Genomic DNA, 101,695 nt, shown 5'->3' with positions numbered 1-101,695 from the left:
GGGAGCCGGGGGCAGAGATTGCATGGGCGGGGGGCCAGAGTGTGCAGGCACCTGTTGGGCAAGCGGGAAGCTGAGCTCTGACTGAGGACTCAGAGGCACACACGCATGTACATACACACCCACACATATGCACACACTCACACACATTCATACATGCACATGCTCACACGTGCACACAGACACATGCATACTCTCACATACACAGACACACACACTCACACAGACACAACAGCCACAGCTGCAAATGTACCTACACTGAGCTCTCACACCCACTCACACACAGACACACAATAGACAGACACACACACATAAGCACACATGTAGATACGCCCTCGCACACATACTTACATGTATGCACATGCTGACACACTGATACATACACACACTCAGCCACACACATACTCACAGCTGGGGGGTTCCAGTCTGCGTCCATTGCCACACACTCACATGCATGCACACACTCACACTGACACACACACGCACACTCACAGACATAAAACACACACACATAAACACACATAGATACACCCTCACACAAGACACACAATCACACACCCCCCCACACATATAACACATTCACATAGACACTCACACACATACATTCACACACACATTCATGCTGACACATACATACTCGCACTCTCACACACACAGACACAGCAGCCCCAGCTGCAAGGCAAGGTGTGGCACCTGGACATGCACCTCCCCCTCCCCCCAGCCTGGCCCCCCTATTGCAGCCCGCCCTGCCACCGCGGTCCTTGGCCTGGGCTGCCCGAATCTCAGCCTCGTGTCCTGGAGCCCAGAGATAAGAGGCAGCTGCAGCAGCAGATAAAGGAGTCCCAGCCACAAATCCAGGGTGGCAGCAACGGGCACCAAGCCCAGGCCACACCTGCCCCTGCTGCCACCCCATCCAGGCTGCGTAAGCAACAGAGAGCCGGCGGCGGGGGGGGAACAGAGAGAGCGTGAGGACAGAGACCTAGAGGGGAGACAGAGACAGTGAGGGGGTGAGACAGAAAGAGAGTGAGGGGGAGACAGAGAGAGAGTGAGGGGGAGACAGAGACAGAGTGAGGGGGAGACAGACAAGGGCGAGACAGAGCAAGAGGGGAGACAGAGTGAGAGGGGAGACAGCGAGTGAGGGGGAGACAGAGAGTGAGGGGGGAGACACAGAGAAAGTGAGGGGGAGACAGAGACAGTGAGGGGGAGACAGAGAGTGAGGGGGAGACAGAGAGTGAGGGGGGAGACGGGGTGAGGGGGGAAACGGAGTGAGGGGGGAGACAGAGAGTGAGGGGGAGACAGAGAGTGAGGAGGAGACAGAGAGAAAGTGAGAGGGGAGACAGAGTGAGGGAGGAAACAGAGAGAGTGAGGGGGTGTCAGAGACAGAGTGAGGCGGAGACAGAGAGTGAGGGGGAGAGAGAGTGCGGGGGAGACAGAGAGAGAGTGAGGGGGGAGATAGAGAATGAGAGGGAGACAGAGTGAGGGGTACAGATACACAACAAGGGGCTGTGACAGAGATAGAGCTGGGGGAGAGACATGGAGAGGCACAAGGGAGAGACAGGGAGGGAGAAAGACAGAGAGGGAGGAAGAGAGCATGGAGGAGGGAAGGGGAGGGAGAGACAGAGAAATAAAGGGGGGGAGAGGGAGAGACAGACAGATGCACAGAGACAGATGAGAGACTGAGAGATACTGAGAGACAGAGAGACCAAGAGAGATAGAGGGAAGGAGAGAGAAGAGAGAGACAGCGACAGAGACCAAAAAAGTTGGAGAGAGAGAAGAAACACATAGAGGAAGAGATAAAGACTAAGAGGGGGAAAGAGACAGCAAGAGATAGGGAGACTGAGACAGAATTGGAGAGAGGGAGACAGAGAGGAGGAGAGAAAGACTGAGAGAGGGAGAGATCAAGGCAGACAGAGGCACAGAGGAGAAGAAAGATGCAGAGACAAACACAGAGAGACAGAGGTGCAGAGAACACAGACTTTGGAGACAGAAACAGAAAAAGTGCCTGTGAGAGACAGAGCCCCTCCTGTCCCACTCACATGGGTGCCTTGGTCTCCCACCTCCTGGGGGTGGGAGTGGTACCCCTGCCTCCCTCCTGCATCCAAGGGGACAGTCAAGGTCTAGTATTCTCCCTCGGTGTCCCCCCACCCTATGGAGTGGTGACAAGAGCTGACCAGGGGCTCATGGGAAGCCCTTTGCTACAGCCTCAGTGAAGATGGGGTCCCTAGGGCAGGCTCTGCCCTCTCTGTGCCTCAGCTTCCCCAGCCATGATATGATTCACTCACTGTTTCCTGAGCACCTACTACGTGTCAGGCCTGGTGTTGGGCTCTGGGGACACAGAGTGGCCAATGCGGGCCCAGCTCCTGTCCTCTCTGGGCTCCAGATCACTGGTGGCAGTCCCAGCACGGGCTGCTCAGGGCCATGAGGGCGGACTCTCAGGCAGGGGCAGAGCTCCAGGGAATCACTGGGCCCTCCCCAAGCAGGGGTAGTCTGGGAGGTGACCAGAGGAGGAGGACATGACCTGCAAGCTAAGCACTAAAGGGTGGGTGAAATGAGCAGGGTGACTGGGAGCAGAGAACAGTGTTCCTGGAAGAGGGAACAGCATGTGCAAAGGCTTGGAGGTAAGGCCAGGGTTCATGGGAGATCTGAAATGGCCTTGGTGTGGCTGGAGCTTAGGGAGTAAGGGGGTGATGAGGGGTGGAGCTTGGGAGGGCAGCAGGGGCTGGGTCATGCAGGCACTTGGGGGCTGGGGTGTGGCGCTGGGGCAACGGGGAGCCACGAAGGGGTGGGAGCAGGGGAAGGAGCTGTGGGGAGACTGGGATGAAATTCAGGCAAGAGAGATGGAGGACTGGAGAGAGGTAGGGGCCAATGGGGGAGGGAGGCATGGACTGAAGAGAGATTCTGGAGGGAGAACTGGGGGGACGTGAAGACAGACAAGCTGTGGGGGGTTAAGGGGGAGGGAGAGCAGCCCCTGGGCAGAGGACGGGGGAGGAGGGTCAGCACAGGGGGACAAGCTGAGTCCCATCTGGCCTCCCTGGGTGTGGGGGTCTGGGAGAGATGCCCAGGAGATGGCTGGAGCCATGAGGTGGGGACTTCTGGGGACACAGCAGGTGACAAGTCTCATGGGGGCAGCACAGGTCTCCCTGGGGGCTGGGGGTGTCTGGGGCTACTGAGGAGAGATGAGTGGGGGCAGGGGCCCCTCTGCAGCTCCCAGGTTTGAATGGAGCGGGGGTGAACATCTAGTCTTCTCAAGATGAGAGTGAGGAATGAATGAAGACACAAAAAGGACCTAGACCAGGGTCTCGTATGCAGTAAGTGCTCAATAATTGTCATTGTCATTTGGTGCCATCAAGTGACCCTATGCACAACAGAATGAAACACTGCCCTGTCCTGCACCATCCTCACAATTGTTGCTACGTCTGAGCCCACTGTCGCAGCCACTGTCAGTCCATCTGGTTGAGGGTCTCCCTCTTTTCTGACGACCCTCTGGCACAGGACCGGGCAGTGTTCTGTTCTGCTGTACGCAGGGTCACTATGAGTTGGAACCAACTCACGGCACCTAACGACAACTACTTTACCAAGTATGATGTTCCTCTCCAGGCATTGCTCCTGGTAATGTGACATCCTTGCTTCTAAGGAGCATTCTGGCTGTGCTTCCTCCGAGACGGATCTGTCTGTTCTCCTGGCAGTCCACGTTATCTTCAACATTCATCACCAAAACCACAATTCAGGTTCACCAATTTCTCGTCAGTCTTCTTTATTCATTGCCCAGCTTTTGCATGCATATGAGGCTTGGATCAGGCACACCTCAGTCATCAAAGCAACATCTTCGGTTTCTAAGATTTTAAAGAGGTCTTTTGCAGCAGGTTTGCCCAATGCAATACATCGTTTGATTTCCTGACTGCTGCTTCCATGGGCACTGATTGTGGATCCAAGTAAAATGAAATCCTCGACAACTTCAATTTTTTTTTTTTGTTTATCATGATGCTGCTTATTGGTCCAGTTGTGAGGACTTTTGTTTTCTTTATGTTGAGGTACAATCCATACTAAAGGCTGTTAATACCCTGCTCCTCAATGGCCAATCCATGGCCCTCCTCCTTCAGGAAGCCTTTCTGTATTGTCTTACACAAAGGGAGTGGGTCCATTGAAGGGCAGAGCCAGGGAGCCCTGAGAGATCTCTCCTTGGAGACTGAGACCCAGAGAGGGGAGGCCACAGTCCTGAGACCACACAGCAAGATAAGTCCTCCGTGGGCTTGTTTCCCCACCTGTCCACTGTGTCCTCAGACTGGTGAGTCTGGGGCACCTATGCGACATCCCGGGTAGACCACTGGTAGAACTCAGAGGACAACAGGACCAGCATCTTGAGAGGAAAGAGTGAGCTCCCCATCCCTGGAGGTGTGCAAGTGGGGCTGGACAAGAAGTCTCACTAGGACTTCCAGTTTTAGATTCCTCAATTCCAACATCTGATTTCCAGATTGTCCTACAGAGGGCAGCCAAGGCCAGAAATGGAAGACAGACTGCTCCCTTGCTCCCCTGTTTTCTCCCAGGTCTTGTAAAAGCTGGTTCCAAACCTGTTGTAAGGGGCCGTTGGTGGCACAATGGTTAAGCGCGCAGCTGCTCACCGAAAAATTGGCAGTTTTCTCCGAGGGAGAAAGACCTGGTGATCTGTTCCTGTAGATTCCAGCCAAGAAAACCCTATGGTGCAGTTCTGCTCTCTGCATATGGGGTCGCTATGAGGCAGAATCAAAGGCACCTAACAAGCCTATTATAGCCTCAGGCAAGTCCCTTCCCTCCCTGGACCTTGTCCCCAGGAGACACTTTGTCAAGATCAGCAACGAAAGGGTATGGTCGTCCTCATCCTGAGCTGTGTTCCTGAAGATAGTCCAGGGCAAATTATAATAGTAAAACAATAACCGCAACAGTAGCAGTTAACGGTTATTGATTGTTACTCATTGAATCCTCACCTTCTGAAAGAGAGCCTTTGATCGACCTCATTTTACTGATAAGACTAAGGCACAGAGAGCTTAAATGACATGTCTAACGTTCCCAGTCAGTAAGTGGAGGGACAGGAATCAGATCCCGGAAGGCTGAATCCCAAACCCTGAGCTTCCTGTGCTGCACAGGGCCTTCTCCGGGAACAGAGAGTTTTAGGGGTACAACAAGGCATGGTGGGGACTGTGGCAAACAGTGAAGAGACTCTGCCCTCCTCTACTCACAGCCCTCATGGGGCTCCCATCTCCCTCAGGATAAAAGCCCAAGTCCTCCCTGAGGCCCAGAGGGCCTTCACAACCTGCACTGCCCCCTCCCTGCCCTTCCTTCCCCTTTTCTCCCCCTCACTCACTCTGCTCCAGCCACACAGGCCTCCTCACTTTTCCTCCAACTCACCAGGCCGGGTCCTGCCTCAGAGCCTTTGGACCGGCTTTTGCCTCTACCCAGAACACTTTCCTCTCCATACCCCTATGTGTCTCTCCCTGACTTCTTTCAAGTATTTACTCAAATATCCCCTCCTCAGTGAAGTCTCTCCTGATCATTCTATTTAAAATTTATCTACCAAAAGGGATATCCCCAAGCCCCCTTCCCTACTTCATTACCATTTAACGTACAGTACAATGTGCTTATGTATTGTGTTTATTGTCTGTCGTCTTCTTGCCTATGTGAGCTCCTTGAATGCAGGGATTTTTGTCTGTGTTGCTCCTCGCTGTATCCCCAACATCTAGGACAGCCTTGAGGCACCAGGAGCTGAACAAACTATTTGTTGAATGAAAGCGAGCTTAAAAGCAGTCGATTTTCAATTTTCAAAAATCCCAGCAGGAGAACAACACACTTTTGCGTGCAGACTGCGGCCCCCGGGCCGCCAGTTTGCGATCCTTTTGAGGACAACTGACCGTTTCCGCTCCTTCCGAAAGGGTCCGAATTGGGACCCGAGGCCCCGCCCCCAGACAGACCCTGCCCCATCACATCGACGCGTGCACAATGACGTCTATGGTGCGACCCGTGCATGCGTATTAGTCCAGTACGACCAGGGAGACACGCGCGCGACCCGGAAGACTTTCCTGCCACTCTCCTAAGAGCGTGAGGGGGGCCGATGGCGGAGGGAGCGGCGGAAGAGGCCCCAGCAGACGGTGGTGGCGATTCAGCAGCCAGCGCACCAGACCGGGGAGTGGCCCCCATTAAACCTCAGTGAGTCGCCGGAGCCGGGGAAAGCCTTTCGGCCCTTCCCGGCACCCATAGCGTGGCGCGAGCGGTGCATGCCGGGAGATGGGGCAGTGGCGCAGGGCGGGAAGCTCGTGGACTCTTCGGTCCGGATCGCTCTTTCGCCTCGTAGAGTCAACGGCGGGATCTGGTCTACTGCACGTTGTAGGCTGTCACATGCGCGGAGGACGCCATGGAGCATGTCGGAGTGGGCGGGGTTTCAGGCGAAGGCAGTAGTGCATGCCGGGGCTTGCAGTGTTTGAAAGAAGAGCCGAAGGGTGTGATGGGAGATGTGGCGGCTCGGATGCGCCTTGCAAAGCATGCTGGGGCTTGTAGTTTTTTGTCGTCTAACGTGGCCGAGGGTAGTAACCGCTGCTATCTGTGGTTTAGCTCAGCAAATTCTGGGTAGTGGCGACCCAGAGATAAAACAGGTCCTCCCCGTGGCCTTGAGGTGTTCCCAGGCTGGAGCTGGATGGTCGTAAGTAGTGAAACGCCGTGTCAGCACAAGCATTTATGCAGGGGCAAGTGTTCTTACTCCCCCTTTCCGAGCGTTCATTGCACCTGAGCTCAGAGAAGGGACTCCCCGGACAAGCCCTCCTTTCCCTGCTGTCTTCGCTGGCAGGTACCTCACCACCAAGGAGCAGTTCCACGAATTCCTGGAAGCCAGAGGGGAGGAGAAGTTCGCCCAGGAAACCGAAGCCATAGAACCTGAGAGCCATGACCTGGCAGAGCCTGAGGCCAAGCGGGTCCGGCTGGCGGATGGGCAGGTGGAAGATGGGCAGACAGTGGCTGGACAGACAGAGGAAGCATCTGAGCTCCTGGAGCAGCCTCAGGCTCAGAAGAGGGCCCGAGGCCAGAACAAGAGCCGGCCCCACCTGAAGCCCACCCACTATGATGGCAACAGGCTTTGCCCTTCCCTGATCCAGGTGAGTGTGGCTTCCTGGGCGTCTACACTGGCGAAATCACGCTAGAAAGTTTGAGGCCTTCAGCCTGTGCTTGTCTGCTTTCCATTCGTTCCTGGTGATGTTATGACATAGGTATTACTCCCATTTTACAGATAAAGAAATTGAGGTACATCGAGGTTACTGACTTGCGCAGGGACACATAGCCAGGAGAGGGGTTGGGCTCAGACCCAGGCTGTCCCACTGCCCCAGACCCTCCTTGTCTTCTCTCACACACACACCGCCCCCCCCCCCCCCATTTTCCCACAGGGGTCAGCTTCCAAGTGTTTCTTTGGCGACCGCTGCCGCTTCCTGCACGATGTCGGCCGATACCTGGAGACCAAGCCGGCTGACCTGGGCCCCTGCTGCGTGCTGTTTGAGACCTTCGGCAGATGCCCCTATGGCGTCACCTGCCGCTTCGCTGGGGCCCACCTGGGGCCTGAGGGCCAGAACCTGGTGCGGGAGGAGCTGGCAGCCCAAGGGGCCCACACCCTACCCGTCCGCAACACCCTGGACAAGACCCTGCAGCAGCAGCTGCGTAAGCGCAAAGTCAGATTTGAGCGGGCCGAGCGGGCTCTGCTCCAACTAAGCCAGGGGCAGCCACTGGGCCCTGTGTCCACTGCTGCTGCCACCCCCGAGGCCGCAGCGGCTGAGGGTGCTCCAGGGCAGGGCCATGGTGACGCCCAGCAGGCCCTCCCAGGGCCAGATGCCACTGCCCTTCCCAGCAGCCCCGTGAAGACCTGCGGGCCCCTGACGGACGAGGACGTAATCAAGCTTAGGCCCTGCGAGAAGAAGCGTGTACGTTTCTCTGCTGAGACTCCCTTTCTGTTCTCTGAGCTGGGCCCAGCCCTCAAGAAGCCGCAGTACGGGGGCTGGAAAGAGCTGACCATACATCCCCAGTCCCAGAGGCTACAGCTGGGACAGAGGGGAGCAGTGGGGAAGAGGGAAGGGCATCGGGCCTGGGGCTCTGACGATTGAGTAGGCGCTGTCCAGTAGAGCAGAAGTGGGGGGAATCATTCCTTGTAGGGGGTTTGGCATGTGCAGAGGCCTCAGATCCCGGGTAGGAGGATAGGGCTTCATTGTGCATTTCTTTCTCTCTAGCTGGACATTGGTGGCAAATTGTATCTGGCACCCCTCACCACGGTAGGAGGCAGGTGGGGTGGGGTGGGGTGGGAGGCGGTGGCAGCGCCACCCCGAGAGTGCCAAGTGCCCAGTGTCTCTCTGTCCCCGTCTGGGAGTCTTTAGGGCTGAGCTGGGTGTCCGGGGTCCCTGCCTGCTGTTCTGTCACGTGGGCACCTCCTGCTGTCCCCAGTGCGGGAACCTGCCGTTCTCTCACTTGGGCACCTCCTGCTGTCCCCAGTGCGGGAATCTGCCGTTCTCTCACGTGGGCACCTCCTGCTGTCCTCTCATGTGGGCACCTCCTGCTGTCCCCAGTGCGGGAATCTGCCGTTCCGGCGTATCTGCAAGCGCTTCGGGGCGGACGTGACTTGCGGGGAGATGGCCGTCTGCACCAACCTGCTGCAGGGCCAGACGTCCGAGTGGGCCCTGCTCAAACGCCACCACAGCGAGGACCTCTTTGGGGTGCAGGTCAGTGCCCACCTTGAGGGAGGGAGGAAGGAAGGGAATGGGCAAGCAGAGGCCTTTAGGGTGATACTCAGGGTCAGGCTCACCCAGGCTGGACTCAGGACCACCCTCAAAGGGTGGGTGCCCTTGGCAGGGGTCCGGGTGCCTCGCAGACACCTGCTCCTTCCGTCCCCCTGAGGACCCTGGGGTTCTGGGGACAGGAGGAAGCTGGCTAGAGCCCTGCAGTGCACACCTCCCTCACCATGCCCTGCCCCCGCACAGCTGGAGGGTGCCTTCCCTGACACCATGACCCGGTGTGCAGAGCTGCTGAACCGCACCATCGAGGTGGACTTTGTGGACATCAACGTCGGCTGCCCCATCGACCTCGTGTACAAGAAGGTGGCGGCCCCTGGCCCTGGAGTCCGAGGCGGGCGGGCAATGCATAGGGCAGAGGCCTGGGACCTTGCCAACTGTGACAGATATGGTGCCTCGGTTTCCCCAGCTGAGCCAGCCAACAGAATAGAGGATATGGGCTGGTGTGGGACCCTGTGAAGCTCTGAGTGTCTGCCCAGGGGTCGTGTGTCCATGTGTCCTCTTAGCGAGGGTGTGGGACACCACCTGGCCTGGGTCTGCACTCACCCACTTCCTCTCCTCCCAGGGCGGAGGCTGTGCCCTCATGAGCCGCTCCACCAAGTTCCGGCAGATTGTCCTTGGCATGAACCAGGTGCGCCCAGTGTTAACCCACACCCCTGTGTCCTCCCCACTTGGCCCGGCCCCTCAGCCCTGCCCCCAGCCCTGCGCTGCCCCCAACAGGTGCTGGACGTGCCACTGACGGTGAAGACCCGCACAGGTGTCCAGGAGCGGGCCAACCTAGCCCACCGCCTGCTGCCAGAGCTGCGGGATTGGGGTGTGGCACTCGTCACGGTGAGTCCCTGGGTGCGGGCATCGGGGCCACTGGGCAGCAGGCCTCCCCACTAATGGCTTCTCCTTCTCATTCCTTCTTTGTCTCTGGCCCTTTCACTGTTTTTTCTCTCTCAATCTTTATCTCTCTCTCGATCTTTCTGTCTGTATGTCTGTCTCTTGGTGGCTTTCTTGGTTTCCCTGTTTTTGTTTTTTTTTTTATGTGTTTCGGTTTGTCTTTGTGCCTTTCTTTCTGTTTCTCTATGGTTCTCTCTCTTTGTCTCAATTGATTTGTCTTTCTGACTTTGTGTCTCTTGGTCCGTCTTTTTGGCTCTGACTTTGTCTTTATATGGTACTGTCTTTCTGCGTCTCTCTTGATCTGTTTTTCTGGTTTTGTCTCTCTGGGTCTGTCTTTCTGATTCTGTCTGTTTCTCTCTCTCTCTCTGTGTCTCTCAGTCTGTCTCTCTCGGTCTCCCTCTGTCACCCTCCCTTTGTGGCTGCTTCCCCCCCAGCTCCACGGCCGCTCGCGGGAGCAGCGCTACACCAAGATGGCCGACTGGCAGTACATTGAGCAGTGCGTCAGGGCCGCCAGCCCCATGCCCCTGTTTGGTGGGTGCCCAGACCTCCCTGCTCCACTGCCCACACTGTGAACTCACGCCACCCAAGGCTACACCTATGGTGGGGCCACCCCTGGGGACCCCCCCCCGCCACCCTGATGCAGACCACTGGGCTGGTAGGGAACCTTGGCACCCCTAGCCACGTGCACCCCTCAGAGACCCCCACCTCTGTCTCCTCAGGAAACGGGGATATCTTATCGTACGAGGATGCCAACCGCGCCATGCAGACTGGCGTTGCTGGGGTCATGATTGCCCGGTGAGTGAGTCCAGGGCGGGGGGATGCCAAGAGCCGGGCCCAGTGCACCTTGGGCACTCAGCCTGCTGCCACAGTCAGGAGCAGTGGGCGCCCCACAACCTGGCCTCCCCCTCCCTGCCCTTTTGGGTTGCTCATTTATTGGGGGCCTTGCTAGAGCTTGGGCTCCAGAGAGAGAGCAGAGTTAGGTTGGGGGTGCAGCTCAGGGGGCCCGAAGTGTCTGCAGCTGGTGGACACGGATTGGAATTCCTGGGCTTTGACGGTCATGTGACCACATCTCTGAGGTGTGAGGAGTGGAGGTTTTGGGGGTCAGGGCTTCTAGTTTAGGCTGGGGCCATCAGCCCAGGGAGCCGTGCTGCTGGGACCGAACTCACTCAGCATGGTGTGTGTGGGCTCAGTGACGCCTTGGCAGGTGGTGGCTGGGGTGTTGGGGTCTCGGACTCAGGCTAGGTGGTGTGTGGGGGTTCAGCAGCGCCTCGGCAGGTGGTGGCCTGGGTCTCAGAGTCTCGGATTCTTGGGTTCAGGCCAGGAGGTGTGTATGGGCTCAGTGGTGCCTTGGCAGGTGGTGGCTGGGGTCGTGGGCTCAGGCCTGGGGTGTGTGTGGGCTCAGCAGTGGCCCGTTGGCCCCAGTGGGTGGTGGCCGGGGTCTCGGGCTCAGGCCTGGGGTGTATGTGGGCTCAGTGATACCTCGGCAGGTGGCGGCCAGGGTCTTGGGTTCTCGGACTCAGGCTGTGTGATGGGTGTAGGCTCAGCAGCGCCTCGGCGGGTGGTAGCTGGGGTCTCGGGCTCAGGCCGGGCATTGTGTGTGGGCTCAGCAGTGGCCCCTCGGCCCCAGTGGGTGGCGGCTGCCCCTGACCACCCTGCCCACCTACAGCGGTGCCCTGCTGAAGCCATGGCTGTTCACTGAGATCAAAGAGCAGCGGCACTGGGACATCTCGTCGTCTGAGCGCCTGGACATCCTGCGGGACTTCACGCACTATGGCCTGGAACACTGGGGCTCGGACACGCAGGGCGTGGAGAAGACCCGCCGCTTCCTGCTTGAGTGGCTGTCCTTCCTGTGCAGGTGGTGGCTGGTGGGCGGGGTGGGGACGGCGCGGTCCAGCCTGGCCCTCTGCCCCTGCTCACCCCTCTACCGCTGCAGGTATGTACCCGTGGGCCTGCTGGAGCGGCTCCCACAGAAGATCAACGAGCGGCCGCCCTACTACCTGGGCCGCAACTACCTGGAGACACTCATGGCCAGCCAGAACTCGGCCGACTGGGTTCGCATCAGGTGGGCTCCACTGTGGGGGCTGGGAGCAGGGGGCAGCCGGATGGGGGTGCGCTGAGGGGTGCGGGAGGCAGTTGGGCTCAGCACGATGGGGGACCCAAGCCTGACCCCGCCCACCCTCCACAGTGAGATGCTGCTGGGACCCGTGCCACCCAACTTCGTCTTCCTGCCCAAGCACAAGGCCAACTCCTACAAATAGCTGTGGGCCAGGCAGCATGTGTCCGAGGGCCAGGGGTCCCGAGGACGTGGAGCAGACAATAAACTTTATTCTTTTAACACTGAGGCTCTTCTGTGACTCTGAGACTGCTCCACCCTGAGCCCCCAGTCTACCCTGACACACCCGGGCCTCTTCCTGTTCCGCTGTGCTGTGGGGGCTGGGACCAGGGAGCTCCCTCCTTCCTCCCACCCTCTCTGGTGCCCGTCATTCACCAGACTCTCCTGCCGCGTGCCCGAGCTGGGGGATTCTGGTCTCAGAGGGGCCGTGGCTCCTGAGGAAGACACACAGGGAGGGGACTGGGGCTGTGACCTGCATGGGTGTGGATCTGGGTGGGCTGCCTGGAGGAAGCAGCCTAGGAGCTGTTAGGTGGGCACTGTGGGTGCAGGCAGGGAGGTGAGGGAGCTGCCCTCCCTCAGTGACACCCATCTCTGACTGGCTTCAGTTCCCCATCTGCCTTTTGCCCACCCTCCGTACCCGGAACCCTGGTCACTGGGCAGGCAGCTGTTTGGAACCCGCTGCCCAGAGTAACCAGGCAAACAGAACCCCACGGGCCTCAGCCTGCTCTCTGGGCTGCCCGCCTGTGCTCCCGCCTGCCTCCCTCCTGGCTGGCTGGGCTGGGCCACCACCGCCCCATGCAGCACTCCAAACCCTTCTACACACCCTCTGCTCCCCAGGAAGGCTTTAGCCCCAGGGGCCTGGACGGCACTGAGGGACCAGGCAGCCAGCCCGTGGCCTGCTCAGAGACGATCCCTGCAGTGGGTAAGGGGCCCCCCAGAGCAGTGTGTGGCGGGCTGGGGTCCAGAGCCCTACCCACCCAGCTCAGGACCTGCCCTTCACCTCTGCAGGTTCCTCGAACCTGTATCACTCCTCAAACCCAGAGAAAGAGGTGTTTCCGGCTCCTCCAGCAGGTACCAGCTTCCCCTCACCCTCAGAGAGGACTCGGGGTATGGATTCAAGTGGGCAGAGCCCATGTCCCTGCATCCTAGATGGGGCAGGAAGGCAAGGCCTGTGTCCCCATCCCCCAGTGAATCCCCCAGGACACAAGGCTTGTGTCCTTTACACCCCACAGGTTCCCTAGGAAGAGGCTTGTGACCCCGTACCCCAATGAGTTCTCCAGGACACAAGGGGGGTTCTCTACCCTCCCACAGGCCCCCCTGGAAGAGGCCTGTGTCCCTGTCTTAGTGGGCCCCCCAAGGACAAGGACTGTCACCCCCATCCACAAGTGGGGCCCCTGAAGACAAGGCCCATTCCCCCGCCCCCCCCAACGGACCCCCCAAGTACAAGGCCTGTGTCCACCACTCACCAGTGGACCCCCCAGGACAAGGCCTGTGCCCCCATCCCCACGTGAGTCCCCCAGGATACAAGGTGTGTCCTTTACCCCCACCATGGGTGCCCTAGGCAGAGGCCTGTGTCCCCTCTCTCCCATGGGCCCTCTAGAACAAGTCCCGTGTCCCTTGCCCCCTAATGGGCCCCCCAGGACAAGGCCCATGTCCCACATCCCCCATGGGCCCTCTAGGACAAAGCCTGTGTCCCCCACCCCCATGGGCCATCTAGGACAAAGCCTGTGTCCCCCATCTCCCCATGGGCCCTCCAAGGCCCATGTCCCCCGCCTCCATGAGCCCTCTAGAACAAGGTCTGTGTCCCCCACCCATGGGCCTCCTAGACAAAGCCCGTGTTCCCCACCCCCATGGGCCCTCTAGGACAAGGCCCAGTGTCCCCCATCTCCCCATGGGCCCTCTAGGACAAGACCCAGTGTCCCCCATCTCCCCATGGGCCCTCTAGGACAAGACCCAGTGTCCCCCATCTCCCCATGGGCCCTCTAGGACAAGACCCAGTGTCCCCCATCTCCCTGTGGGCCCTCTAGGACAAGGCCCAGTGTCCCCCATCTCCCCATGGGCCCTCTAGGACAAGACCCAGTGTCCCCCATCTCCCCGTGGGCCCTCTAAGACAAGACCTGTGTCCCCCACCCCCATGGACCCCATAAGACAAGGCCTGTGTTCTGAGGGGAGCCCTTCTCAGGCTGCCCCCTGCCCCGGCCGCAGGTTTCCAAATGGCTCCATGCGGCTGCTTCTTTGATCCCCGCATCTACCGCATCGAGTGGGCCACCTCTGACTTCGGCCAGTCGTCCCTATACAAGGTGGCAGCAGGTGGTGGGGGCCCCGCCTCCCCAGGCACCTATCTCCTGGAGCCCCAGCACTACCTCAAGGCCCCGGTGCCCCCGCCGCCATACCCCCACTATCAGCCAGTGCCTGAGGCCCCCCAATACCTCCTGCCCTACTTCCCACCTGAGGGGCCCGGCCCCGAGGCCCTGGGCTTTGTGGGAAACGGGGGGCCCCAGGCCTTCATGGAGCTGCCCCCGCCACCGCCGCCCCCCAAAGACAAGCTGCCACCCCTGCTCATCACGCTGCCTGCTGAGCCACTGCTGCCGCCCGGCCCCTACAGCAATCTCAAAGGCCGCCTCAGCCAGTTTCACGGGCCTGAGGTGGCCACTGCCCGGGCCACCGAGCCCCCAGCCATCCCCGCCAAGGAGCCACTGGCCGGGCCGGGACCTCTGCCTGCACCAGCCGAGGCCCAGACCACGGACCCCACGCTGGCTGCGGGCGAGGCCCCGGCACTCGAGGTGGCCCGCGCCTTCGCGCTGCCCGACAAAGTGCTGCTGGAGGATGCCATGAAGCTCTTCGACTGCCTGCCAGGTGGCGCTGAGCCTGAGGGTGGCTCACACAGGGTCCCAGCAGTGGCCGGCCTGCCTGACAGTGGCGGCGGCGGGGACGACTCTTCCGGCGACATGCGCTCCCTGCACCTGCCGGATGAGCTGCTGTCCTTTGACTACAGCGTGCCCGAGATCTTGGACACCGTGTCTAACGTGGACTACTTCTTCAAGGCACTCGATGAGGACCAGGGGCCCCAGGCCGCTGCCCCCTCGGCCCCCGGCCCACGGCCCGACCTGCCCGGTGGTGGCAAGAAGGTGGCCAGGGCCACGTCTGCCAAGAAGGGGAAGCCAGGCGGCAAGAGCAGGCAGGCCTCAGGCCCAGCCGGCACTGTCCTTGCAGGGGCACCCCATTAAAGCCTATTTGACTTCTCGCCTTGGGGTCAGCTCTGTGGCCCAGCAGACATGGAGCAGGATCTGAACAGGAAGGGCTGGCCTCTTGTGCCACTGTCCAAATGGGCAGGTGAGGTTAGGCCCCGGTGAGGCCAGGCTGAGTGAGGACCCTGGAGTTGCACGCACATGCATGCATGCGCGCACGCGCACGCGCACGCGCACACACACACACTAGGTGCTGCTAAGTTGATTCTAAGTCATGGCAGCCCCATGTGTGTCAGAGTAGAACTGTGCTCCAGAGGTTTTCCATAGCTGATCTTTCCGAAGTCAATTGCCAGGCCTTTCTGCTGAGACGCCTCTGGGTGGACTTGAACCTCCAACTTTCTGCTAGCGGCTGAGCGTGTGAACCATTTGCACCACCCAGGGGCTCCCCTAGAATCATGGGGGGTTCTAAGCCTCTCGCCTCCCAGTCCTGGAGAGTTGGGGTTGCTGTAGGGTCCAGGCTGTGGGATGCTAGGAGCCACCACCCAGATTCCTACTCCCAACGAAGGACTCTCAGCCCGTCATTTGGTTGGGGAAGTCAGGGCTGTCCAGAGAGGGTGGGAACTTGCCTGGAGACACACAGCAAGCAGGGTGAGTCTCACAGTGGCCCCCAGTGCCCCCCCCACCAGCTGCTGCTTCTGGCACCGGGAAGCCATAGCAGGTGGAGGGAGAGTGGGGGATAACTTTGTCTCTGCCGTGGGCCAGGGCATGAAGGCACACGTGCCTGTTCACCAGACATTGGGGTTGGGGATGGTGGATGCTGACGCATGCATGCCTGGTGGGGGCCAAGGTGCAGGAGTTGGCCCCCACACGGGAAAGCAGCAGTGCTTGAAGAGGGCAGGGCACAGAGGGTGTGCAAGTGAGGAGGCGGGGGCGTGCATGTGATGGCATGCAGACTACACCTGAGCACAGGTGAGGGGCAGAGGCAGGGAGGGCGCACCTGTACCAGGCCCAGCCACACCATGGCTTCCATCCAAGTGGCAGGGACAGCCTCCGGCCAGCTGGGAAATGGGGCTGGGCCTGGCTTTGGAGTCCACCCACCCTCTCCCACTCTGGGCCCCTCCCCTCGGGTCCACGGAGCACCCTCCTCCTCCACTAAGGCGGGTGCCGGCCATACCCAAAGGTGACCCTGGAGAGGCCACCATTCCCGAGGGAGCAGGGGAGAAAGCGGGAAGCAAAGTGACACTGAAGTCCCCGACCCAGAACGGGGAACCAGGCATGGACCCTGCCAGTCCCACGGGACCCTCCTGCCTCGTCCTGGACCCGTCCTCCACCCCCGTAGCACCATACAGACTACACCTGAGCTCCTCAGAACCCCTTAACGGGCTCAGGAAGTGGAGACCATGCTTCAGGCCTTCCAGGCCCCATCTACAACCACTCCGAGTGCTATTCCCTGAGTCCCTTCCCCCCGCACCCTCGTTGGGGGTGTCTTTGTGACTAAGACCAAGTGACTCAAGCCGAGGGAAGACTCTGGTCGAGGAGGATGTGGTGGCTCCAGGCGACCGGGCGGTTTCTTTCGATTACTGCAGTGGGAGGGTTGAAGGGCAAACGTCCATCAGACAACCCGGCAATCACTTCAAAAAGCCAAATCCAAAACCCAGAAGCAGGACAGGGAGAAGGGAAACAATCACAAAAAAGTAACTGGACCTGGGGTTACGTAAGTGGACAGAAAGGTAAAAATAAGGGCACGTGAGATTAAAAAAAACAAAACCCCAAAGAACCAAACCCATTGCCCTTGAGCCAGTTCGGGTTCCTGGTGAACCCATGTGACCAGCAGAACTGCTCCACGGGGTTTCCCGGCTGGAATCTTTATGCAAGGAGACCACCAGGCCTTCCTTCTGCAGTGCCAGCGAGCAGATTTGAACCACCGGCCTTCAGGTTAACTTTGTGTTGTTCGGGGCCATCGAGCTGATTTGTGACTCTCAGCGCCCCCATGTGACTGTGTAAAACCGCCCAATAGGGTTTTCTAGCCTGTAGTCTAGGGAAGCAGATCACCCGGGCTTTCTCTTGTGGGGCTGCAGAGTGGGTTCCAACTGCCAACCTTTCTGTTAGCAGCCGAGTGCTTAATCCTCGTGCCACCAGGGCTCCTTTTTAAGTTAATAGTCAAGTGCAAACCGTTTGTGCTGCCTGGGGATGTGAGGTAAGAAGGGCGAAGTAATAGGGTAAGTCTGATTACTGTGGGGTGCACGCTGTTCCCCGAAACCCCAACAGGAGGGAAGTGTACCTTTGCACTGGGGAGCGTGGGCCCGCTGGCGGGGCCTCTGTGAGGGGACGACCCCACTGGCCCAGGCGAGCTGTCCCACAACGGTACCTGTCGGGGACCAATGCGCCCGTGTCCCGGCCCCACTTCCGCCCAGTGTCCTCAGAACCCCTAGCTGGCAAGCCAGGGTGGGACGGGTGGGACGGGGAGAACACCCTGTCCCTGGTGCCGTGCTGGCCCAGCCAGGAAGCTCCGGTTAAAACCGGTCACCGCGTTCTGTGAGACTGAATGGAGGCTGTGTGAGGCAGTTATAAATGACTGCAGATTTTTCTTTTTTTTTTTAACCTCAGAGGGATCGGAAAAGTTGCGGAGCTGCCCAAGTGTCCATTTAGAAATCCATTTAGGTTCTCCCATGGAATATATTTCAAAGGGACAGTAGGGTTCAATGTTAGAATTCCCACCTCCCATATGGGAGACCTGGGTTCGATTCCCAGTCCATGCACCACAGGCACAGCCACCACCCATCTGTGCGTGGAGACTTGCACGGTGCTGTGGTGCTCAACAGGTCTCAGTGGAGCTTCCAGACTAAGAAGGACTAGGAAGAAAGAACTGGCGATCAACTGAAAATCAGCCACTGAAAATCCTACGGATCACAACATTCCCACCTGACATCGATCGTGGGGTTGGTGCAGGACTGGGCGCGTTTCGTTTTGCTGCGCGTGCAGTCACCATGAGTCTGGGGGGCTGATGGCAGCTAACAACAACAGGTGATCAGAGAGAAATGGCCTTCTAATTACACCCCAAGTCACTCTTCTCCACAGCAAAGACACGAGGTGCAGGGAAGCTTTTACCTCTGTGAGCAAGTTACTCAGCTGAACAAGTACCTCTCAGGACCCTCCCCACCCCTGGCCTAATTAGTAAATGCTTTTCTGATACCTGGCTCTGGAATGAAGGCACCAAGCCTTTCCCGAGCTCCCATGAGCCCGGGGGACGGTTCCAGTGAGGAGCTAGCTGGGCAGGAGGCTGGACTGGGGTGTCTTGGGGAAGAGGTGGGGGGGGCGTGCCCTGAAAGGAACCGTCTCAGTTCCCACTGTTGTCCAGGGTGTGGAGTCCAGTTACTGTGGAGTGACACCATGTCAGGATAGAACCGTGCTTCATAAGGTTTCCAGTGTCTGATTTTTTTTAATTAATATTTTATCCTCTTTTTGGTGAAAATATACACAGCAAAACCTGCTCCAATTTCACCGTTTCTAGGCATACCAGTCAGTGACACTGGTTACATCCTTCACGTGTCAGCATTCTCGATATTTCTGTTTTGGTTGTTTCACTCTCATTGACTTAAACTTCCTGTTTAGTGGCTGACTTTTCAAACGCTGATCCCCTGGTCTTTCTTCCGAGGTGCCTCTGGTTGGAATTGAACCTGCAACCTTTTGGTTTGCAGCCGAGAGTGTTCATCATTTGGACCACTCAGGGCTTCCAGAGGCTCATCAGCCGCCGACACCTGCTATTTCTCTAACACTTTATTTTAAAATGACTATCAGGACTCTGACACATTACCTTTGTGAGAAGCTGAGCTATTTCCCGGGGGTCCTCAGCCCCGAGTCTCCCCTGTCCCCGACTGGCTATGCGCTCGGCGACTGTCCGGAAACCACGAGCCGCGCTCCCCGCAGCTCCTGAGCAGGGTGGCCCGGAGCCCCGCGGCCTGCGGCTCATCTCGGCGTGTGGCACTTGGGGATGGCGTGGACCAGCCACAGGGCAAGCAGCATGCTCAGGGTGAGCAGGACGATGGAGAGCTCGGTGGGGATGACGGTGGGCGGGAAGGCACCGTGCACGTAGATGCTGAAGGTGGTCTCCAGGTGGCAGTAGCTGCGGGGACAGGCGGGTGGGGACGGGCCTTTCCGCAGCGCCTCTCCAGTCCCTCCCTTCATCCCCGCAAAGTTGTTCCAGCCCACGTGAGGGGCTGGGGACAGCCCGTTCCCTTTACGTCCGGCTGTGCTCCCCAAAGTCTACTGCTCCTGGCTCTGCCCGTCTCTTTGTGGGGTTTGGCACCAGTTATTTTTTTTTCCAGGCCTTCTGTGGTCTCCTCCTCTGGGGACAAGACCCACCTCCCCAGGCTCAGTCCAAAGGTGGTAGGAAAAAAAAAACCAGTTGCCGACCACTCGAGGGTGGCGGAGTCAGGGGGTCAGACGGGGCGACACCAGAACCTGTGGCTCAGACTCGCGGCGGCCCCACGTGTGTCAGAGCAGAACCGTGTGCCGTAGGGTTTTCAGTGGCTGGTTTTTCAGAAATAGATCACCAGGGCTTTCTTCCTAGGCATCTCTGGGTGGACTTGAACCTCCGGCCTTTCAGTTAGCAGCCAGCTCGTTAACCATTTGTGCCCCTCAATAAACCGTTACAACGCAATGGAAGGGGGGCCATGACAAGGAACCACATGTGGCCTCGGACAGGAGCCCAGAGTACCAGTGACACGGGCAGTGGATGGGGGTGGAGCGGGACAGGGAACTCTGTGGGAAAGGCACTGGGGCGTAGAGACCTCACGGGGTGCTGCCGGGACCACAATACGGGGGAGGAGCATGGTGGGGGTGGGAGGGCTGAGTCTCACAGTCCCCTCTCCTCTGGACGCCCCGTCCCCAGGACCTTCCACCTGGGGTCATCCCAGAGCTAGTCCTAGTCCAAGCCTGAGGCCTCCAGGGCAGGCAGGGTGCCCACATGCTTTGCTAGGAGGGATTTTATACATCCCTGCTGGGAGGGGATAGACGATGGCAGACAAATGCTTAAGGCAAGGGAAGGGTGCCGTTTCACGGTGCCCTCGCTGCCCCCCGCACACCCTGGAAGATGTTAAGGGTCTGGGCCAGCACTCTGAGAGGTGGCTTCCAAACCCTTCCCATCACACAGCGTGCTGGAAAGGTGAACAGCCAGCTAGGGGGGCTGGGGAGGAAGGCCTGCTTTGCTGTGTGTGCCACTTGCCCTGGTGTAAATGGTGCCATCATGGCTGATCTCAAGATACCAGCGTGAAGTCAACTGGAACAAACTTTCTGGATATTTAATCACCGGTTTGAGCTGGCTGTGGCATGCCACTGTTGGCATATCAGCAGTCAGGGGTGGCAGGAGCGGCTGCCTGCAGCACGTGAGGGCAGGGACGTGGCTGCTCGCCCCCGCTGCCCCCCAGCACCCAGCACAGGCTCTGGCCCACAGCAAAGCTGAGTATTTACTCAGTGAGTGGACAGATGTCACCAGGACTTGAAATGCCACTCTTCCCTGGGACAGTCTGGACTGCTGGCGGGACTCCGCTTGAGCCACATCCCCCTGAGGGGAGGGGGGAAAGTGTGTCCTCCCACATGTGACCTGCCCCAGGACAGCCAGCCTTTCACCAGGTACCCCTGACCCAGGGAAGTCCCCGCCCCCTCACCTGTAGTAGGGGTCCACAATGGAAAGCAGGAAGACGTAGATTCCATTCCTTTGGTCAAAAATGACCTTGTTGTTCGTTGGGCCACCCAAGATCTGATACGGGACATCTGGCCACCTCAAAGGGGAGCCATTGTTGGGCTCGTGGCAGCTCACATAGTTCTGGAGAGGAGGACAGAGGCCCTCAGGCACACATGCCTGCTGGCCCCAGGCCCTCCCCTGGCCAAGGCTCACAGACACTCTTCACCCACCGCACAGCCCACACCACCCCACCTCTCGTCAAGCCCCCATGGGTGAGCAGGCCTGTGGTCTCTGAGGAGGAGACCGTGCACTGGATGCTTAGCCTCCTCTGAGTGCTCCTTCCTGAACTGGAGGCTGGCAACCTCATAACTCTGCCTCCCAGACTCCCTTGCGGCTATGAATCTAATGTGAACCACGCAGCATCAACTACACACACTCAGAAAATTGGAAGGTGGCAATGATGTGGGGGCCCCTTCCTGCGGGCTTCCACTGGTGCTGCCCCCAGGCATGATCGCAGGCAGGGAGGCAGGGAGGTGGGTGCCCTGGATCTTAATAGACCCAGGGGGCCTTCCGAGCCCCCAACCTTCCTGATCTTGGTGGAGGTGGCAGCTCCCTGTGGTCAGTTCTGGGGTCATTCCCTGAGATCAGCTTCGAGCCAGACCTTCCAGTCTGCCCAGTGAGTGATTTTGTAAGGTCGCCACTCCCAGTAATACCAAATACTGGCTTCTGAACCAGGCAGACCCACTTGATCCATTCATTCCCCACTATACGATAAGGAAACTGAGGCTCAAGACAGGTGAAGGAGACCAAAGTATATATATAAAAAAAAATGCAGTCAAGTCAATTCCGACTCATAGCAACCCTACAGGACAGAGTAGAACTGCTCCATGGGGTTTTCAAAAGCAGGCTGGCACATATTTCTCCTGTGGAGCGGCTGGTGGGCTCAAACCGCTGATCTTTTGGTTAGCAGCCGAGCGCTTAACCACTGTGCCACCAGGGCTCAATCAGACCAAAGTATAGAAACCAAAGATTTTATTAGTGGTTCCCAGAGGTGGGAGGGAGGCGGGAGGGGAGGTCTTTGCTCAGGGGGCATTGGGCTCATTCTAACGATGGTGGAATAATTCAGAAAAGGATAGCGACCAAGGATGCACAACCTAAAGAATGTAATGAACTATCACTGACTTTTACCTGCGGAAATTGCTGAACTGGTGCATTGGTTTCTTGTGTATATTTTCACCACAATAAAAAAAGAAAAAATGCATACTGCCAGTACCAACAACAAAAACGATCAAACTCACTTGAGGGAAGTGGGTGAAAGGAGGGACCTAGCTGCCCAGCAAACGGAAACACCCAGGCGAGCTTGCAGGTGGGCGCGGCCGTCAGGCGCAGGGAGTGAGCGCCGCCTGCTGGCGGCTTTGGCCCAGTTCCCGCACTTGACGGTATGCGGCTCTGACTGGAGAGAAAACGCACGCGGGACTGGACAGGATTTCTTCATTATACCGGCATCGTGCCCTTATTTGCCGATCGGTATGAACTGATCTGATTTACAGAAACACTCGCCAAGCAAAACAGGCTGTGAATTTAATTGGTCTTTTTGTAAAGGGTGGAGTCCCTCTCTGGGTGGTCCAAGTAGTTTCATCGCCGGGCTGCTAATCGAAAGGTTAGCAGTTCAAGTCCACCCAGAGGCACCTCAGAAGAAAGGCCTGGGGACCCACTTTTTGTTTTGTGGAGCACAGTTCTACTCTGACATACATAGGGTTGCCATGAGTTGGAAATGACAGCCACTGGGTTTTTTTTTTTTTTTTTTTTTAGTAATGGGCATTTGGACGTTTCAGAATTTTGCCAATATCAGCAATGCCAGGTGACCACCTTGGTACAGACGTCTTTGATCATTTGGCCAATTCCCTTGGAAGACAGTCCCAGAGGAGCTGGTCAGCTAACTCCAATACTAAGGCGCACTGCCCTGCAGAGTCCCATTCCCGCCCTACCCCTGTGACCTGGGCATGACCAGCCATTGCCATCTGGTTGGAAGTAAGCAAAGAGCAAATGTCACCTCTCTGTCCCAGGAGAAGGGCCTGTGATAGCCAGCATCCGCCATGATGGTGGTCCAGTTCTGTGGTTGCGATTTGCAGAGTGCAGTGCCGGCCGTCAGGGAGTACGTGTACGTGAACAGCCCGTTCACCTCCAGCAAGACATACTGGGCATTGACCACCTCCTGGAACTCTCCACTTCTCCACCTGAGATACACGTGTGTACAGAGTGAAGCTGTGGAGACCAGCCCAGGAGTACCTCAATCACAGCCCAGACTTGTTATTGAGCCACTGTCATGGCAGGGGGCACCAGCGAGCAAGGCAAAGGACCAGCCCTCCAAGGGCTGAACCTCCAGTGAAGGGAGAGGGACGACTGGCACCTGGACCAGGTGGGCGGACAGGTGGAGGGCAATGGAGTGGTAGGCACTGTGTATTTTATATGGGGTGGTCCCCAAAGGCCTCTGTGATAAAGGGCCATGTGGGCAGAGGCTGGAAGGAACCAACACAATGTTAGGTGACCAAATAATATTGCTAATAAATGAATGAATGAATAAAAACCGTCACACCAACCCCCTGCTGCACCAGAAACTGTGCATACACCAATCACCACTGCACGTCTAAGACTGTAGGTGAGAGCCTGCACCACACACTAGGTGACCGACTACCTGGACACTTGAGCTGAATCTATACAAGAATAGTGAAAGGACTCCTAGGCTCATGTACCTGGTAGCAGCTCTAGCCATTGGATAACAGGACATTAGTGCTTCAAAGGCTCCAGTAATCAAGTGAGCTCACTCTAGTAGCCTATTTGGGCATATCAAAACAAAACAAAGCAAGAAGCTAGGACACAGGGAGCAAACATAAAATAAATTAATACAATAACTTATAGATGGCTTGGAGACAAGGGTCAATATCAAATCACATAAGGAAGCACACCATGATTGCTGCAACAAACCCCCAAAACAAAGAATCAAGGAATCTTCCGGATAAAGACGTATTCCTGGAATTACCAGATGCAGAATACAAAAGATTAAGATACAGAACTCTTCAAGAGATCAGGAAGGAAATCAGGCAAAACACAGAGCAAGCCAAGGAGCACACAGATAAAGCAGTCAAGGAAATTAAGATTATTCAAGAACATAATGAAAAACTTAATAGGCTGCAAGAATCCACAGAGAGACAGCAATCAGAAACTCAAAAGATTAACAATAAAATTTCAGAATTAGACAACTCAGTAGAAAGTCAGCAGAGCAGAACTGAGGAAATGGAAGTCAGAATTAGCCAGATTGAAGATAAAACACTTAGCAACAATATATTTGAAGAAAAACCAGACAAAATAATTTTAAAAAGTGAAGAAACCCTATGAATCATGTGGGACTTTATCAAGAGAAATAATCTACCAGTGATTGGAGTATCAGAACAGGGAGGGATAACAGAAAATACAGAGAGAATTATTGAAGGTTTGTTGGCAGAAAACCTCCCTGATATCATGAAAGATGAGAAGATATCTATCCAAGATGCTCATTGAGCTCCACATAAGGTACATCTTAAAGTCACCAAGACATATTATAATCAAGCTTGCCAAAACCAAAGATAAAGAGAAAATTTTAAGAGTGGCTAGGGATAAATAAAAAGTCACCTACAAAGGACAGTCAATAAGAACAAGCTCTACTACTCTGCAGAAACCATGCAGGCAAGAAGGGAATGGGATGAGTTATATAAAGCACTGAAGGAAAAAAATTGCCAGCAGAGAATCACATATCCAGCAAAACTGTCTCTCAAATATGAAGGTGAAATTAGGATATTTCCAGATAAACAGAAGTTTAGGGAATCTGCAAAAAACCAAACCAAAACTACAAGAAATACTAAAAGGAATTCTCTGGTTAGAAAATCAATAATACCAGATCTCAACCCAACACTAGAACACAGAACAGAGCAACCAGATAGCAACCCAAACAGGGAAATCACAAAATAAACCAAGATTTAAAAAATGCTCAAAACAGGGAAACAGCAATGTCATAATGTAAAAGATGACAACAACAACATTAAATCAATAAAGAGGGACTAAGTAGTCATCAATCTTTCATATGGAGAGGAAGTCAAGGTGACAAAGGGAGATAAAAGTTTGATTTAAACTTAGAAAAATAGGGATAAATAATAGGGTAACCACAAAGGAGACTAAGAATCCTACACATCAAAATAAAATACAAGAAAAACATAAAGACTCAGCAAAAACAAAATCAACAACAATGAAAAAAAAGGAAAACACCATTTACAAAGAAAAACTACTCAGCACAAAAAATTAAAGGGAAAAAAGGAACTGTGAGCAACACACAAAAAGTGACAGCACTAACCTCATCCCTATCCATAGTCATGCTGAATATAAATGGACTAGATGCACCAATAAAGAGAGAGTTGCAGAATAGATTAAAAAAAAAAAAAAAAAAGACACGATCCGTCTATATAATGCCTACAAGAGACACACCTTGGACTTAATGACGCAAACAAACTAAAACTCAAAGGATGGAAAAAATATATCAAGCAAACAACAATCAAAAAATGGCAGGAGTGGCAATGCTAATTTCTGACGAAACAGACTTCAAAGTTAAATCCATCACAAAGGATAAGGAAGGACACTATATAATGATTAAAGGGACAATATACCAGGAGTATATTACCACATTATAATATTTATACACCTGATGACAGGGCTTCAAGATACATAAAACAAACACTAACAGCACTGAAAAGTGAGATAGACAGCTCCACAGTAATAGTAGGAGACTTCAACACACCACTTTTAGTGAAGAGGAGAACATCCAGCAAGAAGCTCAATAAAGACACCAATGATCTAAATGCCACAACCAACCAATTTGACCTTGTAGCCACGTACAGAACGCTCCACCCAAGAGCAGACAAGTATACTTTCTTCCAGTGCACAAGGAACATTCCCTAGAATAGAGCACATATTAGGCCCAAAGCAAGCCTTAACAGAATCCAAAACATCAAAATATTATAAAGCATCTTCTCTGACCATAAACTCATAAAAGTAGAAATCAACAACAGAAAAAAACAGGGAAAAGAAATCAAACACATGGAAACTGAACAACACTTTGCTCAAAAACGATTGGATTATAGAAGACGTAAAGGACAGAATGAAGAAATTCATAGAATCAAATGAGAAGGTAAACACTTCCTATCAGAACCTTTGGGACATAGCTAAAGCAGTGTTCAGAGGTGAATTTATAGCAATAAATGCACACATCCAAAAAGAAGAAAGGGGCCAAAATCAAAGAATTATCCCTACAACTTCAACAAATAGAAACAGAGCAACAAAAGAAACCCTCGGGCACCAGAAGTCGGCAAATAATAAAAATGAGAGCAGAATTAAGTGAAAAAGAGAACAGAAAAACAATTGAAAGAGTTAACAAGACCAAAACCTAGTTCTCTGAAAAGATTAACAAAATTGATAAACCATTGGCCAGACTCACAAAAGAAAAACAGGAGACGAAGCAAATAAGCCGAATAAGAAATGAGATGGGCGATATCACAACAGACCCAACTGAAATTAGAAGAACCATAACAGAATACTATGAAAAATTGTAATCTAACAAATTTGAAAACCTAGAGGAAATGGACGAATTTCTAGAAATACACCACCTACCTAAACTAACACAAACAGAGGTAGAATAACCAAATAAACCCATAACAAAAGAGATTGAAAACGTTATTTAAAAACTTCCCCCCCCCCCAAAAAAAAACCCTGGCCCTGACGGCTTCACTTGAGAATTCTACCAAACCTTCAGAGAAGAGTTAATGCCACTACTACTAAAGGTATTTCAGAGCATAGAAAAGGAAGGAATACTCCCAAACTCATTCTATGAAGCCAGTATAACCCTGACACCAAAACCAGGCAAAGACACCACAAAAAGAGAAAACTACAGACCAATATCCCTCATGAACTTAGATGCAAAAATCCTCAGCAAAATTCTAGCCAGTAGAATCCAACAACATATCAAAAAAAATAATTCACCATGACCAAGTGGGAGTCATACCAGGTATGCAGGGACGGTTCAACATTAGAAAAACAATCAATGTAATCCATCACATAAATAAAACAAAAGACAAGAACCCATGATTTTATCAATTGATGCAGGAAAGGCCTCTGACAAACTCCAACACCCATTCATGATAAAAACTCTCAGCAAAATAGGAATAGAAGGGAAATTCCTCAACATAATAAAGGGCATTTATATAAAGCCAACAGCCAACATCATCCTAAACGGAGACTGAAAGCATTCCCATTGAGAACAGGAAGCAGACAAGGATGCCCTTTATCACCACTCTTATTCAACATTGTGCTAGAGGTCCTAGCCAGAGCTATTAGGCCAGATAAAGAAATAAAGGGCATCCAAATTGGCAAAGAAGAAGTAAAAGTGTCTCTGTTTGAAGACGATATGATCTTTTACACAGAAAAACCTCAAGAATCCTCAAGAAAACTATTGAAATAGAAGAGTTCAGCAGAGTATCAGGATACAAGATAAACATACATAAATCAGTTGGATTCCTCTACACCAACAAAGAGAACGGTGAAGAGGAAATTACCAAATCAATACCATTTACAGTAGCCCCCAAGAAGATAAAATACTTAGGAATAAATCTAACCAGAGACGTAAAAGACCTACACAAAGAAAACTATAAGACACTACTGGAAGAAACCAAAAGACCTACGTAAGTGGAAAAACATACCTTGCTCATGGATAGGAAGACTCAACATTGTAAAAATGTCTATTCTACTCAAAATTATCTATAGATACAATGCAATCCTGATCCAAATACCAGTGACATTTTTTAATGAGATGGAGAAACAAATCACCAACTTCTTACGGAAGGGAAAGAGGCCCTGAATAAGTAAAGCGTTACTGAAAAAGAAGAACAAACTACCCGATTTCAGAACATATTATACCACTACAGTAGTCAAAACAGCCTGGCACTGGGACAACAACAGATACATAGACCAATGGAACAGAATAGAAAATCCAGACATAAATCCATCTATATATGAGAAGCTGGTATTTGACCAAGGCCCAAATGCAGTTAAATGGGGGAAAAGACAGTCTCTTTAACAAAATGGTGCTAGCATAATTGGATAACCATCTGCAAAAAAAATGAAACAAAACCCATATCTCACACCATGCACAAAAACTAACTCAAAATGGATCAAAAACCTAAATATAAAACCTAAAACAATAAGGATCATGGAAGAAAAAAATAGGAGCCCTAATACATGGCATAAACAGTATACAAAACATTACTAACAATGTACAAACACCAGAAGAGAAATTAGATAACTGGGAGCTCCTAAAAATCAAACACCTGTGCTCATCCAAAGACTTCACCAAAGAAGTAAAAAGATTACCTACAGACTGGGAAAAAGTTTTTAGCTACGACATTTCCAATCAGTGTCTGATCTCTAAAATCTACATGATACTGCAAAAACTCAACAACAAAAAGACAAATTACCCAATTAAAAAATGGGCAAAGGATATGAACAGACACTTCACTAAAGAAGACATTCAGGTGGCTAACAGATACATGAGGAAATGCTCACAATCATTAGCCATTAGAGAAATGCAAATCAAAACTACAATGAGATTCCATCTCACTCCAACAAGGCGGCATTAATCCAAAAAACACAAAATAATCCATGTTGGAGAGGTTGTGGAGAGACTGGAACACTTATACCCTGCTGGTGAGAATGTAAAATGGTACAACCACTTTGGAAATCAATTTGGCGCTTCCTTAAAAAGCCGGAAATAGAGCTACCATATGATCCAGCAATTCCAATCCTTGGAATATATCCTAGAGAAATAAGAGCCTTCACATGAACAGATATATGCACACCCATGTTCATTGCAGCACTGTTTACAATACCAAAAAGATGGAAGCAACCAAGGTCCCCATAACATGGAGGAATCTGGAAGGCATTACGCTGAATGAAATTAGTTGCAAAAGGACAAATATTGGATGAGACCACTGTTATAAGAACTCTAGATAAAGTTTAAACACAGAGAAAACATTTGCTGGTGGTTATGAGGGTGGGGAGGAAGGGAGAGAGATTTTCACTAGATAGTAGACAAGAATTATTTTAGGTGAAGGGAAGGGCAATATACAACACAGCGAAAGTCAGCACAACTGGACTAAACCAAAAGCAAAGAAGTTTCCTGAATACAACCAAATGCTGTGAAGGCCACAGTAGCAGGGACAGGGGTCTGGGTCCATGGTTTTGGGGGACATTTAGGTCAACTGGCGTAACAAAATGTATTAAGAAAACGTTCTGCATCCCACTTTGGTGAGAGGCATCTGGGGTCGTTTTTTAAATGCTAGCAAGCAGCCATCTAAGATGCATCAATTTGTCTCAGCCTACCTGGAGCAAAGGAGAATGAAGAACACCAAAGACACATGGCAAAGATGTGCCGAAGAGACAGAAAGGGCCACATAAACCAGAGACTCCATCAGCCCGAGACCAGAAGAACTAGATGGTGCCCGGCTACCACCAATCACTGCCCTGACAGGGAACACAACAGAGAATCCCTGATGGAGCAGGAGAGCAGTGGGATGCAGATCTCATATTCTCATAAAAAGACCAGGCTTAATGGTCTGACTGAGACTGGAGGGACCCTGACGGTAATGGTTCCCAGACCCTCTGTTAGTCCAAGATTGGAACCATTCCTGTGGCCAACTCTCCAGATAGGGATTGAACTAGACTACAAGATAGACAATGATACTGGTGAGGATTGAGCTTCTTGGCTCAAGTAGACACATGAAACTATGTGGGCAGCTCCTGTCTGGTGGCGAGATGAGAAGGCAGAGGGGGAAAGAAGCTGGTTGAATGGACACAGGAAATACAGGGTGGACAGGAGGAGTGTGCTGTTTCATTCGGGGGAGAGCAGCTAGGAGTATATAACAAGGTGTGTGTAACTTTTTGTATGAGGGACTGTTTGTAAACTTTCACCTAAAGCATAATAAAGAAGTCACATCTACCCTTTCCCATTTCTCTGAGGATGTCTGCAAATATTGGAAGGGTATACATTTAGGGCTGTCAATTGCTGTTGTTAAGTGCTATTGAGTCGATTCCAACTTATAGTGACCCTATGCACAACAGACACGTTGCCCCATCCCGCACCATCTTCACAATTGTTGCTATGTTCGAGCCCATTGTTGCAGCTGCTGTGTCAATCTATTTCTTTAAGGGTTTTCCTCTTTTGGGCTGACCCTCTAGTTTATCAGGCATGGTGTCCTTCTCCAGGGACTGGTCCCTCCTGATAACTTGTCACTTGTCCAAAGCATGTGAGATGAAGTCTTGCTATCCTCGCTTCTACCGGAGCATTCTGGCCATACTTCTTCCAAGACAGATTTGTTCATTCTTCTGACAGTCCATGGTATATTCAGTATTCTTTGCCAACACCATAATTCAAAGGAATCAATTCTTCTTTGGCCTTCCTTATTCACCGTCCAGCTTTCGAATACACATGAGGCGAATGAAAACACCACAGCTTGGGTCAGGCCCACCTTAGTCCTCAAGGTCACATCGCTGCTTTTTAACAATTTAAAGAGGTCTTTTGCAGCAGATTTGCCCAGTGCAATGCATCGGCTGATTTCCTGACTGCTGCTTCCATGGGTGTTGATTGCGGATCCAAGAAAAAGGAAATCGTTGACAACTTCAAGCTTTTCTGTTTATCATGACATTGCTTATTAGTCCAGTTGTAAGGATTTTTATGTTGAGGTGTAATCCATACTGAAGGTTGTGGTCTCTGATCTTCACTAGTAAGTGCTTCAAGTCCTCTTCACTTTCAGCAAGCAAGCTTGTGTCATCTGCATAACGCAGGTTGTTAATGAGTCTTCCTCCAATCCTGACGCCCCGTTCGTCTTCATACAGTCCAGCTTCTCAGATTATTTGCTCTGCATACAGAATGAACAAGTATGGTAAAAGGATACAACGCTGATGCACACCTTTTCTGATTTTAAAGCACAGAGTATCCACTTGTTCTGTTTGAACGTCTGCCTCTTGGTCCAGGTACAGGTTCCTCATGAGCACAATTAAGTGTTCTGGAATTCCCATTCTTCGCGATGTTATCCATAATTTATCACGATCCACAGAGTTGAATGTCTTTGTGTAATCAATAAAACACAGGTAAACATCTTTTTGGTATTCTCTGCTTTCATCCAAGATCCATCTGACATCAGCAATGATATCCCTCGTTCCACATTCTCTTCTGAATCTGGCCTGAATTCCTGGCAGTTCCTTGTTCATGTACTGCTGCAACCATTTTTGAACTGTGTGTGATATTAATGATATTGTTCCATAATTTCCGCATTCTGTTGGATGACCTTTCTTCAGAATGGGCACAAATATGGATATCTTCCAGGCACTTGGCCAGGTACCTATCTTTAAAATTCTTGGCATAGATGAATGAACGCTTCCAGTGTTGCATCCGTTTGTTGAAACATCTTAATTGGTATTTGTCTTAGGCTGGATTCTCTAGAGAAGCAAAACCAGTAAAGTATGTGCAGAAAGAGAAAGATCAAGGAAATGGCTTACGTGGTTGTAGAGGCTGGAAAGTTCCAAATCTGTGGGTCAGGTCGGAGGCTTTTCGCCACTCACATAGTTGCAGGGGCTGGCGAACCCAAGATCCAGACCGTGGAGGCTGACAAATCCCAAGAATGGCAGGTAAGCTGCTAGCTCAAGTCCCAAGGACCAGAGGTCTGATGAACAGGAGCCAGCTGCCTGATCCAGAGCAAGCAATAGCCAGAGAGCCTTGCCAGAAGCTCCACCTATAACGGAACTCAAATACCACAGCTCTACCAGACTGAGTCCAGCACAACTAGATGATGCCTGGCTACCACTGACAGCTCTGACAGGAATCACAATAGACGGTCCTGGACAGAGCTGGAGAAAAATGTAGAACAAAATTCTAACTCAAGAAAGAAGACCAGACTTGCTGGTCTGACAAAGAGTGGAGAAACCCCAAGAGTACGGCCCCTAGAAGCCCTTTTAATTCAGAACTGAAGTCACTCCTGAGGTTTACCCTTCAGCCAAAGATTAGACAGGCCCATAAGACAAAAAATAAAATGTAGCTCAACCATGTATATGAGACTAAATGGGCACACCAGCCCAGGTGCAAGGATGAGAAGGCAGGAGGGGCAAAGAAACAATGGAAAGGAACAATGGAAGTGGTGAACCCAAGGTTGAGAAGTAGAGAGTGTTAACGTATTGCAGGGTTCACAACCAATGCCAGAAAACAAAATGTGTATTAATTGTTTAACAAGAAAGTAATTTGCTCTGTAAACCTTCCCATAAAGCCCAATTAAAAAAAGAAAGTCCACCTATATTGGATATAGGCCACACCCCAAGGAAACTCCCTTTCAACTGAGTGGTTACTGACAGCAGATCCCATCATGGAGGTGATCACTGTATATCAGATCCCATCATGGAGGTGATTATATCATTATGGCTGCCAAACTATATCATAACTGTCAAACCACTGAGGATCACGGCCCAACCAAGTTGACACACAGCCTTTACCATCACAGTCCACACCTTGTCACCTTGGCACTTGTACATATCTCCTTAAACCATACGTAATCTCTGAATAAAGACAATTATAAAGTCATACTTCTGCCTAACATGATACAACTAACATGTGTACAATTGAAAATGCACTAGCCCTGTTTACATCTTATATTTCATAGGTGAAGAAAACAAGAATATGTGATGCACACATACAAGGAAGAAATGCTCGTAACAGTTACAGCCTTCATTTCTGCAACTGGTCATGTGGTTGTAACTGGTATTTAGAACTACATTCTTCTACCATCCGTTTGTAATCCCTTTGCTGTCAGCAAGCATCTCGGCTGGTCATGTTTTTTTGCCTGGTGGGGTAACCCAAGCCTTCATTCTTGAAGGGTCTCAGCCATTGTTAGTCATGTTGGAATTGGGTTGCTGTAGTTTTCATTGACTTTAATCACATGGCATGGTAGTACTAAGAGACGCCCCGAGGGATCTCCTGCATTCCAGACATGCTGTTCTTTACCTCCATTATGTCATATCAATCTGATTTCCTCTTGGTAATCAGGATCAATCACACCAGCCCATGTGGTAACTCCCTTCTTTGCCTGTTGATCCAGAGGCATAAGGAGGCCGAAGTGACCAGGTGACATTCTTAACTTCCAGTTCAAATGGAATCAGTGATGTGTCTCCAAGTGGGCACATTCTCTTTTTAGAATTAAGACCTCTAGACCTGCAGAGCACAAGGTTGCAGGGACAGAAAGCAAAATATTTGCCAGTGGGTCACTAGGAGTAATAGTGAGTGATGCAACTTCCATTTCCACCCCTTGATTCCTGGACCCATGAATCCTGGCAATGGGAGAAACAGCACCATATACTGGATGCTAAAAACCAAAAACCAAACCCAGTGCCGTTGAGTCGATTCCGACTCATAGCAGCCCTATAGGACAGAGTAGAACTGCCCTGTAGGGTTTACAAGGAACGCCTGGTGGATTCGAACTGCTGACCCTTTGGTTAGAAGCCATAGCACTTAACGACTACCCCACCAGGGTTTCCTATTGGATGCTAGTTTAGAGCATATCCAGCCTCCTGGAGATCATTGCTCCAACCCTGCAAGGTACTGCCACCTAGCTGGCACCGTAACTGTGTCTTTAGAAGGCCATTCCATCATTTTATCAAGCCAGCTTCTTCAGGATGATGGGTAACATGGTAAGACCAGTGAATTCCACAAGCATGGACCCATTGCCACATTTCATTTGCTGTGAAGTGAGTCTCTTGATCTGAGGCAATGTTGTGTGGGATACCATGACAGTGGATGAGGCATTCTATAAGTCCATGGATGGTAGTTTTGGCAGAGGTGTTGTGTTCTGGGAAGGCAAATCCATATACACAGTAAGTATCTATTCCAGTACAAACAAAAGGCTGCCCTTTCCATAATGGAAGTGGCCCAATATAATCAACCTGCCAACAGATTGCTGGCTGAACACCTTGAGGAATGGTGGCATATCGGGGACTCAGTGCTCGTTTCTGTTGCTGGCAGATTGGGCACTCAGCAGTGGCTGTAGCCAAGTCGGCCTTGGCAAGTGGAAGTCCATATTGTTGAGCCCATGCATAACCTCCATCCCTACCACCATGGCCACTCATTAAGCAATGATGGGAGTGGCTAGGGAAAGAGGATAACTGGTTTCCAAAAAATGAGTCATCCTACCCACTTGATTGTTAAAATCTTCCTCTGCTGTGGTCACCATTTGGTGAGCATTCACACAAAACACAAATATCTTCACTTCTTTGGCCCATTCAGAGAGGGCTATCCACATACCTCTTCCCCATACCTCCTTTTCTCCAATTTTCTAACCATGTTCCTTCCAAGTCCCTGAGCAGTCAGCCAAATCATTGGCCACAGCCCGTGAATCAGTCTACATTCACAAATCTGGCCATTTCTCCTTCCAGGCAAAGTGAACAACCAGATGCACTGCTCTACGTTCTGCCAACTGGAAGGACTTCCCTTCACTGCTGTCCTTCAGGGAGGTTCAAGAAAGGGGCTGTAGTGCTGCTGCTGTCCACTTTACAGTAGTGCCTGCACATCGTGCAGAACCATCTGTAAACCAGGCACGAGTTTTCTCTTCCTCAGTCATCTGATCATAAGGAACTCCCCATGAGGCCATAGGTGCAGACTGGGAGATGGAAGGTAATGTGACAGGAGGGGAGACCATGAGTATTTGGGCCACTTCCTCATGCAACTTACTCGTGCCTTTAGGTCCTGCTCAGGCCTGATCTTGTATATACCATCTCCATTTAATGATGGAGTGCTGCTGTGCATGTCCAACTTTATGGCTCTGTGTGTCAGACAACACCCGGTTCATGATGGGAAGCTCCAGTTGCATGGTGACTTGGTGGCCCATGGTTAAGCATCCAGTCCCTACTAAAGCCCAGTAACAAGCCAAAAGCTGTTTCTCAGGAGAGTAGTTATCTGCAGAAGAAGGCAGGGCTTTGCTCCAAAATCCTAAGGGCCTACATTGTAATTCACCAATAGGGGCCTGCCAAAGACTCCAAACGGCATCCCTATCTGCCAGTGGCACTTCAAGCTCCAATGGATCAGCAAGATCACGTGGCAGGGCGGCTCGCACAGCAGCCTGAACCTGTTGCAGAGCCTTCTCTTGGTCTGGGCCCCACTCAAAACTAGCAGCTTTTTGAGCCACTTGATAAATAGGTCGAAGTAGCACACCCAAATGAGGGATATGTTGCCTCCAAAATCCAAAGAGGTGCCACTGGGCATTGTGCCTCCTTTTTAGTTGTGGAAGGGGCCAGATGCAATAACTTCCCTTCACTTTAGAAGGAATATCTCAACATGCCCCACACCACTGAACTCCTAGAAATTTCACTGAGGTGGAAGGTGCCTGAATTTTTGTTGGATTAATTTCCCACCCTCTAGCATGCAAATGTTTTACCAGTAAGTCCAGAGTCGTTGGCAGTTCTTCCTTACTATGTCCAATCAGTCTAATGTCATCAATGTAATGGACCAGTGTGATGTCTTGTGGAAGGGAAAGGTGATCAAGATCCCTGCAGACTAAGTTATGACACAGGGCTGTAGAGCTGATGTAGTTCTGAGGTAGGCAACTGAAGGTGTATTGCTGGCCTTGCCAGCTGAAGGCAAACTGCTTCTGGTGGCCCTTCAAAACAGGTATGGAGAAAAAGCATTCGGCAAATCAGTAGCTGCATACCAGATACCAGGAGATGGATTAATTTGCTCAAGCAATGAAACTACATCTGGAACAGCAGCTGCAATTGGAGTCTCCATCTGGTTAAGTTTTCTCTAACACATTTTCATTCTCCAAGCTCCATCTTGTTTTTGCACAGGCCAAATAGATGAGTTGAATAGGGATGTGGTGGGAATCACCACCCCTGCATCCTTCAAGGCCTTGATGGTGGCAGTAATCTCTGCAATCCCTCCAGGAATGCAGTATTGATTTTGGTTTACTATTTTCCTAGGTAGGGGCAGTTCTAATGGCTTCCACTTGGCTTTTTCTACCATAATAGCCCTTACTCCACTTGTCAGGGATCCAATGTAGGGGTTCTGCCAGTTGCTGAGTATATCTATTCCAATTATGCATTCTGGAACTGGGGAAATCACTACAGGATGGACTTGGAGATCCACTGGACCTACTGTCAGATGGACATGAGCTAAGACTCCATTAAAAATCTGACCTCCATCCTGAGACCAGAAGAACTAGATGGTGCCCGGCCATAACCGATGACTGCCCTGACAGGGAGCACAACAGAGAATCCCTGAGGGAGCAGATGATCAGTGGGATGCAGACCCCAAATTCTCATAAAAAGACCAGGCTTAATGGTCTGACTGAGACTAGAGGAATCCCGGCGGGCATGGTCCCCAAACCTTCTGTTGGCCCAGGACAGGAACCATTCCTGAAGACACCTCATCAGACAGGACTGGACAATGGGTTGGAGAGAGATGGTGATGAAGAGTGAGCAACTTGTATCAGGTGGACACTTGAGACTGTGTTGGCATCTCTTGTCTGGAGGGAAGATAGGAGGGTAGAGAGGGTTAGAAACTGGCAATATTGTCACAAAAGGAGAGACTGAAAGGAGGGAGCAGGTTGACTCATTAGGGGGAGAGTAAGTGGGAGTATGGAGTAAGGTGTATATAAGCTTATATGTGACAGACTGACTTGATTTGTAAACTTTCACTTAAAGCACAATAAAAATTATTAAAAAAAAAATCTGACCTCCATATGTCCCCATCTGACTGGTGGGCCATAGTGACATTTTGGGTCTCCTAGAATTAGTGTCAGTTCAGAGCAAGTATCCAGTAATCCCTAAAAAGTCTGATTATTTCCTTTTCCCCAAGGGACAGTCACTCTCGTAAAAGGCCATAGATTCCTCTGGGGAAGGCTGGGAGAAAGGTTAACAGTATATATTTTTGGTAGCGTAGTGAGGTCCTTCCTTGAGGGGAGCTGGCTTCCCCTTCATTCAAGGGATTATGGGTCTTTCAACTTGCTCAAGTCTGGGAATTGACTGAGGGGCTGTAATTCTCTATTCTGGTGATTCGAGTTAGACTGCTGTTCACTTGACCTAGAATTCTTCTGCTTGTACAGATCAAGTAAATATTTAGTAAATTTCTTCTGTTTCACTCCTAGGGACACCATGACTAAGTAGCCAACACCATAAATTCATATGAGTGATTTAGGAGATAACAGTGGATTCAATATTCTTCACCAACACCACAATTCAAAGGCATCAATTCTTCTTTGGTCTTCCTCATTCATTGCCCAGCTCTCACACACATATGAGGTGATTGAAAACACCATGGCTTGGGTCAGGCGCACCTTAGTCCTCAAAGTAACATCTTTGCTTTTTAACACTTGAAAAAGGTCTTTTGCAGGTTTGCCTGATGCAAAGTGTGAGGTTTAATGAACCTGTTTACACGTGTCAGCCCATCCCATGCTGTCACTGTCAGCCAACAACCATTTAGGGCCAATAGGCCCGGCACTGAGCGCAGCCAGCGGCCTCATGAGGTTATTTCAATTAACACAATGAAACGAAAGAGTAACCCGGCTCCTCAGCCAGCACTGGCCACACTGGGCTCGGCAGCCACAGGGAACTCATGGCTCCCAGATCGGACGGCGGGTGGAAAATTTCTGTTATCACAGAAAGTTCTACGGGTCAGCATGGGTCTGCGACTAGAATGGGGTCAAGGCAGCTGTGGCCCAGACCCCGTGGAGACCAAGGTCAAGGCAGCACAGGGTTCTCAACTCATCACCCAGGTTGAAGTAGAAATTACACACAGGGCCTGATAGAAAGTGACAACAGAGCTCAGATTCTTAGAATGTCCAGACTTAGTGGACAGGTTGAGACTGTAGGACTCCCTGAGACTACCTCCCTGAGATACTCTTTAAACCTCGAATAGATATTTTCCCTTGAGGTCACCTTTTAGCTACACAACAGACTGGCTCATAAAGTAAAGAATATCACCCGTGAATATTGCGCTTCTATAAAAAATCACCTCCAAGAGACCAAACAGTCAGCAATGACTCTAAAGGAAAGATGAGAATGTAAGGGGGCAAGAGAAACTAGATTAATGGAAATGGGACAACCAGAATGGAATTAATGAGAATGTCCACACATTGTGATGAATGTCACCAACGTCTCTGAACAACTTGTGTAGAAATTGTTAAACAGGAATCTAATTTGCTGTGTACACTTTCACCGAAAACACAATAAAATATGATTAAAAAAAGAAAGAATAAATTACACTTGGGGCAGGGGGATGTTGTGATGATACAGCAGACCCAAGGACATGGGTCATGTCTGGAAGGAAAGGGGCTGACTGTGCTGAGAGGGAACAAGCAGGAACTACATTCCAGGAGGAGGGCCTGGCCTGGCGAAGGCCTGGGGGAGGCCATTGGGGCTGGGGTGCGGAGCAAGGGGTGGAAAGGGAGCTTTATCCTGAGGGCAATGGGGAGACCGAAGAGCCAGGAGGAGGCCCCTTGACGAGGGGACCCAGGATGTGGGACACAGGGCCCTGCCACGGCCACACCGTGCCCCCCCCCCACACTGTACCCTGCTAGGTCTTACAGTTCCACCACAGGCTTCCACGGGGTGTCATAGTAGACCAGGCGAGGGCAGCCCAGCTTATCGTATTTGTACAGCACCTTCAGGTCCTTGGTGGCCTTCTGGCCCAGGAAGTTGGGATCGTAGGCCTCCCTGCAGGAGAGTGGGAAGGAGAGAGGGAGTGGTGGTATATTTTGCGTCACCTTGTCCAACTCTGGTGCCTTCAGCCAAAGACTATTCTACATTCGTTTATAAAGTCGTTATGTGTGATTAAAGGAAATCTTTAAAAGAGAAAGACCCTCAATGAGATGGACGGACACAATGGCTGCAACAACGGGCTCAAGCATAATAATGATTATGAGGATGACGCAGGACTGGGCAGTGTTCTGTTCTGTTGTACACGGGGTCACTATGAGTCAGAGCAGACTCGACAGCACCTAACGACAACAAAGGAGCCCTGGTAGCTCAATGGTCACGCACTTGGCTCGAACCCACCAGCTGCTCTGCAGGAGAAAGACCTGGCGGTCTGCTTCCGTAAAGATGACAGCCTTGGGAACTCTTATGGGGCAGTTCTACTTTGTCACAGGGGGTCACCATGAGTCGGAATCCACTGGATGGCACCCAACAATAGCATGTGATTACATCAGCTGGCCTTGAGTAAAGCAGGCTGCCCCCCACGATGTGGGTGGGCCTCATTCAGTCAGCTGAAGGCCCAAAGGGCCAAAAGGGAGTTTCCCTAGGGTGTGTTCTGCCTCCACACATGGTGCCACAACTCCTTCACATTTCCCATCCCCTGACCTACGGATCTTGGACTCACCAGGCCTCACAACGGTAGGAGTCAATTCCTTAATCAATCAATCAATCTCTCACTCTCTCTCATATGTATCCTATATCCCAGCCCCGTCTATCAGTTTGCTGTACTGTGGTGGCTCTCGTGTTGCTGTGATGTTGGAAGCTATATCATCGGTATTTCAAATACTGGCAGGGTCACCTGTGGCGGACAGGTTTCAGCAGAGCTTCCGGGCTAAGACAGACTAGGAGAAAAGGCCTGGTGATTGATGTTCGAAAATCAGTCAATGAAAACTCTGTGGATCCCAACAAATATTATCCAATGGACTCGAACATGACAACGATCATGAAGATGGCACAGGACTGGGCGACGTTTCATTGTGTTACATATATAATCACTGGAGCTGGAGCCGACTCAATGGCAACTAACGCCAACTATACACACACACACACACACACACAGATATCACTGGTTCTGTTTCTCTAGGGAACCTTGACTAAGGCAGATAAGGTCAGCACCCATGAGGTGGCTGAGATGTCGGCTGTCCACAACGCTGTATCTTCTCTCTGTAACTGGGGAGTCACACTTGGGCCCCCCTGCTGTGGGCTCTGCCACCTCCACGCCCTTCATACTTTCTCTCTTGGCCAGGTGGCAGTTTTGAAGCAATTCTCGATTCTTCAAGGGCATTCCCTCCCCTTGGGTCGTGCCTATGTGGGGGTCAGGGGTGGCCCGGGCTCACTTCTCGATGATGTAGTTGTAATTGTCCTGCAAGATCACGGGGTCCAGGATGCCTTTGGAGCAGGCAGAGACGTCACTGTGGGCAACAAGAGATTGTGAGAAATGGTAAGCCCCACAGGGAACCAGAGTGTCTTAGTTCTCTCTCTAGCACTGCTATAATAGAAATACCACAAGGGGAAGGCTTTAACAAACAGAAATGTATTTTCTCACAGTCCACGAGAATTAGCAAGGCTAGAAGCCTGAATTCAGGGTGCTGGCTCTAGGGGAAGGCTTTCTCTCTCTGCTGGCACTGGGGGAAGGACCTTGTCTCTTTCAGCAGCTGCTCCTCGGTTCCTTGAAGATTTTCATCTATCTACCCCCATCTGTGCCTAATCTGCTCCTTTCATATCTCCAAAGTGGTTGGTTTAAGGCCCGTCCTACACTGATAGGACCACATTAATGTAACAAAGAAAATCCTATCCTCAGATGGGGTTGCGCCCGTAGGTATAAAACCAAAAAAACCAAACCAGTTGCATTATAGTTGATTTCGACTTATAGTGACCCTATGGGACAGGGTAGAACTGCCCCATAGGGTTTCCAAGGCTGTAATCTTTTCCAAGGCTCCTCTCCACATGTATCGGGGTTAGGATTTATAACACATATTTTGGGGGGACACAATTCAGTCCATCACACAGAGAACTGGAAACCAGAGCCCCTTGCAAGTCACAGGAGTAAAGATTGGGAAGATGGACAAACCTCAACCCCAGCTCTGGCATTGCGCCCCTCTGCCCATCCTCCCCACTGCCATAGGAGGGAAGCTAGTCCTGCCATCTGGGAGGGTGTTTTGGCAGGAGCCTTGGACCCAAACGTTGGCCCCTGGAAGTTTCTTTCACATACCTTCCGACACTGGTAGGGCACGCCCAAGGCCACAGGTCCCTGCAGTTCAGTGCCAGCCACAAATGTCCCTCAACAGGGGACTGGGACAAGGAGCCCTGGTGATGCAGTCGTTAAGTGCTCATCTACTAACCCAAAGGTGAGCAATCCGAACCCACCAGCCACCAGCTCCTCTTTGGGAGAAAGGTGTGGCAGTCTGCTTCCATAAAGATTACAGCCTTGGAAGCCCTATGGGGCAGTTCTACTTTGTCCTATAGGGTCGCTATGAGTTGGAATTGACTCAAGGTCAATGGGTTTTGGGTTTGGGGACTGGCAGAAGGCAAGGGCAGCTCACCGGCCACATGGAGGAACACAGTGCAGCTGTTAAAAGGGTGTGGTGGTGGTAGGCAGAGCCATTTAGGAAGAGGTCCGCAGTAGAGGGTTAAGGATGGGGAGGGAGTCAATCCAAATGCCTATATGATCCCGCTTCCATTGTGATGAAAGAAAGAGGAAAAGTGTGCACAGGCAAATCAAGCCTACAATGCTTGGAGGATGCCAGATGAAGACACGGAATGAAGATACCATTCCAGGGGGTGGAGGTGCTTTCCCGCCCTACCTTACACACCTGTGCACTGCTTGAGGTTTGCAACTATCAGGTATGACTTTGATGATGGAAAAGAAGACACCAGCTCAAACAGAGACCTGTACACTAATGTTGACTGCACAATGGCCAAAAGGTGGACAGTGTCCACCAACAGATGATGGGTCAACACGACGTGGTCCACTCGTACAACAGAATGTGGTAACAGTGGCAAATTATCTGAGGTAGTGCCATTAAGATCAGGCCCTTAGGTTGGAAGGCATTCAGGACGACTGGGAAAGAGCTGCCTCCTCAAAATAGAGTCGACCTTAGTGATATGAATGGAGTCAAGCTTTCAGGACCTTCGTTTGCTGAAGTGGCATGACCCAAAATGAGAAGAAGCAGCTGCAAACATCTATTAATAATCGGAAGGTGGAATTACGAAGTATGAATCTAGGAAAACTGGAAATCATCAAAAATGAAATAGAACACATAAACATCGATATCCTAAACACTAGCGAGCTTAAATGCACTGGTACTGGCCATTTTCAATCAGACAATCATATAGTTTACTACGCTGGGAATGACAACTTGAAGAGGAATGGCGTTGCATTCATCCTCAAAAAGAACATTTCAAGATCTATCCTGAAGTATAACGCTGTCAGTGATACGATAATATCCATACACCTACAAAGATGACCAGTTAATATGACTATTATTCAAATTTACACATCAACTACTAAGGCCAGAGATGAAGAAGTTGAAGATCTTTACCAACTTCTGCAGTCTGAAACTGACCAAACATGCAATCAAGATGCATTGATAATTACTGGCGATTGGAATGTGAAAGCTGGAAACAAAGAAGGATTGGTAGTTGGAAAATATGGCCTTAGTGGTAGAAAAGACTCTGGAAATTAAATAACAGAATTTTTCAAGACCAAAGATTTCTTCATTGCAAATACCTTCTTTCACCAACATAAATGGTGACTATACAGGTTTTTAATACAGGTGGACCTCACCAGATGGAATACACAGCAATCAAATCGACTACATCTCTGGAAAGAGATGATGGAAAAGCTTCATATGCATGTGAAAGCTGGACAATGAAAACGGAAGACTGAAGAAGAATAGATGCCTTTGAATTATGGTATTGGTGAAGGATATGGGCCGCCAGAAGAATGAACAAATCCATCTTGGAAGAAGTACAGCCAGAATGCTCCTTAGAAGTTAGCATGGTGAGACTCTGTCTCACGTGCTTTGGATATGGTATCAGGAGGGACCAGTCCCTAGAGAAGGACATCATGCTTGGTAAAGTAGAGGGTCATCGAAAAAGAGGAAGACCCTAAAGGAGGTGGATTTACACAATGGATGCAACAATGGGCTCAAGCCTAACAACGATTGTGAGGATGGCACAGGACCAGGCAGTGTTTCATTCCGTTGTACACAGGGTCGGAACTGACTCAATAGCACCTACCACCAACAACATAAAGAGAAATGAAGTTCTGATACATGCTACCATACAGATGAACTTGAAAACATGCTAAGTGAAATAGGTCAGATGCAGAAGGACAAATATTGTGTGATCCCACTCACACAAAATATTTAGAATAGGCAAAGGCATAGAGGCAGAAAGTAGGTTAGTGGTTACAGGGATTGAGGGAAGAAGGAGTTACTCGGGAGTACGGACTTACTACTTAATGGGGACAGAGTTTCCTTCCTTTCTTCCTCCCTCCCTCTCTCCTTCCCTCCCTTCCTTTGCCTGTTGGAGCCTTTTGCCCATTTTTTCCCCTACTAGGTCATCTTTTTTCCTTATTGATCTGTGTTGTTGTTCGTTGCCATCAAGTTAATTCCGACTCATGGCGACCCCACGTGACACAGTAGAGCTCCTCCACAGGGTTTTCAAGGCAGAGCCTTTGGAAGCAGATCTTCGCGCCTGCCTTCTGAGGCCCCTCTGGGCGAGTTCAGTTCGCCAACCTTTTGGCTAGTAGTCAAGCGCTGAACCGTTTATCCCACCCAGCCACCTGACATTGATTTGTGGAAATTATAAATTCTGGATACAAATCTCTTGCTGGTTAGATATGTGGGCAAATATCCTCCCGACTCTATGGCAAAAGATTTGCATCTTGTTTTAAAAACCTTTCTTGTACATTTTTCTATATATAATTTATTAATTCAACAAAGCTTTCCCATCCTGGGAAATGAACACTGGTAGGATCAGCATCTGGGTGTGTTCTTGCCCTGGATCCGACTAGCTCCTGAGAGCCGACTGTTAAATCTTGAGGAATTTTGAGAGCTGGTTGACTTATTGCGTTGGTAGCGTGAAATCAACCCAACCAAAGTCAGCTCAGTCCAGCCTAACCCAAACTAACCCAACCCAAAGAGGGCATCTTCTTCCCAGGGCCCATCCCATGGTCCTTGGGTCCTGGCCCCACAGCTGCCTCTCGCCACCCACTCGGGCCTTCTCTGAGGGGTGTCTTGTCACTCCCTGTTGTCAGGGCACCTGCTGCTTCTTGGCCGCCCACTGGGACTGTGATTTGGAGGACGCCTGCCCTAAGCCCACCTGCTTTCCCGCCCTGCCATCAGAATCGGGACAGAAGACTCCGAGCCGGTTGTTACACCAGCACGCCACTGCCTGAGGAAAAGGATGGCAACTTCTTTTTTTCTTGGATTCCAATGGCTCCATTCTCTAGGATGGCTATGAATGCTAGGGGCAAATTTTTCAAAATTTTAAGCAAGACATTAAAAACAAAACAAAAAAACCCTCAGCAATTTTCATCAAAATAAGAAATTAGAGGACTAAAAGGAAGAAATAGAATGAGAACACAATTAGGGAAGAGGAAACAAAATGGGAATATCACCAAAATAAGAAAGGAAGGGAAACCAACACGCCATAAACTCAAACTCACACTATTGTTACTAATTATTTACCTTTTCATTACGGAAATGTTGAACATATACAAATGCAGACAGAATAATCGAAGATACCCATCTATGCACCCATCACCCAGTCCCATCCCATCTGCACACCCCGCACTGCCCCCTCCTCCAGTATCAATGCGCTTACTTCTGAACGATGATCCTCTTTTCCAGGTCACACCCAACTGAAACGAGCGCTGTCTACAGAAGAAAGAGACAGTGCCATTGACCTACAGAGGGTCACTCCCCATGCGAGCACACAGTCACATCAAGAGGCTTTGCAAATGGTACTGCCTGGATTCCCTGACATAGTGACCTGAACGTCTTGCAGTTTTTGTTGGGTGCCATTGAGTTGATTTTTGACTCATAGTGACCTCATGTGATAGAGCAGAACTGCCCCATAGGGTTTCCTAGGCTGTAATCTTTAAAAAAAAAAAAAATTTTTTTTTTTTTTTTTTTTAAATCTTTACAGGAGCAGATCAACAGGGCTTTCTCCCATGGGGCTGTCCTTTTGGGGACACGCCATAACCACGACTGGCCCCACAGAGCTTAAGCCCTCAGAGCCTGCCTGAGCTTTCAGGCATGGCCAAATTCCCCACACAGTGGCTTCACGGGGAACAGACCAACTTACACAACGCACAGAAAGGGTATAGAAACCGTGAGTGAGTAAATGCATGCAGAAATGATTCAAATCAAGTTTTAAAAGGAAGCCACCCCCTGGCCCCTAGCCCTCCCCAGGCTGCTTCTCATGCCCTCTGCCCTCAGTGAGGCTTTGCTGGAGCCTTGGGGATGTGCTGTCTCCAAGGATATGCCCTTCCTGTCCCTAAGTAAGGGAGATAAGGCATTCTATGCAGGCGGCACTGTGTGGGCTCTAGGGGTGGGATGGTCCCCACAGCCTCAACCTGAGAGCTTCTCCTCCTTGGACATTCTGCTGCAGGGCAAGGGAGGTCTGTGCCCACTCTTGTCAGCCCCCTGTGGCCTGAGGGTAGACCCAGTGCACACCCCTCATTTGACACCTGCCCTTACACTCCCACAGGCCCTGACCCACCCCCAGGGGTAAGGAGATTTTGAGGCAGCTGTGGCTGCAGCCCAAACGGCCCCATCCCAGGGACAGTGCCCAGCACCCAACCTCCTCCAGTGACCTGTCAGCTGGGAACAAGCCTCAGAAAGGAAAACAATCCAATCCAACCCAACCCAGGTCAACCCAATACAATTCAACCCAACCTAAGTTAACCCAACCCAAGTTAACCCAGCCCAACCCACGTCAACCCAACCCAAAGAGGGCTTCCTCCTTCCCAGCCCATTGTCCTCCAGTCCTCGGCCCACAGCTGCCCCTCACCACCCACCTGGGCCCTCTCTGAGCGATAACTTGTCACCCTCCATTGTCAAGGCACCTGCTGCTTCTTGGCTCCCCACTGGGACTGCTGCCAGAGGGCATGTCTGCCACGAGCCCCTCTGCTGCCCCTCCCTGCCATCTGAATCAGGAACAGAGGGCTCTAAATAGAACTCACTGTCCCCGGCAGAAGGGCCCCGGTCTGCTGCCGAGTCCTTCCACCCCTTGCCCAGTGCCCCGAGTCCCCCAGTTGTTGCTGTTATTGTTAGCTGCCATCAAGTTGATTCGGACCCATGTGTTTCAGAATAGAACTATGCTCCAGTGGCCAGTTTTTTGGAAGCAGATCACAAGGCCTTTCTTCCCAGCTGCCTCTGGGTAGACTCAAACCTCCAATCTTTTGGTTAGCAGCCAAGCACATGAACCATTTGCATCCAGGGGTTTCTTCATATGAACAGTTCAGTGGTTTTTAGTATATTTAAACGTCCTGAGACCATCACCTCTGTCTAGTTCCAGAACATTCCATCACCCTAAAGGAAGCCTGTACCCATTAATAGTCACTCTCCATTCCCTCTCCTCCCCAGCCCCTGTTGTTGTTGTTAGGTGTCCTTGAGTCAGTTCTAACTCATATCAACCCCCTGTACAACAGAACAAAACATTGGTCTGTCCTGCACCATCGTCACAACTGTTATGCTTGAGCCCACTGTTGCATCCATTGTGTCAATTCATCTCATTGAGGGTCTTCCTCTTTTTTGATGACCCTCTACTTTTTTTTTTTTACTTTACCAAGCATGATGTCCTTCTCCAGGGACTGATTCCTCCTGAAAACACGTCCAAAATACATGAGACAAAGTCTCACCATCTTTGCTTCTAAGGAGCATTCTGACTGTACTGCTTCCAAGACAAATTTATTCCTTCTTTTGGCAGTCCATGGTATATTCAATATTCTTCGCCAACACCGTAATTCAAAGGCATCAATTATTCTTCAGTCTTCCTTATTGATTGTCCACCTTTCACATGCATATGAGGCGATTGAAAACACCATAGCTTGGATTGGGCGCATCTTAGTTTTCAAGGTGACATATTTGCTGTTTAACGTTTAGATATCTTTTGTAGCAGATTTGCCCAGCGCAACACATCATTTGGTTTCTTGACTGCTGCTTCCCTGGCTGTTGATTGTGGATCCAAGTAAAATGAAATTCTTGACAACTTCAATCTTTTCTCTGTTTATCATGATGTTGCTCATTGGCCCAGTTGTGAGGATTTTTGTTATCTTTGTGTTGAGGTGTAATCCATGTTGAAAGCTGTGGTCTTTGATCTTCATCAGTAAGTGCTTCAAGTCCTCTTCACTTGCAGCAAGCAAGGTTGTGCCCTCTGCATAATGCAGGTTGTTAATGAGTCTTCCTCCAACCCTGATGTCCTGCTCTTTCTCATACAGTCCAGTTTCTCAGATGATTTGCTAAGCATACAGATTGAATAAATATGGTGAAAGGATACAATCCTGATGCACACCTTTCCTGACTTTAAACCACCCAGTATCCCCTTGTTCTGTTCTAATGACTACCTCTTGATCTATGTACAGGTTCTCATGAGCACATGTATTCTGGAATTCCCATTCTTCACAATGTTATCCATAATTTGTTATGATCTACACAGTCGAATGCCTTTGCATCATCAATAAAAAACAGGTAAACATCTTTCTGGTATTCTCTGCTTTCAGCCATAATCCATCTGACACTGACAATGATATCCCTTGTTCCATGTCATCTTCTGAACCTGACTTGAATTTCTGGCAGTTCCCTGTAGATGTATGGCTGCAACTGCTTTTGAATTATTTTTAGCAAAAATTTTCTTGTGTGTGATATTAATGATATTGTTTGATAATTTCCACATTCTGTTGGATCACTTTTCTTAGGAAAAGGTATAAATACAGATCACTTCCAGTTGGTTGGCCAGTCAGCACTTCCAGTGCTGCACCCATTTGTTGAAACATCTCAGTCGGTATTCCATCAATTCCTGGAGTCTTGTTTTTCTCCAAAGTCTTCACTGTAGCTTGGACTTCTTCCTTCAGTACCATCGGTTCTTGATCATATGCTACCTCCTGATATGACTGAAAGTCAACCAATTCTTTTTGGTACAATGACTCTGTGTATTCCTTCCATCTTCTTTTGATGCTTCCTGAGCTGTTCAGTATTTTGCTCATAGAATCATTAACCTATTGGAACTCAAGGCTGGAAATTTTCCTCAGTTCTTTCAGCTTGAGAAATGCTGAGTGTGTTCTTCTTTTTGGTTTTCTAATTCCGGGTCTTCGCGCATGTCACCATAATACTTTGTCTTCTCCAGCCAGCCTTTGAAATCTTCTGTTCAGCTCTTTTACTTCATCATTTCTTCGATTTACTTTAGGTATTCTATCTTCAAGAGCAACTTTCAGAGTCTCTTCTAACGTCCATTTTGGTCTTTTTAATGACCTCTTGCTTTCTTCATGTATGATGCCCTTGATGTCATTCTACAACTTGCCTGGTCTTCAGTCATTAGTGTTCAATGAGTCAAATCTACTCTTTTTATTATTATTATTATTTTATTTATTGTGCTTTAAGTGAAAGTTTACAAATCAGGTCAATCTTTCATACAAAAACTTATATACACCTTGTTATGTTTTCCTAGCAGCTCTCCCCCTGAGAAAACCCACATTCCTCCTCTCTACCCTGTATTCCCCATGTCCATTCAACCAGCTCCTGTCCCCCTCTGCTTTCTTATCTTGCCTCCAGACAGGAGCTGCCCACATAGTCTTATGTGTCTACTTGAGCCAAGAAGCTCACTTCTCACCAGTGTCATTTTCTTTCTTACAGTCCAGACTAATCCCCGTCTGGAGAGTTGGCTTCAGGAACGGTTCCTTCCAGTCTCGGGCTAACAGGGTCCAGGGACCATGACCTCAGGGCTCCCTCTAGTCTCATTCAAACCATTAAGTCTGGTCTTTTTACGAGAATTTGGGATCTGCATGCCACTGTTCTCCTGTTCCATCAGGGATTCTCTGTTGTGTTCCCTGTCAGGGCAGCCATCGGTGTTAGCCGGGAACCATCTAGTCTTCTGGTCTCAGGCTGATGTAGTCTCTGGTTTATGTGACCCCTTCTGTCTCTTGGGATCATCTTTACCTTATGTCTTTGGTGTTTTTCATTCTCCTTTGCTCCAGGTGAGTTGAGACCAATTGATGCATCTTAGATGGCCACTTGCTGTGTTGTAGACCCCAGATGCCACTCACCAAAGTGGGATGCAGAATGTTTTCTTAATATGTTTTCTTTTGCCAGTTGACCTAGATGTCCTCTGAAACCATGGTCCCCAGACCCCCGTCCCTGCTGCTTTGGCCCTTGAAGCATTCGTTCATATTCAGGAAACTGCTTTTGGTTTAGTCCAGTTGTGCTGACCTCTTCTGTATTGTATGCTGTCTTTCCCTTCACCTAAAATAGTTCTTGTCTACTATCTAATTACTGAATATCCCCCTCCCTCCCTCCCCACCCACGTAACCATCAAAGAATATTTTCTTCTATGTTTAAACTTTTTCTTGAGTTCTTATAATAGTGGTCTTACACAACACTTGTCCTTTTGCAACTAATTTCACTCAGCATAATGCCTTCCAGATTCTTCCATGTTATGAGATGTTTCACAGATTCATCATTGTTCTTAATCATTGCGTAGCATTCCATTATGTGACTATACCATAATTTATTTATCCATTCATTTGTTGATGGGCACCTTGGTTGCGTCCATCTTTTTGCTACTGTAAACAGTGCTGCAATGAATATGGGTGTGGATATATCTGTTCGTGTGAAGGCTCTTATTTCTCTAGGATATATTCCAAGGAGTAGGATTGCTGGATTGTAAGGAAGCTAGCGCCAAATTGTCAAATCTATTCTTGGGATGGTCTCTAAATTCAGGTGGAATATACTCAAGGTTGTACTTAGGCTCTAGTGGACTTATTCCAATTTTCTTCAGCTTCAACTTGCTTGTACTTGCATATGAGCAATTGATGGTCTGTCCCACAGTTGGCCCCTGGCCTTGTTCTGACTGACGATATTGAGCTTTTCCATCATCTCTTCCCACAGACGGAGTCGATTTGATTCCTGTGTATTCCATCTGGCGAGGTCCACGTGTATAGTCGCTGTTTATGTTGGAGAAAAAAAAGGTATGTGCAATGAAGAAGTCATTGGTCTTGAAAAATTCTATCATGTGATCTCCGTCGTTTCTGTCGCCAAATCCATATTTTTCAACTACCAATCCTTCTTCTTTGCTTCCAACTTTCACATTCCAATTGCCCATAATTATCAATCCATCTTGATTGCATGTTTGATCAATTTCAGACTGCAGAAGTTGGTAAAAATCTTCAATTTCTTTACCTTTGCCCTTGGTGGTTGGTGCATAAATTAGAATAATAGTCGTATTAACTGGTCTTCCATGTAGGCATATGGGTATTATCCTATTACTGACAGCATTGTACTTCAGGATAGATCTTGAAATGTTCTTTTTGACGATGAATGCAACACCATTCCTCTTCAATTTGTCATTCCTGGTATAGTGGACTATATGTTTGTCAGATTCAAAATGGCTAATACCAGTCCATTTCAGTTCACTAATGCCTAAGAGATGGATGTTTATGTGTTCCATTTCATTTTTGATGAATTCTAAATTTCCCAGATTCATACTACATATATTCCATGTTCTGATTATTAATGGATGTTTGCGGCGGTTTCTTCTCATTTTGAATCATGCCACGTCAGGAAACGAAGGTCCTGAAAGCTTGAGCCCATCCACGTCATTAAGATCGACTCTACTCTGAGGAGGCAGTTCTTGCCCAGTCATCTTCTGAGTGCCTTCCAACCTGGGGGGCTCATCTTCCAGCACCGTATCAGACAGTGTTCCGCTGCTATTCACAAGGTCTTCATTGGCTAATTTTTTTTTCAGAAATAGACCACCAGGTCTTTCTTCCCGGTCTTAGTCTGAAAGCTCAGCTGAAACCTGTCCACCATGCTGGTATTTGAATACAGGTGGTATAGCTTCCAGCATCACAGCAACACACAAGCCTCCACAGTACAACAAATTTACAGACATGTGGGGGCCCCAGCCCCTAGGCAACCACTAATCTACTTTCTGTCCTATGGATTTACCTATGGATATTTCATATAAATGGAACGGTACAATATTCATCCTTTTGAGTTTGGCTTTTTTCACTGAGCACAATGTTTTCAAGGTTCATCCGTGTTGTAACATGTATCAGAACTTCATTCCTTTTTATGGCTGCACAATATTTCATTATATGGATACGACATTTTGTTTATCCATTCGTCCATTGATGGGCATTTGGGTTGTTTCCACTTTTTGGCTGTTGTGAACAATGCTACTATGAACACTTGTGAGCAAGTTTTGTGTGCACATTTGTTGACGTGTGTTTTCAGTTCCTTTGGGTATGCCTAAGAGTGGTGTAACATAAGTAAACCAGAAGCAGTTGCACAGGTGACCAAGAAGGAACAAGCACTGATGCGCCCGCTCTGAGGACAGTGAGTCAGGAAGGCGCAGCCCTGGGGACACTGATGGAGGTGGCAGTGACTCCAACAACCAGCACAGGGTCACCTCCGTTTCCAGATGCTGAATGAGTGCTTGCACGGCCCCTCAAGGAAAAGCCAGCCTAGGCCTACCACCATTACTCTTTAACACTAATGACACAGACTATGGGCCAGTAAAGGTTTGGGACATACCAGCGGCTTGAGGTCGATGCAGGAAATTTCTCTGTTGGCTATGTCCAGAGTGACGGTGGATATCGTGGGTCGTTTTATGCTGCAAAGGCGACAGAAGTGTGTGTTACTGGAGACCAGTCGAAAGCACTGTCCATTCACTCACTCACTTATTCATTTCAAAATATCAGCTGAGGGCCTCTGGGGATGCTAAAGAGAAAAGATAGGCATAGTGGTCTGTTCTCCTTTGAGTTTCTAACTCTTTTTGAGTCAGTTTTGTTAATTTGTATATTGTTTATTTCCAAGAACATCTGACATCTCAATTTTATTATCACTGAGCTGCATATAACAATTTCTTATGATTCTTTTAATAGTTTCTGTATCCATACTTGTATCTTCATTTTCCATTCCAAATGTTCACTTTCATTTTCTCTCTTTTGTCCTTAATCAGAATTATAGGGTTTTAGATATTCTACAGGGAGCCTTCATGGTACAGTGGTTAAGCGCTCAGCTGCTAATCAAAAGGTTGGCAGTTCAAACTCACCCAGGGCTCTGGGGGAGAAAGACCTGGTGATCTGCTACCCATAGAGATTAACCAAACCCAACCCACTGCCATCGAGTCAATTCCAACTCTACAGGACAGAGAACTGCCTTGTAGAGTTTCCAAGGAGGACCTGGTGGATTTGAACCAGCGATCTTTCGGTTAGCAGCTGTAGCTCTTAACCACTTCGCCACCTGGGTTTCCCCGTGCAGGTTACAGCCTAGAAAACCCTATGGGGCAGTTTTACTGCCAGATGGAGTTGCTGTGATGGCACCCAACAACGGCAGCTACTATACTGGTCTTAAGAGCTAGCTTTTTGTTTCAGTTTTAGTTTGCACTTCACTTTTGCCTTCTATTTCATAAATTTCAGATTGTTTCATTATTAATTATCCTCTTATTGCTTCTTTTGTTATTCTTGTTGTTCCCAAAATTAATAATTTAGCCAATTTATCTTTTTTTTTTTTTAGTTCATTCATTTTTAGCCCATTTTGTTTTTTCTAATAATGAAAATGCTTGGAGTATAAATTCTCCTTTGAGTATATTTTAGCTATTATTTCATGAATTCTTTGATTCAGGAGTTATTTATAGGTTTTTTAATTTATTATTTGTAAGTTTCTTATTTATATGTTTCTTTTTTTTAAAAAAAAAAAAAAGCTTTCATTGTGCTTTAGGTGAAAGTCTACAGGGAAAATTAGTTTCCCGTTTCATAGTTTGTACATGAAGTATTCCATGACAGTGGCTGCATGCCCGCCATGTGTCAGCACTCTCCTCATTCCCACCCTGGGCTCCCCGTTTCCTTTTCTTCTGGTTTTTCTACCCCTTCCTGTCTTCTTGTCTTTGCTTTTGGACAGATGTTGTCCTTTCCATCTAATATAATTGGTTGTTCTAAGGAACATGTCCCTCTCAGGTGCTACTGTTTATCGTACGGGCCTGACTACTGTTTGGCTGAAAGGTGGTCTCTGGGAATCGCTTCAGTTCCAGGTCAGAAGGGTCCATCATCTCAAGGATTCTTCCAGTACCTGTTTCTTAATTCCCAAATAAAGGAGATTTTTGTTATTAGTGTTGCTTTTGTTTTCTTTTGGTTGTTTATTTCTAGTTTTACTGGATTGAAGTCTGAGAATGGGATCTGAAAGTCTCTCTTGGAAGAACTGATCATTTATAACCAAGTAATGACTAATTGATTTTTTTTTTTAATAAATTCACTATAGGCATAAGAGAGGAACATATATTCTGTATTTATAGCATAAAAAACCAAAGCAAACCCAGTGCCATCGAGTTGGTTCCGACTCATAGCGACCCTATAGGACAGAGTAGAACTGCCCCATAGAGCTTCCAAGGAGTGTCTGGAGGATTCGAACCCTTTGGTTAGCAGCCATAGCACTTAACCACTACGCCACCAGGGCTTCCTATTTATAGCATACAGAGTTTTATATACAGAATTAAAACACGGTGGTTGTGCAAATTAGATAAATCCTCTCTAGCAGTGTTTCTCAACCTTAGCACTATTGACATTTGGGACCAGATCTTCTTGGTTATGGGGGGGCTGTCCTGTGCATTATAGGGTGTTGTTGGGGAAATGGTCTGCTTCTACGCCCCCATCCAGGCTGCCTAAGGCCTTGGGCCCAGAATACTCTCTGATAAGGAGGATGGGAGTTGAGTTGCCTTCTTTCTCCTGATTTCTTCTTAGAGAAAAATTTTCATCCTGTTCTGGGCACAAAGTAACTTTCTCTGTCTCTTGCACATGTGTGGGCACCATAGGGCACCTAGCCAACCCTACTTCTATATCTGCTCCCAGTGGGAGGGAACTGGGTCTCTCGTGCTACAACACAAGAGTGGGAACGTGCCAGGTTGTTAAGAGCTGGCCTCAAGGAGTGGACTGAAGGGGAAACAGGCTTTGCGAGGCTGAATATGAGCACCCTCATGCAGTCTTCTAGTTCACTAGTTTGCTAAGTCATCTTATGTAAATCCCTGGCATGTAGCCACTATTGTCCACCACTGCTATAAAACCTCTGGCCACTGTGGAGCGTGGAAATCTACCTGGTCTGGCGGCCACCCAAGACTTGCCTCATATGTAAGCATCCCTAATAAACTCCTTTGCTACCATGCTGGAGTTGCCTGTCTCTTTCTTTGGTCTCTCAGCATCCTCTATTTTTGGAAGCAAGTTTCACGTTACAAGTTCAAGCTGAGACAGGTGTTGAGAAGCATCCCTGGCCTCTACCCATTGGAAGCCAGTAGCAGTCCTCTGCCTCAGTCATGACAATAAAAATTGCCTCCAAAAAACCAATTTTGTTGCTGTGGCATCTACTCTAACTCATGGCAGCCCCATGTATGTCAGGATAGAACTGTACTCCATAGGGTTTCCGATGACTGTAATCTTATGGAAGTAGATCACCAGGTCTTTACTGTGTGGTGCTACTGGGTGGATTTGAACTGCCCAGGTTTTGGTTAGTAGCCAGGCATAAAACAAGACTGCCATATGTCCCCTGGGTGGGGGTGCAAAATTGCCCCCAGTGAGGACCCTGCTTGGTAGTCTTATTTGTTTTTGCCTACTTAAATCTGTCAGATTCTAAAAGTAGCATATTAAAATCTTCCACGATGACTGTGCTTTACTCAGGATCTCTTTATGTTTCTAGGAGTTTTTGCTGTATTTGCCATGTTGCTTGGCGCATAAAGATTTATATTTGTACACATATATAAGCTGAATGTACTTGGCTTTGAAAATGTATTTTATCTTGTAATAATATTGTCACTCCTGTTATTTTGGGTTTTGTTCAAGTATTTGTTTAGATTTTCTCATGTATCTTTTTCAAAAATCAAAAAACCAAACCCATTGCTGTCGAGTTGATTCTGACTCATAGCGAACCTATACCACAGAGTAGAACTACCCCATAAGGTTTCCAAGGAGCAGCTGGTGGATTTGAACTGCCAATATTTTGGGTGGCAGCCAAGCGCTTAACTACTGTGCCACCAGGGCTCCTGTATCTTTATCCATCCCTTTATTTTCCACTTTTGTCTGTTAATTTAGATATGTTTATTTTTTTTTAACCCAGTCTGGGCGTCTTATCTTTTCTCTGGGGAATTCAGCCTTCTTGCATGTATTGTAATAACTGATGACTCCAGGACACCTCAGTCACACACAGCATCAAGCCCATGTTTCCCACCTACACATACCTTATTTTCCATCGTCGTCTCTCTTGGTGATTGGGACCCCTCCCCTGCATTTAGCCAAACCAGAAAACAAAGCAGCATTCGTGCACTTCCTGGCTCCCACTGCACCCCCCAAGCCCTCCCTACCTCTCCCGCCATGTCCCTCCATGGCCATGGCCCCACCCAGCTCATGCGCTGGCCGCCCAGTCCATCTGCACATCATTTCTCACTGCCCTCCAATCCGTTTCCCACCCTGTGGCTGGCCAGGGCATCTCACTGAAATGCAAGTCTGAGCCCGTCGCCTCTTTGGTGAAAACGCCAATGGTTTCTCTTAGCGCGACCTATGTGCCCTGGCCCCTGTTGACTCCCTCATGTCATCACGCCTCACTCTTTTCACTTCAGGGTCTTCCTCCAGTCCTTCCTACTTGTTTTGCTCTCTACTGCCACAGGGCATTTGTACATGCTGTTCCTCTCCCAGGCATGCATTTATCTTCTCTGTCTTGTTAACGCCCACTCATCCTACAAATCTCAGCCAAATGGTCCCTTCCTTGGGCAGGTATTCCTGCAGTTTGTAGACAACCCCCTCATTGTCACTTAGGGGACCTAGATCTTTCCTCTGTTACAAAGAATTGAGCTGGTTATTCTATACCTTTTTACATGATTACAGTTGAGCGTTTGGCTGCTAACTCAAAGGTTGGTGGTTCGAACCCACCTAGCAGCTTCATGGAAAAGGACCTGGAGATCTGTTCCCATAAAGATTACAGCCAAGAAAATTCTATGGGGCAGTTCTACGCTGTCAGATAGGGTAGCTATGAGTCGGAATCAACTCGACAGCAATTAACAACAACAACTTCAGTCCCTGGGAATTACAAAATCCTTGCCTCCTCCCCTCTCTTCAGTCAGTCTCCCAAGCCCTTCTTCCCATCAAAGCACACTGTCTGGTCTCCTTGAACATCTTTGACTGCCTCCTGTAGCCTCTGGGAAGCCCTCTCTGGAACCTTCATTCCCCAAACAATGGCCAAAGAGAACAGTTCAAAATGCCAATCTGACCATAACCAATCACCTCACAGGATTAGTCCTCTTGGTTTGAGGGTTTAGGGCCATGGTCTCGTGGGACAACCCAGTCAATTGGCATAATATAGTTCTGAAAGTTTATGTTCTACCTGCCAGTATGGTAAAGTAATGCCGGGGGTCTTGAAAACTTGCAAGTGGTCATCAAGTATAAAACTATTGGTCTCTATTCATCTGGAGCAAAAGACAAAGAAGGAAACTCAAGAATCAGAGAGGGAACCAGACTTCAGGACCAACTGTCTCCATGAACCACTGCCTCCTCCACTTTGAGACCAGAAGAACTAGATGGTGCCCGGCTACCACTACCAAACGTTTTGATCAGGGACACAATAGATGAATCCTGATAGAAATGAAGAAAAATGTAGAACAGAACCTCAAATTCTTAGAGTCCAGACTTACTGGAGCTTTTTAGGCTGGAGAAGTCCCTGAGACTATGGCCCTGAATTACTCTTCGAACCCTGAATCGAAACTATCCCCTGAAGCCACCTTTAAACTATGTAACAGTTTAGCTCAAAAAGTGAAAATTGTCACGCTTCAGTATTGTATTCCTTAAAAAAAAACTTATATAACATCAAATGGACAACAGTTATTCTAAAGTATAGACAAGAAGGATGGGAGACAGGGAGTTTCAGTCAATGAGAATGAAATAGCCGGAACAGAAATAGAGAGAACATTGACACAATGTGAAGAACGTAGCCAATGTCACTGATTATTATGTCTAGAAACTGTGGAATGGGCGCCAGTTTTGCTCTGTATATTTTCATCGAAAATAAAATAAAATATTAATAAAAAACGTCAGTCTGACCGCGTCATGCTCTAACTCACAGCCCCGCTCATGTCCCAGTGCCCATGTCCTTGAGTGGTTTATTGAATGGGCAGCACCTCAGGGCTCCATCGGCTCAGCCTGGTCAAGTGGGAGTTTTGCTTCCACCAACAGCACTACTCTGAAGTGACGCTGTCAACGATACATTCTACTTGGATCAACAACCAGTGTCCGCGGAGGAAGCAGTCAAGAAATCAAATGATGTATTGCATTGGGCATATCTGCTGCAAAACCTCTTTCAATTTCTAAAAAGCAAAGATGTCACTTAATTATTGACCCAAGCCATGGCCTTTTCCATCACTTCATATGTGTGCAAAAGGTGGACAATGAAAAAGGAAGACAGAAGAATTGAAGTATTTGAACCGTGATGTTGGCAAAGAATATTGAATATACTGTGGAATGTCAAAAGAAAGAACAAATGAGTCCTAGAAAACATACAACCAGGATGCTCCTTAGAACTGAAGACCAATCGCTAGAAAAGGATATCACGTTTGGTAAAGTACAGCGTCAGCAAAAATGAGGGAAACCCTCAATGGGATGGATTAACACAACAGCCAAAACGATGGACTCAAATATATCAACAATCAGAAAGATGGTATAGGACCAGGCAATGTTTTGTTCTGTTATACATAAGGCCACCACGAGTCAGAAAAAACTTGATGGCAACTAACAACTGCTCCCGGCGTCCAGGACTTCCGGTGTCCTGAGCCATTGCACAGAGGGCACAGGGGAGTATTGCCAAAGGGGCGAAAACTCCCAACACCTCATTCAAGTCAAGAAGAGAGATGTGTCCCACTCACACTGCATGATTCCTCAGAGAGGAATCTGACATTTTCTGATTCCCCTGGAAACACTTATCCTTTCTCTATCTAATTTCCCCTCTTCGTAAGATGTTTTTAATTGTTCTTGTCTTACTGTCTGTTATGGGTTGAACTGTGTCCCCTAAAAAGAGATATCGAAGTCCTAACCTCAGGTACCTCTGAGTGTGACCTTGTTTGGAAATAGGGTCTTTGCAGATATTATCAGTTAACATGAGGTCATCTTGCAGTAGGGTGGGTCCCAATTCTCTATGACTGGTGTCCTTATAAAAAGAGGAGGGGATCTCCAGGGGCAGAGAGACACAGAGGGAAGACAGTCATCTGAAGTCAGAGGCAGACAAAGGTGCAAGTCAAGAAACGCCAAGGATCGCCAGCTGTTGCCAGAAGCTGGGGCCGAGTCAAGGAGCAGCTTCTCCCTCAGATCCCTCAGAAGGAATCAACACGACACCCTGATCTAGGACCTCTAGCCTCCAGAACTGTGAAGCAATAAATTTCTATTCTTCTAAGCTGTCCAGCTTGTGGTACTTTGTTATGGCAGCCCTGGGAGACTGCCACACCATCCGCAGAGAGGGTCCTGATCTCCCAACTCCAGCTGAGGGAAGCACATAAGTGGCAAAGGGCCCTGGTGGTGCAATTGGTTTGCACTTGACTACTCACCTAATCTGCAAGTAGGCTGCAAAAGACCTCCTTAAAGTGTTAAAAAGCAAAGATGTCACTTTGAGGACTACTGTGCACCTGACCCAAGCCTTGGTGTTTTCAATCGCCTCATATGCACACGAAAGCTGGACAACAAATAAAGAAGACCAAAGAAGAATTGATGTCTTTGAATTATGGTTTTGGCAAAGAATATTGAATATACCATGAACTGCCATAAGAATGAACAAATCTGTCTTGGAAGAAGTACAGCCAGAATGCTCATTAGAAGCAAGGATGGTGAGACTACATTTCACATACTTTGGACATGTTATCAGGAGTGACCAGTCACTGGAGAAGGACATCATGCTTGGTAAAGTAGAGGGTCAGAGAAAAAGAGGAAGATCCTCAGTGAGATGGATTGACACAGTGGCTGCAACAATGGGCTCAAAGATAGCAACGATTATGAGGACTGGGCAGTGTTTCCTTCTGTCATACGCAAGGTCACTGAGTCAGAACCAACTCGATGGCACCTAACAACAACTAATCTCAAGGTTGGTGGTCTGAACCCACCCATGGAGGAAAGGCCTGGCGATCTGCTTCCATAAAGGTGACAGCCAAGAGGACTCTACAGGGTAACTCTACTCTGTAACACACGGGCTTGCCATGAGTTGGAATCAACTCCACAGCAATAGGTTTGGTGTTTTTTTGTTTTGTTTTCATAGACAGCAAAACGCCAACCTGTGGTAGCCACCACCATCAAGGCCACGACGTACCTGGAGGTGAAGTTGGGGTCAGCCCTTCCCGAGTGGTGCTGTTGCTTCAGGTGAATGCTCTGTGGGGCCGAGGAAGAAAGCAAGGGGTTCAGGCTGGCGTTCACATAGGCGGGGTGGGGCTGGGGGAGAGATGGAGCATGGGATGGGTGGAGTCTGGGACTGCCCAGCCTCTGCTTCTAATTCTACTGCCAGTGAGAACATTCTGGAAACTCAAGGAAATGACTCCAAGCTGAGGGTTTTTATGTCCTTGATCTGAGTCCCATCATCAGGTGTGGTTGTGTTTCTCCCCCCTCTTATCTGTGTTGTGATGTGCCAAAAGCTGGGACAAAGAGTCAGTTGTGGCCCATCCTGCCTTGCAGTACCCCTTCCGGTGCGTACCATCCTTGTGATCCTCGTCACTGGGATCAAATGCAAATGCCCTGGTGTGACTGGGAGGCCCCATGAGTCCCCCAGGCCCATCTCTGACCAACCCCCTCCCATCCCTGCAGACTTCTCCTCCTGGCTTGCCTCAGTTCTGCTGCCTTAGTTTCCCCAGTGAGCTCAGGTCTCATGCTCTCCCTGGGCTGGGCTGGGTTCCCGGTGACTTGTCCACCCACGTCTGCCCCTCTCCAGTGTGACACTTTAATGACATTGTGGATCTGGATGAGGGTTTATTTCAGGCCTGTCTTCCCACTAGGAGTCCTGGGCGGGGAGGGTAAGCGCTAGGCTGCTAACCAAAAGGTCAGCGGTTAAAACCCACCAGAAAAAAGCCCTGGTGATCTGCTCCTGTAAAGATTACAGCTGAGAAAACCCCATGGGGCAGTTCTCCTCTGTCACACAGGGTCGCTATGAGTTGGAATCAAGCCCACGACACGCAACAACTTCCCAGCAGACTGACTACTTGGTGGGAGCAGACCTGTGTGGTGGGAGCAGGGACTGTGCCGCCTCCAGATCCCTCAGGGCCTTGACCTGGGCTTGGCAGGAAGGAGGGAGGGGGCAGGAACCTGGCCGGGCAGTGAAACCCATGCCCTTGACGGGGCTGGGTACGGAGGGCGGCGTGGCTCACCAGCTGATACTTGGTGTTCCCGTCCGAAGTGTAGCCCTGCTCCTTGATGGTCGCCTGCAGCCCCAGGGAGTGTGGGTTGCTCACTGTTACCTGAGGGGCAGGCAGGAGAAGCATGCTCTGTGACCCCAAACACCTTCAGACTGAGAACTGAGCTCATTCTGCAAATACCACTGCCAGGCGAATCCCCAGATGTACCCTGGACCCAGTCCCCTGGATTCAGTCCCCAGCCCCCCAGGATGTGGCCTCTGAACCCTGCTCTGCGGACTCTGGGGCTGCAGACCTGTGGCCTGCAAGGGCACCATTTGCCCCATAAAGGAAGGAGGAACAAGAAAGTGCAAGGTATGAACCAGTGCCAGGCCACATCTGACACCGTGCAGGCCCTGTGCCCAGACCTAGGCCCATCATCAGCAACCCTTTTATTTTGGGACACTCCTCTTATATCCTTACCCAAATTCCCCCATTTGCACGTTGATTGTTTGCAACCAAGAGTCTAGGCAAAGAAGCCCTGGGACTGCAATGGTTAAACACTTGGCTGCTAACCGAGAGCAGACAGTTCAAAGCCACCCAGCAGCTCCACACGACAAAGACCTAGGAATCTGCTCCCATAAAGACTACAGCCTAGAAAACCCCATGGGGCAGTTCTATTCGTCACTACGAGTCAGAATCAACTCAATGACACCCAACAACGACAATGAGCCTAGACTAAGACATCTGGGTTTTGGGCCCGGGAACTCTGCTGTTTCTCAAGCACCCCCTCACTGGATGAAGGAAGGCTGTAGGGGTTGGAGCTCTTGGCTGGAAGTGACAGATGCTGACTCTGGCTGAGCTAAGAAGAAAAGGAGGCTCCTCAAAGAGCTAAACATGAAATTACCATATGACCCAGCAATTCCACTCCCAGGGATATACCCAAAAGTCTACAAAGCAGGGATTCAAACAGATACTTGTACACCAATGTTCACTATTCACGAGAGGCGAAATGTGGAAACAACCCAAGTGTCCATCAAAGATGAATGGATAAACACAATGTGGTCCGTCTGTACGGTGGAATAGTATTCAGCCATAAAAAGGAATGAAGCTCTGATACATGCTACAACATGGATAAACCTTGAAATGTTAGGCTAAGTGAAAGAAATGAGGCACAAAAGGATAAATATTGTATGATTTCATTTATATGAACTATTCAGAATAGCTACCACCTGTCTGTCAGTTTGTCATACTGTAGCAGGTTGCATGTTGCTGTGATACTGGAAACTTTCCCACCAGTATTTGAAATACTAGCAGGGTCATCCATGGTGGACAGGTTTCAGTGGAGCTTCCAGACCGAGACAGACAGGGAGAAGGACCCGGCAGTCTATTCTGAAAAAAATTAGCGAGCAAATTATGAATAGCAGTGCAACATTGTCTGATACAGTGCCAGAATGATGAGCCCCTCTGACTGGAAGATGTTGAAAATACAACTGAGGAAGATCAGCCCTCTCAGGCTAGAGTGGAGCTTGACGTGGAGAGAGTCGAGCTTTCGGGACCTTCATTTGCTGATGTGGCATGACTCAAAATGAGAAGAAACAGCTGCAAACGTCCATTAATAATTGGAAAGTAGAATGTATGAAGTATGACTCTAGGAAAATTGGAAATCATTAAAAATGAAATGGAACACATAAACACCAATATCCTAGGTGTTAGTGAGCTGAAATGGACTGGTATTGGCCAATTTGAATCAGACAAAATCATATGGTGTGCCATGTTGGGAATGACAAACTGAAGAGGAATGTATCATGTTCATCGTCAAAAAGAACATTTCAGGATCTATCCTTAAGTACAACACTGTCAGTGATAGGATAATATCCATACACCTACAAGGAAGACCAGTTAATACAACCATTACTCAAATTTATGCACCAACCACTAAGGGCAAAGATAAAGAAATTGAAGATTTCTACCAACTTCTAGAGCCTGAAATTGATCGAACATGCAATCAGGATGCACTGATAACTAATGGCGATTGGAATGTGAAAGCTGGAAGCAAAGAAGGATTGGTAGTTGGAAAATATAGCCTTGGTGATAGAAACAATGCTGGAGACCGCATGAGAGAATTTTGCAAGACCAATGACTTCTTCATTACAAATACCATATTTCACCAACATAAATGGTAACTATACCTCGTCAGACAGATTACACAGGAATCATGTCAACTACATCTGTGGAAAGAGATGATGGAAATGCTCATTCTCATCAGTCAGAACAAGGCCAAGAGCCAACTGCAGAACAGACCATCAATTGCTCATGTGCAAATTCAAGCAAGCTGAAGCTGAGGAAAATTAGAACAAGGCCACAAGAGCCAAAGTACGGCTTTGAGTGTATTCCACCTGAATTTAGAGACCATCTCAAGAACGGATTTGATGCACTGAACACTAAGGAACAAAGACCAGACGAGTTGTGGAACGACATCGAGGACATCATACATGAAGAAAGAAAGAGGTCATTAAAAAGACAGGAAAGAAAGATAAGACCAAAACGCATGTCAGAAGAGACTCTGAAATTTGCTCTTGAATGTTGAGTAGCTAAAGTGAATGGAAAAAATGACGAAGTAAAAGAGCTGACCAGAAGATTTCAAAGGGCAGCTCGAGAAAGTAGAGTATTACAATGAAATGTGCAAAGACCTGGAGCTAGAAAACCGAAAGGGAAGAACACGATCAGCATTTCTCAAACTGGAAGAACTGAAGAAAATTTCAAGCCTCAAGTGCAAGAAGGATTCTACTGGGAAAATACTAAGCAATGCAGGAAGCATTAAAAGATGGAAGGGATACACAGAGTCACCATACCGAAAAGAATTGTTTGACGTTCTACCATTTCAGGAGGCAGCATATGACTGAGAACCAATGGTACTGAAGGAAGAGGTCCAAGCTGCACTGAAGGCACTGGCTAAAAACAGGGCTCCAGGAGTTGACAGAACATCAGTTGAGATGTTTCAACATAAGGATGGAGCTCCGGAAGTACTCACCTGTCTATGCCATAAAATTTGGAAGACAGCTACCTGGCCAACCGACTGGAAGAGATCTATATTTATGCCTATTCCCAAGAGGGGTGATTCAACAGAATGCAGAAATTATTGAACAATATCTTTAATATCACACACAAGGAAAATTTTGTTGAAGATCATTCAAAAGCAGATGCAGCAATACACTGACAGGGAACTGCCAGAAATTCAGGCCGGATTCAGAAGAGGGCGTGGAACCAGGGATATCACTGCTGATGTCAGAGGGATGCTGGCTGAAGTTACAGAATACCAGAAAGATGTTTACCCGTGTTTTATTGACTACGCAAAGGCATTCGACTGTGTGGATCATAACAAATTATGGATAACATTGAGAAGAATGGGAATCCCGGAGTACTTAATTCTGCTCATGAGGAACCTGTATATAGACCAAGAGGCAGTCGTTAGAACAGAACAAGGGGATACTGTGTGGTTTAAAATCAGGAAAGGTGTGTGTTGGGGCTGTGTCCTTTCACCATACTTAGTGAATCTGTGTGCTGAGCAAATAACACAAGAAGCTGGACTATATGAAGAGGAACGTGGCATCAGGATTGGAGGAAGACTCATTAACAACCTGTGTTATGCAGATGACACAACCTTGCTTGCTGAAAGTGAAGAGGACTTGAAGCACTTACTAATGAAGATCAAAGACCACAGCCTTCAGTATGGATTACACTTCAACATAAAAAAAAAAAAAAAAACATAAAGAAAACAAAAATCCTCACAACTGGACCAATGAGCAACATCATGATAAACAGAAAAAATACTGAAGTTGTCAAGGGTTTTATTTTCCTTGGATCTACAATCATCACCCATGGAAGCAGCAGTCAAGAAATCAAAAGACGTATTGCATTGGGCAAATCTGCTGCAAAGGACCTCTTTAAAGTGTTAAAAAACAAAGATGTTACCTTAGTGACTAAAGGGCACCTGATCCAAGCCATAGTGTTTTCAATGACCTCATATGCATATGAAACGTGGAAATGAATAAGGAAGACTGAAGAAGAGTTGATGCCTTTGAATTATGGTATTGGTGAGGAATATGGAATATACCGTGGACTGCCAGAAGAAAGAACGAATCTGTCATGGAGGAAGGACAGCCAGAATGCTCCTTAGAAGCAAGGATGGTGCAACTTTGTCTCACATACTTTGGGCATGTTATCAGAAAGGATCAGTTCCTGGAGGAGGACATCATGCTTGGTAAAGAAGGTCAGTGAAAAAGAGGAAGACCCTCAGCAAAATGGATTGACACATTGGCTGCAACAATGGGCTCAAGCACAACAATGACTGTGAGGATGCTAAAGCACTGGGCAGTGTTTCGTTCTGTTGTACACAGGGTCGCTATGAGTTGGAACAGACTCGACGGCACCTAACAACAACTACAATATCTAGAATAGGTAAATACATAGAGGGAGAAAATAGACTAGGAGCTGAGAGAAGGAGGAAATGAAAAAAAGAATTTGTGGAAAGGTTAAGGCGCAGGTCAGAAGGAGACTAGAGAACAAGGCATTGGATTAGTGGTTTCCAGGGGCTGAGGGCCACCACCCATCCGTCAGTTTGTTGTACGATGTTGCTGTGATGCTGGATGCCACCCCACTGGTATTTCAAAGGGCGAACAGGTTCCAGCAACACTTCTAAACTAAGGTAGACCGGGAAGAAAGACCTGGTGATCTGCTTCCAAAAGTTAGCCGATGAACACCCTGTGGACCACAAGAGAACACTGTCTGATACATTGCTGGAAGATGAACCCCCTGAGGTGGAAGGCACTCAAAATACACAGTGGTTGGAACAATGGACCAATGGCTGTGAAGGTGGCACAGGATGGGGCAACGTTTCCTTCTGTTATACACAGGGTCGCCAGGAGTCAGAGACGATTCCACAGTCACTGAAGACAAGGGGCTGGGGGAGGAGGGGTACAGAATTCCTGTTTGGGGTGATGAAAGGGTTTTGGGAAGGGTGACGATGGTACAACATTGTGAACTGATGCACTTAAATAGAACAGGTAAATACATAGAAATAGAGCACGCTTCCAAAGGTTGAGAGGGAAAATTTTATGTTATATACATTTTACCAAAAAAGACACACTCACTAGTGGAATTGGTGGATTGCCCGGTTGAGGTATTATAAAACCGGTCAATGTCAGCTCGCTGTTCATATCAATGGTATACATTCTGTTTCCAAAAAACCCATGGAGACGTTGCACCTGATTAGAAATGCAGAACAGGAAGTCAACTCCTCTGTTCCCAAAAAGAAAGGACAAGTAGGTGAGAAGCATTAGGTGGTCCCCTAGGATGGAAACTTCCAGTCTTACCGGCCCTTTTGACAGACTCATTAGACTGTCTTTCCTGCGAGACTCTGCATTCCCCAGAGACCCTCAAGGTCAGCCCCACCACAGCCCCTCCCTCCCTCCCTCCAGAAGCACCCTGCCCTGCTCTACAGGGATTGCTTCCTTGCGTTTCTTCACAGCGTTAGTGCCCAAGTGCACATCTGCAGACAATAGCACTTAGTCTTGCCCGTTCTCGAAAACTGTTACGTTTTCTTTCATTCTTTAGGTTCCCCCTCCATCGCCTTCTTTCCCTCTCATTTTATCTTTGAAGACCCCAGTTCGTTTGGCCTGTAGAGTCTGGCACATTTGGCAAACTTTCTGGTGCAGCTGAGCAGATTCCTGTGTCTGCCACATTTCTGGCAGATGGAAGGCTTGGTCACACCCCAGGTGATGGCGTTGGAAGGTTCTGGCTTTCACTGGGTTTACTGTATAAAAGAGCAGATTAAACAAGCAGAGATGTGGGAAGATAGATGTCACACCACGTGAAGATCACCATGGAGCCAAGGATTAGAAGCTGAAAAAAGAGAAGGACCGTCCCTCAGAGCCGACAGAGAGAGTGCCTTCCCCTAGAGCTGGTGCCCTGAATTCGGACTTCTAGCCTCCTCAACTGTGAGAAAATTAATTTCTCTTCTTTAAAGCCACCCACTTGTGGTATCTCTGTTACGGCAGCACTAGAGAATTAAGACATCATTCCTGAAAATATCCCAAGTATCCTTTCGGAAACTACCCTTGCCCATCCTTGGGCATGTGGCCTAACGGGAATCAACTGGTAGGCAATAGCCTGCTCCTATCTTAAGGACTGGGTCCTGACTGGCTCATCCCCAACCATGGGGATTGGGTCGGGAAAGGGAATGTCATGCTCTCAGGGCCCATGAGATATTAGAGGCATTTGCTGAAATTTCTCTTGGCTTCTGCAGGGCCTAGCCTCAGAGACCCTCTCAGTTCCGGGAATATTGTGGTAGGAGGAAGTGAGGCCTAGAGAACTGGTAGCCAGCTTGCTACCATTTTATGAGATCCCAGAACTTCCCAGAGGCATCTGGATGAAGCACAGAACACCAAGGAATGCAGAGAGGAGAGGTGGAGAGAAGTCAGGTCCTTGGTGGCATGACTTAAGTCACTAGATCAAGCCTCACCTGAAGCCTCGCCTCTCTGGACTTTGTGGTTACATGGGTCAACGTGTGCCTCTTTGGTTTAAGCCCATTAGATCTGGATTTTCTGGCACTTGCAAAACAATTAATCCAAATTGTTACATTGGTATTTTTAAAAATCCTCTCCTCTCTAATCGGTCAGCCTGGCCCAGGTCAGGGCTGATCCCCAAGGTTTGGTGGAGACCTGGAGCCGAATCAAATCTCCCTGTCCAGCAACTCTTGGAGATAAGTTACCCTGGAACCCCAAAGGTCAACATCTACATAAAAAGGGAAGTAGTCCTGATAACCGCAGAACTTATTTTCTAGATTTCTGAACAGTTTTGCATATAGGTTTTTGTGGGTTGCCTGATTCTCTTGTTACAAAGAGCATGCACTATAAGAAAAGCAAAATATATTTCTTTTTAATATAAAAAAATACAAGAGAGACATAAAAATTTTTTTTTTTTTTTTTAAAGTCATTCAAGGTTGAGAATGCCAACGTTGGGGCTGTGAAGGCCTAGAGTTTAGGGTGGTCAGATTTAGCAAATAAAAATACAGTATGTCTCAAATATTGCATGACATACTTAAAATAATTACTATTTATCTGAAATTCTAATTTAACTAGGCATCATATATATATATATACACGTACATACATAAAACCAAAACAAAATCCACTGCCGCCAAGTTGATTCCGATTCATAGCGACCCTATAGGACAGAGTAGAACTGCCCCATCGGGTTTCCAAGGAGCGCCTGGTGGATTCGAGCTGCCGACCTTTTGGGTAGCAGCCGTAGCTTTTAACCACTACAGCACCATACATTGTTATTGTTAAAAAAAAAAAAAACTTTTTTTGCCGTCAAATCGGTTCCGACTCATAGCGACCCTATACACAACAGAACGAAACACTGCCCGGTCCTGAGCCATCTTTACAATCTTGTTATGCTTGAGCTCATTGTTGCAGCCATGTGTCGATCCACCCTGTTGAGGGTCTTCCTCTTTTCCGCTGACCCTGTATTCTGCCAAGCATGATGTCCTTCTCCAGGGACTGATCCCTCCTGACAACATGTCCAAAGTATGTAAGACGCAGTCTCGCCATCCTTGCCTCTAAGGAGCATTCTGGCCACACTTCTTTCAAGACAGATTTGTTCGTTCTTTTTGGCAGTTCATGGTATATTCAACATTCTTTGCCAACACCACAATTCAAAGGCGTCAACTCTTCTTCGGTCTTCCTTATGCATACATATATACATGTATAGATATAGTTTCATTGTGGTAAAATAAAATAAACATAAAATTGGCATTGAGACATTCTTTAATGAGATGGAGAAACAAATCACCAACTTCATATGGAAGGGAAAGAGGCCCTGGATAAGTATAGCGTTACTGAAAAAGAAGAACAAAGTGGGAGGCCTCGCTCTACCTGATTTTAGATCCTATTATACCACCACAGTAGTCAAAACAGCCTGGTACTGGTACAACAACAGATACATAGACCAAAGGAACCGAATTGAGAATCCAGACATAAATCCATCCACATATGAGCAGTTGGTATTTGACAAAGGCCCCAGAACAGTTAAATGGGGGGGGGGGGGGGCGGGAAGACAGTCTTTTTAACAAATGGTGCTGGCATAACTGGATACCCATCAGCAAAAAAATGAAACAAGACCCATACCTCACACCATGCACAAAAACCAACTCAAAATCGATCAAAGACCTAAATATAAAATCTAAAACAATAAAGATCATGGAAGAAAAAATACAGACAACACTAGGAGCCCTTATACATGGCATAAACAGTATGTGAAACATTACTAACAATGCACAAACGCCAGAAGAGAAACTAGATAACTGGGAGCTCCTAAAAATCAAACACCCATGCTCATCCAAAGACTTCACCAAAAGACTAAAAAGATAACCTACAGACTGGGAAAAAGATTTTAGCTATGACATTTCTGATCAGCGGCTGATCTCTAAAATCTACATGATACTGCAAAAACTCAACAACAAAAGACAAATAACCCAATTAAAAAATGGGTAAAAGATATGAACAGACACTTCACTAAAGAAGACATTCAGGTAGCTAACAGATACGGGAGGAAACACGATCATTAGCCATGCATTTCCATTTGCATGGAAATGCAAACCAAAACTACAATGAGATTCCATCTCACTGCAACAAGGCTGGCATTAATCCAAAAAACACAAAATAATAAATGTTGGAGAGGCTGTGGAGAGACTGGAACACTTATACACTGCTGATGGGGATTTAAAATGGTACAACCACTTTGGAAATCAATATGGCGCTTCCTTAAATAGCTAGAAATAGAGCTACCATACAATCCAGCAATCCCACTCCTTGGAATATACCCTAGAGAAATAAGAGCCTTTACACAATCAGATATATGTACACCCATGTTCATTGCAGCACTGTTTACAACAGCAAAAAGATGGAAGCAACCAAGGTGCCCATCAACAGATGAATGAATAAATAAATTATGGTATAGTCACGCAATGGAATACTACACATCGATAAAGAACAGTGAGGAATCTGTGAAACATTTCATAACGTGGAGGAACCTGGAAGGCATTATGATGAATGAAATTAGTCAGTTGCAAATGGACAAATATTGTATAAGACCACTATTATAAAACCAAAAAAAAAAAAAAACAACCCAGTGCTGTCAAGTCGATTTCGACTTATAGCGACCCTATAGGACAGAGTAGAACTGCCCCATAGAGTTTCCAAGGAGCGCCTGGAGGATTTGAACTGCCAGCCCTTTGGTTAGCAGCCGTAGCACTTAACCACTACACCACCAGGGTTTCCTAAGAACTTGAGAAATAGTTCAAACAGAGAAGAAAATATTCTTTGATGGTTATGAGAGGGGGGAGGGAGGGAGGGAGGGAGAGGGGTACTCACTAATTAGATAGTAGATAAGAACTACTTTAGGTGAAGGGAAAGACAACACACAATACAGGAGAGGTCAGCACAACTGGACTAAACCAAAAGCAAAGAAGTTTCCTGAATAAACGGAATCTTCGAAGGCCACCGTAGCAGGGGCGGGAGTTTGGGGACCATGGTTTCAGGGAACATTTAAGTCAATTGGCATAATAAAATCTACCAAGAAAACATTCTGCATCCCACTTTGGAGAGTGGCGTCTGGGGTCTTAAAACGCTAGCAAGCAGACATCTAAGATGCATCAATTAGTCTCAACCCACCTGGAGCAAAGGAGAATGAAGAACACCAAGGACACAAGGTAATTACGAGCCCAACAGACAGAAAGGGCCACATAAATCAGAGACTACATCAGCCTGAGACCAGAAGAACTAGATGGTGCCCGGCTACAACTGATGACTGCCCTGACAGGGAACACAACAGAGAACCCCTGAGGGAGCAGGAGAGCAGTGGGATGCAGACCCCAAATTCTCGCAAAAAGACCAGACTTAATGGTCTGACTGAGACTAGAAGGACCTCGGTGGTCACGGTCCCCAGAACTTCTGTTAGCCCAGGACAGGAACCAGTCCCAAAGCCAACTCTTCAGACAAGGATTTGACTAGACAATGGGATAGAAAAAGATGCCGGTGAAGAATGAGCTTCTTGGATCAAGTAGACACTTGAGACTACGCTGGCATCTCCTATCTGGAGGGGAGATGAGAGGACAGAGGGGGTTAGAAGCTGGCGGAATGGACACGAAAAGAGAGAATGGAGGGAAGGAGCAGGCTATCTCATTAGGGGGAGAGCAATTAGGACTATATCGCAAGGTGTATATGAATCTTTGTATGAGAGACTGACTTGATTTGTAAACTTTCACTTAAAGTACAATAAAAAGTTTTAAAAAACTGCCATTGAACCATTTTGAAGTGTACAATCCAGTCACATTCATTACATCACCATGTGGTGTAACCATTACCACTATCCGTTTCCAGAATTTTTTCATCACAACAAAAACCCTGTCCCCACTGAGCAGTAAGTCCTCATTGCCCTTTCCCCCAGCTCCTCGTAACCCCCAATCACTTTCTGCCCCTACGTATTTGCCTATTCTAGGTATTTCATTTAAGTGGTAACAGACAATGTTTGTCCTTTGTGTCTGGCTTCTTTCACTCAGCACGATGTTTTCCAAGGTCATCCGTGTCGTAGCGTGTATGAGAACTCCATTTCTCTTCATGGCTGAATAGCATTCCATCGTACGGACGGACCACGTTTTGTTCATCCATTCGTCTTTTGATGTGGCATCCTGTATTTCACCTGGCAACCCTACTTGGATCTCTCACGTGTGGTTGTTGTTGTTGGGTGCTGTCAAGTCAATTCCGACTTGTATCGACTCCATGTGTGAGAGTAGAACTGGCCCATAGGGTTTTCTTGGCTGTTACCTTTACGGGAGCAGATTGCCAGGTTTTTCTCCTGCGGGGCGGCTGGTGGGTTCAAATTGCCAATCTTTCAGTTAGCAGTCTAGAGTTTAACCACTGTGCCACACCACAGGGCTCCTTCACGTGTGGTTACTGGCTATGAACGCACTCTTAAAGAAGAGTATGTTTTAAACATAGAACTACCATATGACCCAGCAATCCCACTGCTAGGTATGTACCCAAAATTAAAAGCAGGAACGCAAACAGAAACTTATACCACATATTTTACACAAATAACATGAGCGTTCTACATTTGTTTGCCAACCCACCCACAAGGTGTTTTTGTAATTGCACTATACTAATTTTTTTTAAAGCAACACATAAAAGAACTGACATAGGGTGCTTACAAAAATACCTTGTGGGCAGGGAGGGGGTGGTTGCCCAAAAAAAAAAAGTAGAAAGCGTGCATGTTCATGCCGTACTATGCACAAGAGCCAAAAGGTGGAAACAACCGAAATGTCCATCAACAGGCGAATGGAGAAACAAAACTTGGCCCATCCATACAATGGGATAGTACTCAGCCACAAAGAGAAATGAAGTCCTGATGCATGACACGACATGGATGAACCTTGACAATGTCGTTGTTGTTGTTAGGTGCCATCCAGTCGGTTCCGACTCTTAGCAACTGTATGTACAATAGAATGAAACACCACCCGTCCTGCACCTTCCTCACAATTGTTGTCATGCTTGAGCCCACTGTTGCAGCCACTGTGTCAGTCCATGTCGTTGAGGGTCTTCCTCTTTTCCGCTGACCCTGTACTTTACCAAGCATGAAGTCCTTCTCCAGGAACTGATCCCTCCCGACAACACGTCCAGAGTCTATAAGATCCATTATGCTGAATGAAAAAAGTCAATCACAAAAGGGCAAAGACCGTATGATCTCACTTATATGAAATAGCTAGAATAGGCAAATGTTTAGGGACCAAAGCTTGTTAGTGGTTACCAGGGGTGGGAAGGAGGGAGAAAAACAGAGCCATTGCTTGTCTCTGTTAACGGTGTGGTAGGATCCTTTGGAAACGGACAGTGGCAATAGCCGCACAACATGTTGAACATCGTCAATGTCACTGAACTGTACATGAACAATATGTTGAAATAACAAACGTTTTGTTATATATACTCCCACCTCGCTAAAACAATTTTTTAAAAATTATGGAAGAAAAAAAGTACCTTGAAAAATGATCTAAACGGTTGTAATTACGTACTTGGCAAGCTTTGATCTGGAGATCGGGGTTCATGAGAATCGTCTGGATGTTCATGTGGCACCGCAGGAAGTCGAAAGCTGGGAAATCAAGGTCGGGCAGCGGGCTTAGTATTTCCAGCTTTCCCACGTGGGTGAACATCAGGGCTGCCTCTCGGGACCAGACGTTTTCGCTTGAAAGCTCAGAGAAAAATGATTTCGGAGATCAAATATTCTCGTTGAACATTCAAATTTTACCTCATTATTTAGATTTAAAGACGGTATTTAGAAAAAGAGGCATACATATAGTCTGTGAGTTAATGACTCGACAGCTTTATTGTTTGCAAGGAGTCCTGGTGGTGCAACATTTCAGGGCTTGGATGCTAACTGAAGGGTTGTAGGTTTGAATCCACCTGCTGGCTCCACGGGAGAAAGACCTGGCAATAAAGATTACAGCCTAGGAAACCCTAGAGGGGCAGCTCTGCTCTGTCCCATGGGGTCGCCATGAGTCAGAGTCGACTCGGCAGCACCTAACAATTTGTCTGCAGATGCCAGATCTCTTTTGAGAGTCTAATGAAAACTATGGAACCTCTCCCCAGAAAACACACGTTAGAATGTCAGGGTTAGGGCTTCAAAGAGACAGTTCTCGTGTGTCCCACACCCAATTTGCCTATCCTCTCCCGGCCAGTGCACCTCATGGGCAGCCACCGCTGTCACTGGAGGTTTGCACGTTGCTGTGATGCTGAACCAGTTACAGTGGAGCTTCAGACCTAAATGGATTAGGAAGAAAGGCCTGGCAATCGACTTCCGAAAATCAGCCTATGAAAACCCTATGGCTCACAACAGTCTGATCCCCAGCCAATCTTGGGGATGGCACTGGACTGGGCAACATTCTGTACCATCGTGCATGGGCTTGCCATAAGTCGGGGCTGACTTGACAACAGCCAACAACAACAGCATGCCACTGCCAGGGAACTTTTGGAAAGTATAGTTGGGGGAACACTGAACTAGGAGTCAGAAGACCTGGGAGACAGTTCTCACTCAGCCACTAACTAGTTATGTGGCCTTGAGTACACATTAGTAATACAGACAGACAGACAGAGGTAGACCAGCTGTGCTTGTGTTGACTCCAACTCATGGTGACCTTATGGACAAGAGAATGACACGTTGCCTGGTCCAGCATCATCCTCAGGACCACTGACACGTTCAAGTCCATCGTGATGGCTATTGTGCCAATCCATCTCATTGAGGGTCTCCCTTGCCCTCCCTGGCCCTCTGCTTCATCAAACACAATGCCCTCCTCCAGAGACTGATCCCGCCTGATGACGTGTCCAAAGCAAGTGAGCTGGACGATGTTCTATTGTGATCCATTGGGTTTTCGTTGGCTGATTTTTGGAAGTCCATTGCCAGACCTTCTTTCTAGTCTGTCTTAGTCTGGAAGCTCCACTGAAACCTGTCTACCATCGGTGACCCTGCTAGTATTAGAAATACTGGTGGCATAGCTTCCAGCATCTCAGCAACATGTAAGCCCCCAAACTATCAGATGGGCAGTGGTCATAAGACTGTGGTGGGCGTTAAATAAGGTAGACACAGAAGGGACTCAGACTACCACCCGGCACATTTTAAGTGCTCGGTAAGTTTTATCTGCTCTTGTTATTATTTTAATAACTACAGCCATCTCCAGACTTCAGAAGAAGAATGGTAAGTTTCAGAACAGGACCATTACCAACCAGGTCAGAATTCTACTTTGACTGTTACCTACTTTGATTATAGAACTTGACAGGGTTGCCAGACTGCCGTAATATACACCATTGTGCAGACCTAAAACTGCCAGCTCATTTTCATCTGGGAAAAAGAATAAAACAAAGAAAAGTAATGAGGGATTGAGGGGAGGAGGGAGAGAGGTGGGAGAGAAAAAGGAGGGAAGGAGAGAGGCAGAAGAGGGAGGGGGAAGGGAGGGGAGGAGAAAGAAGAGAAAAAGGGAGGGAAGAAGAGGGGAGGGGAGAAGAGGGAAGGGAAGGGAAAGGAAAAACAAAGTAACCCACCCAGATGGCTCTATACATTTTCAGCAGATCCTTATGAACACATGTGTGTAAGTAAGTCTTTCAGCCAGCTGGTGGGAGGCGCCCCAAAACTCATCACAGCCCTTACCTCTAAGTAGCTGGGAGGGGCCTGGGTTGGGGGAGCTGCTCAGAGGGACTTCGAACTCATAATACCAAAGAAGAAAAGTTTAAAGAACCATGCATCCCTGGTATGATTATAAATTAATTTTTATGTCTTTAATTTACGCAATTAAATTGTTAAATTAAATTATTATCAGGAGACTTGGTGACGTAGTAGTTAAAGCGCTAGGCTGCTAACGGAAAGGTAGGTGGTTTGAACCCACCAGCCGCTCCTTGGGAGAAAGATGTGGCAGTCTGCTTGTGTAAAGATTACAGCCTTGGAAACCTTACGGGGCAGTTCTACCCTGTCCTATAGGGTCGCTATGAGTTGGAACCAGCTCTACGACAATGAGAAAATTCTTATCCATTAATTTTAAACAGATAGATGGACATAAAGAGTAGACTGTCATACAATGATGGGCCAACAGGAGAAATACTGTTTTTTTTTTTAAGTTAAAAGACCCCATAATTTGTTGTACTATTTGCCTCAAAATTTCCAAGCCAGTAAACTGTTAGGAAAAATATTCTATTGGCAAATTGCATTTTTAGTTCTTGGAAAACAGTAGGAGAAAAACAGCAATGGTACAATTTACTAGCAAAGAAATCCTGAGGACCCACAGGTGTTCTACCTCATCATTAGAGGGCGTGACAGTTCGTGCCCTGGATCGCCTCCCTGAGCGGGCAGTGACTGCATTGCCTTTTGTTTTGTCATTTGTTGGTCTTGTGGCTGGGTTGGACCTAGCAGGTCAAAAGCCGAGAAGCCAGGTGGGAGGGTTTTTCTAGAAAGCTACCCGCAAGCCAGGCACGCACTGGCAGCGATGCTGTGGATGGTGAGGTTGGCCTTGGAAATGGAAGAATAAAAGAGGTAGCGTCTCAAGTTCATGACGACAGTGTTGACCAGCTGACCTGCAAGATAACAAGGCAGAAGCGTGAGAGAAAAAAAAACATACAAACCAAGCTCATTGCCATTGAGTCGATTCTGACTTATAGTGACCCTATAGGACAGAGTAGAGCTGCCTCCTAGGGTCACATAAAAGAAAACCCTCAAGAGATGGATTGACACAGTGGCTGCGACAACGGGCTCAAACATAGCAACGATTGTGAGGATGGTGCAGGACCGGGCAGTGTTTCGTTCTTTTGTACACAGGGTGGCTAGGAGTCAGAACTGACTCGACGGCACCTAACACTGACGACAATCTTTACTGAAGCAGACTGCCGTATCTTTCTCCTGCAGAGCCCCTGGGTGGGTTTGAACCACCGATCTTTCAGTTAGCAGCCGAGTGTTTAACCACTGAGCCATCAGGACTCCTTGAAGTGGGAGAACCCGGGCACAAATTAGGAAGAGGGAGCCCCATTATTGAAACACGGGTCAGCGCCCTACCCCCTAACCACCGTTCAGGGTACAATCCGGTGGCGTTGATTATACCCATCACGCGGTGCAACCTTCACCACTAGCGTTCCCAAATTTCCCATTGCCCTTAACAGAAGCTCAGGGCCCTCTAAGCCATGAGTTCCACCCGCCCCTTCAGTAGCTCCTTTTTTCCTACAATTTTTGATGAGTTCCGGCTTCAAATAGCAGGGAGTCCAAGAAAACACAGTATTAAGATGCAATTTTGCAAAACATTGTTGTTGTTAGGTGCTGTGCAGTCAATTCCGACTCATGACAACCCCACGTGTACAGAGTAGAACTGCCCCATAGGATTTTCAAGGCTGTGACCTGTGGCCTGTCTTCTGAGGTGCCTCTAAGAATGTTTATATTTAGTTTTAAGAACATGCAATCCTATGAATCTCCTTGAAAAGAAAGCTCTGGAGAATGGCCGTTGAGTTTATAAGAGAGATGCTTTCTGATTGTTGGAGACTTGACCACCACAGGACGCCTTTTAATATCGGTAATGGGCTTCTGGTGAGACCTTAAAAGGAAACAATGCTCAAAAGGTTAAACACAGAATTACCGTATGCCCCAGCAATTCCACTCCTAGGTATAGACCCAAAAGAAGTGAAAGCAGAGACACAAACAGGTACTTGTATAACAACATCCATCGCAGCACTGTTCACAAAAGGCGGAAACCACTCAAATGTCCATCAACAGATGAATGAATAAACAAAACGTGGTCCATCCACGCAGTGAAGTATTACTTAGCCATAATGAGAAAGCAAGCTCCGATACGGGCTATAACATGGATGAACCTTGAAAACATCAGGCCGAGTGAAGCTCGTCAGTCACAAAAGGGCACGTATTATTTGATCCCACATATACAAAATATTTACAATAGGCAAATGTATAGAGATCAAAGCTTATTACTGGCTTCCAGGGTTGGGAGGGAGGGAGAAACAGGGAATCACTGCTTAAGGGCCACTGGGTTAGGATGGTGTTATGGATTGAATTGCGTCCCTCTAAAATGTGTGTCAACTTGGCTAGGTCATGATTCCCAGCACTGTGTTATTGCCCGCCATTTTGTCATCTGATGTGATTTTCCCACGTGCTGTGAATCCTACCTCTGCCCTGCTAATGAGGCATATTTGGTGCAATTATGTTAATAAGTCAGGACTCAATCTACAAGATTAGGTTGTATCTTCAGCCAATCTCTTTTGAAACATAAAAGAGAGAAGCGAGCAGAGCAACAGGGGGACCTCCTGCCACCAAGAATGAAGAACCAGGAGAGGAGTACATCCTTTGGACCCGGGGTGCCTGTGCTAAGAAGCTCCTAGACCAGGGGAAGACTGATGACAAGGACCTTCCCCCAGAGCCGACAGACAGAGAAAGCCTTCCCCAGGAGCTGGCACCCTGAATTTGGACTGCTAGCCTCCTGAACTGTGAGAGAATAAACTTGTTTGTTAAAGCCATTCACTCGTGGTACTTCTGCTATAGCAGCACTAGACGACTAAGACAAATGACAAACCTTTTGTTACATATATTTCACTACAATAATTTTTTTTAAAAAAGAGAGAGAGAAATAAAAGACAGCCCTCTATCAGGGAGCCCTCGACACAGGAGTGGCTGAAAAAGCAACTGGAATCTCCTCTGTCCCAGGGTCAGCTCCCAGCTCCAGTCAGCCCAGAGGGAAGCATGGTCTGTAGACATGGCTCTTCCCCCAATGGAAGAAGAGGGCTCTGTGCTGGCCCAACCATTTTGGAGCCCTTTACAGAAAGAAAGCTTTGATTTCATTCCTTTGATGTGATTACCTGTGCTCCCTACCCTGGGTGGCAGCCCTGACCCCTGAACCTCTCTTGGGGGTCATCCCTCCCTTTTCCGGAAGGATAACCCATGTTTGCAGCCGAGTAGCTTATCAATCCATTTCCTTTGTATAGAATCCCAGAAATCCAGTATTCTTCCTTCCTTTTGTCCCATCTCAGTCCCCTTCAGTCCAAGCTGGCAACCTTTCTGCTGAGATGGTTGATTGGATCCATCGGTCACAGGCCTTGTCTCCTTACCAAACAGTTGTCCTGCCACAGTCTTAGTGTCCTCCCCACGTCATGCCTTCTCAACTTGCACAACATGGAGAGGCAGAGACCTTTCCACATCTTCAAGTTCTGCTTCCTTTTCGCTTAATGATCCATTTATCAATTTACCTCTTTGCTCTGGCATTTTACTCTAAGCAGGGAGGAGAAACCAGGTCATGCCTTCCACATTTTGCTTGGAAATCTCAGTTAAATATTCAAAGTCATCACTTAACAGGTTCTACTTTCCACTAAACGTTCAAATGTACTGCAGTCAAGTTCTTTGACACTTTACAACAAGGATAGTCTTTCCTCCAGTGTCCAAAAACATGTTCATAATTTCCTTTTTTAATTTTGTGATTTAATTTTTTGTTGCTGTTGTTGAGAATGGAAACCCTGGTGGCATAGTGGTTAAGTGCTATGGCTGCTAACCAAAAGGTCGGCAGTTTGAATCCGCCAGGCGCTTCTTGGAAACTCTACGGGGCAGTTCTACTCTGTCCTATAGGGTCACTGTGAGTCGGAATCGACTCGACGGCAGTGGGTTTGGTTTTTTTTTTTTTTGTTTGGCTGTTGAAAATATACACAGCAGAACAAAACACCAATTCAACAGTTTCTCCATGTACAATTCAGTGACACTGGCTACATTCTTTGACTTGTGTGACCACTCTCACCGTCCTTTTCCAAATTGTCCCACCCCCATTAAAAGTAACTCACTGTAAGTTTCCTATCTAATCTTTCGAGCTGCTGTTGTCAATTTGATCCCATGTAGTTTTCGAAAAAGCACAATGCTCAAGGCAGAGATTCTTTACTAATGAAGCTAAAGTATTGTTTGGTTTAAAGATGACTTCAGTGGATATTTTTGGTTTAAAAAAATGTCATTGTGGTAAAATATATGTGACAAAAAGTCTGTCGTGTTAACCCTATGTAAGTGTGTAATGGTGGCATAGTGGTTAAGGGCTTGGCTGCTAACCTAAAGGTCAGCGGTTGAACCCACCAGTGGCTCTGCAGGAGAAAGATGTGGCAGTCTGCTTTTGTGAAGGTTTACAGCCTTGGAAACCCTCCAGGGCAGTTCTACTCTGTCCTATACGGTCGCTATGAGTCATAACTGACTTGATGGCAACAGGTTTGGATTTTTGGTTTGCTATTATATTTACCATGTTGTGCTAAGCAGCAGCCCCACCTGGGGCCTTGCCCTTCCAGCCTTCCCCAGGGAAGTGGCTCACCTGCATTCCGGGAAATCAGCAGGCTGTCATCAGACCAGATGATTAAAATGCCTTTCTGACCAGGGGTGATGAGGACTTCGAGGGTTCCTTTGTATTCAAAGGGCAGCCCAAAGCTTCTGTTGAGTGGGTGGTCTGAGTACACAAACTTGGCCTACAAGAAAAGACTACTGAGCCTTGAGAGGTCATTACAGGGCAATAGGACCCTGGGAATGAACACATTTTATTATTCACACTTGGTTCAAACCTTATCTAGTCCAATAGGTCTCATCCCCTGACCCCAGGCAACACTTGACACTCTCTGGAAATGTTTGTGGTTGTCACAACTGGAGAAGGAGTGCTACTGGCAATGAGTGGATGGAGGCCAGGGATGCTGCTCAACACCCTGCAGTGCCCAGAACGTCCGCACCCCAGAGAAAAATCCCCTCCCCAGGCCCACATTGCCCCCGTTGTGCCTGCATTATCACAGGAGTTGATTTCCCTGGGTTAGTCTCTCTCGTTCCTCCAAACCAACTGAACACATATCCCAGAATCTTCTTCTCCTAACAGCTGTTTTTTGAAGCCACTCACACCTTGAGTGTTGGGAATTGTCTCTCTCTAGGAGTTGGCTGCTCTATCACACCTAAACTCGTCCGTGTGGTTTTCAAAGTGTTCTCCTATCTGTGTGTTATGAGAGACCTCAGGAAGATCTCCAAGTCCTTCTGACTGCACTACATGAGCAGGTAAAGTTCATCAAGATACCCCTTTCCCAGAAGACGCGCCACGAGAAAAAACAAAACAGGCGCCACGGAGTCAACTCCAACTCATGGTTACCCCACGTGTGCAGAATAGAATTGCGCCATACGGTTTCCAAGGCTGTGACTTTTTGCCAGGCCTTTCTTCTAAGGCATCTCTGGGTGGGTTCAAACCACCAACCTTTTGGGTAGTAGTCGAGCATTTAACCATTTGCACCACCCAGGAACTCCTTTGTCTATACTATTATGGACTTAATATTTTTGTTCAAATTCAGTTCATGTTGACTCATCTTTTAAACTTAGCCTTATCCTAGATGTCAATATCTGTGAAATCACAGGTTTCACGAACAAGTTTTTTGAATACACGTTAACATAACTGTTAAAAAATGTTTGACCTGAGACATTTCAGATCATCTCACACGCATCAGCAATATATGCACCATACTTGCAGTTTATCCCCAGTGCTCAGCACAGTGCTTAGCATCTAGCAGGCACTACGTAAATACTGCTGGATGCATGGCTGAATGGACAGATGGGGGGGAAGAGTAAAGGATGGATGGATGGGATGCTAGGTGGGTGCGGGGTAGGTGGGTTGTGCGTGGATGGATGGATAGGTGGGTGGGTAGGTAGGTTGGTGGGTAGATGTACAGATAGGTAGGTGGATTGATGAATAGGTGGGTAGATAGATGAGCAAGTGGGTGGGTGGGTGAGTAGGTAGGAAACAAATGAGTGGATGGATGAGTAGGGGGTATATGGGTAGATGGGTAGGTAGGTAGATGAATGGATGGATGGATGGATAGATGAGTATGTGGGTGGATGTAGGTATATATGGTTGGATAGGGAGATGGATGGATGGATGAGTAAGGAGGAGGCAGATGAGTAGATGGATATATAGTGGGTATATGGGTAGACAGGTAGATAGATGAATGAGTGGATGGGTACATGAGTGTGTGGGTGGATATACGTATATACATGGTTACATGGGTGGGTGGATGGATGGATGGACACATGGATGGATGAGTAGGTAGGTACAGATGAGTGGATGGGTGAGTAGTGGGTATATGGGTGAGTAGGTAGATTAAATGGATAGATAAGTATGCGGGTGGATATATTATGTATGGTTAGATGGGTGGGTGGGTGGAAGGATGGATGAGTTTATGACAGGAGGATAGATTGATGGATAGATGGATAGGTGGCTGGTATCTTAGTCATCTAGTGCTACTCTAACAAAAACATCACAAATGGGGGGGCTTTAAGAAACAAATTTATTTTCTCAGAGTTTAGGAGGCTTGTTATTAGGGTGCCATTGAAGTCAGTTCCGACTCATAGCGACCCTATGTACAATAGAACGAGGAGCCAGAAGTCTGAATTCAGAACACTGTCTCTGTGGGAAGGCTCTCTCTCTTAGTCGGCTCTGGAGGAAGGTCCTTGTCTCTTCAGCTTCTGCTCCTGGGCTATCTTCGCATGATCTGGCATTTCTCTTCAGCTCTGCTCGCTTGCTTGCTTGATCTCCTTTATGTCTCAAAAGAGATTGGCTCAAAATACACCCTAAACTCATCCTTCCTCATTAACATAACAAAGACAACTGGTTCCCAAATGGGATTATAACCACAGACACAAACGTTAGGATTTACAACACATTATTTTGGGGGGACACAATTCAATCCATAACAGATGCATAGGTAAGTAAAAAGCTAGATAGATTTCAGAGACGAAAAGCTAAGTTGTGAGTTTTAACAAAAACCTGAGTTTAGGCAAAAGTCATTTAAGTAGTGCTTTTTCCAGTTTAAGATAACTTACTTTTGTTCCATCAAGGACAAGCAGCCCGATCTGTGACAGAGAGTGAAAGAAGAAGATCCCACCCAAATAACCGAGTAATGCTTCCTATGGAACAAACAGAAAATATTGTGTACGAGTAAATTAGAGACATTTAAAAAAAATCATAGCCATATTTTTAATTCTAAATTTAATTTCCAGTAGAGTGAACGGAAGTCTTGTTTTAATAATCAATGTCCCCTCTAGAGAAATATAGTACCTAGGGAAGAAACTTGAAGGAGGACAGCCTTGTTTTGGGGAGCTTGGAGGAAGGGGTGTGACCTAGATGACTAGTTGTTCACCTAGGTCCCTCACTCCTTGGGACATGATCAGGACTTGAGAGCAGGGTAGACTCTTTCTGCTTTCCTCCTTCCAACTACCAAGGGGTTGGGGGAAGGCATTCTCTGAGTCAGAAGGGAAACTTCCTCATCCCCTTAGCTACCCAAGGGTCCTGTTCTCTCTTCCTCTGTTCAATACCCAGCTTGCCAAGCTGCGTGGCCTGGTCAAAGGCCCTGCACCTCTCTGGGCTTTCTTCCCTGTATTAGTGTCTGGTGGCTACTGTAACAAATACTCCAAACTGGGTAGCTTAAAACAATCAAGGTGTTGGCAGGGCCATGCTCCCTCCGAAGGCTCCAGGGGAGGAGCGTCCTTGCCTCTTCTGGTTGCTGCCAGCAACCCCTGGCATTTCTTGGCCTGCAGACGCATCACTCCAGGCCCTGCCTCCATCGTCATGTGGCCATCTTCCCTCTGTGTGCGTCTCTGTGTACTCTACTTTTCTTAAAAGGGCAGCAGGTGTTGGATTTAGGGCATAACTTAACCCAGTATGACCTCATGTTAACGAATTACATTGGCAAGGTTCCTATTTTCAAATGAGGTCACATTCTGAGGTTCTGGGCAGACAAGAAGTTTGCAGGACACTTCTTTGACCCGCTACAGTCCCCTCATCTGTAATATAGGGGTGACGATTATCATGGATCAAATCACATCCCCCAAAAAGAGACGTTAAAGTCCTAACCTTGCTACCTGTGAACGTGACCTTGTTTGGAAACAGCATCTTTGAGGACGTTATCAGTTAACATGAGGCTATACCAGAGAAGGGTGGGCCCTAATCCAATGTGATACCAAAAAACCTGCTGCCCTCAAGTTGATTCCAACTCATAGTGACCCTGTAGGACAGAGCAGAATTGCCCCATAGGGTTCCCAAGGCTGTAATCTTTATGGAAGCAGACTGCCACATCTTTCTCCCAAGGAGTAGCTGGTGGGTTCAAACTGCTGACCTCTTGCTTGGCAGCTGAGTTCTTAACCACTGTGCCACTAGGGCTACCAGCCTTGACTGCAGTGCCCGGCTTCTCACGAGCACTCCATAAACTCTGCTCTGATTTTACCTGATCTGAAGCCTGTTGCGTCTTTGTCTAGCTTCCTAGACGCCTCAGTCAGCTCTTTTGGCTGGACTTTTCCAAACCACACAGACTCTTAAAGAAGGAAAAGTCCCCGTTCACCCATCACACAGTACACATGTGTTGATTTTCACCTTCTTACCAAATTTCACGTACCTGATGGTAAAAAGCAAATTTCTGAAATGTGTATCCATAGGTATTTGAGTAGTATATATTAGCTCGAGATACTACCTCTCCGTACAAATATGCAAAAATCGAATCACCTATATCCTGGAAAAACACAGATAAAACACTCACTTTAAGAGAAGATCGATGTAGGGGCTCAAGCAGGTGCCTGTACACCAGTGTTCACTGCACCACTATTCACAACAGCCCAAAGGCGGAAACAACCCAGTGTCCATCAACAGATGAGTGGATAAACAGAATGTGGTGTGTAGGGTGATGAAAAACGTTTGGAAATGGATAGTGACGATGCGCAACACGGTGAATGTAATTAATGGTGCTGGATTGTACACTTCAGAAAGCTTAAAACGGAAAACGTTTTGTTACATACAGTTTACTACAATAAACTTTAAAACTAAGAAGGCAGATACCAGCAATCATGTTTTTGGGCATTTATCCCAGAGAAATGAAAACTCATGTCCACATAAAACCCTGCACACAAGTGTTCAAAGAAGCTTTTATCTGTAATAGCCCCATACTGGAAACAACCAAAGTGTGGTACATCACACCATGGGAATACCATTCCATAAAACATGCAGTAAAGGGGAACAAACAATCATTACAACAAAAAACCTGGGTGACTCTCCAAAGAATTATGCCGAGTGAAAAAACTAATCTAAAAGTATACACGATTCCATTTACGTAACACTCTTGAAATGACAAAACCATAGAAATGGAGAACAAATGAGTGGTTGCCAGGGGTTAGAATGGGAAACGGAGGAATCAAATTGACTACATCTGTGGAAAGAGACGATGGAAAAGCTCAATATCATCTGTCAGAACAAGGCCAGGGGACAACTGCAGAACAGACCACCAATCGTTCATAACCAAGTTGAAGCTGAAGAAAATTAAAACAAGTCCTCAAGAGCCAAAATACAACCTTGAGTATATCCAACCTGAATTGGGAGACTACCTCAAGAATAGATTTGAGGCATTGAACACTAACAACTGAAGACCAGACGAGCTGTGGGATGGCATCGAGGACATCACGCATGAAGAAAGCAAGAGGTCATTAAAAAGACAGGAAAGAAAGAAAAGTCCAAAACAGATGTCAGAAGAGACTCTGAAATTTGCTCTTGAACATAGAGTAGCTAATGAGAATACAAGAGCTGAACAGATGATTTCAAAGGGCAGGCTCAAGAAGACAAAGAAAAATACTATAATGACACGTGCAAAGATCTGGAGTTGGAAAATCAAAAATGAAAAATACTCTCAATGTTTTTCAAGCTGAAAGAACTGAAGAGAAAATTCAAGCCTCAGGTTGGAATAAGGAAGGATGAGGAAGAATCGATGCCGTTAAATTATAGTGGTGGTGAAAAATATTGAATGTACCATGGACTACCAGGTGAACGAACAAGTCTGTCTTGGAAGAAATACAGCCAGAGTGCTACTCGGAAGCGAGGATGGCAAGACTTCATCTCTCGTACTTTGGACATGTTCTTAGGAGGGATCAGTCTCTGGAGAAGGACATCATGCTTGGTAAAGTAGAGGGTCATCAAAAACGAAGAAGATAGATTGACACAGTGGCTGCAACAATGGGCTCAAAGATAGCAACGACAGTGAGGACGGTGCAGGACCAGGCAGTGTTTCATTCTATTGTACGTACGGTCTGAACCGACTCAACGGCACCTAACAACAGCAACAGGGACAGAGCAAGGGCAGAGGGTGGGTGTGACAACAAAGGTTAGCAGGAGGGAGAGCTTTGTGGTGATGGAGCAGTTCTGTATCTTAATGGTAGTGCTGGTTACAGGGATCCTCACATGTGATAAACTGCATAGAACTAGACATACACAAACGAGGCCTGGTGGCGCCGTGGTTAGGCGCTTGGCTGCTAATGGAAGGGTCAGCAATTAGAACCCACCAGCTGCTCTGCAGGAGAAAGATGTGGCAGCCTGCTTCCATAAAGATTACAGCCTTGGAAACCCTACGGGGCAGTTCTGCTCTGTCCTGGAAGTTCACTATGAGTTGGAATCACCTTGACGGCAACACATCTGGGTTTTTGGAATGTTTACCCGAGGTGTAGCAGATCACTAGGTCTTTCTCCCACAGAGCCACTGGGTGGGTTCGATCCATTGACCTTTTGGTTAGCAACTCAGCGCTTAACCGTTGCACCACCAGTGCTCCTTCTTGTAAAGATTGCAGCTTAGGAAACCCTATGCGGAAATTCTACTCTGTCATATAGGGTCACTATGAGTCGGAATCAACTTCCAGGCACCTCATCCAACAGACACATTGTACCCAGGTCAATTTCCGGGTTTGGCCATTGCACTTGCCACCTAAGATAACCATTGGGGGGAAGCTGTTAACTAAAATAAAAGGTAGGTGGTTTGAAGCCACTCGGCAGCTTTGTGGAAAAAAGACCTGGCTATTTGCTCCTGTAAAGATTACAGCCAAGAAAACCCTATGAGACAGTTCTTTGCTGTCACTTGGGGTTGCTGTGAGTCAAGAATCAAGTTGACAGCACCCAACAACATACTCTATTGCCATCAGGTTGATTCTGCCAACTCCTAGTAACCTCATGGGATAGAGTGGAACTGCTCCACAGAGTTTCCCAGGTTGTAATCTTCACAGGTGTTGTTTTTTGTTAATCTTTATGGGAGCAGACTGTCACATCCTTCTCCTGTGGAGCGGCTGGAGGGTTCAAAACTCCGACCTTTCGGTTAGCAGATAAGGACTTAACCACTGTGCCACCAGGGCTCCTTACAACAACACAGAGCCTGTAGTTATTTCAAAACAATATTTTCAGCAATTTCTAAATTATTTTACTTTACTTATGTATATTTTTTAAATTTTACAAAAATGATAATGGTTGCATTCATGGTATGTCAGCCATTTGATCTGAAAATAGCGCCAGAGCCCCACTTTTATCTCGGGCTCCCTTCTGAGTCCCCCCAGAAAATACCTTTATTAACCTTCCCCAGGCCATAATAGCCGCAGCCCTCAAAGCTTACTGGCTTTATTCATAAATCAACTGTTTGGGATACAGAGAAAAACAAAAGAAAGAAAGATGACACATGTACTTACCAAACAAAAGGAATTCTGGCTGTAACAACAATTATCACCAGAAACATGTGAAATGGGGTGTTTTACACCTGAAAAGGAAAAATCATTTAAGAACTTAGGTAACAAGTCTCTGAAGTTCAGGGGACAGTTTATAGTGGGGGTTTCTCAATCTCAGTACTGTGGACATTTGGGGCTGAAGGTTTTTTTTTCTTAACTTTATTCTTTTTTTTTTTTCTTTTTCTATAATGTCCTCCCTTTTTGCTTTTCTTGTTGTGTAAATATACATAACAAAACATATGCCATCTCAACAAGGCCTAGGTATGCAAGCAGGGTCATTAATTACCTTCCTCAATTATGCTTTTTACTAAAGTACAACATACATCCTTACAACCTTGCGTGCACAACCCACCGACTTCTCACCAACTGTACACAGCCTTGCTGCCAGTGCTCAGAGCAAGAAATTGAACATTATCAGGATCCCCCCTCTCCCCCTGCCCAAGGTCTTTTTCCTTTTCATACCCTGCCTCCAGGCTCCTGCTCAATTTTTTTTTTTTTTTTTATTGTGGTAAAACATAGAGAACAAAACATTTGACATTTTATACATACAATTCAGTGATGTTAATTATGGTCACCAAGTTGTGCCACCAACATTACTATCCACTTCCAAATGCTTTCATCTCTCTTAACAGTAACATGGGCTGGATAGTTCCCTGGGGTGGGGCTGGCCTGTGCCCTGAAGGGTGCTGAGCAGCAACCCTGGCTTCCACCCACTCCATGCCATAGCACCCCCTCCCCAGTTGCGACAACCACAGAAGTCTCCAGACTTGGCCCAGTGTCCCCTGAGGGGCAGAATCACCCCTGGTTTAGAGGAAACTCTTCTAGACCCATCAAAGCGGGAAAACGTCTCTTCCCTTGGTTGGGTTACTGCGATTCTTTTTTTTATTCTAAAACATCCTGAGGTCCAGTCTCACAGGAAGTCATCTGGCCACACTTTCTCATTGATGCTTTTCCCCCTATTTGTCTTTTTTTTTTTTTTTAATCATCGTAAATACACACAACATAAAATTTACCATTTTAACCATCTCTCAGTGTACGACCCAGTGTCGTCAAGTCCATTCAGCATGTCTTGTAACCATCACCTCTATTTCTAGCTCTTTTTTCATTATCTCAAACAGTAACTCCCCACTTCCCCCTCCCCCCAGGCCCTGCTAACCTCCAGTCTAATTTCTGTCTCCGGGACTCAGCTTAGTCTACGTTTTTCATGTCAGTGGGGTCAGACGACACTTGTCCTTTTTTGTCTGGCTTATTCCACTTGGCATAATCTTTGCAAGGTTCATCCATGATGTGGCATATATCAGAACTTTACAACATAATGAAATACTGTCCAGTCCTGCACCATCCCCGTAACCAGTTGTAGATCAGACCATTGTGCTCCATAGGGCTTTCTTTCCTATTTTCTTTTTTTTTGTTATAATTTATTATATTTTTTTGTTGCTGAGAATGTACACAGCAGAATATATACCAATTCAACAATTCCTCCGTGGACAATTCAGTGACGTTAATTACATTCTTGGAGCTAGGCATCCATTCTCACCCTCCTTTTCTGAATTGTTCCTCCCCCATTCACATAAACTCACTGGCACCTAATCTTCTTATCTAACTTTTCCAGTTGCTGTTGTCAATCTGACCCCATAGAGATGGATCTTAACAGAGCACACCACTCAAGGCAGGTATTCTTTACTAGTTAAGCTAAACTGTTGTTTGGTTTTAAGACATCAGGGGATATTTTTGGTCTAAGGTTTAAAGATTATCTCAGGGCCATAGTTTTGGGGATTCATCCACCCTCTGTGGCTCCAGAAAGTCTAGAGTCCATGAGAATTTGAAATTCTGTTCCGCATCTCCTCCCTCCCCTCCCCCCTATCAGGATTCTTCTACAGAAGCTTTGATCAAAACATTCAGTAACGGTAGCCAGGCACCATCCAGTTCTTCTGGTCTCAAGCCAAAGGAGGACACAGAGTTTTCATTGGCTGATTTTCAGAAGTCAGTCGCCAGGCCTTTCTTCCTAGTCCATCTTAGTCTGGAAGCTCTGCTGAAACCGGTTCAGCATCACAGCAACACACAAGCTCCACGGACAGACGGGTGGCGGCTGCGCGTGAGGTGCACCGGCTGGGAATTCAACCCGGGTTTCCCACGTGGAAGGTGAGAATTCCAACACAGCACCACCACAGCCTCTGTCTGCGCCTACCTGTCCTTAATGTATGTAGGCCTGAAGAGTCCCACCACCCAGCCTGGCTGCTAGACGCCTAGAAATCATTGCTGACCCCTGTCTGATCCCCCCAGCCGCCATATGCAATCCACTGACAAGCCGTGCCGATGCTCCTTGCTCACTCACTCAGTCAAGGTGGGTCTCTGTGGCTCACGACCACAGTCCCTGACTGAAACACTAGGTCCCCACCCACGGGACGCAAGCCCAGGCCAGTTTTTATTTGGACCTGAATATTGGCAACCCAGTAGAGCTGGAGGCATCCGGGTGCTGACGTTCAAGTAGGAGCATTATTTGTACTTCCAAAATTGGTATTTTGTCCTTCTCTGAGGCCAGCTAAATTCAAACAAAATCAACAAGACAAAATACATGTACCTACAGCTGCGTTCCAGGAATTGGCCCGATAATCATAAACATAGACTTTTTGGTTTATTACGAACAGCAATACTGGACCAGCAAAATGTGCTGACGTTACTGCTGGCACGCCAACCTGAAAATAACGATACGTATGATATCAACAACCATGTCTTTTCCAAAATTACTTCAGAAAGCAATACTTCTAGGCACACACCCAGGAATTGTTTATACCAGTGGGATTTGGTGGCTTCCTAGATACTGGGAGCGGAAGCCTGGTGGCACAGTGGTTAAAGTACTTGGCTGCTAACCCAAAGGTTGGTGATTCAAACCCACCAGCCACTCCATAGGAAAAAGATGTGGCAACCTGTTTCTGTAAAGACTGGAAGCCCAACCTTGGAAACCCTATGAGACAGCTCTACCCTGTCCTATAAAACCAAAACCAAACCAAACCCACTGCTGTTGAGTCAATTTCAACTCACAGTTTTCCTATAGCCCACAGTAGAACTGCCCCAGAGTTTCGAAAGAGGGCCTGGTGGATTCGAACTGCTGACCTCTTGGTTAGCAGACGTAGCTCCTAACCACTACACCAGAGGGTTTCCACAGGGCCTTAATTACAGATTGAATTGTGTCCCCCCAAAATATGTGTTGTAAATCCTAACCTCATGCCTGCAGTCATAATCACATGTGGGAATGGGTTTTCTGTTACATTAATGACACCTGGTTAGTAGAGGATATGCTTTGAGTCAATCTCTTACAAGATGTAAAAACCAAACACATTGTCGTTGAGTCAATTCCAACTCACAGAGGCCCTAAAAGACAGAGTGGAACTGCCCCATAGTTTCCAAGGAGCGCCTACTGGATTCAAACTGGTTAGCAGCTGTAGCACTTACTCACTATGCCACTAGGGTTTCCCACAAGATGTAAAAGGAGATTAAGCAGAGATGGGAGAAGATAGATGCCAAACTACAGGGAGATCTCCAAGGAACCAAGAAACAGAACCTGAAGAGACAAGGACCTTCCCCCAGCGCCGACAGAGAGAGAAAGCCTTTCCCTAGAGCCAGAGCCCTGAATTTGGACTTCTAGCCTCCCAAACTGTGAGGAAATCAATTTTGTTTGTTAAAGCCACCGACTTGTGGTATTTCTGTTAGAGCCAAAACCAAACAAGCCCATTGTCGATTCCAACTCATAGTGACCCTACAGGACAGAACAGAACTACCCCACAGGGTTTCCGAGGAGTGGCTGGTGGGCTTGAACTGCCCATCTTTTGGTTAGCACCTGAGCTCTTCACCACTGTGCCACCAGGGCCCCTCTGTTAGAGCAGCGCTGGATAATTAAGACAGTCGCGATGGGCTGGAACTGACTCGATGGTGATTTTTTTTTTTTAAGATACCGGGAACGAGGTATTAGGGCCAGCTATTTTTTTCAGAAATGAAACTGGAGTGCTGATATGGGTCTCTGGTGCTCACAGGGACCCAAAGTCACTCACCGCCCCCCCCCTTGTCAAAGCCTCTCTGAGGGCAAAGCCTCAAGTGCAAAGGACAAGTGATGAGTGTTGCCGACAAAGTTGGACGGGTGGCTCTAAGAGAAACGCTGGTCCTTCAGGGGCCGGAAGCCCTTCGTTAGCACAGGCGCGGGTGGGGGAGTTTCTCAACAGAGTTACTCAGAGGGGAAGGAATTCCTGTGGGGGTCTAGGGTAATTCACAGGGGCCCTGAAATGATTTCCTGGAAAGTAGGGCACCATCTAGTCAGTCTCTGGCTCTAAACCCAGGACCAATGAAAGAGGCATTTGCAAAAACTTTCCTTTTTCAGAAAGAAAATGCTTATCTTGGTAGGAGGAGTAGAATAAATTCAGCCCTTGTTGTTATGGCGTGAATGGTGCCCCTGCCTCCCAGAGTATGTGTAAGGAGCCCTGGTGGCGCAGTGGTTAAGTGCTCAACTGCTCATTGAAAAGTGGGTGGTTCGACTCCACCAGCCACTTCACGGGAGAAAGGTGTGGCAGTGTGCTTCTGCAAAGATTCTAAAGCAAAGCCAAACCCACTGCTGTCCCGACTCATAGTGACCCTGTAGGTCACTGCCCCACAGGCTTTCCAAGGCTGCAGATCTTTGTGGAAGCAGACAGTGACATCTTTCTAGCGCAGAGCAGCTGGTGGGTTCGAACTGCTGACCTTTTGGTTATCAGCTGAGTACTTTAACCACTGTACCACCTTTTGGTTCAGTAAAGATTACAGCCTTGGAAGCCCCATGGGGCAGTTCTGTCCTGTCCTACAGGGTCACTATGAGTTGGAACTGCCTCGATGGTAACGGGTTTAAAGTATGTGTTGAAATCTGGGGCCCTATACCTGTAAACATGATCCTGTTTGGAAATATAATCTTATTTAATACATTTATTATATTAAATTAATATACTAAATAAGTAAAATACTTCAATATTACGTTACACTGGAAATCTTTGTCATGTTCATGAGGTCATATTCAAGTAGGGTGGGTTCTAATCAAATCACTTGCAAGTCATGTGTTGTTGTGAGGTACTGTCAAGCCAATTTTTCACTCATGCCAACACACATGACAGAGTAGAACTGGCCCCGTAGGGTTTTCGTGGCTGTAATCATTATCCAAGCAGACTGCCAGGTCTTTCTCCTGCGGGGCCGCTGGTGGCTATGAATCATGAACCTTTTGGTTAGCAGCTGAGCGCTTAACCAATGCAAAATGGACGCAGCGATACAAGGCAGCTGCTAGAGGCTGAAACGGACAAGGAAGGATCTCCCCCCAGAGCCAAGTCGTGAATTCCTGGATTCGGACTTCTAGTCTCCTGAACTTCGAGACAACAAATTTCTGTTTTTTAAAGCCACCCACTTGTGGTATTTGTGTAAAGTATTAAAAAGCAAAGATGTCCCCTTGAGGACTAAGGTGCATCTGACCCAAGCCATGGTGTTTCCAATCATCTCCTATGCCTGCGATGGACAATGAATAAGGAAAACCAAAGAAGAATGGATGCCTTTGAATTATGGTGTTGGTGAAGCATGTTTAATATACCATGGGCTGCCAGATGAATGAACAAGTCTGTCTAAGGAGAAGTACAGCCACAATGCGAGGATAGCAAGACGTCATCTCACATATTTGGACCTGTTATCATGAGGGACCAGTCCCTGGAGAAGGACATCATGCTTGGTAAATTAGAGGGTCAGTGAAAAAGAGGAAGACCCTTGACGAGATGGATTAACACAGTGGCTGCAGCAATGGGCTCAAGCATAGCAAGGATTGTGCGGATGGAGCAGGACCAGGCAGTGTTCTGTTCTGTTGTGCGTGGGGTCGCTATGGGTCAGAAACGCCTCACTGGCATCTAACAACAACAGGCAACTAACACATTTCTTTTGGCTTAAAAATTGTTTTAAACATCTTTAAGAGATACATTTAAAAACAAATCCCTAGATTTCTAACAAAAACAGATTAGGCTGATATTTCCAGGCTATATCTACCACTCAGTATTACGTATATTTGCCATCCTTCAGATTAAGTAAAATAACTACCTGCATTGATGTAGGTACAGTAAACGGAAGGAGACTACTGCCAAAATTATCTGTAGTGAAAAAAACTCGTGCTCTGAAAGAAACAATCAAAGAGTTAAATTGGGACAATTTCACACAAGTAAAGAAAAGAGACAGGGAAGACATTCTAAACATGTTCCATTCAAACAAAATTCCTTTTTAACTAGGAACATGTTGTTTGTTGTTGGATGCCATCGAGGGTGTTCTGACTCATACCGACCCTATGTACATACAGTCATCCTTGCTTCCAAGGACACTCTGGCTGTATTTCTTCCAAGACAGGCTGGTTCTTTCCGGCAGTTCATGGTATATAGTCAATAGTGTTCGCCAACACCATAATTCAAAGGAATCAATTCTCCTTCGGTCTTTCTTATTCATTGTCCAGCTTTCACAGGCATATGAGGCAATTGAAACAAGGCTTTTGAACACATTAAAGAGGGCTTTTGCAGCAGATTTGCCCAGTGCAATGTGTCATTTGATTTCTTGACAGCTGCTTCCATGGGCATTGATTGTGGATCTAGGTAAAATGAAATCCTTGACAACTTCAATCTTTTCTCCATTTACCATGATGTTGCTTTTTGGTCCAGTTGTGAGAATTTTTGTTTTCTTTACGTTGAGGTGTAATCCATACGGAAGGCTGTGGTCTTTGATCTTCATCAGTAAGTGCTTCAAGTCCTCTTCACTTTCGGCAAGCAAGGTTGTGTTATCTGCATACGGCAGGTTGTTAACGAGTCTTCCTCCAGTCCTGATGCCCTGTTCTTCTTCATATAGTCCAGCTTCTTGGATTATTTGCTCAGCATACAAATTGGATAGGTACGGTGAAAGGGTACAACCCTGATGCACACCTTTCCTGATTTTAAACCAAGCAGTATCCCCTTGTTCTGTTTGAACAACTGCCTCTTCGTCTATGTACAGGTTCCTCATGAGTACAATTAAGCGTTCTGGAATTCCCATTCTTCACAATGTTACCCATAATTCGTTATGATCCACACAGTCGGATGCCTTTGGATAGTTAATAAAACACAGGTAAACATCTTTCTGGTATTCTCTGATTTCAGCCAGGATCCATCTGACATCAGCAGTGATATCCCTGATTCCACGGCCTTTTCTGAATCTGGCCTGAATTCCTGGCAGTTCCCCGTTGATGTACTGCTGAAGGCACTTTTGGATGATCTTCCGCAAAATTTTACTTGCATGTGATATTAATGATACTGTTCGATAATTTCCACATTCTGTTGGATCACGTTTCTTTGGAATGGGCTCAAATATGGATCTCTTCCAGCTGGTTGGCCTGGTTTCAAGTTTCTTGGCATAGGCAAGTGAACACTTCCAGCACTGCAGCAGTTGGAACATCTCAATTGGTATTCTGTCAATTCCTGAGCCTCGTTTTTCACCAGTGCCTCCAGTGCGGCTTGGACGTCTTCCTTCAGTACCATCGGTTCTTGATCATATGCCACCTCCTGAGATGGTTGAACATCAACCATTTATTTCTGGTATAGTGACTCTGTGTATTCCTTCCATTTCGTTTTGATGTTTCCTGTGTTATTCAATATTTTGCCCATAAAGTCCTTCAAAATTACAACTCACGGCTTGAATTTCTTCTTCAGTTCTTTCAGCTTGAGAGATGCTGAGTGTGTTCTTCCCTTTTGGTTTTCTAACTCCAGGTCTTTGTACATTTCATTGTAACATTTTACTTTGCCTTCTTGAGCTGCCCTTTGAAATCTTCTGTTCAGCTCTTTTGTCATCATTTCTTCCATTCACTTTAGCTGCTCTACTTTCAAGAGCAAGTTCCAGAGTCTCTCCTGACATCCATTTTGGTCTTTTCCTACCTTCCTGTCTTTTAAATGATCTTTTGCTTTCTTCACGACGTCGCTGGTATCATCCCACAACTCATCTCGTCTTTGGTCACTAGTGTTCCACACTAAGACAGACTAGGAAGAAGGACCTGGTGTTCTACTCCTGAAAACCCTGGCCAGTGAAAATCATATGAATAGCAGTGGAACGCTGATACAATGCTGCAAGATGAGTCCCTCAGGTAGCAGAAGAGCTGCCTCCTCAAAGTAGAGTTGACCTTAATGCCGTGGATGGAGTCAGGTTTTCAGGATCTTCATTTGCTGATGTGGCATGACGCAAAATGAGAAGAAAGAGCTGCAAACATCCATTAATGATCAGAACATGGAACGTACCAAGTATGAACCTAGGAAAAACAGACCAAAAAAAAAAAACCACTGCCATCGAGTAGATTCCGACTCATAGCGACCCTAGAGGACAGAGTAGAACTGCCCCATAGAGTTTCCAAGGAGCGCCTGGCGGATTTGAACTGCCAACCTTTTGGTTGGCAGCCATAGCATTTAACAGAAGCCATCAAAAATGAAATGGAACCCATAAAGATCGATATCCTAGGCATTAGTGAGTGGAAACGGACTGATGTTGGCCATTTTGAATCAGACAATCATATGGTCTACTATGCCGGGAATGACAACTTGAAGAGGAATGGTGTAGCGTTCATCGTTAAAAAGAACATTTCAAGATCTATCCTGAAGTACAATGCTGTCAGTGATAGGATAACATCCATACGCCTACAAGGAAGACCAGTTGATGCGATAATTGATACACACACACACACATCTGAGCATGTGTTATGGATCGAATTGTGCCCCCCAAAATTCGTGTTGTAAATCCTAACCCCGATACCAGTGGCCATAATCCCATTCCAGAACAGTTTTTCTTTGCTATGTTAATGACATAATATTAGGGTAGGGTGTGCCCTGAGTTGATCTCTTTCAAAATATAAAAGAGATTAAACAAGAAAGAGAGGAAGCAGAGACAGGGGAAGATAGATACCATGCCACATGAAGATCATCAAGGAGTCAAGAAACAGAAACTGAGGAGACAAGGACCTTCCCCCAGAACCAATAGAGACAGCAAGCCCTCCCCTAGAGCCAGCAACCTGCATTCAGACTTCTAGCCTCCTAAAATGTGAATAAATAAATTTGTTTGTTAATGCCACTTGTGGTATTTCTGTCCAGCAGCACCAGATAACTAAGACAGGGTGACTTCTTGAAATAACATGACTTTTAAAGTGTTACCACATCAAATGTAGAATTATACCAGACATTCATGAAATGAGAGCTTTTCTTGTTCAAGATAAACTTCAGTCGTTTACACAGATTTCGTCCCATTAAAGCAAATGATTTCAGACCAAGAATGTGTATATGAGAAAGAAGCAATTTGTTTCTTAATGTAGGAAACTTTTCCAAACAGGCCATCATTATTCAGGTTTCCTCCCTCCCCTCCCCCTTCGGAAAAGCTTTACAGTGTTTTTCAGAAGTGAATTACTTGGTCCATTGCCATGCGTTTTTAAGTTTTTGTAATTGTGAACGGTATTTTTCACAATTGTCCTTTCTAATTGGTCACTACTGGCTTATAAGAAACCTCTTCACGTTTTTAACGTGTTATATTTGGTCATCTTGCCACGTCCAGTTATTAGTTCTACTAGTTGGTACTCTTGGATTTCACGAATGTTGCCTTTTTTCCTATCATCTTGCACACTTGATTTCTCTTTTTCATGTCTTACTGCACTGGTTAGGATCTCCAGTCCTAAACTGAATGGGAGTGGTAAGACTCTCTTGTTATGTTCTAAGCCAGGAGTCAGCAAACTTTTTCTGTAAAAGACCAGATAGTAAATACCTTAGGGGCCATACACACTTTAACTCTTCAGCTCTGTTGACGTAGCACAGCTACAGCTATGCATGATATACTGTATTTTTTCACAAATGTTTCCATGTAAATAATATGCCCACACTAAAAATACACAGGAATTGGCATGGTGCGCTTACGAAAACAATGTGCGGGTGTGGGGGGGGGTTGTGAGATTGGCAAAAACATGTAACGCATGTGTTATTTGGGTAAGGATATGGTATGCATGCAGGGGTGTGGCTCCACGCCAATAAAACTTTAGCTGTGGACAGGGAAATGTAAATTTCATATCATTTTCACATGTCACAAAATGCGATTCTTTTTATTTATTTCCCCCAAACACAGAAAATTGTAAAAATAGCATGTTGTTGTTGTTAGGTGCTGTCGAGTTGGTTCCGACTCATAGCGACCCTATGCACAACAGAACGAAACGCTGCCCGGTCCTGCGCCATCCTTACAGTCCTTGTTATGCTTGAGCCCACTGTTGCAGCCACCGTGTCAATCCACCTAGTTGAGGGTCTTCCTCTTTTTACGCTGACCCTGTACTTTGACAAGCACAATATCCTTCTCCAGGGTCTGATCCTCCTGACAACAAGTCCAAAGTATGTAAGACACAGTCTCGCCACCCTTGCTTCTAAGGAGCATTCTGGTTGTGCTTCTTCCAAGACAGATTTATTCATTCTTTTGGCAGTCCATGGTATAGTCAATATTCTTCGCCAACACTACAATTCAAAGACGTCAACTTTTCTTCGGTGTTCCTTATTCACTGTCCAGCTTTCACATGCATATGATGTGGCTGAAAATACAACAGCTTGGGTTAGGCGCAGCTTATTCTTCAAGGTGACATCTTTGCTTTTCAACACTTGAAAGAGGTCCTTTGCAGCAGATTTGCCCAATGCAATGTGTCTTTTGATTTCTTGACTGCTGCTTCCATGGCTGTTGATTGCGGGTCCAAGTAAAATGAAATTCTTCACAACTTCAATCTTTTCTCCATTTACCATGATGGTGCTTATCAGCCCAGTTGTGAGGATTTTTGTTTTCTTCATGCTGAGGTGCAATCCATACTGAAGGCTGTGGTCTTTGATCCTCATTAGTAAGTGCTTCAAGTCCTCTTCACTTTCAGCAAGCAAGGTTGTGTCATCTGCATAACACAGGTTGTTAATGAGTCTTCCTCAAATCCTGATGCCCTGTTCTTCTTCATATGGCCCAGATTCTTGGATTATTTCCTCAGCATACAGATTGAATAGGTATAGTGAAAGAATACAACCCTGAAGCACACCTTTCCTGACTTTAAACCGCTCAGTATCCCCTTGTTCTATCTGAATAACTGCCTCTTGATCTATGTACAGTTCCTCATGAGCATAATTAAGTGTTCTGGAATGCCCATTCTTCACAATGTTATCCGTGATTTGTTATGATCCCCACAGTCAAATGCCTTTGCATAGTCAATAAAACACAGGTAAACATCCTTCTAGTATTCTCTTCTTTCAGCCAGGATCCACGTGACAGCAGCATGGATATCCCTGGTTCCACGTCCTTTTGTGAAACCAGCCTGAATTTCTGCTATTTCCTTGTAGATATACTGCTGCAGCCGCTTTTGAACGATTTTCAGCGAAGTTTTGCTTGAGTGTGATATTAATGATTTTGTTCGATAATTTCTGAATTAGGTTGGATCACCTTTCTTGGGAATAGGCATAATTATGGATCTCTTCCAGTCAGTTGGCCAGGAAGCTGTCTTCCATATTTCTTGGCATAGACGAGTGAGCACCTCCAGCGCTGCATCTGTTTGTTGAAACATCTCAATTGATATTCCATCAGTTCCTGCAGCCTTGTTTTTCGCCAATGCCTTCAAAGCATCTTGGACTTCTTCCTTCAGTACCATCGGTTCCTGAACATATGCTACCTCTTGAAATGGCGGAACATCGACTAATTCTTTTTGGTATAATGACTCTGTGTATTCTTTCCATCTTCTTTTCATGCTTCTTGCGTCATTTAATATTTTCCCCCATAGACTCCTTCACTACTGCAACTCGAAGCTTGAATTTTTTCTTCAGTTCTTTCAGCTTGAGAAATGCCGAGTGTGTTCTTCCCTTTTGGTTTTCTATCTCCAGCTCTTTCCACGTGTCATTATGATACTTTGTCTTCTCAAGCTGTCCTTTGAAATCTTCTGTTCAGTTCTTTTACTTCATCGCTTTCTTTCTTTTGCTTTAGCTGCTCCACATTTGAGAGCAAGTTTCAGAGTCTCCTCTGACATCCATCTTGGTCTTTTCTTTCTTTCCTGTCTTTTCAATGACCTCTTGCTTTCTTCATAGATGATGTCCTTGATGTCAGTCCACAACTCATCTGGTCTTTAGTTATTAGTGTTCAGTAAGTCAAATCTGTTCTTGAGATGGTCTCTAAATTCAGGTGGGATATACGCAAGGTCATATTTTGTCTCTCATGGACTTGCTCTGATTGTCTTCAGTTTCAGCTTGAACTTGCATATGAGCAATTGATGGTCTGTTCCACAGTTGGCGCCTGGCCTTGTTCTGACTGATGATATTGAGCTTTTCCATTGTTTCTTTCCACAGATGTAGTCAATTGATTCCTGTGCGTCCCATCTGGCGAGGTCCACGTGTATAGTCGCTGTTTATGTTGGTGAAAGAAGATATTTGCAATGAAGAAGTCGTTGGTCTTGCAAAATTCTATCATTCGATCTCCGGCATTGTTTCTGTCACCAAAGCCATATTTTCCAACTACTGATCCTTCTTCGTTTCCAACTTTCGCGTTCCAATCGCCAGTAATTATCAATGCATCTTGATTGCATGTTCGATCAATTTCAGACTGCAGCAGCTGATAAAAATCTTCTATTTCTTCATCTTTGGCCCTAGTGGTTGGTGCGTAAATCTGAATAATAGTCATATTAACTGGTTTTCCTTGTAGGCACATGGCTATTATTCTATCACTGACAGCGTTGTACTTCAAGATAGGTATTAAAATGTTCTTTTTGGCGATGAATGCAACACCATTCCTCTTAAAGTTGTCGTTCCTGGCAGAGTAGGCTATATGATTGTCCGATTCAAAATGGCCACTACCAGTCCATTTCAGCTCACTAATGCCTAGAATATCGATATTTACATGTTCCATTTCATTTTTGATGATTTCCAGTTTTCGTAGATTCACACTTCGTACATTCCAGGTTCCAATTATTGATGGATGTTTGCAGTTGTTTCTTCTCATTTTGAGTTGTGCCACATCGGCAAAAAACAGCATGTGGGTTGTAAAAAAACAGGCAGTGGGCCGTATCTGTTTTCCATGCTATGGTTTGCTGACCCCTGCTCTAAATCCCCACCATCCTCTAGAACCTTCTGCGACGGTGGAAACATTGTATTTCTGAGCTGTGCAGTATGGCGCCACTGGCCACTTTGAGCACTTGAAATGGGGTAGTGTGACTGCGGAAGTAGACTTCTAATTTTATTTAATTTTAATTAATTTCAGTAATCACACGTGGCAAATGGTTACATGGGCTACCACGGCTCTAACGGGATAACACAGAATGAGCATCTCGTCATGTGAGATGGTATCATAGAGGAAGCTGAGCGCTCCCCCTGCTCCAGGCCAGCCTTGCCTTCCCTACTTCCCATCCCATCTTGGGCGGTCCTTCCTCTGCACAGGCCCCTCTATCAGCAATAACCCTCTCGACTCTGCCTCCCTCACTGCTGGGCCTCTCTGGAAGTGGCCTCTCTTCTGTCTGTCCGTCTTTGCTTCTTGAACGAGCAATGTAAAGTCTGGACTTCCGTGTCCTCGCTTGCTTTTTCTCTTGTTAAGTCCCCAATGCTCTGTCCCCTAACTGCCAACTCCACTGGCCACTGATCTGCACCATATGCCTTGATTTCTGTGACCCTCGATCCCCTCCTCCTTGACCTTCTCCCTCCGTCAGCTTCTAGGTCTCCCAGTTTCCTACTTCTCTTCCCTTTTTCCTACCCACTGTGCAGAATCAACATTCCCCAGAGCCTCTTGTCTCTGAACACATGACCCCTGGGTGTGATGGTTGATTTGGGATGTCAACGTTCCAACACTATGCCTCCTAGATTCTTTGGCGAGACACTTGTCTGGGTGCTGATATGGAGTGGTTACACATGATCAAATCAGTGGGCCTTGGTATGGCAGGCTACTGTCCATAACGTAATCTGTTGTTGTTGTTGTCAGGTGTGGTTGACTTGGTTCTCACTCATAGCGACCCCATGTATAACAGAACAAAATGTTGCCCAGTCCGTCATCATCCTCATAATGGTTGCTACGTTTGAACCCACTGTTGCAGCCACTGTGTCAATCCATCTCATTGGGGGTCTTCCTCTTTCTCACTGACTCTCTAGTTTACCAAGCATGATGTCTTTCTTCAGGACTGATCCCTCCTGAAAATATGTCCAAAGTACGTGAGAAGTAGTCTTGCCATCCTCACTTCTAGGGAGCATTCTGGCTGTCCTTTGGCTTGGGATTTTGTAAATACCCCTAATCAGTCTCCCCGCCTCCATCTCTTCTCCAGTCCTGTCCCCTCCTCAACGTTGCCAGGCTGATGTCTTGAACAAAAGCACGAGTCATGTGGCACCAGTTTCTCTACTGTCTTTGGGAAGAGGGTGAAGATCTTGGATGGTGTACACGTCTGGATTTCTAACTTTGTCCCCCGAAACAACACCAAGTGCACACTGCATGTGGTATTTGAATGCACTGGTCCAAGCCCTTACATATTTGGCTGTCCCTGAACTCCTACACACCCTTCAAAACCCAGCTTTGGCATCAACTCCCCAGTGGAAACTTCTTAAGTATTTTCCCCTCATCCTCCCCTCCCCCTAGTGCTTATATCAAGCACCTTTGATAGGTGATACCACCTGTCAGTTTGTTGTACTGTGGTGGCTTGTGTGTTGCTGTGATACCGGAAGCTATACCTCTGGTTTTTCAAATACCAGCAGAGTCACCCACGGTAGAAAGGTTTCAGTGGCGCTTCTAGACCAACACAGACTGGGAAGAAATGCCTGGTGATTGACTTCTGAAAATCAGCTAAGGAAAATCCTATGCATCACAATAGAATATTGCCCAATATAGTGCTGGAAGATGAGCCTCGTGGGCTAGAAAAAAAAAAAAAAAAGAAGGCACTCAAAATACATAGTAGTTAGAATTATGACAGGACATTATTGTCACAGATTGAATTATGTCCCCCCCAAAATGTGTGTATCAACTTGGCTAGGCCATGATTCCTGGTATTGGATGGTTGTCCTCCATTTTGTGATTGTAATTTTATGTTAAAGAGGATTAGGGTGGGATTGTAACACCACCCTTAGCCAGCTCACATCTCTGATCCAAAGTAAATGGAGTTTCCCTGGGCTGTGACCTGCACCACCTTTTAACTCTCAAGAGATAAAGGGAAGCTAGCAGAGAGAGGGGACCTCATACCGCCAAGAAAGCAGCACCAGGAGCAGAGCGCGTCCTTTGGACACGTGTGGTATTTCTGTTGTGGCAGCACTAGACTAAGACAATTATGAACAGCTATATTGCAACAGGAAACCCTGGTGGCATAGCGGTTAAGTGGTACAGCTGCTAACCAAAGGGTCGGCAGTTCGAATGTGCCAGGCACTCCTTGGAAACTCCATGGGGCAGTTCTACTCTGTCCTACAGGGTCGCTATAAGCCGGAATC

The 101,695-nt window shown here is 47.4% G+C and overlaps 3 protein-coding genes across 5 annotated transcripts; 2 read left to right on the top strand and 1 right to left on the bottom strand.

Moving 5' to 3' along the window:
* Positions 1-5,995: 5,995 nt before the first annotated feature.
* DUS3L (dihydrouridine synthase 3 like) lies at positions 5,996-12,009 on the top strand. 3 transcript variants are annotated; one of them, XM_003421656.4, is made up of 13 exons: positions 5,996-6,174; positions 6,809-7,112; positions 7,398-7,925; positions 8,229-8,270; positions 8,562-8,714; positions 8,973-9,089; positions 9,349-9,414; positions 9,504-9,614; positions 10,103-10,199; positions 10,388-10,463; positions 11,335-11,523; positions 11,602-11,730; positions 11,854-12,009. In XM_003421656.4, the coding sequence occupies exons 1-13, from the start codon at positions 6,080-6,082 to the stop codon at positions 11,924-11,926; spliced, it is 1,980 nt and encodes a 659-aa protein (XP_003421704.2). In that variant the 5' UTR covers positions 5,996-6,079; the 3' UTR covers positions 11,927-12,009. The 3 variants fall into 3 exon arrangements, with proteins under 3 accessions (XP_003421704.2, XP_064136429.1, XP_064136430.1); XM_064280359.1 differs by lacking the exon at positions 5,996-6,174 and adding an exon at positions 6,181-6,664; XM_064280360.1 differs by lacking the exons at positions 5,996-6,174; positions 11,602-11,730; positions 11,854-12,009 and adding an exon at positions 6,181-6,664 and having other exon boundaries at positions 10,047-10,199; positions 11,335-11,448.
* Positions 12,010-12,120: 111 nt separating this feature from the next.
* PRR22 (proline rich 22) lies at positions 12,121-15,884 on the top strand. The gene is made up of 3 exons (XM_003421686.3): positions 12,121-12,703; positions 12,790-12,852; positions 13,987-15,884. The coding sequence occupies exons 1-3, from the start codon at positions 12,577-12,579 to the stop codon at positions 15,006-15,008; spliced, it is 1,212 nt and encodes a 403-aa protein (XP_003421734.1). The 5' UTR covers positions 12,121-12,576; the 3' UTR covers positions 15,009-15,884.
* Positions 15,885-18,935: 3,051 nt separating this feature from the next.
* CATSPERD (cation channel sperm associated auxiliary subunit delta) lies at positions 18,936-92,517 on the bottom strand. Its single transcript, XM_064279818.1, has 19 exons — positions 92,307-92,517; positions 88,798-88,912; positions 86,181-86,248; positions 83,087-83,204; positions 81,523-81,602; positions 78,992-79,142; positions 75,141-75,236; positions 73,931-74,013; positions 72,194-72,370; positions 65,220-65,333; positions 60,103-60,192; positions 59,058-59,116; positions 51,273-51,351; positions 44,344-44,396; positions 39,849-39,923; positions 38,344-38,472; positions 22,706-22,889; positions 20,636-20,793; positions 18,936-19,092 (listed from the first exon to the last, which is right to left on the bottom strand). The coding sequence occupies exons 1-19, from the start codon at positions 92,457-92,459 to the stop codon at positions 18,936-18,938; spliced, it is 2,139 nt and encodes a 712-aa protein (XP_064135888.1). The 5' UTR covers positions 92,460-92,517.
* Positions 92,518-101,695: the final 9,178 nt, after the last annotated feature.

This window comes from Loxodonta africana, chromosome 3 (assembly GCF_030014295.1).
Source record: "Loxodonta africana isolate mLoxAfr1 chromosome 3, mLoxAfr1.hap2, whole genome shotgun sequence".
In the NCBI taxonomy this organism is placed as follows: Eukaryota; Metazoa; Chordata; class Mammalia; order Proboscidea; family Elephantidae; genus Loxodonta; species Loxodonta africana.
This window is presented reverse-complemented; position numbering and strand designations above follow the sequence as displayed.

Bases quoted from the DNA above. Each gene is read 5' to 3' on its own strand.
- DUS3L (XM_064280359.1), top strand. From the start codon at position 6,477: ATGTGGCGGCTCGGATGCGCCTTGCAAAGCATGCTGGGGCTTGTAGTT. The intron at 6,665-6,808 runs GTAAGTAGTGAA...CTTCGCTGGCAG, and splicing joins CAGGCTGGAGCTGGATGGTC to GTACCTCACCACCAAGGAGC. The intron at 10,464-11,334 runs GTGAGTGAGTCC...GCCCACCTACAG, and splicing joins GCTGGGGTCATGATTGCCCG to CGGTGCCCTGCTGAAGCCAT.
- PRR22 (XM_003421686.3), top strand. From the start codon at position 12,577: ATGCAGCACTCCAAACCCTTCTACACACCCTCTGCTCCCCAGGAAGGC. The intron at 12,704-12,789 runs GTAAGGGGCCCC...TCACCTCTGCAG, and splicing joins AGAGACGATCCCTGCAGTGG to GTTCCTCGAACCTGTATCAC. The intron at 12,853-13,986 runs GTACCAGCTTCC...CCCCGGCCGCAG, and splicing joins GTTTCCGGCTCCTCCAGCAG to GTTTCCAAATGGCTCCATGC.
- CATSPERD (XM_064279818.1), bottom strand. From the start codon at position 92,459: ATGTTTAGAATGTCTTCCCTGTCTCTTTTCTTTACTTGTGTGAAATTG. The intron at 83,205-86,180 runs GTAAGTACATGT...GTGTTTTTCCAG, and splicing joins GCCAGAATTCCTTTTGTTTG to GATATAGGTGATTCGATTTT. The intron at 79,143-81,522 runs GTAAGTTATCTT...CTTTTCTTGTAG, and splicing joins TTGTCCTTGATGGAACAAAA to GCCAAGTTTGTGTACTCAGA.